At 35.5% G+C, this 144,179-nt stretch overlaps 3 protein-coding genes across 16 annotated transcripts in view; 1 reads left to right on the forward strand and 2 right to left on the reverse strand.

Annotated features, from left to right (window-relative positions):
* Positions 1-3,787: 3,787 nt before the first annotated feature.
* LOC121370530 (trithorax group protein osa-like) lies at positions 3,788-84,380 on the reverse strand. Of its 13 annotated transcripts, none has more exons than XM_041495819.1 (19): positions 83,102-84,380; positions 70,401-70,607; positions 68,802-69,047; positions 67,600-67,656; positions 39,912-40,053; positions 30,097-30,192; positions 27,121-27,249; positions 23,483-24,814; positions 20,942-21,162; positions 20,520-20,537; positions 18,494-18,589; positions 16,485-16,673; positions 15,612-15,831; positions 13,872-14,931; positions 13,040-13,365; positions 11,785-11,877; positions 9,345-9,550; positions 7,493-7,622; positions 3,788-6,915 (listed from the first exon to the last, which is right to left on the reverse strand). In XM_041495819.1, exons 1-19 carry the CDS (start codon positions 83,849-83,851, stop codon positions 4,535-4,537), a joined length of 7,899 nt encoding a protein of 2,632 aa, XP_041351753.1. In that variant the 5' UTR covers positions 83,852-84,380; the 3' UTR covers positions 3,788-4,534. The 13 variants fall into 13 exon arrangements, with proteins under 13 accessions (XP_041351753.1, XP_041351754.1, XP_041351752.1 ...); XM_041495820.1 differs by having other exon boundaries at positions 13,872-14,928; positions 16,485-16,676; XM_041495818.1 differs by having other exon boundaries at positions 16,485-16,676.
* An 11,150-nt stretch (positions 84,381-95,530) lies between these two features.
* On the forward strand, positions 95,531-121,885 carry LOC121370531 (nucleolar protein dao-5-like). 2 transcript variants are annotated; one of them, XM_041495832.1, is made up of 7 exons: positions 95,531-95,615; positions 100,333-100,407; positions 104,882-105,069; positions 107,325-111,496; positions 113,330-113,428; positions 117,488-118,098; positions 119,796-119,925. In XM_041495832.1, the coding sequence occupies exons 1-6, from the start codon at positions 95,602-95,604 to the stop codon at positions 118,079-118,081; spliced, it is 5,142 nt and encodes a 1,713-aa protein (XP_041351766.1). In that variant the 5' UTR covers positions 95,531-95,601; the 3' UTR covers positions 118,082-118,098; positions 119,796-119,925. The 2 variants fall into 2 exon arrangements, with proteins under 2 accessions (XP_041351766.1, XP_041351767.1); XM_041495833.1 differs by lacking the exon at positions 117,488-118,098 and having other exon boundaries at positions 119,796-121,885.
* An 8,544-nt stretch (positions 121,886-130,429) lies between these two features.
* LOC121370533 (cilia- and flagella-associated protein 47-like) overlaps positions 130,430-144,179 on the reverse strand; it is an 86,086-nt gene continuing 72,336 nt past the window's right edge. The window contains exons 51-59 of the mRNA XM_041495834.1: positions 143,198-143,305; positions 141,465-141,681; positions 140,908-141,064; positions 140,030-140,249; positions 137,891-138,159; positions 136,720-136,891; positions 135,236-135,397; positions 132,936-133,104; positions 130,430-131,454 (exon numbers count right to left, since the gene is read on the reverse strand). Coding sequence (XP_041351768.1) covers positions 131,236-131,454; positions 132,936-133,104; positions 135,236-135,397; positions 136,720-136,891; positions 137,891-138,159; positions 140,030-140,249; positions 140,908-141,064; positions 141,465-141,681; positions 143,198-143,305 — 1,693 coding nt within the window. The 3' untranslated portion in view covers positions 130,430-131,235. The remainder of the gene's footprint in view (positions 131,455-132,935; positions 133,105-135,235; positions 135,398-136,719; positions 136,892-137,890; positions 138,160-140,029; positions 140,250-140,907; positions 141,065-141,464; positions 141,682-143,197; positions 143,306-144,179) is intronic.

Here is a 144,179-nt window from a genome sequence, read left to right on the forward strand (position 1 = left end):
TATATATATTAGTTTTCAATACAAAATAAAATACCATTGTCAAAGTGGCTACACAACAAGTCGAAACAATTAACAATGTTTTGCCCATGCATTAACCTACGTACTGAAATGATACACGGAGTGTTTTCTTAGTTGATTGGTCTATGCTGTTAGTTGCTTCTACCTGTGATTCCTGATTGGCAGGTGTGTATTTGATTGGTAACCAGACGAGCCAATTAATTGTAGTGGTCTAGACACAAAAATACATACCGGTATTGTGGAATATTACCTGTCGCCCCTAAAATTGTAATGGACATGGTTTATTACTGTAAATAGTTCTGTAAAGCTATTAAGTAGACTTTTCCATCAAAAACGACAGAACTGACCAATTACATAGTCCCAAAGAAAAGAAAATTATCACTTGGGTATCATGGGTTGTCGTTTTTGCTCCAACGTAGCATATCAATAGGCCTAATTTTGTACATTTTTCCTTTGGATTATTTAACAGAGAAAAATACTATAACCACATTTTGTTCCGTTAATGCAACATGAAATATATTTAGTTAAATAGTTTATTATAATATTACGTCATTTATGCCGTTTTACAAGTCAGGTTGATCAAAGAGAAGAGTCTTGTTGAAAATTACTGCTTTTGTTTACACTGTACATACAGGATATGGTCAGGAGCTGACGTCACTTAGCCCTAAGCTATCCCACCGGACGTCACAAAAATGAAACAAAATGGCTGCCCCCAGTTAGCTGGAATAATCATGTTTTTTTTATTAACTCTAAACTTGCGCGTTTTTCATTTGCTAAAGTGTCAGCATGTGTTTGGTGGTCCGGGTATGCATCTTTCCAACACATAAGGCTCTTGTTTGAGTTGACCCTACCTTTAACTGCAACATTTGACCCCAAAATTTCACAAACCGATGGGCATGGCAATAGCAGTTATTTACTAACCTGACATGAACATCACTAGAAAGATAATTTCTTTATAGATCACTTGATACATGTATATATTTAAAACCGAAAACCATGACCAATTTTTACATTATGGCCCACAACAAAGGCTGTGGTATATATGCTGCTCAGTCCACAGAGAAGTGCATAGAACAGATCTCTCTACTTTTTGGTCACAGCCTTTGTGGTGGCAGGTTTTCACTCACTCAGCCCTGCAGACACCGACACCTCTTTAATCCAAACTGGACTAGAGCTTCAACCCTTGAAATAAAAGTCCAGACTTACTGTTCTGAACTTACTTTTTGTATGTAGTCATGGTAGTCTTCACAATCTGTGAAAGGCCAAATCCTTTTCATAAGCTCAAGGTCCCAAATTATGTTTTTGTCTAGCTTCACTTTTTTTAGCCATCATTTCATATTCTGACAGCGTAGTTCACTTGTTTGAGCACTCACTCCATTGTGGGCTGCAGAAAATACCTCTAATTTATCACCCAAGTGATCAAAAGTATGTTTCATTTAATGACGCCACTAGAGCACATTGATTTTTTATCTTATCATCAGCTATTGGACGTCAAACATATGGTCATTCTGACAGTTTTTTTTAGAGGAAACCTGCTGTCGCCACATAGGCTACTCTTTTAAGACAGGCAGCAAGGGATCTTTTATTTGCGCTTCCCACAGGCAGGATAGCACAAACCATGGCCTGAACCAGTTATGGATCACTGGTCGGTGCAAGTGGTTTACACCTACCCATTGAGCCTTGTGGAGCACTCACTCAGGGTTTGGAGTCGGTATCTGGATTAAAAATCCCATTCCTTGACTGGGATCCGAACCCAGTACCTACCAGCCTGTAGACCGATGGCCTAACCACGATGCTGGTCCCCAAGTGATCAATGTATCCCTCCAGCAAGTGATAAATCACTTGACGCGCTTGTTTATTTAATGGTATGTGCTGTCCTGCTTGGGGGAAATTTCATCTAAAAGACAATAATTAAAACACGAAGTGTCACAATATCCACCAATTAACTTGAAATCTGAATATTTATTCAACAAGAGATTTGTGAGACTGCTGTAACCATTTCTTTGACAATGTACAAATTCACCTGTCCTGGGGAAACAGTACAGGATGTGCCCACACCACCCCACCCTGCAAAATAAAAAAATTTATCAAAGTGCCTACAATAATCTTGTGGTTAGCAAATGAATACAATGTTATTCGTTACTGAGAAAGATAAAAGATTTTAGTCAACTTACTTTGTTTTTATGGAAGATTGCCATTTATATGAAATACATTAGTTTACTCTTGAATACTAAGTATGCTCCTCTTAAACATTGCACCCGCCTCTTGATAAATAAAGTTTGTTTTGTTTAATGACACCACTAGAGCACATTGATTTAGAAATCGTCGTCTATTGGATGTCAAAAATCTGGTAATTTTTTGAGTCCGAGAGGAAACCTGCTACATTTTTTCATTAGTAGCAAGGGAACTTTTATATGCACCATCCCAGACAGGATAGCACATACCATGGCCTTTGGTATACCAGTCGTGGTGCACTGGCTGGAACAAGAAATAGCCCAATGGGCCTACCGATGGGGATCGATCACAAACTGACTGTGCATCAAGTGGGCGCTTTGCCACAGGGCTACATCCCTTCCTCCCGCCTCTTGAATAATGTAGATGGCCTCTTACAGGCACTGGAATAAGCATCATTTCAGATTACCACAAAATAGACCTGGTAAACCATGGGTTACAACATATCAAAATTAATACATTTATTCCCATTATTAGTACTATAAAAAACCCAGCAGATTCTTTTTAATTCATTGAAACCACTGTTATTGTACTTAAACATAAGTATATTTGATAAAAAAAAAAAAAAAAAATGTTAGGGCGTGTAGTTTTTGTTTAAATAAGGGGCAGGACATAGCCCAGTGGTAAGGCGCTCGTTTGATGTGCGGTTGGTGTGGGATCGATACCCGTCGGTGGGCCCATTGGGATATTTCTCGTTCCAGCCAGTGCATCATGACTGGTATATCAACGGCTGTGGTATGTACTACCCTGTCTGTGGGATGGTGCATATAAAAGATCCCTTGCTGCTAATCAAAGAGAGTAGCCCATGAAGTGGCAACAGCGGATTTGCTCTCTCAATATCTGTGGTCCTTAAGCACGTCTGATGCCATATAACCGTAAATAAAATGTGTCGAGTCTGTTGTTAAATAAAACATTTCTTTCTTTGCTTAAATAAAATTTTATGGAGAACAGAATACCTTCTCAATTTTGCTGATATGTGGTAACCTGAATGACTGCCCAATGCCTGTTTTTAAAAAACCTGCACACCCTCCCTAAAAAAATTCCTACTTCTGCCCCTTTAGGAAACATCAAAGTCCATTTACACACATGAAGACTGATCCTTTTTGTTACTAAATCTGCTGCAAGTGATGTCAACATTCATGTCATCGAAACAAAAATTCTTCCCATTTCTTTTGATTAGGAGGTTTTTTTTGGGTCAGTTATCCTTTACATTAAAATGCTTACAAAAATGGTAAAATTGGTTAACACAAAGGTCGATAGATTTAGAATTCAACTTTCAACCAAATATTTTAGTCAGGATCAAATCTTAAGAAAAAATATATAATATTGTATAAAAAAAAATATCTGCCGTAAAAATGGTACGGCATAATGCATATTCCTATTTCTTTTTCTAGGCTAGCAAACAAATCTGGTTAATTCATGTGAATGTTGGCGTATCTTTTTACTTTCAATCAAGTACTGTACTAATAATTGTGCATTAAGACCGACAAGTTGTTTTAATAAATACTTATGAACAGATCACAAAGTAATAACCACAAAAATATCAGAATTTTTATGAAACAAATGATTTTGATACATATATGTTCATTGTTATCTACATGCATGTAAGTTGAGAATGATCCAAGAAGTGTAATGTAATAATTTATTTGTTTTTAGTTGTTGTTTTTTGACAATGGGTATAAAGCCTTTCACAATAACATGAATTGATATTCAGTAACCAACACGTACAAACAAATCTAAATACAGCCACGGATCACTGATGCAGTATGACTGCGTATATGAATACTGCACTGATCTCAACAACACTTAAAAGTATACAGTGAAATCACAAAAAAAAACTTTTATTTTAATAAATTGTGGCATGAAATTATCTACATATATACTGTACAAACACAAGGAAGAATTATTTCAACATTTTCTTTTACAAATTTCATCCAATCATACTACATTCCAGTTGAAATGGAATGGAATCTGAAAATGATAATCTGAAAAAAAATCATCACATCTTTTCTGGCTGTCGATATCACCACCCAATCAAATGATCCATGATCAAAGGCAACCAATGAAAAATGGCATGAGTAACAAAATTATGAACTCTGTGATAAAATGACCTGTACTAGTGTTACTACATACATTGTATGTCAATGGGGAAAATCTGTAATTTAATAAAACGTTTTTAATGTTTTGGTGATGAATAAAGGTGCACATGCCATATTGAAACATCTTTCAGCAAAGTGATATGGTATATTTTTTTTCCTCTCAGGAGCCCGTCCCAAGCTCTAGATCAATGTGAGCACTCGTACAAAACATCGGACAAAATGTTGGCAACAGTCTGATCTAAAATTTGACTCATGACCAATGATAACAAGCGACCCTGCTGATGAACGAAGAGTGACCTATTCTCGGGAATACGTGCTAAGTGTAACAGAATCATGGCAGATCTTCTGAGCATGTCAAGACTAGTTCCCATGATTTCAGGATTATTCTGCAGAGCGTTTATTCCCTGTGAATTGGCCACCTGTAGGGCGTTTTGTTCTGCAGTCTCTAGAAAGTCTACAAGGAGAGATATACACGGGTGTTGTAGAGCGATGGCTCTCGCCGCACTGCTGTCGCCTTGGACTAGTTGTGACAGTAGTACTATTGCGAACTCTCTTGGAACCTGTTCTTTCCTATTTGCTAAAAGTTTCGACAAACACATAAACAGTTCGACAATCCGCTCAAATGGTGGCGTTGCCAGCAGGAGGTCTACATTTGAGTCGTAGATGCACAACTTACACAGGGCTTCGAGAACAAGCCGTTGGGGCGACAGGACGGATATAGAAGACATGGTGGGCAGAGGGTCCCGGGCACAGGATGCTGGACACACTGCCCAGTGGAGCAATCCGTCCAACATGGGGAAACAGATTTCTTCAGGATACATGGACAGGTTGAGATGGCCACAAATGTTTGCGAATATCACCAACGTGTTCTCCCGCAGTTCCTCCAAGTAGCTCCAGTACCACTCACCATTGTCCTCGCAGACTTCGTTCAGCTCTTCTGATGATTCCGTGTCGTCTTTTTCAAACTTGTGAGCCTTCGCCCGAGGTAGGTGTTTATGATGAAGCAGCAACAGCCTTCCAAATATGTTCATGAAAGATGGGTGCTGGGACATCTCACTATCGTTGCCGGGGATGCAAGACAGGCTGCGAAAGATGTTGGAGATGCAGACACAGCGCCTGCCCAGTTCTTCTTGCGATTCGGAGGTCAGTGACAGAGGTGGTTCGTCGTGCTGGTACGCCTCTTCTTCCAAATCACCGTCCACTAGAATCAGGCTCACGTCAGAGATCTCAGATATACTTTGATCAGCTGATGTTTCTGTTAATCCCTTCTCGGCAGCAGGAGCACACACCTCTGGGCTTTCATCTGTTACTGGTGGTGACGCAGAGAAATCTTTGTGATCTACCTCCTGTGACAAGTCTTGTTCATGCTCAGATGGGGAACTGATTTCATCAATGGAACCATTTCCATTGGTATCACATTTTATACTTTCCTCGACCCCATTTTCTGATATGGTCGATTGTTCCTTTGAAGGGGAATTTTCTTGGCAATTGTCGATATTTTCTTCCTTTATAGTCACTTTGTCTTTCTGCACAGTAAAATCAATTGGAGAGTCTACTGGTCCATTGGAAATACTTGGTGGTTTTTCCACTTTTTTCTCACTGTTTTCCAAATTCTCATGCTTTTCTAAACCGTCATGTTTTTCCAAACAGTTCTCACTATTATTTAAATTTTCACAGTTTACCGAATTCACACTAGAGTTACTTTTCACTGGACTGTCATCAGAGTCAATGACAGGTTCTTTCAAAACGTCTGAAATTCTACTAGTGTTACTTGGACCACTTTGATACAGTGCAGGGTCTCTTGGTTCTATTTTGATCTGCACTGTCTTAATAAAGTTATTTCGAACCTTAGTTTCCTCGCAAGTCGAGGATTCACACACACCATGTTCCTTTTTCACTGAGATTTGACCCTCCCCATCCAAACTAATATCAGCAGCAGACACATCCATGTCCTCTTCACAACTTTCAGAATGACGACCTCCTCCTCCTCTTCTCGCCTCAGAATAATCTTTATCCGTATCACTTTTGCACTTTGTTCTCCGTTTTTTCGAAAAGAGCTCGCTTAGCAGTTCGTGAGTGGCACCGTTTTTGAAATGTGTGCATATGTGGTCTGTGATGTCCCCACCACCGAGACCCCAGTGTTGTTTGCGGCCCATGTAACCCGAATACAGATCCCACTTCTTGTCGTCCTCGACCCAGTTATCCCTCGTGTTGTCTTCCACTTTCACGCTCTTCCCATCCCTCGTCACGCTCGTGTAGTTACCCAGACTGTCGTCCGTGCCCAGCACCATGGGTTCCTCACACTCTTTGGGAACATCTCCCTTCAGAAGTTTCTGCCTGTCCTCGTACCCGATCTCTATGTCTTCACAAATGCCGAACATTTCGATCAGAGTTCGCCTGAAGTGCTCGAGTAGCACCTCAAGCAGGCCTGGCAGGTGCGTCAGGCTGAAGTAGCTGACAGTGGAGTCGTCAAACAACAGGATGTTAAGAGTGTCAAGAGCCCATGTACTCTCGGCCAGCAGACCCGACTTCAGGGCCATCATCAGTCTCCAGGCTTCTATGGAGCCTGAAAAACAAACCAAGGCTTTCGTAAGCAACAACAAAATGACAGGGCGACTAAAAACATGCTGATAACAACGGTGTAAAAGTTTGCTTTAATTTGACTTTTAAGTTCCTGAAATTATATTTAATAGCAAAAATATATAATTATATATAAATTATATATATATATATATATATATATATATAAATAATATATATATATGTTGCAAAGGTGAAAAAACAAGTACACACAAAAAATTTCACAACTACTTATGATTATCACTAAATAAATTATATAATAAATAATAAAATAAATAAAATATTGCCAAAAAAACAAAAGCTGTAAATCTAATTTTGCTTTTCCTTTGCAGCATCAAGCATTACATTTTTTTTCTTTTTTTTTCTCTCACAAAAACGTTTAATTTCATAATAAAACCGGGAACCAGAAACAAACTATTCTTATCTATTACTGTATATATATATTTTTTAAAAATTGACATCCCCTCCATCCCACGAGATATTTATTTATTGAAGTTGAAAAGATGAGGAACACTGCCTTAACAATGACTGGATGAAAGAATGAAATGCCAGCTGTTACTGACCTATGTCTTTGCTGGTTAGCCGTCGCCGTTTAGCAAGCAGTGGCTGGACGGCCTCAACGCTGTCAAGAGGGAACACTATCTCCTTCTTAGGAGGGAACTGAGCATTAGCAATCATTGTACCCGGCTTCTGCTGCAAAAGAACCAGCAGGACTGTCAGAGAGCAGATTAAACAGAGGAGAAGAGCTAATCACTACAAGCAGATAAATAAATGTTAAGAAAGTACATTTCTCAAAGCCGTCTTAATCCACTGACGAATACACACAGTTGCATGATCTCAAAACATTTACAATATAAACACTACGAACATGAATCCATTACCCATGGTGTTCACTACCTTTGAAAATAGGAAGTGGTTTCAGAAAGGATGGCAGCTATATATATATATATATATATATATATATATATATATACACACACACACAACAACTGAATGTGTGGATTCATAGACCAGAAACTGAGTGGCAAGTATATCTAACTATATTCAACTAAGACCAATATGATTTAAGGGGCAAAAAATTAATATGAAATGTCATTGAAAAATAATGACACAAAATATATATACACCTAGTCTTTAAAAGAACTACAGAAGTTCAAAGATTCTGCCCACTGTACACCACTCTACTTCAATATATTAGAAAAAAAACCCAGACTGTGCAAAACCTAATTTGAAATCTTTTACTGCCATCAAAATTCAAATTATGAATATGAATCCATCAATCTGTCATTGCTTTTATTGTTTACAAAGCTCTACACTTTTCACTGTTTTGAGATCATGCAGTTCTGGTGTAGCAAATATTAGCCAACTACTTACCACTGGGCAGCTCAAAGCAACAACTGTAAACTTTATAAATATATAATCTTTTCGTGCTACCTAAAGCTGGATACAACTTAACACAAAAAATAAATTTCAAGTAGATATCTGATTGGGAAAGGGAGAAAGTTTTGTTGTTTATAATCTTTTTGAGCTACCTAAAGCTGGATACAACTTAACACTAAAAATAAATTTCAAGTAGATATCTGATTGGGAAAGGGAGAAAGTTTTGTTGGGGGGTAGGGGTTCCTCCTAGAGAAGAAGCCAGGTTCAATAAACAATACAACTGAAATTAAAAAAGTAAAACAAAAAGTTTCTCACAAAATATGCAACTATGATTAAAATGTTTGTGTTTCATTAAATATTAGTAATATGTATAAAACGAAACAAAAACAAAACAAACTGCTACGCTTTTTAAATATATGTATCTAATTATAAACATTAAGAAGTAAACTAGAAAGTAACTAACTTTGTTTTTAACAATACAATTAACACATAAAAATACAGCACCAACCAAATATTAAAGTACATTTGGCTCCATTTTCATAAATCATCACATATTCTATTAAATTGTGCTAGCATTTATGTTTGTAATTATCATTAATCCGTAAACAACCAATATATATATATTATTAGGCTAAGTTAAGCTTTATAACAGAAAAATGGAAATATTTTTGTGAAAACCAAAATATTTATTCATATTTGTTTGTCAGAACATAAGCCTAATTATGTGGAAGTAATTGTTTCAAAATATTTTCATGGGTAATATATGTATAGTATAGTATATATCTAAGAGGCATTAAAAAGCTTATTTGATAATGGCAGTATTAAAGAACACCACATCACCAGACAGATCATGATAGATACTACAATAAGATGCATAAAAAACAACTACAAAGCACTAGAAACAGCTACTATCAAATCTACATTAGAAATCAGGGACATGAAAGCCTATAAACCTATTCACAGGAAAATGAAATTATAACGTAATTAAAATTCTTGACTTGATGTACACATAATGGACGCCTTGAGCTAGCTTACCTGAGGTTTTGAAGAGTGCATGTACTGCTTATCTCTGGCTTGGGGGGACGCTCTCTGTGCCATGCGACCATATGGTCCCATGGGGGGTGTACCAGGGGCTCCAGGCGGCATCCCACTCAAGCTGGAGCCCAGGAAGTTTGGGGCACCCGGTTGATTAGGGTACCGCTGGGACATAGGTGACCATTGGTTCATGTCTCGACGAGCATCTGGGAAAAGTTAAAAAAGAACATTTTTCAAGTTCAACTTCAAAACTATTGTTCTGTATAACTAGCTTTTAGAACTCCTCCCTCACCCCACATGTCCCCATCCCTCCACCCCCAAAAACATTGTTTACCTAACACAGAATGTGTATCGACAGGGAACATTTTGTTCAGAATTGTGCCACGATTCCATATGTAACTTTAAGGGATCACTACACATTTTTAAAAACATTAAATCGTAATTGTTAATCAATTTTTACTGACTAGAAATATCACTGACCAAGAATTAAAAAAAAAAATGTTCCCTGGTTGATAAATATGTAAAATAGCAAAGTACAGGGGAAAAACCATTATTCCTTTAAATATTTATAACATAATTGTGCAAATGCACAATCATTTTTTATTATGTCTAATTATTAACTGCTGTTAACAAGAAACTGTAACTAATGGTATTGGTCAACTATTATTATTGACTATTTCAAATACTAAGTACCGTAGTAAAATAAACAGAATTAAATGATTATTTGAAAAAAGAATAAAACTAATATTAAAAAGAAATAAATAGATGTTCAACCAAGTAAGCAAAACTAAACAAGTCTTGATTACAAATTAAGGGCCGAATTTACAAACCCCGTTTATGTCTTACACGTATGTAACTACATACATATCAATAATGCTTAAACAACTGTGTTTAAGAAAAACAAGCTTCATAAATTCGGCCCGAAGTTGTCAAGAATAGATATTGTTACCAAGAATAGTTCATCATACTGAAAGCGGTAAACATTTTGAGCAATACATCTTAAATTATTTTAAGAACAATAACAAACCACACTGTTTCTAAGCTAACAGAACTGAGCAAAATGTGATCTATTTTGATGGTCAAGTACCAAAACAAAATTGTAATGATTTTTTTTTTGATTTTTTTTTTAAACCTCCGATACAAAAAATAAAATCTGTCAAATTTGTTTTGGTAGCAGTGCTAAAACTGTAAAATCATTAATTACGGGAAGTATTACATCAAATATTAGTGCCAAACACCAAGACATATAGCAACATAACAAAATCAAATGTTATCAAATCTTCCAGTATGCAAATAACAATATGGTTACACAGGGCTGCAGAAAGTACTTGCCTGCTCGCCAAATGCGAGTAAACATTCTGACGGACAAATTAAAATACGCAACTACCAGTCCGACGGTCTTTTTGATTTAGTTTTTCATGTGATGTTGATCACTTACCAAGTGTTCTTAATAATATTTTGTCAATACATCTATATATATATATATATATATATATATATATATATATATATATCATTTGAAGTGATGACACCGTGTATTATAATACGGTTAATAATATATTGTTCTATATAGAATGGCGGACTAGTAGAAATTCTGGTGAGCTAGTAAATTTGTGTTGTTCTGGTTCGGCAGGCTAGTGAAATAATTTCCATTTCTGCACCCCTGTTTATACATACAACTGTAATAAGTAAGATACATTTTCCATAGAAGGTTAAACAAAAAAGAGGAACAACTAAGACCACATCTAGGAAATATTACATCTACTTCCTACCAGGCAGTGACTGGCAACACATTAGATATTAGCTGAAATAATAGTTTACTTCAAAATCTTGGGAGTGTGTTTGCATACATTTAAACAGCAAAACACAGATGTACGTACGTTGGTACTTCAGTGCTCCAATTATATAATAGCAAGGAATAATTGTTCTTCAAAATGTTCAATTAATGATGATCGAAGGACATGTTTAGATTGCAATGTTATGCTATGTGATTTGAAATTATTTGGCAATATCATTAACTTGTATTGCAATTCATGACACGATACTGCAAAAATACTATTGCCCAAAATTAAATAAGAATATGACTCTTGAATGACAGAAAATTTATATAAATGTAATCAGAAGTTCAAAATGTTGTTAACATGAGCTTAATACATAAAATTATAAATTGAAATTTTATCTAGGATGCTAATACTATTATTACCTCTAAAGTATTTGCATCCACTGTAAAATGCAAATTATCATTTTAAAAAGTTATACATAAGAGCCAATTTAATTAATTAGCTCTTATGTGGAGAGGGAAAAAAAAGTGTGTTAAGCAAATGTGAACAGATGTTTATCAACTATCTGCACCCAAGATTTTGAAAAAGTGAAAAAAAGAAAAAAAAGATTTCAGTAATGTGAGAGGACCAGGATACAATTTTTTTCATCAATATCATACCATCATATTGCATCATGTAACCTTCATGGTGGGATGCATAGGTCACATGACCAGGGCCTGGCCTCTCCACGTAAGGCGATTGTTGAGTAAATGCTGTCAAAAAATCATGCCAGCCATTTTATTCTAGCTTATTGATACACCGAATGCATATTTTTCATTATTATTCAGGTTTGTTAATAATAAGAAAAATTGATCAGGATTTGTTTTTTTTTACTCAATATATCCTGTATTTCTATTTATGAAGATAGAGATTTCAGAAAGTTTTTTTTTCAGTTTCATGTATTTTAATAAAAGATATCTCCAAAAGCCACTTTTGTTTGCAGAAAAATGAAGTTTAATTAGTTTTTTTAATGAATACCAGTAAAAACAAAAACTTGAAATAGCAAATCAGTTGTTTACACTAGTTGAAAATGTTTCTTTTTTAGAAAAAAATATGTGAAGTTACTTTTGACTAGTCCATTAGGAACTCGTCCATTTACATAGGCTTATCACAAAAACATTGCTCAAGTTATAGCCAATGTTATATAAGAAAAACCTAATTACACAAAAACATATTCCTTAAAGTTACATATATTTATGAATTTACTTCTAACCAATACACATGGCAATATACCAATGTGCACAGGTCTGTTTAAAAAAACAAAACATATATATATATAAAACACCCATTAGAAGAGATTCGTTACAAAAAGTTAAGTTTGTTTTAACGACACCACAGGAGCACATTGATTCATCAATTATCGGCCATTGCTTGTCAAACATATGGTCATTTTGACACAGTCATAGAGAAAAAAACCTGCTACATTTTTCCATTAGTAGCAAAGGATCTTTTATATGCACCATCTCATAGATCTGTTACAAAAACATGTTACTTACTTTTACTTTCCTGGGCCCCGTTCCACGAAGCAATCTTAGCACTAAGATCACTTTAAGTGCATAACTAACGTCAGGCCTTCGGATTTCACGGTAACAATCGGTTTCAATACCGTGTCGGTAGCATGTCAGTAAAATCAGGGAACCGAAATTTCGTTTCCCATGATTATTATATCGACTATTCAACAATATATAATATAAACAGTATCTAATGGGTTCCCATGATTACAAGGCACTGAACTGAAAAAGTGTTTCCCCGGAAGTTTGAATTCCTATGGCCTGTAATTTATGCACTTAATGCGATCTTAGCACTATGATCACTTCATGGAACGAGGCCCAGAATCTAACACTACTAAAAATCCTCTTAAGCTTGTGAACTAACCTGGTGGTATATGCTCCATGTCTGGATATCGCTTACTGGGTGTTCCATAAACTCCAGAAGACATCTCCCGGTTCATCGACGGCCTCGGCACGGGATACGAGCCCGGCTGGGCACCGTAGCCAGGGTAGACATCTTGGCTGATGCCTGGTCGTGGACCAGGGTAACCAGGGACCTGCCCTGGAGGAAATGACTGCGAGCTGGTGAACGGTTCCTGCGGTGGCCGTATGGGCTGGTTACTGTACGGACCAGAATACATAGGATCCTGGCCGGGCTGTACCGTCGGGCGAAACTGTTGACCAGGATGTGTTGGTGACTGTTGGTCAAATCTGGTTTTAAAAAACAAGAGGAATTTTATATAAATATTACGCAACTTAATTCTATCGATTCTCACCCAAATTTATATGAATGTTTTAATATGTGTATTCAATCATTATCTTTAATTTAGCATCAGACAATTGGGTAAAAGCCCTTTTCAGTTAAGAAAATAATGCTTATAAGCAGGTTTCAGAATTAAATTGTGACACCATCATGACAGTTCTAAGAAACATTTATGGCTTTATGAAGAAAGAAAAAAAATGAATGTCCTTTATTTCATGCATACATTAATGTTTTCGATATCTTTTTTTTAGCATGGTGCAGCACCATGCCTCAAATGGCTAGCACCATCTTGCCATAATCAGCAACATGCTGCCCTGAGTTTAAACAAGCCTTTTTCAGTAATTAATTCTAAAATTGCCTTCATAAAACAGTGATAAAGGTATTATTAATTGATAAAATATCTACCTTGAAAACTTAAAAGAGTCATTGGCAGTCTTAGTCACAAATGCATTACCTTTCCGGTCTATCAAACTGTTGACCAAACGGAAATCTATTTCCCGCTGAACTCTGTGAGCGAACGCTGAACTGACTGGTTGGCGGAACTTGTCCTGGTGGAAACGAATCAGCCCGCGAGTTATTCGATGGATAACTGTCAACAGGTGGCATCTGCCTGGGTGGGAACGGAGATGACGATGTTGATGCAGGTATCGAGGGAGACGATGAATCACTGCTGTTAAACTGTTCCGCCTGATTGGGGTTTGGTATTCGACTGCTCGACTCGCTGTAACTGTTCGACTGAGCCATGCCTGGGTAGGAAGGCATATTGGGTCCCGGACCTGGCCGAGAACTGAAACTGCTGCTGGGCTGTTGTATGTTTGTGAACTGTGGCACTTGCGAACTGTTGCTGGGCCGCTGCTGACTAAACTGGGATGAAGACGTCGCCAGGTCATCTGCAAAGGGATCCTGCACACTGATGCTGTCAGAATTCGAAGGTATTGAGCTCACAGAGCTCGGGGGGATCGACATTGCACTTGAACTAGGAGCTACCATAGTATTATTTCCTATCATGCTGTTGGCTGATAGCACACTGTTCCCCATGGCATTGTTCTGTTGAGAGTTGTACGCACTACCGGACATCATCGGTTTGCTGCCCGGCATGTTGCCCGACATCATCGAATTGTTCATCATGCTCCCACCCATCATGTTATTAGAAGGCACGTTTCCACCAATCATACTGTTGGGTGGCATATTGCCCGGCATCATGCCACCCTGCGGTGGCATACTTCCAGGCATCATTCCGTTTGGCGGCATACCTCCTCCCATCATGCTGTTTTGCATACTGTTGTGCCCTCCACCCATACTGACAGGGTGGGACATGTTGGAGTGGGAAGGCATCATGGCATTAGGGTTCATCATGTTGTTTGGCCCCATCATCCCTCCGCCCATTGGGCCCATGTTCGACTCGGAGTTCTGCATGTATGGAGGTGGCATTCCCGGAGAGAACGGATCCATTCCCTGGTTGTTGGGGGCACTTGGTGGCCGGAATGCATCTTGTGATGAACCCTGAGAACCTGCTGAAAGGTAAAACAAAATAACTTTAATAGATTGACAATGGAAACGTTGATTGATGGGGCGTTCTCTCCTTATACGTTCAAGTCACACCAACTTGTGAATGCATGCAATTTGCTGTAGAGACTTTAATCGTATGTGTATTTGACTAATGTCTAAGAATTTAGGTTAAAAAAAAGAAGAAGTTTTTTTTCGTTTAACGACACTACTACAGCACACTGATTTAGTAATCATCTCCGATTTAGGTGTTCACAAATACGACTCAATCGCATGCGACTAATCACATGATAAGAAATCACCGTAATATTAGCAGAAAACATTTTTAATGGGGTTTTTTTAACATACTGTATCAAAATCTGTTAATATTAGTTTATAAATCCCATATTTGTATCCTTAAACATTTTCACCGACACTTAATATTTTGTTATCCCTCCTGCATTATTCTCATTGTACTAATACTGATAATGTGTACATTCAAGAAACTTTTTTGTCCTGCTGTGATCGTTCTTGACATATTTCAATGCCTTATTTTCCTTCTTTTTTTCCAAAGACAAGATAACATAAAATAAAAGGTTATTCATTTTGTTTACAATATCTGTCTGTGTATATCCAATGTGGTTTACATCATAACTCAAATTCATGGCAGTCAAATCAGAACATATGGATAATCTAAAACAAACCATACCTGGAGAAGGAGCCCGTTTATTTTTTTGTTCTCGCTTCTGTTGCAAAGCGGCTTCCATCTGAGCAAGAATTGGTTGTGGATCAATTCCACCTTTATCAAACTTGCATTCATATGCAAACAGATACTTGATATAGTTCTTTTTCAGAGTGAACGCAGCACTCGCAGAAGATCCAATATTCACAACACCACAAATTTCTTTCCACTTCTTAGCTTTGTTAACCTGTAAACACACATGTAAAAATATTAGTTTACAATTCTTCGATGTTATTATAAAAATATTTCTCACCGTCATCAAATACATGAAAAGTACAATATTTTCTACATTTATATTGAATCTGTTATTCCCTGCATATGTTTGGTGGTAAGGTTGGTCATCAGATAATAAATATATGTTACATTAATTTCAATTTAACATCATCACATTGGTCCAATCATAATGCAATTTTCTTTTCATTTCTCGATGGATATAAAAATAATGTCATGAAGGAATGTTATATCTCATGACATGACTGAGTGCTATTGTTATGAAAAAAAAATTAAATTCAAATTCAAATATTATGAACTTTTAGTGTTATTACTAGTAAGTAGTTCTTCACCAATTTACAGTTTGCTCATGAATTTAAAAAAATAGATATCCCAATGAACGTAAAAGACAATCCTGAACCCAACTAGAAGGCTACATAAGAGTTGTTCTCTTTATGCAATTAGCCGCACTGACTTTTTGCAGGAGATTTGTCGGCCATACAAAATTGTTCCGATTTAGATGTTCTCACAGTATGCTTCTATTACATACAACAAGTCGGTTCAACTAATCGAATAATGAGAAAGCCCCTATAAAAGGGCAAATGTGCAGTACTATCATTTATTATTCACCTCAGTCATTCCGCCTTTTTCACGCACACAGAGGTAGAGTTTAAAAAGATCAAGGGGTTGTTTGCTGATCACTGGCATTGTTGTGACTGGTGTTCCCTTTTCTTCCAGAAAGTACATAAGCTTTTCCAAGAACGGTCGCCGGTCCGGTTCAGAACCCATTTCAAACATTTTCATCACGTCACCGCCAGACTTCTAGAACAAAAATTGAACATATTTAAAAATAATAAAATGAATACATTTCTACACACATTTACATTTCTACACATATTTACATTTCTACACATAAGATAGATATCTACATTTCAGACATGGATCACATTCAAAATGACAAAAATGTCACAAAGTAACTTGAGGTTAAAAAAGAACACACTAAAACAACTGCAATGGTTAACCCTGGATTATCTTACCCTAAATAGTAATTACACTAAGATCAGACATAACAGTATTAACCAGTTATTTTTTATATAAACAAAACATACACACAAAAAAAAGAAGAGAAAAGGTAAAAAAAAAAAAAAAATCATCAAATCAACTATCATCTTCACCCCACCTCCCAGTAAAATATTTTGAACATGTAGTTATCATATTTTTAAAATACTAAAAGACAAAAGTACCACACCTGAGCTAAGCCATGCTAAAATACAAAATAATAACAACATTAGCATTGACAAGATAACATGATGAATATATCACTATTACATAAACTATTTTGTAATGAGCTCTATTTACTACTAAAAAATAATGCAACCATGAACCTTGGTCACAGCTGAGATGTCTAACATATAAATGGTTGAACAGATTAACAATTAAGAAGTACCATATACAGGTGAACAGTGTGTCAATTTAACAGAAAAATATAAATAAAATTCTCTTAACAAACAAGATGACCATCTCGTCTATTAATGTCCAAAATATGGGTCCCCAAAGACCTGGTCTAGAATACCAAGTAGCATTTTCCATTAACTACTAAAATTGTCAACTTCAATATGAAAAATCCATTATTTAAATTTGTTTTTACTTGCTATGTGCATTGATGAAATATTTCATCATCAATGAATATAAACTTGTAAAATATAGGTGAGTTTAAGCACTAGCAATATTAATGTGTTTTGGATACATTAATGTTTATAATAAGTAGGTCAAGCCATTATAAAGTTAGTAAGACTACCATGCAATGCTGGTATGCATTTTAGTCCAATAGTAAAAAAAAATATAATAATAAAAAAGATTCAGTTTTTAAGCCAGTGTTTGGGGGTTTGTTTGTTTTTTTGTTTTAAAGTCATCATAACATAATGGACATTCATGACAATAATCTTGTTATAAACTTGGGAGTCTAATTCAGTAACTCTCTTAACATACCGATTTCACCGTGCCATGCAAAAAGACTTGCAATGCCGATGCGATGTTGCTTAAAAGAGCTGTGTGAATTAGGCCCCTGGAGTGCACAAATTGATCGTCTATATGCCTTGGACAACCTAAAACATGTTACGGCCAGCTTTTCCGCTGTTGACATTTTTGAACCACGGTGAATGCACCAGGTAACAAATCCTAATTAAAATGTGTGTGCAACCAAGAGATAATGCTGGACAACCAACATCATGTAATGATTGCCCTCTTGGCAACCAATACAATTTACTATTTGTGCACCCCTGTATGCAATAAATGAATGTATACCACTTATGGTATTCCTGAAATAAATTAACCATGCATAACAATTCTTAAAATAAATAACTGCAAATGAAGAAAAATAAATAAAAATAACCAAAATATACTGCATGAACGATGTAGCACTTTTTGGGGGGGGAATAAATGTACATAATTTGTGAGTAAAATTAGTAACAAGAATCAATACCAATGCCCAAAACAAAGGAAAACATGGTGAGGTGGGCAAATGATAACCATATCCAAAAAATTAAAATGACCCAGTCACCGGGTCAAAGCGTAAAGGGAAGGATAACATTTTGCCATCTGCCTGCCTGGCAGTTACCCACTCAACATAACTGACTTACAAATACTCCCGTGGGATTAGGACTACCAATATAGCCAAACTCATCCGGAACAGGTGAAAAAATGGGTACTCCCCTCATGCCAGGTATGTCACCTTCCTAGAACAAATGCACAGATGCCCCAGCATTGTCAACAAGAAAACAAGATTTTTATTTTTGGGTTTACTTTTGAATATTGTAATGAAATTAATGTTTAAAATAACACTTCTGGTTAACTCCAAAAGTAGAATAATGAAAAAACATGATGTTTGGATTTTTTTTAAATTGGGAATCTTAATAAGTTCAAAAATATATTCTACAATATAAATAACATTTAAGTTTAACTTGAGCTAGAATAAAATAATAGAACTGATTAGTTTTGGATTTGTTTTAACAACTTCACATATGGATTATAATATTTTTAACTTGTGAAATCACTTCAATGTCTTAAATAAAATTTAAAAAACCCCAACAAATTGGTAAGTTTAGATATAATTTAAATTGGCACGGTCATACAACCAAATCAAACCAATAAAAAATATATCAACTTCCATACAATGCATGAATTTATTTGTATCTGTAAGTGCAACAAATGATATTTAAACAAAATTTTATTTTTGTTTTTGTTGGTTTTTAAACATTTAAGCAGGACTAAATGACAAATGGATATTTTCATAAAACAGAAATGCAAAACCACCAATGACAATATGAAACATGAACAACAAAGATTTTTTGAATATCGAGAAATATAACATTAAGTTTGCACATGGCTGCTTGATATGATCAGACCATTACGTACGTACACACATATATGAATACATTTTCACTTTGACAGAACAACACTAACAAAGCCAACACTTATAACTGACTTATATTGTTTAAATACTGACCGATATACACTTTTATATGCCTAAAGAATTTGGTGGTAAACTAATATTTATTAATGCTCTCACACACACAAACAGTCATACATGTATACAATATCTCATGTTTAAATTTAAAAAGCAAATCAGTGCTGTAGCAAATGAATTTTAAGTGATGCACATAACACATAACATGAACATTTGACAACAAACCAGTTAACAGAATATTTCCCAAATAATTTTTATCATTGTTTTAAGGACAAAGTGGGAAATATAATTCTAACCTCACCCCAATTTATGAACAAAAAAAGAAAAATTGTGTTAAGTCTGGTTAAAAAGTCAATTTTTACATCTATAAAAAATGGCATGGTTCTTTTCAAACATTTATAATGGGTAATTTGATAATTTTCAAATAAAAAAGAAAATATGAAAAACTATTTTTATTGTTGATCACTTGTAAATCATTTGAGCTTTTTAGATCATACTAAATTTTATAATAATTTTTTTTTGTTATATTTGTTTGTTTGCTTAATGTATTAATGCATTATGAAAAATAATTTTTAATGTAAATTATTTTGACAATCTGACAAGATTTTTAGTGGTATTATATACAACTATGGGAACTTTAGGCACTTGCCAAAATGTTTGTTTAAATTGAACATGACAATTATAGATCTAGTCCTGTATCTATTCTCAGATGTAACAAGAAACAGGGTAGAATGTATGTTTTTGTCTGCATTGTCATCATCTTGGTTCGTTCAATGGCAGTTTCAAGTTTAAAAACACTACAGGAATTTCTTCAATCATACCCTTTTTGCGCAATCATTTCCTAAGGACAAAAAATCATTTTTGCTATGTATTATCACACACACACACACACACACACACACACACACACACACACACACACACAGATTTTCAGATTTTTTTTCAGGGGAAATGTTTTGAAACAAAATATCACCAGTTAACAGAGATTTTTATAAAAATATTTAAAATATCAGGATAAGTGATGTTATTAGTATAGGTCAGGTTACTGAACCACACCATTTTTTGTTTTGTTTCGGTTTTTAACTGTAGTTTACAAAGCAAGCGGTGCGACATTTGTTTTTGTTTTAAATCATGCACATTAATAGTATTTGCACGGTATTATCAACATGGAACATCAGGAGGCTGCAGGCTATACTCACAAGAAAGTTTGTATTGCACTGAAAAGTTAATTACCAATCATTGCTAATTTTATTTTTTTAAATCTTATAATCAACGTCAAAAATAGAATGTGAAATTGCACTGAACATATCTTGAGACAAAAAGTAGGCAATAAAGTAACAACTAAATATTTCATTAACATAAATACCACTAAATAAAAACATATTTAAAGGTGTACATTCATGTGTGTGTATTTTCATTTATTAAACCAGGAACTACTATGAAAATTTCTCTACAAAATCAAGAATAAATTAAACAAAGGAGTGTGAGAAATTAGTTTTGTGTTTTGGTGTTTTTCAATAGATATTTTTAATGATAATGAAATGAAACTGCAACATAAGCTTAAAGCAGGACTAATAACTATTTCTATAAATGGCGGTTTCTTCTGTACATTAAATTCTACCTTTTTCTTTTTCTCTGGTGGTTCGTCTGGAAAGGATGGCATTGGAATACAGTTCATGTTGGGCATCTGATGTTGCTGTTGCTGTTGCGGTTGCGGCTGTTGCTGCGGTTGCATCTGTGGCATGCCGCGCATGCTGTTCATCACCTGTGGGGCACTGGTCATCACCGATACACTCGTCACGGGAGATGTGATGCTTGGGGTCACAGTTGTTGTCGACAGACCTGCAATTGGCAACAAATCATTAGATGTTCTAATTGTAAACAAGTTGTTGCTGCAAATACATGATTTTGTTTGGAAATGATGATATAGGTGGGTTGTGAGGGGTGGCTCCATTAAATATTACTGATTTATTATATAACATTTAGTGAAATATCTTAAAATATCAGTGAAATAAAAGTGTTATCAGTCACTCAGTGACGATAACACATTTTTGGGGGTAAATTCTTTGTTTGTGTGTGTTATTGTCACTGTAGAAAAGTGTTATCTTCACTGTAAGAAAGACGGAACTATTTTGCTGCTGGCATTTTAAAAATAAAGGTAAATTGCCAAAAGTTATATAATAAATAGAAAATTTCATGTTTTTTGTCACATGATTTATATCTCATCGAGTGAAGTTTGCAAACATAACTCATATGGGTTTTCTGCAATTTTTCCTTTGCAATGGTCTTTACCCTCTATATTAATATAAATGCAGATTTTGTTTAATCCTGATGTCAAGTCATTCATTCATTAGTTCATATACAGTAAACCAAACACCAAAGGGACCAGGTAGACAAAATCTTGTTTTTCGAATATTTATTCCATCATATTCTGTTTATCAAAATGAGCATTTATTTCTATCAACTTGCACTGAATTCGCAAACTTGACCGCTTCTATAAGTATGCTCTGCATAAAATATGCTAAGTTAATCATTAAAGTATCATCATTATAAAACTATTAAACACTAGTGCTTGTATTCCCAAATGATGGAAACAGAACACAAAAGTTAATTTGGTGGTGCACAAGTTAAAGCTCGCTGCAAAGATAATCTATTTTAAAAAAAAGTTCCACATTGTTATTGAATTAACTGTATGTAGTTGATTACTAAATATCATACATAGAAAAAATGAACTGAACTGACTGACTTGCTGAGCTATCTCCAGTAATATAAGTGATCAATTAAGAGGAATTTATGGTTAGAAACGAAAGAAAATATCAGTTGTTAATAAAGTAGTGACTGTACTTTGTGCATTAATATAATTAAAAGAAACTGACATTTATTTATTGTTCCTGTTTAAAGGGATGTTATAAATGTATGTGCAAAATATAATGTATCAGTTGCAGAGCTTCTAGATTATGGTAGCCCCACTCCCATGGCTAGTGAAATCAATGTTGGGCTAGTAAATAACTACTATTGCCATGCCCGACAGCTAGTGATTTGTTTTTGGCCACATGTTGCAGTTAAAGTCTATTTTGTAAAATTGAATATCCTTACCCCTCCCTAGCCTCCCAAAGTTAGGTTCTTTAGGTGACATATCTGATTATTACTATTATTTAGTAAAATTGTATTAACTTAGAAGTAAAGTAGGCTAGTGAAATTTAATCGTCGCTAGTAAATTTTTTAAATTACTGATCCCGTGGCTAGTGTATTTTATCAAAAAATTTAGAAGCCCTGCAGTTGTCAAGACAGACTATTAATGTTTTTTTATATTTCATGACTTTGGTTAGCTACGGCTAACATTTTGTTGGTCATTAAACAGGTTAACTGCCATTGCTTTTAATGTGTATACTTAAAGACAATGAACAACAAATACACTGCCTTTTATAAATGAATACCGCTCAAATACTTGAACATAATCGTGATTCTCTCAAACATTTGAACACAATCTGATTGATGTAAGATCTTAATGCCATCAACTTTGGTCTCCATTGGCTAATCTGACATGAATCAATGTTATTTCAAATCAAGGTGACCTTTAATTGTGAACAGGCACTTTTATGTCTTATGGCTTATTCAGCACCATCAGATGTATCACATGAAAGGTTATTTAGACATGCAATGATACTGGCTTCGGTTAATCTATTAACAAATATTTAAAGCTAAGAGGCCAGTGAAATAAGATTATTTAATTAAGACTGAATTATATAAACCCTATTAAAAATATTAACTTCCAAACAAATAAAACACCCTAATCAACCTCAACATAACCTATTTAAATATTTAATATTTTAAACAAATAAAACAAGCCTAAATACCCCAACACAAAAACATTTAATTATTAAATATTTCAAACAAAAACATCACTAAACAACCCCGACATAAGAAAATCTGTAGAATTTAAGAAATAGAAAACACAACTAGAACCAAAAAAAAGATGCTCAAGAGAGAAAAGAATTGGCAACTTTGGCAGCAAAAAAAGAAAAATGTACAACTCAAAAAAAAGAAAAGCAAAATGATGACATAGCATGCAACTGTACATGTACCTGGTTGGTGCGGATCATACATTAGTTTAGCAAGCCATTTGTTACTTCATGCAGTGTCCACGAAAACACCAACTTACCCTGGGTGCTGTTAACCGTCGTGGTAATGGGCTGGGAAACCTCGACCGACGTGAAACTAGCAGTGGGTTGGACCTCGCAGTTCGCCTGACTCACTTGACTCATCTCCGGGGGCTGGGGGGTGGTCGCTGGGGTTAAATTCTCCGTTTCCTCCATCTTACCATCAGAGCGTGCTATTGGTGCCGAAAGAGGTGTCTCCTCCGTCGTACAGGGAGGTTTTGAAACAGGCACTGCGGTGTCCCCAGCGCCTTCACTGGAGTCCGATAAATTACTGATCACACTAGCCGATTCTGAGCTCTTGTTGTCTGGTGTTGGGGCAGAGTTGACGTCTGGCGTCGGCACGGAACTGTTATCGGATATAGGGGCAGAGGTGTTTTCAGACTGGTGATCAGAGTTGGCTAAATGAGATGGTTCTTGCTGCTGATGTGGAAGCGGATTGGAACTTGAGGAAGCGGGGTCTTGGACTTCGTGTGAGAGAACTGAGGAACTGTTACTACTTGTAGTACTACTACTACTACATGTATTGGCAATCGATATACTACTTGGCAAGCTGTTTTGCTGTCCCCCCTCACTGGGTACCGTGGAAGCTGGTAAAGACGTCACCACACTCTCACCCGTGTTACCACTATTACTACTACTGTTCTTTTTTGACTTCCTTTTACTGCTCGTAGAAGTCCCGGACGCTGGAAACCCACCACTGTTTGTCATGGAATTTGGCGACATTCCACCAGGCATTGGGCCCATCGCATTTGGCATAGTGTGTGGACTGAAGTTCATGGGGCCCATGTGATTCATATGGCCCATCTGACTGGTCGAGTGGTTGCCCTGCATGCCGTACATCCTGGCCTGATTCGGCACGTTAGGCACGGACCGCATGCTCTGGGCTCGGCCTGCCGCGCTGTTGGCCGCAGCGATCATGGCTGCCTGCGCTGCAGCTTGTGCACCTTTAGCTGTGGCAGACATGGCCATGGCCCCTTGGGGAGATGTCGGCGTGTTTGTATCCATGGTGGAGCCCATCCCCGGGCTCGAACCGGACCCCTGAACCGGCGGCCCTGATGGGCCCGGACTGGATCCTGCGCCCATGTGATTGCTGTAGGCACTGTAATGGCTGTTCATCCCCATGGGGTTCATGTTCACGGGCATACCACTCTGTCCATATGCATTGTTATAGTTTGTGTTTGTCATGTTCCGTTCCATGGGCATGTTGTTGTAAACAGAACTCGAGCCCATTTGCGACATCGGATTTGGTCCGTTGTACATAGTCTGAGATGGATAGTTTGACATGTTAGACGAGTTTGGCATGCCAGGTACATTTTGCTGCCGAGAAAAGTTACCTGAAACAAATGAGTAGAATGCTGTACGCTCAACAATATACCCCTTTAAATTTGTTTTCAAAAGTTAAGTTAACTCTTCAAAATGGGCTGCCAAAATTGCCAGTCCATAAAAAGAAAAAAGGAAGGGAAAAGTGTCGATGTAGGCATCCAGTGTATTAAAAACAATCTGAAACAAGAAGTTACAAAATGACCACACAGTATAAGGCGGTCGACTTCATGAAGTATAAAACAAAGTAAGAACATTCAAATGCATTATAAAAACATTTCTGGCAGCCCATTTATTTGTCAAATGTGCACAAGAAATAAGTTAAATTAAATGTTAAAATGAAAAATATTATTTGAAATAATCCAAACTATTGACAAATGTCCATAATACTGTTAAGTCCTTAGTGAACAAAACACAGTGATAATATGCAATGTAGATTTATTTAATTGTTGTTAGCTTCTTTTTTTTTTTTGGGGGGGGGGGGGGGGGGGGGGTGGGTGTGGTGGTGGTGGCAGGATGTAGCCTAGTGGTAAGATGCTCACTTGATGCGCGGTCGGTCTATCAGTGGGCCCACTGGGCTATTTCTCATTCCAGCCAGTGTACCACAACTGGTATATCATACATCAAAGGCTGTGGTATGTGTTATCCTGTCTGTGAGATGGTGCATATAAAAGATCCATTGCTACTAATGGGAAAAATGTAGCAGGTTTCCTCTCTAAGACTAGTCTATGTTAAAATGTTACCTAATGTTTGACATCCAATAGCCAATGATTAAGTAAATCAATGTGCTCTAGTGGTGTCGTTAAACAAAACAAACTAACTTTTAACTTTGTAGATTTTTCTTTAATGAGGAAGTCCAGGGCTTTTAATGCAGTGTTGGTACATGCACCGGTGCATGCTGATTTTTGCGTGTGCATGTAACTTTTAAAACTGGGTGCATGCGGTGCATGCTAATATTTTTGAAGTACTGTGTATTGCATATACTAGTATCCTGTTGTCTACCAGATTCAGACTCAAGTTGGTGAATTTTGCGTATGCATTTCGTAATCTGTTCGCCACATGAAAACGATAACTTTTATCTTATGGGCGAATCCATTTTGTATCCCATAATCCTACTTACAACAATGGCGCCCTTTCGGTCATTTCCGTGAAATATATTTGCAAAAATTGCCGGTAATATCTCGGATATATCCGTGAACGGTATTAGGAAAGGTGGTCGAGACCGACTTTGGGGTATCCACGCGCATAACACAGTTGTTGTCGTCACTGACAAATTGAACTCCGCCAGATCTGTGATCAATACAAAGTACCGTAACTGCCTTGAACATTTTCGACCTCAGATATGGACCTCAGATGATTGCGAACGTGCATGTGCGTTACTCGCATAGTTGACTCGAAGTCAGCCAGTGATTATTTCAATCGCAACTTCTCGTCGAATTCCGTAGGCTAATTTATATTATACCAACAGATCTTATCGAGTTAAAAAAGTTAAATTAAATTAAAAAGAAAATAATAATCAACACTGTAATCAAGGTAATTAAAATAGTATTTTTCTCATTGTTAACAGGATTTACCTTATTTTTGGTGCATGCAGAATTTTAATGGTGCATGTAACTTTTTTTTTCAGCATGCACCTGGTGCATGTAGATTTTTTTTTTCATTTCTAGGCCTGAAGTCCAGTATTAGTGATGACAACATTTATGAACATCTGACATTGTGAAATGCATTATTTAAAAAAAAAAAAAAATTATGATCATAGATCATTGGCAATATAAAGGTTGGGATGCCTTGAATGATTCTCATACAATGTACATACAACAATAATAAATTTATAATACATGATTTCATGTCCATATATAATACGATTTTGTGACAATTGTTATAAAAATGTATGCATGTTTAATAGAAATCATATTTCATTCATTTGTCATATATACTGTACATGCATACCCACAATTATTATTTTTTAAATATGATTTTACTTTACAATTCATTAGTAAAAGGAATGTGGCAATTTTTCTCCATATATGAAATGTTTGCTGGTTATGCAATTCCAAAGAAAAAATTCTTCTACAGCATCTAATTAGTGAATTTTGTTAACTATTGAACATACTTGAAAGCTTATTTCTAAATGGTTAATATTACCTATTTGGATATATCAATATTTAAAATAAACCAATGAAAGTTAGTCTTTCTCAGGCTTTGGTATTAACTGGATTATGTCACATGGCATCTGTAGCAGCCGGCAACAGCCAGCTGTAATTTCACTATCACCTGTTATTATGTTTTCATTCTTAATGACATCACAGGGGTTACCTACCTGCTCCAGGGTTATACTGGTTGTTGAACTGACTGAAGTGACCCATGTGTCCACCCATTTTGTTTCCAGCAGGGCTCAACCCCATCTGGTTGGGCCCCATGGGTGGAGGCATCATTTGTTGGTTAAAACCTGAAAATTGTCAGCAATGATACATCACGTAAGATTATTTCAATTCAATAGCAAGTAAATATATAGATATTATAAATATTGATGAAGCAAATTTCAAACAAAATAAGCCTTTTTAAAAAAAAAAATTTAACGCCAAACTTAGGTGATCATGATGGTAACAGTGCAGTTAGGAAACATAAGATGCATCCTAAATTAAATGTTCATTACAAATTCAATATCTTAAAGTGAAAAAAATAAGCAGTTGGTAATAATAATATAAATCAGGTGGACAAAACCTATTCAGATTAGTCAAGAACTCGATATTTTCCCATTTATTTTCATGCTTGCAATTTATAGTTCAAGCACGCTCTCCTGGACATACACCCAACTATCTGGGCAATCTGCCTAGGACAGGTGGTTGACAGATGTTATCGTGGTAACTCCAATACAAAAATGTCCAATATTTTTTTTTTTAAATCACAATTTTTGATTAAACTAAAACTTATTTAAAAGAGATTTCTAATATTCTTTTAATATTTTATTACATTGTATTATTATTATTATTAATTATTAGCTGCTTACCAAATATCTTTCAAAACTGACATTTTGTACTTGGTATAAAATAACATACCAAGTTATTTCCCTTTACTTGACAGACCAAATAACAGATGATTAACTAGCACACATTTTGTAAAAAATATATAATCTTGCAAATACTGAACTATTATTAATCTGTAAAATTAATTCTACATGTTTTAACACATATTTCTGGAAATATGTTATTCTAAAGGACATGATACTCTCAAAACTCTGGCTGAAGTTTAAAAAAACATTGTTTAAAATATTCATTTATAAATGTACATTTGGCATGTTTTGAGTTGTTTTTATTATCTATAGAAGCCAAATAAAATGTTATCATATTGCCATTTAATACTATACAATGTTGTAAGACCACCTTGTTTTAAATTACCGTGTTGAAAAACTTTCTGTAAATTGTATTAACAAGAATTCTGTGGAATTTATTCAAATTACTTGGTGTGGCCGACACTTGCATCCATAGTTATTCATTTCTGCTGTGAGATGAACATACACAAATTAACTGTAAACCATGTTTCATTGATGTAGGACTATTTTGTGAAAAATTAAGCTGAATGTGAAAATTTAACATCAAGTTAAACTAATTTGTTTTATTTATTCTTTGGTAGTTAATACGAACAAGCTGCAATTAGTTAATTATGTCTTGTCATTTTATGTGTAAAATATTAGTTGAGGCCTTATTCTGGGGGGTTTTAAATGGCAATAAATTTGTTTAAACCAAAATCACATTATTTTATTATATTTTTCTAATAAAACACTTAGAAAATATTAACGAAAGCAAGGGTGCAAAAAGTACTCGCCAGCTCGCCAAATGGGAGTAAAAATTCTCACGGACAAGTTGAAAAATGCAACTATCAGTCCAACGAGTAACCCGTCTTTTTCTGACCATGATATTTTGTTTTTATTTTATAAATTTTGAATTCTGTAAATCTTTATGAAAAAACTGTGAAAAACTGTCTTTATTAGAATATATAATATATATATATATATCATTTGATGTAAAGACGGTGCATATTATATTATTATAAAACATTAATATATTGTTCTATAGGCTAGCAGACTAGTATAAATTCTGATGGGCTAGTAAATTTTAGTTTGTTCTTGTCTGGTAGTCTAGCGAAATATTTTTCATTTCTGTACCCCTGGGAAGTGGTTTTATGATGATTCTGAAATATTTAGTTAATACATGATTTAAATATAACAAACAAGTGAAATATCTGCTGATCATTTTATTTTTCCATGTTCCTACAAATGATTACCTAAAGACAATATTTACATATAGCGGAATGTCCTCGTAATGGAGACGAGGCCCACTAGGGCAAAGTCCCATTATTTTTCAGGAATGGAGAGTTACGAGGATATTCCCCATCTTAAAATACACCATTAAATAATACTTTTATGTGAACACCAATGATTTTGGTGGGTTAAGTAAGTAGGGTTTCATCTCTCCATTACTGAAAAATAATGGGAGCGTTGAGACAATACTGTGACTTCGCCGGTGTATTTTACCAGTGTATAAATGTGTCTTACCAACTGATGGAATGACTGGTTCACACATGGTTAGATTAACCTGTGATCATAAATAATTAGCACCATGTGCCATCACAATCGACGGTTTATGAATGAGCCACCAGACGAGCATGTCACACATGCATGATTAATAATAACCACAGGCAATTATATTGCATTATTATGGTGGAGATTCGCCACTTTCAGCACATTTCAATTATGTATACAGAAAATAAATGTCTGCCACATGAAATGTGACGTTTGGTTTGACTATATAAAATTATTGATATAATAATTTGCCAACAGCTGGGAGTCATCCAAAGAACGAAGAAGAAAAAAAAGGCACTAATAATACTGATTTTAATCATTATTACGATGTAACATAAACATTCTTAAACTGAATTACTGTCATTCAGTAAAATAGTTTATGATGTATTGTGGGGGAAAAAAAAAAAAATCAGGAAAACTCTATGTCTAATATTTTAAAATATGAAAATGCAACTATGATGAATCGAATATTAAACTTGATAATTAATGTTAATGTCTGCAGTCATACATGAGTGATTTATTAATACAAGCGAACACATCAAGCTCAGTCATGTGAAACGCCTTGCTTATTCAAGTGATAAATGATACAAAATCATGATGCGTATAAAGAAATGTGTGATTGTTTTAAGATGGCTATCTCATATGTATGTATATACTGTTTATCTTTGGCTGCCGTATGCCATGGGGTCACCTCATTTTCAAACGAATTCCTACCTTGAGCTGCCATGGGTGACTGGCTCATCCGAGATGCCTGCCCATCCAGCTGACTGGAGGGAGGCCTTGGGGGCATCGGACTACCAGCCTGGTTTCCTGCAACGAAAACGAGAAGAGAAACTTGAACTAAATTATTCATTTGCTGCCAAACATTTTAATAGAGCTGCCAGGAGTGAAATTTTAGGTTCAGTATCAGTATTTTGGGGGCGATTTACACCATTATCAGTATGGTATTCAGTCAAAAATAACATTTGGGGGATCAAATAGACAATAACACCCGCAAATTGTAAAAATTCCTTAAGATTATCTTCTAATTAAATTCCATACACAAGGCCCTCCCTCATCTGGTTTATACCCAATCCAGTTTTGTTTCAGAAAAGCTAGGTATACCAACAAGTTTAATGTCCAAGATTTAGCTACTGGCTAAATGGTGGGAAACATTTTTCAGTGCAGAAATTTGTTTATTTTGAGATTTGCTCGGTACTGTAAATGGTACTGACATAATAGCATACCAAATGGTATATATGGTATACCGTCAGGCTCTAATTTTTAATCTGAACTACAAAATGGTGGAGAATTAAAATATCAAGATTCACTTGCAGCTAAATACAGCTAGAAACTTTAAATCAATTTCCATTTTGAAAATTAAATATTATCTGCATGTTGTAAAATCCCCTCCACACACCCCCCCCCCCAAAAAAAATTAAAGAAAAGAAAAATATTACACTGTTTAATCATACTGCAGAGTCGCATCCCAACTAGTAGAAACTGGAAAGAATAAAACTAACCTTTCCAATTGTAGCCAAATTCCAACTAGAATAAATTAAACTACTACAATCCATACCACCGGCCTCGGTGGCGTCGTGGCAGGCCATCGGTCTACAGGCTGGTAGGTACTGGGTTCGGATCCCAGTCGAGGCATGGGATTTTTAATCGAGATACCGACTCCAAACCCTGAGTGAGTGCTCCGCAAGGCTCAATGGGTAGGTGTAAACCACTTGCACCGACCAGTGATCCATAACTGGTTCAACAAAGGCCATGGTTTGTGCTATCCTGCCTGTGGGAAGCGCAAATAAAAGATCCCTTGCTGCCTGTCGTAGTAAAAAAGAGTAGCCTATGTGGCGACAGCGGGTTTCCTCTAAAAAACAGTGTCAGAATGACCCTATGTTTGACGTCCAATAGCCGATGATAAGTTTAAAAATCAATGTGCTCTAGTGGCGTCGTTAAATAAAACAAACTTTACTTTACAATCCATACCAGAACTGTTTACAAAGGTAGGAGGCATTTAAATCAATGTTGTTATAGGATGGTAGACCGATGATAGAATTTTTAGAATATTGCATTTATAATGAATTCATGTTACTTCAGTTCAAATTCTCACTTCACAAAAAAACAAAAATCAAATGGTAAAATTTGGTCTTATAGCTACAAAATCTAGAGACAAAAACCAAAACAAATTAAGAACAAGGACAAAAACAGCTTTCCAATGGCACTAAAATCTATGAAATAGGATGATGTTCAAAGCCTAAATCTGTGTGGTCTTCATTTCTCAAATTTCATGACAATATTTTTTTTCCTTCCATTTTAATTCCATATATTGTCCATAGTGACTACTCAAGAGTGAAAGTAATTTATTTAGTCAGCTAGTTGTACGTTACAGCAAACCAGATTTTAAATTACTGTTTTAGCGTAAACAAATTGTGCCATATGGTGTCGCACTAATATAATAAATGGAATCCTAAATATTTGGAAAAGCTTGGTTTGGTATTTTTGGTATGACTACCCTGTATTTCAGAGGTTTCAAAACAGGAGACTAATATTATACTGCATTTAAATTCATATTTACAGAATTTTGAAAAACTGCTATCTATTTGTTTAAAAAACAACAATGCCACAGTTCGCAAAAAGATAAGCAAAAAGAATATTAAAAGCAATTTAATGTGTTTCTTTTCTATCATCAACGTCTACCTCCAAGGGGGAAATACCAACTCAATTTGCACCATTATTGGCCACACACATCACAGTGCGTGGTAAAATATGTAGGAAATACCAGGTGTTTGTTTCTATGGTAACCAAGTGTTGTCAACAACATTACGGTCATTTACTTGTCAACCTACAACAATTTTATACTTCAAACATTACAAACACATTAAAAAACCAAAACCAAAAAAAAACATGCATTTATTTTTGTAATCTACCAAGTCAGTATGTATGTATGTATGTATAAATAATATCAATACATGAAAAAAAAACAGAAAAACCCGAACCCTTAACAGCTCTTTATGGATTGTGCGAGTCTAGGTTCTGGCCACAACTAATCAATATAATCGAATGCCAGGAGATGCACAGAGATTAGTACAATGATCAGGTGGAGATGGGCACCTGTGTGCTAGGCAAGCTCGGGAAAATTATGACAGTAACTTGATTAAATGACAGAAATATTTTCTAAAAACATCCAGAGGTTGTGGGGTTTTTTGTGGGTTTTTTTACTTTCTTTCTTTTTTTATGAAGATAAAATGTAATTTTAGAAGTCTTGCATTATCAGTTTTCATTTAGTTTGGTAGTAATAGTGGTGGAAATATGGCAAATATGTCTTATAGAATTTAGGTTTTTGGGTTGGGTTTTTTAAGTTATTTGTTTTTGTAAAAGTATCTTTGTTTTTATTGTCTTTTGTGGGAACCTACAATATAATCGGATGGGTGAAAAAAGGTATGTAGAGTGGATTCATCCTTTATATGATTTTTTTTTTTAAAGTATTACAAATTGAATAAATTAACAATTGTTCAGCTTTGTTCACCTAATTCGAATTACAGTAAAACTTGGCAATTATATTGTTCTCATGAATATAATTTAAAAAGATGAAAAAGTAGTAACATACCAATTTGCCAATCAACATAAATTAGCTTTTATGCTGCTTCTTTTTTCTTTTCTTTTCTTTTCTTTTCTTGGTTAAAATAAGTTAAATATGACTGTATTTAAATACAATTTGATATATTGTTAACAATATTTTTAATCTTACTTAGTATGATGGGAAATTTTATAGTCTTCAAAACTTTCAACAGCTTATTTTAAACTCACTGTATTATTCTAGATTTTCTTTAATAAAACAAAAATTTAAATTAAAGCAAAATCTAAACGGTATGCAGAGATTATGGCACTGCTGAACAGCACCCTTTAATTGATTTTTAATACTGATGGTGAGGTACTGAGATTGGTCCTAGGGTTGTGCAATGGTTTAAATGAGTTCCCATTTAGAATGTATGCCAAAGATAAACCGCATCGTATCATATGTTTTGATCAAAGAATATATTAATTTTTTTTACACGAATAGTGACCCAGAAATACAGTACAGATTATTAAAAATCCAGAATTCAGGATACCGTATTTTCCCCATGTATTATGCACACTTTTTTTCCAAAAAAAAATAGATTCAAAATGGGGTGTGCATTATACATAATAGAAAAAAACACATTATTTATAAAAATGTCCAGCGATCACCCATAAAAAATCGTCAATCGGTAGTTTACAGGTTATTGACAGTGTTCATGACAATGAAATGTTAAAACACCCGTAAAAATCGCTTTTCACTTGTGATGGTAGTAATAATTGTAAAATAAATGTATAAAAGCATCCATACCTCGCCAAAATTTGCACAAAAATAGACCGTAAATATTTTTAATTTCCAGGAGATTTAATTCAGCCATTTCCATCAAACCAGAAATATACGACACTAATATAAAATTAGAAATCTTATGCATACATGTTAAGACACGAGAACCAAATGTAATATGCTATATTTTTGTTTTCATTTACTTATTAGTCATTTACAATGTATGGGTATATACTTTTGTCTTGATTTATGCATGTGTGACATGTAAGTACGCAAGTACCAGCCCATGTTTTGTGTGATATGTAGGTATATGTACGCAAGTACCTACCTTAAGTTTTGTTTCTTGAATATACCGCTGCTTTTGTTTTTAGTTAATTTTGGTGACAGGTGGAAAACGGTACATCTTGCATTTACTGTCAATTTTGTGGTTTAAAAACACGGTGCGAAATATGAACCACAGAACTGCTCAGAAATAATCAAAATTATATTGTGGTTCATGGGGTTTTTTTCTTGAAATAAACGTTCAAAGTGGAGAGTGCGCATTATACACCGATGCACATAATACAAGGGAAAATACTGTAAATCCATAAAACTCTCACCTATGCTTTTGTTATATATGCCTGGCTTGTTCCAACTGATATCATACGACTTTTTTAAAAACTGACTTTCACAAGTTCTGTATGAACCTCAAATGTATACTAATTTTGTGAAATGCTTAAAATAGATGGTTTCAGTTGTTTCTTTGTTTAAAATTAATAAAATAACTGTTTACTTTATGTTATTACTTGATGTTGAATCAGTAAATGTTAATGTGTAATGAAATAACATGCAGACTTTTTTCTTTGTAAAAACGTTTTTTGTCATAAAAACAAATGTGAGAATTTCCTCATTTGGCTACTGACATAAAAAGTGAAACTGTAGAATGGTGATTCGTTTGTGTCATGTATCAATTTTCAAAAGACAGTCTGATTGTCATTTGATTATGTTATACTCTTGGAATTCTGTAGAATGAAATGTCTCACCTACCAGACACATTTTCCAGGCTCTGTGATAAAATCCAGAGACTATAAACTATATAACTATAAACCAAGTTTCACTGACCTAGGACTTAAAACGTTTGTGAGAAACGGATCAAAAACACTGTTGAAAAAGTAACACAGATCTATATCTCATCTTTTTACCCTGTAAAGGCACGACAAAAATGGCATGTGACACTTTTTTACCATTTATTAAGTATGAACCACAGAATTACACTTATATATGAGCAGCTTTACATTAAAGTGCTACATCGTTCGTTTAATGTGTAAAGCAGTTCTGTGGTTCATATTTCCATTGGCATCAAAAATTATCACATTCAATTCTTAAGTAATAAGTGTTTTCCCTAGCCTGTTTTAACATGGTGTGGCACCATGTCTCAATTGTCTAGCACCATCATGCCTTAATCAGTGCCATGATGGCCTGAGATTAAACAAGCCTTTTTCAATATTTAATTCTAAGATTGCCGTTATAAAACACTCAGAACATATATTATTATTTAATAGCATATGTCTGTTACATATTTTGCCATTCATTTATTAAAGCAAGCACATTAATTACTTTTATTTTTATTTCAATAAATTTGTTTTGTCTTTAATGAAAAAAAAAGTGCCTTGAAAATGGTAAAATGCCCCAAAAATTCTTTAGTCTACCATGCCGTGCCAAATTTCTAGGAAAAATACAAAATAAAAATAATTTTAAAAACGTTTAACTGTATTATTAATAACTAATGCAGAACAATCACTGAAAACTAGCCATGGCAGTAACTCCTGCCTCACAAAAAACTTTCAGTCAAAGGTTTGTGAAGTCATAACAAGACATGGATATATAGCTATCACCACAGTTCTGTTTACCATCTCGTTTACATTACTTGCAAGAATACAATCATAGGATAAAGATTATTTTGTGATAATGTAGTTACTGTAAGGAAGACGTCACAATGAGACAGCCGGAAAGGAAGTCCTGTGGTACATTAAACGCCACATGAAGTCAAATAATAAGCTACACAATGTGAAGAGATCACACAACAAGCTATTGAAATTGCCTTTGAAAAGAAAACTCGTTTACAACCACACTGCAGCTCATCATACAAACACAAGAGAGTTAACCTTCTGTCTATATACATTAGTCAGTCTAACACTTGTTCACGGGGTCAATCAGTACAAAAACATTGCCAGAAATGTAAATCTGCCTGATATCCTATCACGGCCTTTGATGTGCAAGTGAGGCTCTCTACCTGGGGAGCATGTTGCTACAACAATAACTTTTCACACTTCTGTAGCCAGCTGGGAAACAGCTTGAAAGATAATTACCCACGTCATACTGCAATATGCCTTTCAATGAACATGCCAATGCACTTTTAACATTTCCACACTAGATTCTTTCTTCTTTTTTTTCTTTCCGTTTTTTCTTTCTTGTGCTTTTTTAAATGTTTTATTTGATTTACTTTGTAACTGTCATGTGGTTTCTCCTTTCAACCTAGTGGCATAATTAACGGCAATGATTTGTGGAGCCTCACGCTAGTGAATGAATGAACCTCCACCCAAGACGCATGGGAAAACAGAAAGGCTTGCTATTGGCAGATCATCACATTCCAAAGGGCAGTGAGCCAGCCCACTCTACATAATAAATATTATTGCCTCTCAGCAGGTGTCCCACCAATAGTGGCACAGATGCAATTAAGACCTGTCTGGTCTTGACACCAAGCTGTATTCAATCATGGCATAGACAAGTAATTCACCACGGCCAAGCCAAGTAGATATCAGATTAGGCTAAAATGTTAGGCTACGTACCACTTAGAACAAAATAGCATGAAAGGATTTCCCAGTCTGCGAGTCACATCCATATGACACAAATCGGAAATCCCCACAATTAATGAGTCTCTTCACTGCCTATCTCTTACCAGTCATAAATCGCCTATTCGATGTTTTTAATTAAGCAATAACAAACAGATTACCAGCCGTGCATTAAATCCACTGGATAAATGCAATGCTCTGTTAGCATACTGGTTTGGCACTTATGATGAAAATGCCTATTGAACCTTGAAACGAGAATTGTTTCAAAGTGCTGAAAAGCAATGACTAAAAATAAGCCTGGCTAAAGGATTAAATGAGGCTTTCAGCTGAAGGTTTTCACAATACACACTTGCATAACAATCGACGGCTCTCTATTCTTTTGATCAATGGTAAAAAGGGGTTTTCCCCGAGTGTGTGCGTGGATGATACCACTTACAATGCGGGTGAACAAACAAAACACTACTGTACTAACTTACTGTAATGGAAAGCACATTGTCACAACAATCACAACCTTCTGCAAGGCATGTGCTCTACATGTGTTGCTCTACATTTCACAAACAAAAACAAAGACAAATGTGCTTGCCACAAACATCAAGATATTAAATATTAAACTAATCATTACTATGATCACAAAGTACCAATAATAGGAAGAGTAGTAAAAGGACTAAATTTATATTATAAACATAAAACAAAAGCTACACACACAATGTTATTTTTCATCTTATTGTAAAGAGTTAAAAACAGTGCAACTCCTCTTAAACGATTCACCCTCGAGAACAAGTAAAAGTCTGGTTTAGAGAGGGGTTTTTTAAATTGATACTTAAAAAGGGACCATGAAAAACATCCAGTTTTGTGAAGCCTCCTGAATGATCATAAGTTTATGAAGTTCAAAGCTTTTCTGTGCAGCTGATGGTAATCTGCAATTCCACATTTCCAAAAATCCAATTTATCAATAGGGCCATGTGATTCAGTGTTTTACTTGTCAGAAAATGTGTTGTTAGGGCTCATTCAATGGTCAAATGCCTGCACTTTTGAAAATCTGTAACTTTATTTTCATGTTTCTATCCAATTACAGTTCAAGCACGATGATGTGTAGTCTATGTTGGACAGAGGTCAATGGTTAGTTGTTAGTAGTTGGTGTTCTGTTTCTCTACCGAGGAGCATTTTGTCAGGTTCACAATTAAATTATCAATTCACTAATTTTGTGATACCCATTTAAAAAATAAAAGCTGAAATGATTTCTAAAATATGAAACCTTTAAATCATATTTAAATTAAGGTTATTTTTCAGCATTTTATATGAAAATTATTTCTCACACACACAAAAAAAAGAGAGCTAAAACCTGACAAAAAGTTGGGGAAAATCACATCCCTGTTTCCTGTAACATTTCCCATTATGGTAAACAGATTAAGTGGATGGTTGTGATATCCAACATTAAAAACAATGTATCAGATGAGGATTCGTTAAATCTGTAGAATAATGTACACTGTAAACAATCTTTAAAAATCTTTAAGCATTAGTTACAGGGCTAAAATTTCACCAAATTATGTTGAACTTCAAAAATTGCAAACATTCAGTAATTTTGTATGAAAATGTCAATTATTACAGAAAATTATTTCGCCAAATTAAAATAAAATGAGCCAATTGTTTTTGAAATTCGCAACTGGAGAATTTGCGGAGTGCCAGAGCTAGCCCTGAGTTATTACATTTGTTTCAGGTTTTCAAATCAATTTCAGCTGTAGAGAACATTTTGTTCAGTATCGCATTGCGATTTGCTACACAAGTTTCAGAGATCACTGTACAATTTTAAAACATTAACCCGTACTTGCTATTCAATACTTGCTATTCAATTTTCAATTGATATGTAATGTCGCCAATCAAAAATTTAAAAACGAAATGTTCCACGAGCTGTAGATGATATTTTAAAGATATAATTTACATTCCATGCATCAATAGCGATGATTAGTGTAGTTAAAGAAAACATTACACAAGAAACTGAAAAACCATCAATTTAAATTGCACAAGAAAAATAACATCAAACTAACATTAGGCAATAATATGTATGGTTTTTAAAAATATTTATTTCACAGTAAAATAATACCTGTGGAAAGATCATGTACTTCAATATGAATATGGATTTATACTTTTAGATTAAACCTTACTTTTAACTTTCAATTAAGAGTAGTTTTGTTTAAATCATAAAATAACTGATAAATATGTGTCGTCATGTTTTAATATGTACTTTAGCAGTGAAGATTTTTACATCACAACTGAACTGAGTTGGATGTTTTTGTCTTCTTACACTTCAAAAAATGATTCTGGGGAGTCATGGGGAATTAATAAATACATGTTTAACTACACCCCAGCACCAAAAATACATCGGCTATTGGGTGTTAAACAAAGGTAAATACAAGAATGAAAATTTACTGATCAATCAGGGTTTTATCACCTTGTTTCTAGACTCCGATAATCAGCATCATTCCCCACCATTCCTCAAAAGCTATGTCGTTTTATATTCCCAATATTGGAGTGAAAAAATTCCCAATCAATGTAAATAATTCCCTTTTTTTTTATTCTATTAAGGCATATTTTTAAAACAATACATAAGACTAGATATTAATTTGAATAAATACAAGTATATGTATAGTATTAGTCTTTTCGATTGTAACAAGATGTTTTTTAAATAAAACTGAAAATTCCCCAAATTTTTTATTACAGCAACGCTACAAAGTCAAAGCCATGAGTGTCAAGTCAAATTTTAGAAATAAAACCCTGTCAATACCAATGTAAAAAATCAAATGCTAAATTAAAACAGTGTGAAGTGCTGTAAAAACCAAAGAGCGAGAGTGATAGCTTGCATCAAGGCTGACCGAATTAATGTTTAGCGACACCCCAGCACAAAAATAGAGATCAGTTATTGGCTGTCAAACAAAGGTAAGTACATGCTCGCACCAAACAGTGAAGGGGCGGGACGCAGTTCAGTGGTAAAGCACTCGTTTGATGAGCGGTCGGTCTAGGATCAATCCCCGTCGGTGGGTCCATCGGGCGATTTCTCATTCCAGCCAGTGCACCATGACTGGTATATCAAAGGTCATGGTATGTACTATCCTGACTGTGGGATGGTGCATATAAAAGATCCCTTGCTATTAATGGAAAAATGTTAGGGCTTTCCTTTCTTCGACTATATGTCAAAATTACCAAATGTTTGACATTCAACAGCCAATGATTAATAAATCAATGTGCTCTAGTGGTGTTGTTAAACAAAACAAACTTTTAAATTTTTACAAATGGTGAGGTCTGTATTCCACATGGAGTCATGGGATTTTTCTTTCTGACACATACACACATGGGAATAAAAGAATAGACCTATGTACCTGAGAGTGAAGCAGGCGTGTTTGACCGTGACCCCGTTGACCCTGAAGGAGATGGAATATGTCGAAGTGATGTTAAAGGATGATGTCCACTTGGGATAGGTGTTCCTCTCGAATCAGAGTTTTCATCTAAGCTACGAGTTTCCTGGAAAAAATAATAATTTTAATTTCATACAATTTAGACATTCAACATTGGCAGAAATAACTGTCAATTCATATTCAACAGGTCATAAATACACTATTTTGTCATATGTAAGACCCAACTTTAATTATGTCGCTTTATCAAAATATTCTTAATAAAAAATAATCTAGACATCCATGGGCAGACAAGGGTGGGAGTGTTTATGAATTTGCAGGAGGGTGATTTTTCGAATAAACAGATGGATACATTCTTTTATTGTCTCTGCAGAATCTTCATTTCAATATTTATCTTGTCAAGTGTTATGTAATAATTTTCTTGCCCACTTGATTGAATTAGCTAGCTTTTGTATGGTGCTAGATAAATCTCTCCAACACCCCGGTGCTACATATGTGTGACGTCGTAACTCATATTTTATGATAAATGATGTCATAACTCATGGTTTTCATGCCATTTCACATTGTGTCATTGTTTTAAAAATATTTAAACAAAATTAATATTTTCAACTTTATATTTAATGTTAAGTTGTTGCATTTGTATGTTGTTGCATAAGGTGGACTATATTTTTTCATGTATGATTAAAGGAGTTTGTAGGTGAAATGTTTACAAATCATTTTACAATAAACAAACCGTACGTAGCTTACAAAATTAAATGTTTTGTTACTGTAATTAAATGGGCAAGAAAAAGAATCAATCACCGTTGTGAGATATAGATAAGGCAATTTTAACCCTCGGGACAAAATGTTTTTGTAAGGGCATCAGTAAACATTGGCCCTCAGAAAAAACATTTTGTCCCTTGGGTTGGAATTGCCTTATGTATACCTCACAACTGTGATATATTCTATTAATCTAGATACAATATAAATGTACATGCAGAATGGGAGGATGCTGTATACTTCCCCATTGACAGCCTGTCCCACTACACTCACATTATACATATTACTGCCCTAATTAATTGTTGCCGAGCTATTGTCTCTTCCTGTAATTGGTTTCCGATTCTGAGAAATTATTTCAAAACTCAAAGTAATATAATTAACAATGTAAATCTTCAATTGATTAGTGTACATTGTCATAACAATTAAAATACCAACATGTTTAGCATGGAGCAGTACACGTAATGTGACTGCATGATTTTATCCAAAGATTTAACCGGCCTCGGTGGCGCCGTGGTTAAGCTATCGGTTTACAGGCTGGTAGGTACTGGGTTCGAATCCCAGTCAAGGCATGGGATTTTTAATCCAGATACCGACTTCAAACTTCGAGTGAGTGCTCCGCAAGCCTCAATGGATAGGTGTAAACCACTTGCACCGACCAGTGATCCATAACTGGTTCAACAAAGGCCATGGTTTGTGCTATCCTGCCTGTGGGAAGCACAAATAAAAGATCCCTTGCTGCCTGTCGTAAAAGAGTAGCCAGCGGGTTTCCTCTAAAAAAAAAGTTTCAGAATGACCATATGTTTGACGTCCAATAATGATGATAAGATACAAAAATCAATGTGTATCAATGTGTTCAAGTGGCGTCATTAAATAAAACAAACTTTACTTTTATCCAAAGATTAAGTGATTTCTTTACATTGGTATTAATACTTTGAGGATTTTAGTGCACTGCTACATGTTTAAATATTTTATTTTGCAAACACTTCCAGAGATACACACATACATACAAAGATAATGCTAATATTTTTCTATAGAGAACGTTTTTCTATGTAACAAACCACACACAGAAGTATATAATGGTTCTCTCCCTTTAGTAGTTTCACCACCATGCCTCATATATATGTGGAGTCCTGTATAGGTGCTAAAGGATAGTCTCTAAAATACAGGCAGCTAGTCTTTATCATGAACAAAATGAAGATGAGCTGACGATCAATCTCCTAAAATGTGCTAGGAGAGCAATCACACTAAGTTTCAAATAAAACTTATTAAAAAGATTTTTGCAAAGTGATTAGTCTGCCGTTCACCTAAAACTTTCTAAGTGAGTGTGGTGGGGAGCGCAAGTGATCACTTGCCTTTCCTGGTGAAAACTGGGCCGCTGCCCCATATAGGTTACCGTTAAAACTGGGCCGCGGCCCCATATAGGTTACCATTAAAACTGGGCCGCTGCCCCATATAGGTTACCGTTAAAACCACTGATCCTACTTTCAAAATTACGTACCTTTGATGTTTCGATAAGAATTAACACAAGGGCAATTTATGAAAGTAAATATGTAATGTAATGGTTAAAAATCTGTAACAGCCTAAAATAGTTTACCCGTACACTGATTATTTTACTTCACTTAGAATCCTTACTTTTAATTTCTGCTATTTTAGATTCCTGTGACCTTTACATGCACACGTCTCCTTGAGCAGGTGTCGATTCATATTACAACTGTGTTACATCACCTTTATTAATTAAGGTAGCAAACTCATCAGTGATTATCACATGTCACTGAATGTATCAGGGCTCAAAATTAGCCAGTTTGCTTTTACACAAATTACATGTCTGAAACTAGATTTGTTTTCTGTTCGAAATAAATGCTTTTAACATAATTAATGAAGCTAAAAACATTTTGTAAACTATATAGATACACGGCTGTATTAATCTTTTATTTAGCAAACATTTATTCTACAGAGATACTCCAAATAACTGCAATCTTTTTCTTATATAGTGACCTTTTTTCAGTGTATGAAGTAATACACACCTAATACCGTATTTTCCCATGTATTATGCGCACAGATGTATAATGCCCACCCCACACTTTGAACGTTTATTCCAAGAAAAAAAACATGAACCACAAAATCGACAGTGAATGCAAAATGTACCGCTTTCCCCAGTCACCAAAATTAACGAAAAGCGAAAGAAGCGATATATTCAAGAAACCAAGAAACAAAACTTAAGTTAGGTATTTAACTTAAGTACGTAGACTACATGTCACATTAAACAAAGGCTAGTACTTGCGTACTTATATGTCACAGACTCACACGTGCATAAATCAAAACAAAGTTATATACCCCATACACTGCAAATGACTAATAAATATACGAAAACAAAAATATAGCATATTACATTTCGTTCTCGTGGCTAACGTGAATGCACGAGATTTCTAAATTTATAATAGTGTGGTATATTGCCGGAAATGGCCGAATTAAATCTCATGGAAATTAAAAATATTTACGGTCCAGTTTTTGTCATTTTTGTGCACTTTTTGGCGAGGTATGGATAATTTTGTAGATTTATTTTGCATTTATTACAACCATCACAAGTGAAAAACGATTTTTAAGAGGGTTTTGGCCTTTCGTTGTAATGAACACTGTCAATAACCTGTAAAGTACCGTAAACTACCGATCAGCGATTTTTCATGGGTGATCGCTGGACATTTTTAAAAGATATTTTTTCTATTGCTATGTATAGTGCACAACCCATTTTTAACCTGTATTTTCTGGAGAAAAAAAGTGTGCATAATACACGGGAAAATACGGTAACCTGAATGGTGAATGTTATTTAGCAAACAAAATATCACATTCAGTTTATTCCAAAACAATACTTTTTCATAAGAATAAACATAAAATATGTGTTGAAGACAAATGTTCTGTTGCTAACACTGTACAAAGCAGCAGATTTACATGAGTTTCCTACTAAGAAACAGTAAGCAGACGGCAAGAGAGGAGGTATTTGTGTTCACACTGTGCCTGGTAACAAATAAACCAGCTTTACAACTAGGAAAGTGGCCACACATTTAACAAGTAATCCCACAGAGAACATATCCTTAAAATATATTTTGTTTTAACATTTAACACAAATTCTTTTTTAATTTTAATAGTGGTTGGGCATGTGGGGTTTCAAACCATGATTAAGGATCATCTTTTTTATTTTACATTTAACAAGTAATCCCAGAAATAATATATCCTTAAAATACATTTTGTTTTAACATTTAATACAAAATCTGTTTGAATTTTAATAGTGGCTGGGCATGTAGGGTTTCCCCCCCTTGTTATATTTTCTTATAAACAAAAGGTTGTTACTATTTTTGTTTCTTTACTGGAACAAAGATTCATGTTTTATGATAGCTAAATCTAAAACCAATATTAGCTGGAAAATATTTTGGTAACATAATAATAGCTAACATCCACTAATTGTAATCAAATCAAGTAAGTTTAAATACATTAAACAAAATTAATCAGAAATCTTACATTTCACTTAACACATTTCAAAAACAGTTCATTGCCCTTACAAACAGCTTAGATAATCGAAAGTTACTTACTCTCCTTATTCATTCACCCAGTGAACTATTTATTAAATACTTACTTATGTATCACATGGTATTGATCTGTTTATCCACACACAAACACATTGTCATTACCTATAGGTCATGCTTTACGGGGAAATCAGTGACTAAGACAGAAAGGTGAAGCCACAAGTCGCTATATAATTATTTGCTTTTGTCATTCAGCTATGACGCATTAATCGGATTAATAACATAATTATAAACTATCAGGAAAACGCTGTTGACAAATTAATTTTGGTGCAGTGTGTCAAACATGCTTTTAGATAATTAATCCTTTATATGTCTTTTGTGGGAGGGGGTTCATTTGTTTTATCTGAGCTTTATAGTAATAAAAATTATCTTTAATAGTCTGAGCAAAAGATGTTTTAAAAAGAATAAAACAGGAAAGGGAAATCCATTTTTGTTTCTTCTTTTTTTTTCACAGTTAGACACAGATTTACATATTTTTAAATACATCAATATATATTTATAATATGAAGTAACTCACAGAGAGAGAGAAGACAGAGACAGAAACAGACGAGAGACGAGAGACGAGAGACAGAGACAGAAGGGGAGCTATTTTTACACCCAGCGTAACTGTTGTAAAAATCTAAATAAATAACATAATAAAACCAATGAAAAGTTTAATGACACCCCAGCACAAAAATACACATCGGCTGTTGGGCGTTAAACAATAGTAATTAAAAGCAATTGTGTTATTTTACAAATAATTTCTTAGTAAAACATTAACATATAAAGTGAACAAGATAAACAAAACAACAGACAACCCATGTGTATCTACATCAGACTTCTCCTATACCAAGCCGCATGCTTTTCCAACACACAAACAAGATCCAACCTGGCCTCCTTGGTTAGTTGTGACTTGTACTCCCCAGCAAAGCCTAATGCATATTCAACAGCCAGTAATATCCATCAATGTTGACTCAACACCTATTTAACATCTAACACAAGTTAATGACCTCATTTATATGAAGCTGGCAAGACAAACACTTCCGTCTGGGGGCTACTTCTATCCTGTCTTTCCATTCCTCCGACTAACAAAGACAGCCTGTCTGACCGCTCACTCACTCAGCAACAAAGCAAAAGGTCATGCACTGAGACACACGTTCAATATTCAATCAACTACAAGGTCCAATCTCCATCTAAGACAATTATCACAAAACTACCTGCTAGTCAACAAACAAAAAAAGTCAGATTTTTATTTGTCAAGCCTCCGAGAGCCCCCAGTAGATCCAGGTATTAAAAATATGTCCCTCACAAAATTTGTACATAGCTGGCCAACAAGCTGCCTGGTTGGGCTGAATTTACCACACAGCTTTGTTCCCACATGACTATTCAACCTGTTACAACGGAGAGAAAACAAAAAGTTCAATTTTCTTTCTTTTCTCCTTCCTCCATTATCTAAGCTTTTTTCTGTTGTACTTACTTTTGAACAGTCAGTATGATCCCTAATGCTGAAAACTATCTCTTTCTATGGGATGAGCCAAGACCCGCCAGCCAAGCCAACATAATACAGCCAAAAATATCAACTCGAGACAGGCAGCTTGGAGAGTCAGGCTATACCATGTGAAAACAACCCCCAACACACTTGAACGATTTCTTCATTTACCTTTTTTTCCAAGTGAAATTTTCACCCAGTCATCCCCAAGCAGTATTTCTTATCCTTCAGAACAAACCTTACACAGACCACAGCCGAGGAAAAAGTTGCTAATTGGAAGCAGCAGCCTGTTACCGCCTCTTATCAAATAGACTGGTCCAATTTACATTCTATCCTCCCTGAATAAGCTATAGGCGACAATACATGAGGCCCATTTATCAAGCCGTGTCACCCAAAGCAAGGTTATAAACTGCATACAAGTCACAACTGGCTACACTGGTTTGTTTGTGCCCAGATATGGGCTGTTTATTAAACAAAACAGAAAAAAAACAATAATGAGGAGTACATATGGCTTGGTTATACTAATGTGGAAAAATTAAATGTTATTTCATGTAGTCTTTCATAATTGTATTTGAATTCTGCCAGACCTTATTATTGTTTCAAGTTCCATTTCAGTGATTCCCATAATGGTTTATTTATAAGGCAACCATATTTGCATAAAGTAGTCCCATCCTCTGTGTTAATACACAGACAAAAGGCCAGCTAACCCATGTCCATATACTACTACTGTGTAACTCTAGTTTCATTACGGCCTTATCAGTGGGGTCTTTTTGTGCATAAGTATATTTGTGTACAGTCTTCCCAGCATTAGATGCCAGTCTAACGGTGTACCCAAGCATAAAAACACGGTCCTACATTGTGCCAGCGTACATACATTGTGAACTCCACTGGTTCTGTAGCCTGTTTTCAGTGTGTGACTGTAATCTATAGCCAGGGCGAAAATCAATACTGGCTTAGAGCAAGCAAGCCTTATCACAGTGGGCTGAAAGTTGGTGGGGCCCAAACAGGGTTCTGGAAAACCACTTCAGAATGCAGTAAAATAACATGTTTATTATTAATGATTTTAACACACAACTTCTAACATGTAACTGGTAATGTTTGTCAATTACAAATTCTGCAATACACACAAAAAATATGTATATTATTATTTGTTAACTTAATTATATTGTTTAAAACAGCAAAACACTACCCCAGTTAAACCTTAAATTATTAATATTTAATACAGTAATGGCAAAAACATTTCTGAATAGCAAATTCTGATAATTACACGAGTAATAATACTTTAATAACTTTTTAAAATAAATGTTATTTTGTTCATAGAGCTGTTTTTAACACTGAAAGACTTTCCATCTGAAAATTGTATTAGAATACAAAATAAAATATTACTAAATCACAAAAGAATTATAATTATCTCAAATGATCCCTTTATAAATATTCATAACATTTTGTTCATTCATTTACATTAAGTTATACATAAAATGCTTATTAGTAATTCAAAGTAAAATGTATCACATGGAAGTCAACTTCTATTGTTTTTGTTTTTTTTCAAATATATTAGTAAATAATTTTTTTAAAAATAAAATCACCGTTCCTCCTCATAACTGAACAAAATGAAAATGAATCTCTCTCAACTTCTTAAAACAAAATACTTCCCCAAACCCCTACTCTTTCGTTTTTTAAATGTTCAAATAGTTCAGATAAATGATCAATTATTATTATTATTTTTGGTGGGATCCTAGTAAAAGTTTACTTTTTTTTTTAAAGAAAAGAAAATGAAACTAAATCAATTATGAAAGAAATCCATAAAATAATACAACTGTCTAATTGTGTGGCTGTTTTAATGCACACCACTTGTTTAACTAAGTAGTGAGCAATGGCCAAGAACTTAATATTAGACAGTGAATTTATTTATTTTTCTAAAAAAGAATGTGCAACTGCTCAGTCAAAACAAGAAATGATTTATAACACCTCAGCACATTGTTTATTAAGCAGATAGTAAGATTCCTAGCACTGGTGTAGGAAGTGGGGGCATGTCCCCCATCCCCCTTTTTTTAGCAGCAGCGATGGCTTTTATATATTTTTACATGTATATAAGTATGTGTGTGTACCCCCCCCCCCCCCCCCCCCCCACACACACTTTTTGGAAGGAATGGAAGGAAATGTTTTATTTAACGACGCACTTGACACATTTTATTTACGGTTACATGGCGTCGGATATATGGTTAAGGACCACACAGATATTGAGGGAGGAAACCCGCTGTTGCCACTTCATGGGCTACTCTTTTCAATTAGCAGCAAGGGATCTTTTATATGCACCATCCCAGACAGGATAGTACATACCACAGCCTTTGTTACACCAGTTGTAGAGCATTGGCTGTAAAGAGAAATAGCCCAATGGACCCACCAACGGGGATCAATCCTAGACCAACTGCGCATCAAGTGAATGCTTTACCACTGGACTACGTCCCACCCCTCCCATTTTTTGGCACCTTTCTATGCCCGTGCCTAATTTACAGAATAAGAGAAGAAATCTGCCATTACTGTAACACAGCTACTTTTATTATCAATTAGCATCAACTTATTTTTTATAATATTATAGATATTTTCTAAATGACAGAACAGCACAAACATTAACCATGGTGTATTCGTTAAATTAGGGTTGTGAAGGAATTAGATGGTCTAAATTTGATCCACAGAGTAATGAAACAGTTAAGATTTTATTTTCACAATACTTGAATCAAATGAACATTAGTCTTTATGCAGTCATGGAAAATAATCTTTTATATGCATTTCCCCAATATACAGGACAGTACATACCATGGCTTTTGAAATATCAGTCATGTGGTAGTGTTTTGAATGGCAAAATGAGTTGATTGATCTCAGGCAAACATTCTACATCTAAGCTACATTTTGTTCCTCTTTACAACAGCAGTTCAATAATTATTGAAAATATTATGATCCCCATTAATAGGAAGCTAGATAATAAAGTCCCTACTATAAAAGTTTTAGAAGCTATTTGTAGCAGTATTAAATATTTTATAAAATATAAAGTAAATTTTATTCAGAACAAAGCTACAATAGAGCAATTTTGGTCTGCCAATTGGATTTTTTTTTATGTATTTCAAGTACAGTAGAATCTTGTTGGGTCGAATACACCGCAGCACACGAACCAAAAACAAAGTCCCGAGTTACACTTACACCATTGTTAACTGAATGGTTAGGTCAAACTACCTGATGGGTCAAACACTTTCTCGAGCACTGACAGGGTTCCAGCCAACGGGATTCAACTGTACAATAATTATACTTAGTAGTTTTTATTTTATTGATTATTAGTTTATTGTACTATTTTGTTTACTTACGATAAAACATGCTAACGGACATACATGCAATACTGTTTAAGGATTGGCATTTTGACGATATTTCTATGGATCTTCAATCCAAATATTTTAATTCTATTTTTAAAGTTTTATTGATGGTGGATATAAATCAATAGTATATTTAAAAATAAAAAAAATAAAAAATAAAAATATCATCCATGATAGTATTCTGATTGCTTTGCCTGCTAACCAAACAATGTACTTTTATTATGATTAAACCAAATGGATTCTCAAAAGTAATCACTGCTGCCTACTAACAAACAATAGTCTTACCATTTATGCTGAAAGTAGGTTTCTTCTCTCGTACCATACGTTAAAATTAACATATATACGACAAAGCTAGTGATTACTGGCAAATTTGATTGTTAGGAAAGAACCAGAAATAGAAATGCTGTGAAGGGGAATACAAATATTTCATTACAAAACAGTAATACTAACATTTTTTTTTTTTTAAATGAAAATAAAATAAAATGTAAAAACAAAATTAAGATCAGTAATGATTAAGGACACTTTTACATATAAACGTAAATATATTTCTGAAAGAATTATGCTTCGACATATAACATGCGTGTGATGGTAAATATGCCTGTTAAAACTGTTTTACTTTTAACAGTGCTAAATACAAATTCCTACTAATATGTGGCTGGGAGTAAAGTCCAGCTTGCTCTGCACAACTTGGACTCGTTCATCATGATGACATGTACCAGGAACTCATTAATGGACTATTCCTAATCTTCATTTGATATTACATGAGAAAGGTTGTTGTTTTTTGTTTATAAACTTACACTGTAATATTTTAAACTGTTTTACTATGTTAAACAGTTTTATAGATAGGTTCTTTGTTGTTTTGTCACCTCTGAAACATCTGCAGGTAGTTTTGTTTTAATAAAAAAATCAACAACCGTAAGACAATCTTTATACAGAAAACCCCCTGAAAACTGAACCCTCAATAAACCAGAATTCCCTTTAAAGCAGACATTTGCCAGTCCTTTTTTAAAATGATTAGTATCAGTACAAAACCTGTTTGTCTTACACACATATGACTACATACAATTACAATGCTTAAACACCTGTGTTTAAGAGATAAAAAAGGCTGCACAAATTTGGCACATTTAAAAACCGGATACACCTTAAAACGGGACTTTTTAGTTCGTCCCTTTCATTGTATATTTAAATATTCTTATAAAGGACTATTCACAATTATCAAGTTTCATTTGTACATAAAACTCTACACTATGGTGGGTGCTTATAAGCTTTGAAAACATCAAGAAAGACAAATTGATAAAAATATTATTTATAAAATCACTTTTATGGGTGGAAAAAGAACAGTTTGTAGGCTTGCGAAAATTATCATCATTGTGAACAACTCTAAATAAAATAACCATATAGCCATCATTTTTGTTTTTAAACTAAACATATTGTTTTTATTTTAAAAAAACAAACAACTACCACATGATGAATTTAAATGGCCAACATTTTTAGTTAAAAAAATTAATTAAAATTCTACATTAAATGATAGGTACCTATTTATAATATTAATATTAATGTACATGTGCATGAATTACAACTGTTATCAGGTATATTCCAAACGTTGCTATAGTAATGTAACATTAATACACATACAGCATTCTGGACAAATACTGAATATGTAGTTATGCAGATTTGGTTTGGTTTTGATGTATTAAAAACCTTTTCAGCATAACACTTGTGGCCTGATGAAGGAAACTAAAATTTGTTTTATTTCCTTCTAAAATACTTGTAATACCTGAATATTAAAATTCTTGTTTTCATAACCTCAAAAAAGTAAGACAAAGTACTGTTCAACATCAACGTCAACATGGATCCTGCATTAGTTTTGTAAAATAAATCTATCATTGTTATTACTAAAAATCTTTTGAGTGGAAAAAACAAAAACAAACATTCCTTTTAAAAAATGTATAAGCACCTCAAACGGGCCCCATGATAAAGAGAAGCTTGTACCAGATGCATAGGGGAGGCTTCCAAAGCGCTACATGTGTTCAGGCTATAAATAGAGTGCATTTCAGTGCTAACAAAGAAGCCTATTCAATCAGGAGGGAATTCCATCAAGAGGAAAAATCCTCAACAGTGACGCAGAATCAAATAGAAAACCCATGTTTTGATAATCATTCACTCTAGTTGGAAAAAAAAAATGTTTATTGTTTATTTCTCACTATTATAATCAGCCCACAGAACAATGGATAAACAACAAAATTAAACAAAGAAAAATCACTCAAGCATTTCTGTAACCATACAATCTTTATCTTTTAAAGAATATTATGAAATATATAATAGATACATCAACATATATGTTTAATTCAATGGGTAATATAGGTAAAACTTTTGCTCACAATATTGTTAACAAAAAAAAAATCATTAATAATTAAAACAAAATTATTTTCTTAACTTTTTCCAAATTCTGAATTTAGTGTTGGATTTCTGAATCATTCTAGAATATAACCTTAAATGCACAAAAATACCAAACTAAATTCTGATTTTATGCATTTGATTCAATTCAGGCATGTTTTGCAGAATTTACTACCTTTGTGCAACAGTAAGGAAACTAAACCGAAAATCTATCTAAATAAAAATAAATTTAAAACCCCCCCAAAAACAAATACAATTGAAGACCATGTGGTTCATTATTCACTATATTAATATAAATCTCAATGCATTAGTAACGTTTGATATACAGTATATTTCACATTTTAAAACATATCATGGATATCGAGTGTGTATTCTTCAATGCATCTTAAGAGTGCCATTTGATCAACTATTTGAAATTCCCTCAGAATTTTTCTTTATTTTCCATACACCTCTATAAATTATAACGAAATGAAGAGATTAATAAAAAAGTTACTACCACAATTTTTTGTGGTGATGCTTAAATATCGATCATGCTCAAAAAGGAAAAAATGTGTTACACAAGTAAAAAAGCAGACGGAATATTATTTAACAAAGCCAATTGTTTGTTATAAGACTTCAAAACACAGATACATTCTTTTTTTAATTCATCCTAATTACATCTTCTTTTTTTCAGAAATACTTTTTTCATCACCTAATCTCGTGGGGTTTTTCTTTCTTTTTGGAGGGTGAAATGAACGGTCTACTGCTAAAATGAAGAGCTAGTTGCAGCAAATAAACATTTTAATGAAAGGATTGATTGTTTAATGAAAGGATTGATTGTTTAATGAAAGAACTGCACAGATTAAAATTAGGGCAGGATGTAGACTAGTGGTAAAGCCCTCACTTGATGCACGGTCGATCTAGGATCTATCCCCGTCGGTGGGCCCATTGGGCTAGTTCTCATTCTAGCCAGTGCACCACAACTAGTATATCAAAGGCTGTGGTATGTGCTATCCTGTTTGTTTATCATGTAGCTGGTGTCCTCTCTTAAGACTATATGTTAAAATCACCAAATGTTTGACATGTATATAATACATCAATGTGCTCTAGTGGTGTCATAAAAAAAAAACCCAGTTAACTTTAGTTTAAATCTGTAAACATTTCAGTCCTTCACGTTTGTAAATGTAAATAATCCCATCTTATATGTAATAATAACAACATAAGGATATATTAAATACTAGCATTGGCTGGGGTTAAACCACCAGTGCAGTTACCATATTTTAAGTAGACAATTAAAAAAATTACTCCTGAGATCAAGGTATGTCTTGGCTTGCAAGCATGATCACACACTTCAGATGTGAAGGACTGCTATTTAAAAAGTGTTTGTTTTGTTTAATGACACCACTAGAGCACACTGATTTATTTATAAATCATCGGCTATGGAATGTCAAGCATTTGGTAATTCTGACATAATCTCAAGAGGATAACTGCTAAAAAGAATTCCATTAGTAGCAAGGGATCTTTTATATGCACCATCCCACAGAAAGGATAGCACATACCACCACCTATGATATTCCAATCGTGGTGCATTGGTTGGAACGAGAAATAACCCAATGGGCCCACCGACGCGGATCTGCTATTTGGTATTTAAGATGGATAAATGCATACGTGGTGAGAGAAAGAGGAAACGCACTGCCACCACAGGTTACTCCCTCAGAAAAAGCAGCAAGGAATAATTTATATGTACTTTCCCTTAGTTTGAACCACAGTATCTGACATACCAGTCATGGGACACTGGTTGGGGTAGGGGGGGAAATTTGAATCATCACAACTTAAGTAAACACTTCCCTATTGTTACATATCACCCTTTAGTGGATGGCAATAACAAAATTAGTTTTTTAACTCATGCCTTGGGGCAGGATGTAACCCAGTGGAAAAGTGCTTGCCTAATGGATGGTCGGGTCTAGCATTGATCAAGGTTGGTGTGGCCATTGGGCTATTTTTCGTTCCAGTCGGTGCTCCACAACTGATGTAACAAAGGCCAGTGTATGTAGTATACCGTCTATAAAAGATCCCTTGCTGCTAATCAAAAAGTCACAGTAGGTCGAACGGCTTACCGACGGCAATTATGAGCCACCCTATGGCAGGTTTTTTTAAATACGACTTTTGCAGGAAATAAATATAACTGAAAGGTTATTTTGCTGCATGTAGACATATTTCAAGTGTATAAATGTTAAATATTGGCAGATAATATACAGCAGGTAAATGAATACATTTTGCCATTGTTGAGGAGCTTTACTGGCGGAACAAAAGTGCCGTCGGTGATATACCCTGCCTACAGCAATTTATATATCAACCAATGCAACTGCCATCTGTGCCATCTTTAAATTCGAGCCCTGCCTTCTCATACATTCTCCATTACTTACTTTTTTAAAAACATGTTCTGTTTAACTATTGCATGTTCATTGTGCATATACATTTGTTGTTTTTGCAATGCATTAATTATTTTTAAAAATATATTTAAACATGTATTAAGCAATATTTTCCCCTTATGTCATTATGACAAGGGAGATAAATCATGACAAATTAGTTACACAGGCAAATTTGATCCGACAGTGTGACCCAGGGACCATCCATGAAATATGTACAATACAGACGGGGTTGGGCGTGTGTGTGTGTGTGGTCTTTCAGTGTGATTCTGGCATTATCTGTGGGGAGAGAGAGGGGGTTAGTGACAAAGAGTACATACATCAAAATTAACGCTTTTTGTATTGGTGTAAAGCTTTATAGTATGTAATCCAAACTCATAACTGTATTCTATGTACTTTTAGAGTAGAAGATTGATTTACACCTGTACTTTGAGGGTGGGTGGGGAGAGAGGAGTTGTAATGATTAAATGTACAAAAGGTGTATATGGCTTCTTTGTCTCTTAAATCCTAGATCTATATTTTATATATATATATATATATATATGTATATATATATATATATATATATATATATATATATATATATATATATATATATATATATATATATATATATATATATATATATATATATATATATATATATATTTAAAATATAGATCAGGGTTTCTGCCAGAGGGTAAAATGGGTTAAATTAAACAAAATTTAAAATACGTCATTTATTGATAACAAGAGAACCATGGGACTAAACTAATGAATGAATGAATGAAATGTTTAACAATATATTTGGGCCTAAACAGTCACCTCAGTTAATTGTTGATCCCATCTACCAGACGCATGGAATAGGACACCATATCCTGGTGGTGGGGATGCGGTGCCAAGTGTCAGAATGACCAAATTTTAAATTGTTTTCCATGGGTCAAGGAAGCTTCCCACCAAACTATCAGTAAACTTCACCTCTCTCCGTAGAAAAGAACAATATTTAAAAGGTTCAACTAGTTCCTAAATTTCACAGCATTTTTTTCCTTCTTCCAATGAGCTAAATGAATAAATTTAAATTAGGATGAGCCAAACTAATAATACATTTTTAAATATTATTTTCTGATAAATGATCAAGTATATGTTCATCTTGCAAGGCCAGCTTTTGACAAGAATCATCAGTCAAGGATATTAAATAATGCAGTGAGATGACATACTGCTTTAACACTTAACAGGAGTTGAGCATTTTCTAGTTCAGTCGTAATACATTTTTCTTTGTTTAAGCTTACAATTCAGGAAATATAAATAAGAAGTTGAATTGTGCAAACAAATTTTACATAATAACATTCATTTACTAAAAAGCAAATTAATGTGTTGCTGCGTTTGACTAGAAAACAACCAACTTCGTTACGCATACAAGAAAAAAAACCTGACAATTATCTCAGGATACAGCAAAATGCTTATTTATGGCTGGATTAGTTACGGTTTGTTTTGTTTAACAACACCACTACAGCACATTGATTTATTAATCATCAGCTATTGGATGTCAAACGGTTAATTTGACAGTCATAGAGAGGAAACCCACTACGTTTTTCCATTAGTAGCAAGGGATCTTTTATATGCACCATCCCACAGACAGAATAGCACATACCATGGCCTTTGATGTACCAGTCGTGGTGCATTGGCTGGAACGAGAAATAGCTCAATGGGCCCATCGACGGGGATCGATCCAAGACCGACCATGCATTAGGCATGCGTTTTACTACTAGGCTACATCCCTCCCCAGCTGGATTGAGTAGTATGTAAGGAAAACAAGTTAAAAGTTTGCTTTCTTTAATGATACCATTAATTTATTAGCGGCAAAGAATCTTTTATATGCACATACCACAGCTTTCAGTATTAGTCGTGGAGAATGGGTCCACTAAGGGGATTCGATAATACAACTCAAGTGCCCCAGATGACTAAACTAGATCCTCACCAAGGTTCGTTGCAGGAAGTATATTATTATTAAAACAAAATTTTACAAGTTCAAAGATTGATACACAATATAAACAGAATCTCGTAATAATAAACTCTTACCTTTATTAATTTGTTAAAAACGAAATGTTAGTTCTGGATACGTTGGCTCAGTCAAAAACACACTAATATTTTTAACAAAAATAAGAAACCCCTTTTTATTATTATTCATTTCCTGCTGGTTCCAAGGTGAAGGGAAATGAATTCTAAGATATCAAATAAAATATAGAAATTCAATACAACAGACAGCTTAGAAGAAAAATATATATTACATTTAATTCTGTATCACTTCAGATGATGCATTCATTTTTAAATTAACAGCATATTATACAGTGTTGAAAAATTATCAAGTAAAAAACGTTTCAAAAGAATGAGTCTCTCTTCCTTGCCCTCAAAAAATAAATGTTTATGCCCAAGTCACAGACCCTAGTTTCACCCTGCGAAAATGAGACAAGTTTGATTAATCTACAAACCTGTAACTCGTATGGATAAAGTTACAATAGAGTGAAACAATTGTCTGTGATGTTGAAATAATGAAATGCCCTTTAAAATAAAAAATATTAACACTCATCAATATTACCTTTCAGATGTATGCGAGTTTTTAAAATTATGAAAGATGCATTCTGTAGTAACAGAAACCACTAGGATGATCAGAAGCAAAGTCCACAAGTGACAGTAACAAAAGTTATTGTTAATTTCTCTAACTACAAGAATTCCCTAGAATGAAACTGATTCAGTGAATAAATAATCAAGTTGTGATGTAACATTCAGTGTGTAATGTAGTTCAAAAATAATTTTTAAAAAAAATAATAAAGTTTTAACTTTCAGGTAACCCATTTAGTTTTCTTGTGATGCATAACAACCATGTGAAGGATGGAAGGAATGTTTAATTTAACAATGCACAAAACACATTTTAATTACAGTTTTATGGTGTTATCCATATTAACCATGTAAATGAAGTTCTTAAGTTTAATGTGGAAACTAGACTTGTACAAGCGACGCACAAACAAAACAAACATTCTTGTAATTCTCAAGATACCTGGCACAGGTACAGTAGAAGGAAGGAAATGTTTTATTTAACGACGGACTCAACACATTTTATTTACGGTTATATGGCGTGTCGTCGGACATATGGTTAAGGACTACACAGATATTGAGAGAGGAGCCTTTGTTACACCAGTTGTGGAGCACTGGCTGGAACAAGAAATAGACCAATGGGCCCACCTGGTTCGATCACGCATCAGGCGAGAGCTATACCACTGAGCTACGTCCCGTCTCAGGTATAATAGACACACATTTATATAAAGAAAGAAGTAGTTTAAGTATCTAATGTTAACTTTTGGATAGAAAACCATCTTGGCTTCTTCACAGGGCACACGGCATGGAAGTGAAAAAGAGATTCCGACAGAATTTAATCCTGTGGCTTGCTTAAAAACAAACCACCATATAGAAGTTGTTTCAAGTAGTGTGATTCACTTCTGGGTTTTTTTGTCATTCATTAAATGAGGTTTTTAGAATACATAATTGGTCATTGAAAGAAGTCTCTGTATGAATTGATAAATATATCAACATTTCGTGTTCAGGGGTCAATCTTAGTGGTAGCCCAGGGTGTTTAGGCTATTAATTTTTCGCTCTGACTACCAGATGTCTAAACACGGAGTCGGCCGAGCTACTAGATTTCTGTTTGCACATTCAGTTACTCTGCAATCAACAAGACACTTAATTCATCTGTGTCTGAAATTATATCTTTCATGTGCGCACGCTTTCTGCTGCCACAATTCGCTGTAACAGTGTTAATTGCTCTACTAATCTGACCCACAGGTGGCAAGTGTGCAATATGATTCAGTTGCAAGGAGCGCCCCCCCCCCCCCCCCCATACCCCCTGTTGACTGTGGTTGCATTCAATTCCATAGCATCATATCAAAAAAATTCTTTCTAGCAGCGACTTTCCTCTCTCAATTATCTGTGGTCCTTAACCATATAACCATGAATAAAATGTGTTGAGTGTGTCATTAAATAAAACATTTCCTTCCTTCTTTCTGGCAAAAACACTGAACATGAAAAACTGCTTTTTGTGGTCAATTACCTGAGTAGCACTATTCACAGGACCGCTTAATAGGAACCAGGAATTAGTACTCTCTTCTTCTTCTTTTTTTTTGGTGTGTGTGTGTGTGTGTGTGTGTGTGTGTGTGTGTGTGTGTTGTCAAATTAAATCTAGACAAATTACTGACAAGTATTATAGATTTACAACAAATACACAGTAATTGTATGACTCATAGAAAGACTGTCATATCAATTTGTTGTTCTTGTTCCCAAAATTAAAGTGAACACTAAACAAATTGTATGTCTCTGGTCAAATTAGCATCAGATAAATTAATCAGAATCTCAAGTAGATGTCCCATATTTGTCTTCTTGTACTCAGATGAGAATTCCCTAAGAGTACTAAACAACTTCAAATGCTATTAATCACTATAACCCGACTTTTTTTAATGCTCCAATGTACTTGTTTTTACCCAGACACATGTATTTCTGCTAATTAGGCGGAGGTTTTTTTTATAAATGTCTACAAAGTGACATTCTTAAAATGGTGGGTCAGATTACAGCAATATTTGGCGACTAGACTGGATGTGTATACATACAAATCAAAATAATGTTACTTTTCAGCAAATGCTGACAAAACCACATGCTCAACCAACCACATTTGTCTGGAAGCACGAGAGAAAAATATCCAAAAACATTATTCTTACGGCTTTATGATACTTAAGACTTAAGTGTTTAACTTTTTTCCCTAAGTCAGCTATTAATGTTATTGATTTAGAAAAAAAACATCAAATATTTTAATTGTTAGTCTTCAATACCAAGATTAAATTATATTAATGGCTAGAGCAGATATTTAGTTACCAGTCTGTTGTAAAGAACAAGGTTTTACCTGTGGTTTCAACACTAAAAGTAAGTTTCTACAACGATGTTAGGGCTATATTTTCTTATACACCCGTTGGTGAGAACATCATGTGTTATTTTTGATAATACATGGGTTGTTTACACATTTATGTTCGTTAACAATTTCAAGACACAACTGGCTGCTCCTAGGTGACGACCAGGTCACCGCTGCCATACATCCAATGAAAAACTACACAATCGAAATAAGATTACATTGTGACATATAGTTAAGCTGACAATCATGAGTCTGTGACACGCAAGTTAGCTAAGTGCAACAGCTGTAAATACCTTTCAGTCGAAAAAGATGTTAAAATTTGCTTAAAACCTGTTTTTGAGGAATGTAAGAAATAGAATAATACATTTGTGTCCATTAGATATCATTTATCTCACAACTTGTTTAAAAACGTATCAAACTTGCTTTCGCTTGTTAGATACATTTTAAAACTATTTGTGAGATAAATGGTATCTAACGGCCACTTATGTATTATTCTCTGTAGATATTAGGCTTTACTCAAATGCTCTGCAATCAACGAGATATTTGTTTAAATTATTGTTATTAAAAAAATGCTCTTTATCTGTAAACATACTGCCTTACAGTTATTATTTACATCAATGTTGTTAGGTTTTTTCAACATACAAAATGCATCATTCACATACATGGAATGTCAACACTAACAACTGGCTGTTGATTATTGATGGTTTGGGTACTCATTACATTTCTCTAGTCTGTCCCATCCTCATACAAAAATGTTTTTTTGTAAATAATTTTAGTTTGGTTTGATGTAAGAAGAAAATTAAAACTGTTTTAGAAATAACAAAAAAATACAATTTTTGTTTTCAATTTAGAAAACAATATGCTCAGAAATAAATAACTTGAAATAAATAACTTTTATTAAATTCCACCATATGACAAAAGGCATTCTCCGTGGGATGGACAAATGTCCATACATTCATGTAAATAATACAACAGAAAAGTTGAGGATTAACAGGATCTAAATCCGAGGTGCAGTTTTTCTTTTCATGTTACAAAAATTAGCATATTCATAATTCAGAAATATTTTCAGGACAATGTTACATGGGGGAAATGTGTAAGTTCAATTATACTCTCAAGGCAATGTTTTTTAACAAATAATAAATTAAACTCAAAGCACTACCTCTTTAAAGAAATTAATATTTTCGGTACCTTATCCAGGAATGCATGTTTCCTATCTAATTTGAGTTTTATAATATTCAAAATGTTATGTTTCGGTCTAAATTATTAAAACTACTCTACCAGTGTCATTAGCTGTCCCCAGAGATTTTAGAATACGGTGGGCCGAAGCCCGAAGCCAGTGGTTTTTAGATTTGGGTCATTTGTATTTCAGCACAGCACCTTCCACATCTAATTAGTCAGTCTAGGGGTTTTCTCGATGGGATGCAACCCATCTTGTCCCTACAAGCTATGCACCTTAATGAATGGCCTCCTCCTTTACCCCTCATAGCCATTCCATCCTCACCTACCTGTACTTCATTAACACCTATATGATACAGAGTACATTATATTATTACCGTTTATCATAGAACCTAACAATGTACACCAACAAATGAATTACAACATGGTAAATAATGATAATTATCTCATCTTCCTATGTGACTACTTAATATTTACACTATTTATTGAAAGCCTAGTAATATGATGCTACATGAAAGTCTGCAATGAATTATATATGGACTAATGTAAAGCTAATTATAAAATTGGAAGAAAAATAAATCATGTTATATTTGCATTTGCTGGTGTAGTCTAAATAATTGGTTCACTAGACAATACACCCATATAAACCAGTGTTTTATTGCAGAAGGAGCTCAATTTGAAAGTAGATAAGTCACTTGAATACAATTACACACTCAATTGTAAGGAAATAAGCAAATAAAAATGTAGACAATTTCCTTTTTTCCAAAAAAGGAGATTTGTCAAAAAAGGTGGAAATAAAGGAGATCTAGCAGAATCATGAAACAAAGGAGATTCTTTGAAATAAAGAAGACGTGGACACACTGAAATAGTCTGATCCTCTCTTCTTTCCTTCTTTCTCTTATTAATTTTTCAACTGTCATTCTAAAATGCTTCAAATTATGTAAATATTCGACCAAGCAGTCAATTCCTTTATTTTTGGCTTGTTAACTTTTTATTTTATTTTTTAAATTCTATTAACTTTTTCACTAATTACTACTTTCAAAATTCTACCCCCCCCCCCCCCCCCCACCCCACCCGTAGTTCTCTCCCAGATCCAATCACTGACAAAGTCCGAGATTGTGCCCAGGTGAGAAGTGCTTGAACTTTAATTCGATATAGGCATGTTAATATGTTATCCAATCCAATCCAGATTCGGGCCACTAAAAATCATGTGTAAGTGAATTAAAATTTCTTTTTTTAGAACCAGTCTCCGTTACAGTGTTTAAATCATGAAAGAAATGACACCTCAGCACGAATTGTTGCAGCTATTTTAGTGTCTAACGTATAGTTATTTCATTACTTGGTGTAGAGAATGAGACAGGAAACCTGCTACAACCAGAAAGACAACAACAATCGAAAAGCAGAAAAAACATCCTTTATATGCACTTTTATACTGACAGAACAGCATATACTACAGCCCCTCTCTCTTTTTTTAGTGATAACTCACAGACTACAGTCAACAGAGGGTGATCCATGACCCACTACCAGGTGCAATATTGCCGGTATAACACTATCCTATGAGATTGAAATTCTGCTATGGTGATTACAAATTTACAGAACACTTGTCTTTTGGCAAGTAGATTATTTTGTCATACCTGTGGCTGGCATTATAACATAATTTCATTGTAGAGTATCGGTCAAGATGCAGGCTGCAAAATGACCGGGTTCGCATCGCAAAAAGCGATGCAAAATCTTGCGATCGCGATGCAATATTGTAACAATGACTAGCAGTTTGTGATGCATGTTTTTTGTAACCAAATTGATATTTGAATTGAGATCGCAGGATAAGAACGCACTTAGGGGCGTCGATTTTCCGTGATCGCAGCCAAGGTAACTGATTCGCCAATGATAAACATTTTAAAAATTTATCTCAGTGTACAACCTTCTTGCGTGTGTTAGTATTTCAAATAAAAAATACTGTGGGAATACGCGGAGGATGTTTGACGTTTTAACAAGAACAGTGACGTAACGTACTAGTTGCTACGTCATCGTGGTAACCTAATTTGCAAGCAGCTATGACCTTGTACACTGAACTTGTAGCCTACCGTGCACGCAAATATATTATGTTCATGAATTAAATATACCGCGAAAATTGCGAACATGCTGATAGCTTCGCGAATTTAATTACGCGTTAACTTATTTCCGATTTAGCTTTGAATAATGCCTATAGATACAAAACACATAGCGCATCGAAAGCACTTTAGTGACACTCGGGGCTATGCATGATCGTCAAATTACCTGCCACGTGGTTTTATACTACAAGTGACACTCGGGGCTATGCATGATCGTCAAATTACCTGCCACGTGGTTTTATACTACAAGTGACACTCGGTGCTATGCATGATCGTCAAATTACCTGCCACGTGGTTTTATACTACAAGTGACACTCGGGGCTATGCATGATCTGCGTTCAGCAATAGCCAGTAGTCAAAATGTCTGATCATTATTTTGACCGGTTGTTGAAGTGGTCGTTCGGTTTAACTTGTTACGTAAAAAACAGTCTGGCAAACATTAGCGACAAACGGCTGGCTGAACTCACGTCTGGTATCTCGTGTCTATGAGATTTCAGTTTGTTGTTTTTACACTGATTATTCTTATATTCGATACATACTTGTGGCTTTCGTTATTTGTAAACCTGAATGCAACCTATGAATACTACTAATAAATAGTATTTGGTCTAGTTTGTGATTTTTCAAGTTCTCTGCATCATGTATTATCAGACATACATGCGGACAAGACTAACAGCACGCGGACCGCATGGCGAGAATGTCTCGAGTATAATTATATCGTACGTAAAACTGTCATTGAAAGGAGTTCAGTTGATATTGGTCGTTTTTATTTTATTATTGGCAAAAACTATCGTGAAAATATAAAATGAAAGCTTGATCGCGAATTATTTTAGCCGCAAAAATGTTTGCGTATACATACGGTATTATTGACTAATTAACAGCTTGGTGTTTTTAATTTTGGATTGCCTCGGCAAATAATGTTCCGGTAAAATACGTACATATCTCGCTTAAGAATTGTCAATTTTCATAACAAAAATGAACACCGAATACGTTGGAATGATCAGCCAAATGAGGAATTTTTCTCGGGCTTCAATTGCACTTTGGATCAGACATACAAATCAACTCAGGAAAGACTAAAAAATCACTTTGAACAAGTTACATGACCAAGCTGCTTAGCATAACCATTGACAAATATTATTCAGAAATATGTTGTACTATAAAAATTAAACCCTGACATTTCTATGCTATTTTCTGTATAGCCAAAAAAAATACAAAGTGAGATTCTCTGGGTGTGTGTGTGGAGGGGGAGGGGGGAGGCAACTGACCTCCGGAGGATACGGCCTTGTAAACAAGTGACAGTGATGACCCTTCACATGTACTGTTCTGTACTTGTTTTATTTTGGGGTAAGCAGCCAACAATACAGATACATGTATAAGAAATATGCAATTTTATTGAAAAGAATGTGTTTTATTCATGTTTACTCATTTTATTAAAGTGCTAATCAAATTCCAATAGTTGCTAATCAATTCTCCATCCAGTAGGAAAAACTGCTAATCAAAATTTTAAAAACAAATTGCACCCTGACTGATGACACATGTATTGACTTTCAAAACTATAAGTATAAACTTCTGCGTTTCGGGCAGTGTTTGCGAAATTATGCATACGGCCAAGTAAAAAAAATTGTTTGGTTCCTGTTACATGCCAAAAACAAATAGGGTATAGGTAGGTAGGGAAAACTTCTTCCCCCCCCATTTTCGAGCTAATATTTCTTGAATAGTATAGCAGATTAATATATTAAAAGCTCTATCTTTGTGTTACAGTGCAACTGACAATACATACTCTAATGAGAATCATTAATTATTTTCTATAAAAAAAAAAAAACCATGTCGTAACCTAGTCAAACCACAATCGGTATTAATGTAAACACCACCCAAGTCTAATACTACACGGTAAGGTTATAAACTACGATAACACTAAAATAACACTATAATTTGTTCATTGGAAAAATGTTTTGTTATCAAAGGTCTGATCCACAAAATGGTTACACCCCCTCACAACTACGGCAACAACACTGATCTTCCCGGCCTATTTCATTGCCAGTATTGCAGTAACAAAATGTACATCATGAACACAACGAAGATGTCAATAAAAATTAACAAAATAAGTTAACAAAAAGATCTCCATACTAACTATCCTCATAGCAGAGAGGTCCATAAGGACACGGCACAGTATCTTTGCACTGTTGACAAAGAGGTAAAACAGGTTTGTATTTTTGCTTTTAAAGGTCTGATCCACAACATGGTTACACCCCCTCACAACTACAGCACTGCAGACGCTATTAAATGTGAAAAGAGTTGTCATTTCTTAAGGTTTTGGGTACTACCAGTTCATTTCAAATGCCATGGATATCATCATATTTAATAATAAATACAGGGGTTATTTGTCAAACAAATGCAAAATATTGATAGAGTTGATGTCTAAATATTTAATTTAAGTAATCTTTTCAGCATAATCGGCTATTTTCATGTTTACTCTTTATGTTTAACATTGAATCGTAACTCGGTATTTCTAGAAGTTCGATTACGTTTTAGGGAATTCCCCTACCAAAATAGACTGGAAATTTGTATCATTCTGCTTTTTAACAGTAAACTAGCGTAACATTTTGAAGATTGGATTCACAAGTTCCGAGTAGTTCCGAATGAGTACGAGAACACGTCCGAGAGCATGTGGTGTCAATGGCGTCTTCCATTTACAGAGTAAAATGTCAAAAATGTGCTCATTCAAATCAAATAATATTACACATTTAAATCAATTTCAAATGAAACGACATTCAAGAAATCGGAACACCTCGCCACATTCCGCTACGCTTATATTTCGTGGAAATGTACGAGGAGTTCCGAATGGCTCTCGGAAGCTTTTCATTTGGAACTCTTCGGAAGTAAAATTGTGCGAAGTGTTCCGGGTCTTCTGGTAACGAGATCTTGGACGGACAGATCTCGTGGCATCTCTCTGCAGTTGTTGTTTTAAGAGTCGACGAAAATTAGGATTGACATTAATGGATTATTAAATAAAACAGGTGAAAAAAAAAAAAGGGTGCGGAAAAGGTTAAAAAAAGTTTAGGGTCGGCACCAAAAATTTAGGGACGGTCGGGTAACCGGAACCAAACAATTTTTTTTACTACGCCTAACATCAGATAAGCAAAGTCTCCGAATGAGATATTGAAATTCAAAGTTTTGGCAAATCCAATGATCAAGGTTTTTTGAATGCTTCATTAACAGGGCTAGTTCTGGGCAAGAAGATAATTTCGCAAAATGATCTACTACACTTCAAAAATAGCAGAAACGCTGACACATTCTGTAACATTACATGTACTTTTTCCTCCAAATAAAAATAAAATTTGCGAACTTGGCAAGTGCCAGAACTAGCCCTGATTAACCATCATCAGAACACCTAGACACATCAAAATGTTCTGATTGACAATAAATGCTCAAAACACTTTAAATGTTTTAAATATATCAAATATTTTTTACTTTATGCTGGCCATCAGTTTGCATGCTATATTAAAATAAATTGAAATAATAATTTAAAAAATAATATATTAAACAAAAAACAGACAGATCCTATTCTTTGTAAATCATGTATATTTTATTTCTTGACTTGACAATCGTAATATTTTGTCCTGCAAAAGAACGCTTTCCTTAAAAATAAATAACAGAAAACGGTTTGATCTCTTGAGGAACACGTCTGTCTTTGCAGTGAGCCTATCAGCAATGATGTAATGGATTTTAAATCCATGAAATCTAGGTTGGTGTTTAAATTTCTTCCATTCATTTATATCCATATTAATATTTGATATATTGCCTGGCAAACATTAATCACAAGTTCGCCAGATTTTTATCATTTACTAGCCAACTAGCAAGTAAATATAAAATGCTACTTTGTACCATACATCAAAACTCTGATGAGTACCCTAGATCTACACATATACACACTTAAACAGGGTTCGAAATTCGCCAAAAAATATGGTGAAATACAAATATTAATAGTAACATATCTTATAGCTCTAAAGAAAGTAATATTATTTGGGCGACTAACGCCATTATTTTTTAAATATTTAAGTTGCCCAAACAGGACATTGGTCGCATTTGGCGACCTGGCCACAGGCCATTTCGACCCCTGCTTAAATCATATTATTAAAAATACACAACTTAGCGCATCCAGCAGCTTTGAAGTAGGAACTTAATTCAAATATGATCTTCCACCTCAAGTAGTATTAAATTTTTTATACATTTGAAGCCAAATGTACATGTATGGTGATTATTTCGTAATTCTATATACAGTCGAGCACCATTGTGACAAACTTGTTTGAGTCGATATATCGTTTGTGTCGATATTACTAGCCTGTCCCAGACAAAGCATACATTAACTATCATGTTTTTGTCTTGGTCGAGTCAATATATTTTTGGGTCACAACTTACACTTTAATACTGAAAAATGTGTGTATGTGCAGGCATCGAAATAAATCGAGAACGGTCGTTCAGGTTACCACATGCAAGAAAAGTCGAGCACGGTGTTTCGTTTCCAAAAAACATTTCAACATAACGGTAGTTTTGTTTCTGAACGTAAACCAGGCAATGCATTCCCGGACTTCCGCGTTTCATTTTCTTGTAAGGAATTGCATCTATGTTCACGCGCACTTGTGCAATTCCAAGCAATTATAGTCATTCCGCATTTAAGCAGTGTCCACTAGATAAATTTACTTCCGGATTTTGTTTTCTGGTACAAAATTGTATCAGTGTTCGTTGCAAGCAATATCGGCAATCCGCATTTAAGCAGTGCCCAATATATAAATTTAATCCAGAAATTGTCACGAAAATTACAAGGTGTCCGATCTTCCCCTTCACATCAATGACCAGAGCTGTCGATACCAGAATTAAACTTTTTAGCACTGCAGCTTTGAGGCCACAATCCAAATCGCGACAAACATGATTACTCAACTTTGTAATTTAAGTATTGGATTATTTATTTGTTCTTCTACAAACTAATTGTATTTTCTTATTAAAACTTTTTTCTAAATTCAAATTATGCCAACAGTGTTTTTAATTCCACAATTTGTAGAAAATATAAAAGATGATTAACTTGCTCAGCACGTGCAGTGTTACGACTGACTGATAAAATTATTTTTCATTGCATAACACTTTGCACCAGATAAAATAATGAATGGTATAAATGTATGATCCAATAAAAAATAAATTGAGTAATTTTATATATCATATTTAAATATGTCATTCCTTGTTTGTACATTTTGTTAACATATTTGACTGAATGTTAAGTCGATATATGGTCAACTCAATATTTTTATGTGGTCCACGACAGACACAACAGTGTTCGACTGCATTAATATAAATCCAGTGAAAACAGGACGAACAGGCCAAATTAGTACATAAACCCAGTGATGGCAACATCTTGTAATATTCAAATTTACATTACTGGTAGTATTTTTTGCATTATAATACATTACTTACCATTTTCTCATCATCATCAATAGATTTCTTGCTTGCTTGTTTATGATTTTCTACTAACTGAAAAACCAACAATAACGAGAATAAACAAATAATTAAACATGATATAATTTTTTAAAAACCCTAAAAATGACAACAGTAAATTACAGCCACATGTAACTTAATATCATTGCACTTGCCAGGAAAGGACACAAATCTTTTCTTAATGACAAATTAGCATGTTTAAACTATGGCTAGTTGATGTATAACATATCATTATTTAAAACTGGTCTGGAGAAAGAGGAAACCTGTTACCGCTATTGATGTTCCAATGGCAGGGCTAACTGGGTCAGCAGAATTATCTATTAATTATCTATTAATTTCACCAAATTATCTATCAATTTCACCAAATTATCTATCAATTTCGCCAAATTATCTATCAAATTATCTATCAATTTCACCAAATTATCTATCAAATTATCTATCAATTTCACCAAATTATCTATCAATTTCACCAAATTATCTATCAATTTTGCCAAATTATCTATCAAACTTCAAAAATTGCAGAAACCCAGTTATTTTGTAACAAAATATATGAATTATTGTATGAAATTATTTCACCAAATTAAAATAAAAATTTTCTATTGTTTTTGAAATTCGCAATTGGTGAATTTGGCGAGTGCCAAAGCTAGCCCTGAATGATTGATTATAATAAAAAATTGATCGGTTTCGCTCTAAGGATGTGATGAACGATTATAAACGGCCATAATTAATTGTTTGGGAAAGTATCAACTGTAATTGTTTCTGCAGTTTAGAAACCAGAATTGATGGAAATGTACATAAAGATAAAAGATATTAAATAGTTATCGAAGGTGAAGATAACGATTTGTGGGATCCATCTAGGTGAATGCGACAATAGGTGCACAGTGCTTAAAATAAAAATCTTCTTTTGTTCATTTAACTCTAACCGATTGAGTCATCAAAAGTTGATCAGTTGGTGCATACTGATTATAACCGATGATTGATGATAAATTCCAATTGATTCTGAACACTAGCTACTGCTACATAACAGATTTTGGAATACAATTAGGTTTGTGTGGGGGTTTTTTTGCAGAGCTCACCACTTTGATCTGCCATTTTGTGTATTGGATCCCATCGTAACATGGAACGTTATACCTTCCCAACTAATCTATTACCAGCTTGATCGCTGAAATACTACCACATACTTGAGCATTGACTTGGTCTAAATTCTGTGGGATGGGGGATTGGCTAAGTTGAGCAGCTTGTTGCTGGAGCGCTTGTAGCGGAGAGGTTGGGACAGGGTTCTGGGACTGCAACGACGGCGACGACTGCCCTGGAGGGTGTGGAAGCTGCTGCGTTGGAGGTTGCTGTGACATGAAACCCTGTTGTTGAGGTTGTGATGATGGAGGCATGCCCTGGCCGAAACCCATAGGACCATATTGTGAATGCATCTGAAAAAATAGAAAGCAAGGTAATATACCATCAATTAAATTTATCAAATAGGAGACAAGAAGCTGTCATGGTTGAAGGAAGAAAAAGTTTTAGTTAACGGCACACTCAACACATTTTATTTATGGTTATATGGCATCAGACATATGGTTATGGACCACACAGCTAAGGGGAGCTAAAAGGTTTGAATCAGTCTTAGGGGACTGATGGGGAGCGAGTTATCAACTATTTAATCTTATTTTTCCCCCTCCATTAGCCCTCCTTTAAAAATTATAGACCCTGTCCTTTGAATATAACAGGTAGAAAGCCGATACTTTACTGCATTTTCAGGGAACAAGTTGGTTATCTAAGCTTTCTTGAAGGTGATAGAAACAAATTAATCCCAGTATAAAATTTTCTATCAACCCAAACTGCATTATTTTCAAAGCCTGTATTGGTTTAACCTTCTGACTACTGCAGGCAACACACCGTATTTCACACACAGTACATTCACTCATGCATATCAGCAATAGAAATAAGCAGAAATTTGTACTAGTCCACCGGACAGGTACATCTAGTAATCTACTTGTTCGCCAATATTTTCATTTGTCCAAATAAATATTTAGTTTCATGCAAGTGCAAGGACTATGTTTTTTTTACTGCTCAAAATGAAACTGCACTGAAAATGTTTTACTTGTCCACAGCACAACCAGAGTAAAAATTGTTTGTCCAAGCACATTTTCACTTGTTGGGGCAAACGGACAAGTGCTTATTTCGAACAATGCATATTTCCTGCCGTTTTGTACATGTCACTGAACAGAAATAATATTAGAACACTGATTGAGACTAACCATGATAATCGTCTTGTCATTTTGTTTTTGTATGAGAAATACATGGAAATTTTTAATTGAAAAAGTGGTTTTTGGTGAGGATTTTTGCTTCACAACAACGGTGGAACGTTGTGACAGCTAGTTTCATAATAAATTTAACCTTTTCACCAACAACAAAAATCACAAAATACTGGTATATGAATTGCAGTTTTGAAAAATATAATCTGGTCAGCAAAACAGTTATTGGGAATTATGGCCATAAATACTGGACATGTGGCCACAAATGCGCATATGTAAACATTACTGCATTGATGTTTTTTGCCTAATTTTAATCAACATTAACTGATCTAAAATATTAAAATTAGAAAAAAACACAAAAATACTTATCAATTTACATATGAATATTATTTAATATTATTTTATGTATTTACAAAAAAATTAAGTAAAAATATTTTAGTAAAAGTTATAAATGTTTTTTCCTCCAAAAATTAATATAGTAGTCAGAAGGTTAACCAAATGTATATTGTAAAAAGCTAATTCACTAACCATTTGTTGAGAGAAATCTTGACCGGCCATTCCTGGAGGCCTACCGGACTGGTTGCCCATCATTGAAAAGCGCTGCCCACCTCCAGGAAACTGACCCGGGTGTTGTCCTCCATACAGTCCAGAGCCAGCTGTTGGTCCGGGCTGGTAGCCGGGTGCCACCCCTCCAGGTCTCCGCTGTTGGTTCATATCAGCAGGCACCGAACCACTCTGTTAATTACACTCGAAAATTAGTCACTATATATTTATATACATATATATATATATATAGATATAGATATATATACTGAACAAAATAAGAAATTTCCGTTAACTTTGCTTGAACATAACTTGATGAAAACAAACCGGGGGAATAATTGTTATATATGCGTTTAAAGAGTGTTCCATGATGCATCGTTTGGTGCAAAAATCATGGCCATAGGTTAACAGAAACTGGGAGAAATTTTGACCAAGTATGGTAGGGGTTAAAAAAAACAAAAAAACTTAATAACGGGTATGACCACCTCTTGAATTGACCACTGCAGTGCATCGCAGGCGCATAGAATTGACTAAAGTGTTGATTTCTGCCTGTGGAATATTGTTCCATTCCTGAATGAGCACTTGACGAAGTTCATTGACGTTAGCGGGTGGGTTGGGACGACGCCTCAATCGTCTGTCCAGACTATCCCAGACATGCTCAATGGGGTTGAGATCAGGACTTTTAGCGGGACAGTCATCAATGAAATCAATGTTATTTGTCCTAAGAAAATTTACAGTGTCTCTAGCTGTATGAGAGGTGGCATTATCATGCTGAAAAATCGAGATGTTGGCATTGTTATGGAACAGAGGAATGTCATCGCGGTAACGTTGAGCATTTAAATTGCCATCAATGACGACTAGTGGTGAACGATAACCATGGGCAATGGCTGCCCAGACCATGACACAACCCCCACCTCCGAAACGATCTCGTTCAAGAACACAACAGTCAGCATAGCGTTCATTTCTCCTACGGTAGACACGCACCCTGCCATCACCACGTTGTAAAGAAAATCTGGATTCATCCGAAAGAAGAACGGTATTCCAGCGTCGCCATATCCAACGAGTGTGTACATGTGCCCATTTAAGACAATGACGTTGCGTTAAAACGCATCCGACGTAAGGACGTCGTGCATGTAAACCGTTCTCCCGCAGACGATTACGAACTGTTTGCCCACTGATTCGGTTATTATGAAGCCCAGGTGTGTTAGCAGCAGTAGCAGTGGCAGTTTGGAATTGATTGCGCAAATGCGTGTTCATGATATCGCGGTCTTGACCACGCGTTGTAACACGCGGACATCCATGACGTGGCAAGTCGTTGGTGCTTCCTGTCATTTGAAATCTTACGCAAAGATTTCGTATCGCTCGACTAGAACTCCTAACATGCCTTGCAACGCCTTCTGTCGACATGCCAGCATCAAGCATGCCAATCGCCCGTTCGCGTAAATTATTGGGTATTGTTGGCATACTAAAAATGCTACAATGTAAAAAAACTTTAATTTTTTTTACAAATTTTGAAGCGTTTTCGTTCACTTGACAACAATGTCAGTAAGACAAGTAAAACAAATTGACCGAATACTACACGGGACATGTCGAACCATGCATGCACGTGCAAATTGAATTTCACGTTGTCGACGATTAACAGTGCAAAAATAATAGATAAAATTCATGAATCCTGATAATACAGGTCAAGGCTAATACTACCTATATAATTTCATTACACAATGAATTCTTTAACACAACAAATACTACATGTACAAATCGGAAGTTTCTTTTTTTGTTCAGTATATATATATATATATATATATAGATATAGATATAATAGATATAGATATAGATATAGATAGATATAGATATAGATATAGATATAATGGATATAATAGATATAGATATAGATATATATATACAGGGGTTGAATTATTATTATGTTTTACCACTATCCCAAAGGAATAGTGAATTTCAAAAAACACTATTCCGTCTAAAAATGTACTATCCCTTCAATTATTAATGTACCACTAGTTTTCCTGACTGTGCTACGTCGCCCTGTACTATATTGCGTAACGAATAATTGTTTATATACCAGTCTATGCATTATTGCGTACTAGCTGGAATTACAAACGAACTCACTCCAAACATTAGTCTCGATCAAAAAGAGGTTTATTTTGTACTGGTAAAGACCGGCCTCGGTGGCGGCGTGGCAGGCCATCAGTCTACAGGCTGGTAGGTACTGGGTTCGGATCCCAGTCGAGGCATGGGATTTTTAATCAAAATACTGACTCTAAACCCTGAGTGAGTGTTCCGCAAGGCTCAATGGGTAGGTGTAAACCACTTGCACCGACCAGTGATCCATAACTGGTTCAACAAAGGCCATGGTTTGTGCTATCCTGCCTGTGGGAAGCGCAAATAAAAGATCCCTTGCTGCCTGTCGTAAAAAGAGTAGCCTATGTGGCGACAGCGGGTTTCCTCTAAAAACAGTGTCAGAATGACCATATGTTTGACGTCCAATAGCCGATGATAAGATAAAAAATCAATGTGCTCTAGCGGCGTCGTTAAATAAAACAAACTTTACTGTGTGGTCCTTAACCATATGTCTGACGCCATATAACTGTAAATCAAATGTGTTGAGTGTGTCGTTAAATAAAACATCTCTTTCTTTCTTTCTTTGTACTGGTAAGTGCATGAAAAAGGTCTTAGTAGCGCGAGGATTTGTTCTGCAGAAAAATTTAACTGAAGAAAAAGCATAAGCGGAATAGTCGCAGACGATTTTCGGTATTCCGTGCTTTATTTTCACTTTCATGATGGAATATTGGAAGAATTGTTTTACTATTCCGTTTCAAAATTTACTATTTGCAGAACAGCGTAAAATTCGACCCAACAGATATATAGATAGATAGATAGATAAGATAAATAGATATAGATATAGATATAGATATAGATATAGATATAGATATACATACACACACACACACGCATACATATACTTATTTAAAAAATCACAATAAAACACTACTAAATACAGGCCTCTGAAAATTGCAAGTTTCGTTCACAAATTGCTCGCGTAAGTATAGTTTGCATAACCCATTTGCGTACGTGCACAGAATTTATGACAGATACATGTTCCTAAAAACGAAATGGGTAATACGAATTTGTTGTTTTTGTGTAACCCATAAATGGTTTACACAAATTATCAATTATCAGAGGCCTGAAATATTATATCACAGTAAACTGATAAAATGTTAAGACAGACATTTTAAATGGTCAAAAATTGACAACACAATTTCCATTGCATTTGACAGTCCGTGACATCGACCTACTAGTAGAGACTGAGTGCAATCACAAGAATGCATGCCCACTAGTATTTTTCAAGACAATGACATATGGAATGCAATCACAAGAATGCATGCCCAGTAGTATTTTTCAAGACAATGACATATGGAATTTAAAGGGTATTTAAGTAAATTACACTATTAGAATTTGTGAAATTCCAATTTAAAATAGAGCTTGTCAAGTGTTGCTCACTATCACTTAACTCATGACAGTTTGATCAATTAAGGACAAGTTTCATTATTAAATAGGTCTCAAATTATAATTTTGGTTCGAATCATAATATTTTATTATCAAATATTATCCAGTAATACAATTAAATATTTTAATTAAAATTTACCAGTATTAAGTATTTAATGTGCCCTTGTTATGTTAAAATAAATGTAATAATTATTTTCTGATATTACTGAAACGAATATGGCCCAAGAACCTCTACAGGAAACTATTTGTTCAGTAGTCTCTTGCATATCCACTACACAAGTTTTAGAGATCACTAGTTCTGTAATGTTAAATACCAGTTGACTCATCACTGAAAACAGCACGAAATGCACTGATTTAGAGTCTGGCACCAAAGTAAAACAATGCATGACAAAAGGTGTTAAGCTATGAGTATGACCAGGGTTTTATCATCCATATTTCTTGACTCTAACAATCAGACCGGCCTCGGTGGCGTCGTGGCAGGCCATCGGTCTACAGGCTGGTAGGTACTGGGTTCGGATCCCAGTCGAGGCATGGGATTTTTAATCCAGATATCGACTCCAAACCCTGAGCGAGTGCTCCGCAAGGCTCAATGGGTAGGTGTAAACCACTTGCACCGACCAGTGATCCATAACTGGTTCAACAAAGGCCGTGGTTTGTGCTATCCTGCCTGTGGGAAGAGCAAATAAAAGATCCCTTGCTGCCTGTCGTAAAAAGAGTAGCCTATGTGGCGACAGCGGGTTTCCTCTAAAAACAGTGTCAAAATGACCATATGTTTGACGTCCAATAGCCGATGATAAGATAAAAAATCAATGTGCTCTAGTGGCGTCGTTAAATAAAACAAACTTTACTAACAATCAGCATCATTCCCCACCATTCACTTCGTTTTTTATTTACAATTTTTGACTAAAACATTTCCAATCAGAATGTAGATATTCCTTTTGTTTATGGTTATATATATATTTTGATATCGATACGTAACACTCGACAAACACCCCTTCCCTCACTCATAACATTTCATAACACAAAATAGATATATTAATTTGAATAAACCAGTACATGTATATGTATAGTATTACTCTTTTAAAATCTAACTTGGTTTAATAATATGAAAATTCCCTTTCTGTTTTGTAAAACGACACAAAAATTCCCAAAGTCAACGCCATAGGCGTCAAGTCAAATTTTAGAAATAAAACCATGACGACACTAAAAAGGTCAGTGTCTTGATGTCTGTTGTGTGATTTTGCTCTTGAAATCTTAATACATGCAAAATATTACAGTAACTTGGACTTCTCACCAAGTACTGCTAGTAACTCTGCAACTTGAGATAATTTGTTTTCTTTAGACTTTGGGGGTAAGGGTGCCATTTTGCCAGCTATATTAGACTCTGACATCACAATATATGTTGTCCATACACATTAATAAAAAAAAAATTTTTAAACTAACAAAATTATATAATGGTCTGTCCTTTCTATAGAGAATCATAAAACTGTGGTAAATGCCAAACAAATGATATTTTCAAACTTAGCCTGACAAGAGATCATGTCAAGCAGCAATGAATATCAATTACACTGACAAAGCACATGGCTAATAAGCATAATGAGGTGAATGTAAACAAAAACACATGGCTGAAAGGAAGCTAGTGTAACACTGACCTCAGAGCAACCTATAAATAAAAGCAGCAATTTCTGTACAATATAAAAATAGAAACACACACACACATACAAAACAGAGGAATGAGGCACCACATGTTATTGTTGAAAACAGGAGAGAAGAAAAAAAAAAGAGCGATGAATGAAATACACTTGTAACTGCTGTGCCAGATGTGATTAAATCAAGATCGCAGACAGGTGGTCAATAAAACATGTACCGATGTGTTCTGCAGGAGCCAATTACTTTACGAGTATTGTTCTTTGGAAGACTTCTGAAGCAGTATATACATATACACATACATGTACGTATATACCTATACGTATACATACATACATATATATATATATATATATACACACAAACACATATACATAGCTAAACCAATTTGCAAGCAAAAATATGTTTATTTCATGATGATTTTAACACATTTTTATTTACAGTTTAACATGTCATCAGACATGTGCTAAAGGACCACATAGTCAATGTATTAAATCTGCTGCACACATTCCTTGGGCTACGCTCTTTGATTAGCAGCAATGGATCTTTTATATGCACTTTCGCATGTACAGGATAGTACATATCACAGCCTTTGTTACACCAGATGTGTAGCATTGGCTAACAAAGATGGAAGTGGGTTATGTATAATAAATTTTTTTTTTTTTTTAAAGAAATCAATTGGTGACCAGGTACTGATATTAGCTATAGAGTTAGAGTGACACAAAGATCTAAAATGGTGATCCCCATTTAGAATGTATGCAAAGTATCAGTTGAAACCATTATCTAATTTTTGGATGGAGAATATGGAAAATACCTGACAGTACAGATGATTAAAATCCCAAATTTCATCTGTGGCTACAATGAAAATTAGCCCAATGGCCCCACCAACAGTAGTCAATCATTTCTATAGTACCCGACACCAGAGAGGTGCCATCTCAGCAGTGTCCTACCAATCACATACATACAATGTTTCAATCTTGTCTGGGTGTGTCATATGCTGTTGTCTAGGTGTGTAATGATATTGTGTGGATCCCCTTTTTCTGAGATGATTTGCATGTCATTATTGTTGAATGATGATATCCAAACTATTGCACGGTACTAGTGATGGGCAGTTATGAAATTTGGATTTGGAGAGGAAAAAAAAAAGAAATTTTGTTTTCACTTTTTTCCTACAACTAGAACCAGACTTCACTATCTTCAAGCTCCTGGGGTGTCAATGTTAGAAATGATAGATCAAGGAACATTTTTGTTTACAATTTTTTTTATTAGGAACATGATTTGCTAGTAGTCTGAAAGCTGATTAGCAACTAGTAATTAAACATTACAGAACTGTGTAGCAATCTCTGAAAGTTGTGTTGGCAATATACACTTGCAACTGCTCTACCAGATGTGATTAAATCAAGACCACAGACAGGTGGTCAATAAAATATGCACTGATGCGTTCTGCAGGAGACGATTACTTTACGAGTATTGTTCTTTGGAAGACTTCTGAAGCAGTACATACATATACACATACACATATACATATAGCTAAACCAATTTGCCAGCAAAACTATTTTATTTCTTGAGGCTTTTAACACATTTTTATTTACAGTTTAATGTGTCATCAGACATGTGCTTAAGGACCACACAGTCAATGATATTAAATCTGCTGCTGACACTCCTTGCGCTACGCTCTTTGATCAGCAGCAATGGATCTTTTATATAATACAGGATACTGAACAAAATGTTCCCTGTAGATGTGATCTGTGGGCGTGTTTGGCCATTTTATATCATAATGTGACAGGTTCAACTCCCTTTGGTATATATTTTTGTGTGCAAACTTTTGTTTTAACGACGCCTTCTAGAGCACGCTGGTTTATTAATCATTGGTTATTTTATGTCAATTACTTGGTAATTTTATTAAAAGCTATACAAATTTTTTAACTCAATATCTTGAGGCATTACGAAATATGTCAGGAAAACAAACTTTCCTATCTCCTAAGTTCAAGGGCCATAACTGTCACAAATGCTTAAATCGGCATAAAAGTAAAACTTGATCTGTAACAATTTTGGACAGACAGGACAGAGATAAAACCTAAAGACACCTCCAGTTGGATCATTAGGGGACTTATAACTGCTTCTCAAATGGATATTGGAATTTCAACAATCTTACTTTCATGACAACAACAGTGAAAGTATTATGTTAAAAGGTCATTCGTGATTGGTTACTAAAAATGTTAACTTTTTGGTGTCAGTGCTGGAATGACATAATGGTCCTAACCTTGTCATGAAGTCAAAAGTATAGAACTGGGCAGTATACCATTCGGGATTGGTGTCATGACAGTATCAGTATTTTGACGGTAATTTACCTCAGTATCGGTGTGGTATTCGGCATTGACAAAAGAATACCTTTACCGATATCATGCAAGTTTTTTTGGGGGTATACCTGGCTCTAAACACATGCTTGCATAATGTTTATATTATTTCATAATCCAATATCACCACATTGTACATGTGAAAATTTTACATGCTGAATTTTCTGTCAACTTTCCTCCCAACTTTTTGTTGCGAATATGATGCCCAAATGCTCTTCTTGTTAATAAATTTGAGTTAGAGTAATGCTGACATATATTTTTTATAGCGTTCTACTTGAATGCTGGTCATCTCGCCCCAGTGAATTGTCAGCATGCCCCAATCTGGTTAACTCGCCCCCCAAAAAGGTCCCAATTTAACTCGGTGTTTATTCAACTTTTCTGTCTATAAATAATTGTAACGATAAGTGGTCATAATAGCGGAGTTTCATTAGTATTTTTATACTAATGAAACTGCGCTAATGAAACTCTGCTATTATGACCACTTATTAAAACTGATCTTATACTGGGGAGGTCCTAATGTCATAAATAATAAACTATTAATAATAAAGATGATGATTGTTTTGTGCAGTTTGATGGTGTATTTTATCATCCTAGTTTGTCTTCACTATTGGCATTTGAGAACTTAATCACGGTATTACAATAAACTGTCATAAACAAACTTTTGTGAGTTTTCTCCCTTTATTTCCATAATTAGTGTACAAAAGACTCGAGATTGAAAAGTCTCGAAAAATTAACGAGCTACTCTCGATTCACTAATATCAAAACCTATATTAGCTTGGCCATTTACCTTTCGACCGACCGTTCAAAGTTGCACCAAATTCCCTCAATCAAAATTGTGCACCCTTTTCTCTTTGGCATTTAACTGCTCCATTCAAATTCCATAGCACCACCCCCACCCGCCTGCTACCGATTTGATCGGGCTGCTGGTGCTCCCTCCTCTCCCCCCCCCCCCCCCCCACCTTTCCTGTCATGGAAAGAGGAGCCGGCCAAGGCCGGCACTTGTGCCCACGACAGGCATGCGCTACAACAGCTTGTTCTGAATGTGCACGTAAAACCCTATGACATGACATGACAAAGTCTCGAGGATGATGGGTGTTTATTGCCACAAAAATAGGGGTGGGCGACTTCTTGGACAAGTTGACCAAACACTGAGGTGAGTCAGTAACATTTTTGGAGCCAGTTCACCTGCTCCCTTCTACTTAATGGCTAGAATATTTTTCAATACTGATATTTCGGTATTTTGTGATTTGCTTGATATAGTAAGTTAGTATCAACACAATACTGATTACAAATGGTATATATATATATATATATAGTAAACTGCCAGCTTTTAAACACTGTAGGCAAGAATTCTATAGACTGAGCTAGATCCCACCTCTCATCATATCTATATTTAACATATCAGACATATAACCCTATTGAATATGTTTGGGTTTTTTAAAGTATGGGGACTACCTTTTTAATATTAAGTGAAGGGAAGGAAGGAAATGTTTTATTTAACGACCCAATAGCTGATGTGTATTTTTGTGCTGGGGTGTCGTTAAACATGCATTCATTCATATGGCGTCAGACATATGGTTAAGGACCACACAGATATTTAGAGAGGAAACCTGCTGTGGCCACTTCATGGACTATTCTTTTCGATTAACAGCAAGGGATCTTTTATATGCACCATCCCACAGCAATGATAGTACATACCACAGCCTTTGGTACACCAGTTGTGGCACACTAGCTGGTACGAGAAAAAGCCCAGTGGGCCCACCGATGGGAACTGATCAGATACTGATCACGCATCAGGCGAGCACTGTATCACCGACATATGTTTTATTTAACGACGAACTCAACACATTTTATTTACGGTTATATGGCGTCAGATATATGGTTACGGACCACGCAGATATTGAGAGAGGAAACCTGTTGTCACCACTTCATGGGCTACTCTTTCAGATTAGTAGCAAGGGATCTTTTATAGGCACCATCCCACGGACATATACCAGTCGTGGTGCACTGGCTGAAACAAGAAATAACCCAATGGGCTCACCGACGGGGATCGAGCGAACGCTGTACCACTGGGCTACGTCCCGCCCCGCTGTATCACTGAGATACATCCTGTCCCTATAAGTAAAGGGATGCAACACTATTTTCACTTATAAATAGTGTCTTCCTGTCTGGCATTACAATTTTGAATCTATTGCTATCTTAACAATATATTTGCCCTGTGGGCCTCAAATTTTCATTGAAAGTGACCAATACTCATAGTATTGGGTGTGAGATATCAAAGTTACTCTTCCTATACTTTTTAAATAATTTCATATTCAGTATGATACTCATAGTAGAGGGCCAGAAAACTTGACATAACCTAGAAAAAAGGGTCAATCCTAAAAAAAAAAAATCATAGTAATATTATTAGCATTGTTTGGTTCGTTTTGTTTTAAAAAATACAGATCTATTCTGGTAAGCATTCTATATAATCCCCAAATGTAGTTTTCAAAATAAATTAATAATCCACTTTCATATGCATATTGGCTAATGCTGGAATTGCTTTACAGACTGTAAACAAAAGTGGATTGTCAATACTGCACCCACCCATTGATCAGAAGTAATTTTTGTAATCCAAAATGATCACCAGATGGATCTGCGCTTGCATTGTAAGAACATTTTTGCAAACCAGGCCTCTAAAAATACGATAATGAGAGTTTTCTTTGCATGTAACTTGCACAAGTCTAGCTTCGTATAACCCATTTTCCATCGTGCATTAAGTTTAGCACATCATGGTCGTGAGTTAAGAAAACGCCACACGATACCAGTGCTGTGTACGAGAATAGCCAACTGCATCGCAACCGTTGACATCATGTTTGTCTTGCCACAATCAGCTATTCTCGTATGACGCACTCACATTGTGTGACGTCGCCTTTACACAACAATTAATTGTGTCATCAGAATTTGTTTGTGTCACCCACAAATGGATTGCAGAACCAGTGTTCAAGATTAAAATTTTTGGCCAGTATCCCAAATGGATACTAACATTTAAAAATCTGGTATCCCAAATGGATACTAACATTTAAAAATCTGGTATCCCACCTGAGAATTTAGTATTATATGGTATCCCGGTGGGATACTGGGTTCTTGAAGTCTGGTATCCAAACCTAAAGTCTGGTATCCACGGGATATCAGGATACCGTTAATCTCGAACATTGAGAACTGTTCAATTCTCAGAGACTTGCAAACAGGGATGCAGATGATTCTTCCTCTGGACGTTTCGTCCACGAAAAAGTTGTCCAATGTTGAATTCGAGACGATTTGTCCACAACCAAAAATTGTTCTTGGACAATTCGTCCACTATAATATTACTTGTTTATTTTTTACCATAAAGCACATGCATATATGTAGGGGAGGACGGAGCAATACACACCCTTTAAGGGAAATCATGTGATTTCATGGATGTAACAGATGATACAACTTGGTTGGAAATTTGTAGCAGAATGGAGATAATATTGTTTATTGGTTGGTTACTTCAAACGACATTACACTATGTTATTTTTGACATAAATGACGAAATTTTCATACGGTGCGCATTGACTATTACCTTCCGATGCAAAGATCCTAGTAGAAACAACGAAAATCATGTACGAGTGTGTGGATAAATACGCACCTGTGGACGAAATGTGTACGGTAATATAGCAATCACAATGTAGAAATGGTAATTTAGCAAGAGTTTAGTTACTAGCTTTGTTTTCTAAATAGTATGTCAGAATTACAGCTGCAATTTGAGAGTAATTTGATTAATAACATATCAATAAAGTACTATAATGGACAGAGACAGATAACAACAAGTTGATAGAGCCACTAAAATTTAGTTTGTTAAATATACTAGTAGTTTACCACAAAATGAAAATAATTAACTATTTCAATGACTAAGAAATAACATTTGAGATTTATAGGTCTAAATGTTATAATCGAGTGAACGAATTGTTGGGAGGTGGGTGGACGAATGGAAGGACTTTCCTTTAACATTGTCAAGTTAGGGTTGGTGACCGTGCCAAAGGAAAGTCTTCCGGACGAATTGTACGGTGGACGAATCGACGGGATGCAGATGATTTGTTCTCTGGACGTTTCGTCCACTAAAAATTTGTCCACTGTAGGGGTGCATAGTAGGTGGTTACAATTAAGTGCCTCTTGACAATGCCAGAAGTAACTATTGAACACTTCCCGAAGTGGTCAGACTAAGCCCATAGCTAAAAGCTGATGGGGAATGGCAGGTGTGTGGCACAGATAGCCACAAGAGACAAGCATCTGTCGCGGTTGGAGAGACAAGGACTGGGATGTGGAGGTGGACAGTCAAAGAAGTTGAAAGACAGGAGGAATTGCCAGATTGGAAAGAAATGAGATCTAATTCAAAAAGTAGAGAAAGGAAAGAGGGAAGTGGGATAAAATAAATAAATAATAATAATAAAATTTAGAACTTGACTGGAACTTGGTAGCGAAATGGAGATAATATCGTTGTTTATTGGTTGGTTACTTCGAATGACGTCACGACATTTTTGACATAAATGATGGAATTTTGGTTTAGTTACTAGCTTTATTTTCTAAATAGTATGTCAGAATTATAGGTGTAATTGAAGAGCAATTTGAATAACAACATATCAATAAAGTATTAGGACTTAATGGACAGAGACAGACAATAACAAGTTGATAGTGCCACTAAAATTTAGTTTGTTTCATATACTATAGTAGTTTACCACAAAACGAAAATAACTGACCATTTCAATGGCTAAGAAATATCATTTTAGCTTTATTGGTCTAAATGTTGTAATCGAGTGGACGAATTGTCCCGAGGTAGGTGGACAAATTGTATGTGGACGAAACGTCCAGAGGACGAACCGTCTGGAAAGCTGCAGATCAGAAATCAACTGTGGTTACTTCTGACCAATTCACACAATGTGAAAATGTTTACATGAATGGCTTTCACAACCTAAAAACAATGTGACGAATACAATTGTTTTCAAGATTTTGTATCATAAATACATAATCGCAATATTAAAAATAATCAGTTCTAATATTGATATAAGATACACATACAAATAATACAGGTCGACGAAGTGCACTGGACAACACATAAAAAGGGAAAAAAAGAAATCATTTTATGGAGATTTCACTCACTTGATTTCTAAATGCAGAGATGCTTGATATGGACCCCTGTGGAAAGGAACCAACCCCTCTCTGGTTTGCATTCCAGTTTTGTTGCATATTATAAGGCATGTTCCCTCCTCCCATCTCTGACCCCTTCACAGACCCACTAGGAAACTCATTGTAACTGTTCGGATATCGCTGAGGTACAGCATTAGTTTGTAAGAGCTGATTTAACGTTGGTGTGGGCCCTCCTTGTTGCGATATTGTTTGGCCCGACATCATCCTTTGAGAACTTTGGTTGTACCCTGGAGGTGACATCATACCCATTCCAGGGGGACCAATTCCTGGACGCGACTGACTTATCACTGGTTTACCCATTGTTGGGTAGCCTGGTCTTACCGGGGATTGGGAGAACTGTCCATGATACTGAGATATTGGTGTCCCAAAATCTGTGCTCCCAGCCATGGGCATGCCACCATGTTGCTCACCAAGGGTATAGTTGCCCCTGTTGAAAGAATTGTAACCTGGCATCTGGCTATGGTGCATGCTGTTAAAATTTTCTGTGCTTAAACCATGATCACCAGAGGATGGCGGAAAGTTATTCATCTCTGAATTCATTCCTTCCATCGGTGAAAAATTCGTTTCAGTGTTGCTTATATTTTGCTGGCCACCATCTTGAAAAGAGTCCATTGTGACAGAACCGCTCATCTGGTTAGGAGAGCAAAGCTTATTGTGCATTACCATTCGGTCTGTATCATCGTCAATGGTGGCATTTTCCATCCCAGATACTCACCGATTTGTTGGTACCAAACACGGTGACTCAGGCTGTACTATATCCCTGCCTTTTTTGTTCGGTGTGCCAAACTGGAACAACATAATTCATAACGCAGCGACTGAAAAATCGTGTGAACCGCCTTCAGATGCTTGGTGTATGTCCTACAATGTTTATAGAAATTTCCTCGATAGCCCTTATGTTTCTCCAGAACACGTGTTTTACAACAATATTCATATAAATTAGGGTATTATACTTAGGCGGTGGGCAGCATGGCCTTAAACACACTGGTATTACATTGTACACTTCAATAACAAGCGGGAATAGAGATTTTTTGTCACTGGATTCATGCGCAATGGCGTGTTTCCGGAGAAAACATAACACGGTGTCATGCAATTCCATTTACTCCATGTAATATCTACTCAGTCAAACATGTGTAATAAACTACACTCATAATGCGCGGATTTGGCACGCAGCATCCGCTGAAAAGTACCTCGGAATTCTTTTCTACTCTCCCTTGACTGAGCGGATGGTTACTGCAATCAAGTTGTAAACCGTCTTCAGCATTCTTTTCAATTCTGTCGGTTCAATTAGCTAATCTTTTCACCTCCCGCAAAGCGAAACAGTTCGATAAAATCAATAAAACTTTATGAATAATGGATTTCGGGATACTATTTTTCTCAAAACACTAAAACAAAAGTTTTTCTACAAAATAATAATAAATTTACTAAATTCCATGTTCATTTATATGTCATAAATTATATTTTTGGCTTGCTAATGGGGAGGTTAAAGGATCAGCAACGGTTTGCCAAAGGGCTTTCGCACTGACGTCAACAAGAGGCTAGGTTTCATATTATTGGGCACGCAATTGTTGTTATTCATTTTTTCTTGACGCCAGTTGTAAGGCAGCCATAGCAGCTAGTATTGCACTTTTCCATAACATAGTTCCAGTGTAGAAAAATTGTAGTTTCAAAGAGAAATAAAATTTTATAACAAATGATTTAGTTGTTGTGTATTTTGAGTGCAGAGAAAATAGAAATATCTATCGGCTGTTCCCGTTATAAAACACCGTCCCTCGAAATGCACAGAAAAATAAGCCGATACCAACGGCTAAAACAGGGCAAAGCGAAAGGTCGGTCGTCACGTTGAAAAGTGGAAACAAGGGAGGCAATTTTGTGCAACACGGACAGCATTTATATTGATGTGATAGGGTTAACTGCCGACTTCAAAGCAGACGAATTTTCTTGATTTGTGGATCGCGTTCATAGAAAAAAGTAGTACCGGAAAGTGACGTTACGTCGTCGGGCGTGATTAATCGAAGCTGTTGGTTGTGTCCTAGAGATGTGGTACACACGGTTCAGCGGGGGAACCGTACGGTTGATAGCACATATAGTCGGGGCCGTGGATATCACTAGCATATTCCTTTTGAACATTAGGAATGTGTTGCAGTCCACACCGAAATACATTTTGTAAGAATAAAACAAAAATGATTGTCGGGTTATGATTTAGCATGAAATAAAAAAATAAAATTATAGGAACATAACGGGCGCTTGTTGTTATTCATTTTTTCTTGGGAATTATTCCCCTCCCTCTCTTTTTTCCCCATTTTTTTTTTTTTATAGTTCTTGCCTTGAACAATTTTCATTGTGAAAACGAACCCTTGTGACGCCCTTGAACGATAGATTCAATGGGCCTACACAATTATACAATTAGTCAACCATTTTATTGTTTAAATATTATTCATACAAGTAAATTGTAATTATGTAGGGAGCTAAATGCAATAAATTATTTCGATTTAGACTCTTACACGAATGTGGGTTATATTAAATGATATATGCATTTTTAATTTAACACTAGCCTATCGAATTACTTAGGTTGTGCGCATGTGGAAATTCGCCTAGAGCGCCAATTACCCTTACACCAATGCGGCTTTAAATAATTTAGTGCTCAAAATTGCTACTGCCATTGTTTTGGCATTCACGTCGGAGATATGTATACATATTATCTTTTTTCCAAAACGAGGATATGAATCTTATCGCATTTACTAGTAGTAAAAAGGGATGCACATATTTACCCTGCATATGGGACTGGATTATCTGGTTTTGAAACATATATACGGCCATATGCGCTGAAGATGGAGGGGTTGAGGGCGACTAAGCATGCGTTTAATTAATAAGTAGACCACGGCCTTTTGTTATTAATATTTATGACATCATTATGTATTTTATCCATGTTCATGCCAAACCGAACAGAGAAACGTCCTTTACATTTAATATCAATGAACTCGTTTAAGTAACCAAAAATAAAATAAATAATAATAACAATTATCAGAATTTTGTCAAGGTTAACTGGGTTATATATTTAGTTCTAACTTATGTCTGTCGGGAAAACGACATTGATCAAAGGGAGGCTAGCCTATGTATAAGAAATTCGCATTGTCTCCCATGTCACACTTGACGTTACAAAAATTCACCGATTAAGGTCCGTTGACACACACAATGTTTTTCGCGGTGGTCCACCGCACCGTAACTAGTCGCCAAGCTAATAATTTTCTACGTTATTTTCTGTTCATACCAAAACGGCACAGAAGTTGTTGAGAGATCATTTGAGGTAGGCTATGAGGCCCATATTGACTGTGCATTATTTTTTTTTTTAATGCTAAATAAAGACTGGAAAATAATTTCTTTATTTATTCACACAAACGCACGCACACACAAACAAACAATCAACCTCGTCTTTAAATCAAGTCATGCAGTTTACTAAATTTAATCTTCGGCAGTGCCACGTTAAAGCACAATCTAAGGCCCAAAACACACCGAAGCTGAGTCTGGGTCTGGCGACTATGGTGTATTTTAACGTCTGGATCTGTAACTGTAATGTGTTATCAATATATATATATATATATATATATATATATATATATATATATATATATATATATATATATATATATTAATGCGTTCACATCTTTAGATAAATTTACTTCAATTAACATCAACAACAAGTATGATAAATCCACATTGATTAATATATATACCTTTCCTATTGGTTATTAAGAAAAATGAATGAGTAAGGTTCGAGCATTATGCAGCTGCCAATCTGACAGTGTGAAAATATAGAGCATGATCTATGTCGTCTGTTGCCAGGTCTGTAATTCGCGCCAGCACACGGTGTTTTGTCACATTCGATTCAGTGCGTTTCATTTTCGACTGGTACCATACTCGCCTTCCCAGACCCAGACCCGACGTGTTTTGGGCCTAAAGTGGCTCTTTAACGCGAAATGCGGTGCAGTGTGAGCCTACCTTTAGAATAGCCTTTGGAGGCGATTTAACAGCAAACAATGACTGTGCATCAAAACTTTATGATACTAAACTGACCGCACATCAAGCTCAGGTCTATTGATATATACATCATGTATATGTATCTGCACGAGGACGTTTAATGTTTTTTCTCGAATGTGTAAATTTATACATTTTCTTGTTTAGAATATCAATGTTTGTATCTGTTTTTCATTTTCCTAATATTTGTAGTACCTCAAACTTCATTTTATTTCGTAGTACAGAATTTCTTTTCGTGCGTAGCCTTTATTGAGAGGTAAAAAAAAATCCTGTTTCATTTACTATAAACATAAGGCTTAAGGTGACGAAAAACCCCCACACAACCCCCCCCCCCCCCCAAAAAAAAAAAAAAAAAAAAAAACCCCACACACACCAAAAACAAACAAACAAAAAAACATCGAAAATAAAGACACTGATGTTCTAAACAGAAAATGTATTTAATATGTGATTTTATTCATTAGAAAGGCTCTGTTAGTCGTAAACATGATGCAATGGCAGCACACCGAGGACTCCATTTTTCACACATTGCTTATTTTGCAAAGCTTTTCATACACATGCGCACATGGAGACTCAGCTACAACATGGGGGTGAGGGTCATAGTAATGGTAGTTCGAGTCTGTAAATGTAAATTTTACATCAGGGCCCGTGCTTATAAAACTTTAACGTAAAGCTATTTGAATGACGTTGCCATGACGTTAAAGTCTGGACTTTATTAAAGTCTAGCAGAGCTGTCAACTCGTCGCATAGCCGTACAGGTTTAAATTTTTGTAGGGAGGCAGGCAATCTAATTAAAATTAGCTCCACTGGCAGGCTGCTTTTTGCCCGCATTGAGCGAAAATGCCCGAATATATCCCTTTACCAGTTTCTCTGACTGGAAAGTTAACTGGAGGTTGGGTGTTGTTGTTTGTTTGTTTGTTTGTTGTTGTTTTTTGTTTTTTTGTTGTTGTTTTTTTGGGGGGAGGGGGTGTTTTGTTGGGGTTTTTTTGTTTTTTCCTTTTCTTTGCTTCCAACATGTAGTTTATAGAAGTTACATTGGTGACAATGTGATTCATGAGACAATCACCACTTCTATCGTAATTTCATGTTTGCAACTTAATTATAAAATAGCTTTGAAAAGTAGTGTAATCTGTTAGGACCAATATCGGTACAAAACGTCAGTACCACTACAACAACAACACACAAAAAAGTCACGGTAATGACATTTAAATTGTAAGTATTTAAATAACTACATTCTTGTTAAAAACAGTAACATCATTGGGTATGGGTTTAATTCTGTATAATCTTTTGGCTGCAGGGTGTAGCTCGGTCGATAGCTAAAGCACTTGCTTGAAGTGCTTGTGTTGTAGGATCAAGCCTCCTCGATCGGCCTATTCTGGCGTCCCAACTAGCCTGCACCATCAACAAGATACATGACTGATAAGTCGCAGACCCTAGTTTTAACCCATGAAGGAAGGAAGGAAGAAAGAAAGGAAGGAATGAACTGTTTTATTTAACGACGCACTCAACACATTTTATTTAAGGTTATATGGCATGAAACCCGTAAAAAATTAACACTAAGTCTGGTTAATCTACACACCAGTAACACATCTGAATAAAGGTACAGCAACACTAGAGTAAAACAAGACTGTGTGATGTTGAAACGGAGAAAAACACCCTTAAAATAGAATAAAGCTTGTCTCCATAACCTTTACTTCTTAGGGGTACGTGCGGGGTTTTTTTAAATATGAAATTATTTAGTTCGTGGTATTTGAAACATTAGGATAACCAGAATCACGCTTTAACTCTCATATTCATTGGCGGATCTAAGGGGCCCCCAGGTTCTCGCCCCCCCCCCCCTCCCCCTAAATTTAGCTCCTTTTTTTCATTTTTGACTTTGGAGAATTCGAGTAATCCCTCCGGGAATGTTTGTGTTTGTGTCCTTTGGCCACATGTTATTGGCGGACCCTCCAAATGGATTTTCTGGATCCGTCACTGATATTTTTTCTGTAACTATCGCCTGCCTGGGATGTGTTAGATTTTGCCCGAATTTGAGGTTTTGCTCCAACACGGGGGGGGGGGGGGGGGGGGGGGGGGGGGGGTAGATTATCAAACGATACTGTTATTGAAAACAAGTAAAAAATAGTTTCCATGTAGCCCGAGTACTCTACCGTCCGAGACCTCTTTGACGCAATGCTGTCTCTTCTTCTTAACTTGCAAACTTGTTTTCAATAATAGTATCGTTTGAATACCTTCCATAAAATGATAAAGATTGATATTGGGTAATAAATAGAATACCTAACTCGCTACTCGGCAATACCGTTTAGTTTGTATTCGCCAATGGCTCGGGAAGGACAACATCAATTCAATGTGCAGTGGAGGTCAACTGAAAAGTGTGTTGTGTGTGTGGGGGGGGGGGGGGGGGGGTGTCACCAGAGGTCATTAAAGATGAAGGGGGTACAAATTTGAAGAAAAAAGTATTTTGTTTTATTTTCTTCATAAATATTATCTTCACAGTCATTACTTTTATGTGGGATTACTTATAAACACAAACAATACACTGAATTAGCCAAACTGTTGCATTAACATTTGGATGTGTATAATATTCAATACAAAACCTCAACTTTGACGTCACTTTTCTCAGTTCGACTGATTTTTCGAGAAAAAAAAAGTGGTTTCAAATAGAATGTCGTTTTACGAGACAGAGAGAGAGAGAGAGAGAGAGAGAGAGAGAGAGAGAGAGAGAGAGAGAGAGAGAGAGAGAGAGAGAGAGACAGACAGACAGACAGACAGACAGACAGAGAGAGCCAAAGCAACCACCATGGTTATTCCATGTATGCTAATGTGCTGTATTATATTCCAGTGGAGGTCAGCTTTGAAAAGTGTGGATGGGTCACCAGAGGTCATTGAAGGTCAAGGGGTACAGATTCCAAGAAAACTTTAAATTTTAATTTTCTTTATAACTATTATTTTCATAATACCACCTTTTATGTGGGATTACTTATAAACACAAATAACACAGTGAATTATCCAAACTATTGTTTTAAATTTTCGATTTGCATAGTATTCAATACAAAATCTCAACTTTAAAGTAAAGTTTGTTTTATTTAACGACGCCACTAGAGCACATTGATTTTTTATCTTATCATCGGCTATTGGACGTCAAACATATGGTCATTCTGACACTGTTTTTCAGAGGAAAACCGCTGTCGCCACATGGGCTACTCTTTTACGACAGGCAGCAAGGGATCTTTTATTTGCACTTCCCACAGGCAGGATAGCACAAACCATGGCCTTTGTTGAACCAGTTATGGATCACTGGTCGGTGCAAGTGGTTTACACTTACCCATTGAGCCTTGCGGAGCACTCACTCAGGGTTTGGAGTCGGTATCTGGATTAAAAATCCCATGCCTCGACTGGGATCCGAACCCAGTACCTACCAGCCTGTAGACAGATGGCCTAACCACGACGCCACCGAGGCCGGTCTCTCAACTTTAATGTCACTTTTCTCAATTTTACTGATTTTTCGATTTAAAAAAGTGGTTTCAAATAGGATATCGTTCTACTAAAGAGAGAGAGAGTCAAAGCTATCACCATGATTAATGCATATATGATGGTGTGCTGCATCATATTCCTGTCGCTACTTACCAACTGAATGGTTTAGACAGGTCTTCGGATTGGTTCTTTCGAGGCAGGCGACTGCCCCGGTAATAGCCGGGAGGTCCAACTTGATCGCTTAAAGGAAATAAAAGTCATAATAAGGTTTCTGCAGAAGGACCATTACCGAGGATGCAAGACACACTAATTGTCAGCTCACGTCGGTCGATTGAGAGTGCCGATCTCTTCTTCGAATTCTTTCTGCAGGATGCCTGATTCATCGTACGACATCAGAAGGAGTTTTTTGCCGCTGGTTCCCGTTATAGTGATGGCTGTGCTAACCATGATATAGTCATCTGCATATACGACTGTGGCTAGCGGATAGCCTAACGAACTACCGGTCACGAACCACCACCGTTTCGAAAAAAGGAGTGGGTGCATTGGGTCCAGAGCCATACCACAATGTTTTCCTCCAAACTGTTTGGGCTGGACCCCTACCAGGCTTACAGTGTCCGGTCGTCTGTGTCAACATTATGTTCCACCAAGAAAAATGAAAACCACAACACTAAGTGGTGGATCACTCGGCTCTGGAGTCAATGATGAGCAAATCCAGTTGTGTGAATTAATGTAAATGTTAGGACACCTTGAGCATTGATACAGTGAACACACATTACATCCTTGGGTCACTACCGGGGACACATCTGCCTGAGAGTCGGTTGAACAGTAAGTTAGGACTGAGAGATCGCCGACACAAGACGTAACCTTCAACTATGGTTAAATAATTTCGTGAGCAGACGAGTGCCATGAGTTAAAGTTGAAAATAACTTCATATTCAAAGTAATAAAACAAATATGCCGGCGATCTTTAAAATGATATATATTTTAACATTTTCGAAGTTAGTATATATTTAATACTGTTTAATACTGAAGTCAAATGTATTTACATGCATATATCCTTTCAAAGATCAAGACCAAAGTGTTTAACGTGCACATTCAGAGCAAGCTGTTGTAGCGCACGCCTGTCATGGGCACATGTGTCGTCCTCAGCCGGCTCCTCCGTCCAGGACAGGAAATGGTTGGGGAGTGGGGAGGAAGGACCGCATGCACTTGCAGGTGCAAGGGAGCACCAGCAGTGCGGCAGTACTGGTGCTATGTAATTTAGAATATCCCGTAGGATTGAGCCAAATGGAAATGGGTGCGAGTTTTTGTTAAGGAAATTATCGGCCTCGGTGGCGTCGTGGTAGGCCATCGGCTGGTAGGTACTGGGTTCGGATTTCAGTCGAGGCATGGGATTTTTAATCCAGATACCGACTCCAAACCCTGAGTGAGTGCTCCGCAAGGCTCAGTGGGTAGGTGTAAACCACTTGCACCGACCAGTGATCCATAACTGGTTCAACAAAGGCCATGGTTTGTGATTCTGCCTGTGGGAAGCGCAAATAAAAGATCCCTTGCTGCTAATCGGAAGAGTAGCCCATGTAGTGGCGACAGCGGGTTTCCTCTCAAAATCTGTGGTCCTTAACCATATGTCTGACGCCATATAACTGCAAATAAAATGTGTTGAGTGCGTCGTTAAATAAAACATTTCTTTCTTTGTTAAGGAAATTGTGCGCAATTTTGAACGGTCAGTCTACAGAAAAAGGTGCAGACACATGTTTAATATGTTAAACTATATCTGTGTATCAAATGGTGTGCTATTTTAATTTAACAAACACAAAATTTCTCACCACTTAAATACAAATAAAGAAGATAAACTTTGAGCCAGAACTAACTTAAAATCTCTCAAAATGCGTGTAAGATTCTCCACAATGTTGTAAACTTGTTTTTGTTTTTACTTAAATGTAATAAATTTGCATATCTGGTACACTAGTATGATAGGATCGAAACATCTGCCAAACTGAGAAAATTGATGTTAAAGTTGAGCTCTTGTTTTTAATACTATGCACAATCGAAATTTTAAAGCAATAGTTTGGCTATTCCAGTGTGCTGTATGCGTTTAAAGTAATCCCATTTAAAAAGTATGACTGTTGAGATATATTTGTGAAGAAAATTAAAATGTAGGCTACTGGGTTTTTTTCAAAATTGTACCCTTGACCTTTAATTACCTCTGGTGACCCAACACACTTTTCAAAGCTAACCTCCATTGGAATATGATGCAGCATATCATCATATATGGAATAACCACGGCGATTGCTTTGATTCTCTCTCTGGTAGAACAAAATCCTATTTTAAACCACCTTTTTGGATTAATAAAAATCAGTTAAACTGAGAAATTTGACATTAAAGGTAATATTTTATGTTGAATACTATGCAAATAAAATTTTAAAACAATAGTTTTGCTAATTCAGTGTGTCATTTGTGTTTATAAGTAATCCAATATAAAAGGTATGACTGTGAAGAAAATATTTATGAAGAAAATGAAAATGTACTTTTTGCTTCAAATTTAATGTGTACCCCTTGACCTTCAATGACCTCTGGTGATCTCCACACACTTTTCAAAGCTAACCTCCACTGAATAATCATGGTGGTTGCTTTCACTCTCTCTGGTAGAACGATATTCTATTTGAAACCCCCTTTGTTAATTGAAAAATCAATGAACTGAGAAAATTGACGTTAAAGTTAAGATTTTGTATTGAATACTATGCAAATCACAATTTCAAAGCAATAGTTTGGCTAATTCATTGTGGTATTTGTGTTTAAAAGTAATCCCATATAAAAGGTAGGACTATGAAGATAATATTTATGAATAAAATGAAAATTTAATTTTTGCTTCAAATTTGTACCCCCTTAACCTTTAATGACCTCTGGTGACCCCCCCCCCCCCCCCCCCACACACACACACACTGGGATATGATGCAGCATATAATTCTACATGGAATAACCATGGTGGTCGCTTTGATTCTCTCGGGTGGAACGAAATCATTTTGTAAGCCACGTTTTATACGCCTGTCTTTGATGGGTCGTCCCCTGCGTGTGCTGTAACCTCACCGTGGTGCAGGGGTATAACATTCTCTTTGAGAATGGCCAATACAGCACAAAATTTAAGTTTTGAGTAAAATTCAGTATCCGTAAAATTCTGTGATATTTGTGTTTTTGCACAGTTATTTAAACTGTTTTTGTTTAAGTCTTGAATTTTTATATTGATGTTGATCATCACTTTATTTATTTGCATTACCATAGTTTGACACCCAATAACCGATGTATTTTTCGTGCTGGGGGTGTCGTTAAACATTCATTCATTCATTCATTCATTGATGGGTCGTATTATGGTATGGCTATGTCCGTCCGTCTGTCCGTCCGTCCGTCCGTCCGTCTGTTAACATTTTCTTGTCCGGACCATATCTTGCATACAGTTGCATATAGGACCATCAAACCTCGCATGTAGGAACAACTTGGGATGGCGCTGTGTCGCGCGTACTATTATTAGGTCACTGTGACCTACTTTTCACGCTCTACTGCACATAACAGTAAATCCTTGTCCGGCTAATTTCTTGGTGGTTCTATATTGTTAACATTACATACATAAACGTTTTCTCTGCCGATATAAATGTGTAACCAGAGTACCCATGCTAAACAAAATTTCCCCTTCTAATAAAGAACAATAACTTCATTAATCAGACAGTAGGCCTATGCACCTTCTTCAATGGATACAGTATCATCAGTAGTTGGTCCAAAACAAACTGTTCATCCATTCAATTGCAAAAATTTCACATAATTATAATTGAATCATACCCATAACATATTCATTAATATTTTTGGTTTTCCATCAAAGTCCTGACGGGCGTATCGTGTACCTCACCGGTACTCTTTTTAGATTCTGTCTCTAGACTAACTACACCCATGTCGTAAGCTTGCGTGTAATATATTTTCTCTTCGTTTTGCACACCAAAAGTATGACTGAATCTACCGTTGATGTTACTGCTTTTTAAAAATAATAATATACTTTAATCAGAGTTTACAAATTACTGGATTTAAATTATTCCAAAGATCAATTGTTAAATAAATGAACATTTTAATAAACTTCATAACATGTAAGGGACTCTTTGTTCTCCACTTTCTGGAATACAATTAATCAAGTCATTGGCAGCCATTCTTTTTTAACATATTTACATAGTGCATAATTTTTTCATAGTGCATACATCTTTCATTTAGAGTAGTCAGACATGTTTCAATATTTCAATTCAATTCATTTATTTCCGTACATATATGCATTATACAGACATGAATAATAATAATATCAACATCAAGAAAAGAAAAAACAATACATGTTATAATGGTTACAATATCCTAGCACAATTATAATTTATATACTAGTAACAATATTTAACAAGTGACAATGTCATTAGGTAGGAGGTCTAGCAACTGAAAGTAGAAGACGTCTTTGTTCAAACATCTCATAGCAATACTTCCCTAGGATTGGAGCAATATGTGCTGGGCAGAGAAGTAGAACGTATAGTTTCTCAGTGTTTGTTAATGGAATAAATGTTGGGTTTAGTTTGTGTAGTTTAAAAAAAATATATAGTATGTTTTATAGAGTATGTTTCTGCGTTTTGTAAGGCTTTGACATTTGATTAAAAAGTGTAATTCATCTTCATTCTATAACGAATTACGTGACTCAAATTTGGGCATGCCAGTGGATATTATAGCTGCTTCGTAAGATCACACAGACTTCCTTTAAACGTGCTATGTGTTATAAATCAAGTATTTTCATGTATTTATTTATGCTACTCTAAGATTCTTAACAAAAAAGGCGAGAACTGAAGACAGAAAAAGTAACATCCGGGCCTTTATGAATAACTTCCGGGAGGTTAAAACACGTGTTTGGAAACGTGAAAGAAACCCAAAACAAACATGAAAATTAAAAGGTAATCCTGTCAATAATATGAATGTATTATATTAAAGTTTAATTTAAATACAGTAGCTTTATTTTTTGTGTATGATAACAAGTAATTGTTCAGAATTTCCTAAGCCTACTGTTCCAAGTCCTGAAGTGGAAAATTATATTCCGCATTAATTTAAAAGTTAAACACCCCACTCGGCAACACTAGGCTTCGGGGGCACATATGCACAGGCCTGAATTTAAAACAATGACACCACTATAAACTTTAGGTTACAGTATCTGAGTATGTTGAGTCATAGTCATTTCGGACCTTTCATTATATTTTACAAAATTACTAAGATCATATTACAATACCATTGAATCACTGTCCATTGTAACCATATTGAATGGTCATTTTGTACCAATAGCCTGAGTACTTAGACGGTAAGAGCTAAATGAAAATTTGGACAGTTATCACGCTCTCTAACTGTCGAAGACAAATGTATATCAATATTGCGCAATCTCTGCCTATCAAATGGTGATCAAAGATTCCATCTCTAATACAACAACGATCCAGTTACTACTCATTTCGTACCATAGTTTATGGTCATTTCATACCGTTGACATGTAAACATACCTTGTAAAGTGAGCAAAGGTTTAAATTAATAAGAGAAGTAAATTAATGATGAAATGTGTTTCAGTGGCCATTAACCCTATTGAATTCACTTTTCTCTGAACATATGTATATTGCCACATGAAGGTGATAGTTTATTTTTAAGACAAACTGTTAAGTAACACTGATGATCAATTCATATGATACGAGACCCCCCCCCCCCCCCCCCCCCCCGATATCTTATATAGGCCTATGTCCTTAGCGCACTGTCGACGGATTCTCTGCCTATGCCTGCCTTATTGCTGTTGGATAAACAATTGTTATAATCAACAGTTATGTATCAGTATCGATGTAGAATATCACCGAGGTCTAGTCAATGATTAAGTAAAAAAAGTTTGGGTTTTTCGTTTTTTAAAAGAGAGTGGGGGTTTTCCTTGCGTGTCTGGTGAACTTCTGGCATTTTTGGTTACAAATTTGTCCATGATGATGATTTTTTTCCTATCTTGAAAATAGACTGGCTCATGTGTCAGCAATAGCAAGGTAGTACGACAGATGCAATTGACCAATCAGAGGCCACATTTTAAAATCGGACCAAATAACTGATACACTTGCAAATATGTGAAGGATGATGGCAAGATCATGTCAACGTTTGGGTTTCATTAATAAAAAAAAAAATTCACTTGACCACGGACAAGCAATGTGAAAAAAAGTACAAGTCGGGCATACTAATTCCACACTCCTGCTTAAAGGGACACACCCTAGTTACAGCTATTTGTTAACCATTACGGCATTGTTTTTCGCTATTAAACCCCATTTTTTTACAAATAAAATTGCACTTCACTTACATTTTATTATTTAGAATACACATTTCCATTCACCTGAAGTGCTTTTTGGTAATCCTGATGTTTGTAAAACCAAGAAATTAATTTTTTGCATTTTTTCACAAGACGTTCTGTCGAGAGAAAAACGTTAAGCAAGCGAGGTCCAATCTATTTTTAGAGGGGATATTTCCATTTCAATGTCACAGACATTGGTATATCACGTGACCGTTATCATTTTGGTTCGGTTTGTTTTCTCATGCACGGTTCGCGCAATCAACATCCGATTTGTTGTTCATTTGTGAGATTTTTCTTCACAGTTTGTGAACATTTTCAGTAACAATAAAGTTCAGACAAGTAAGTGTCTCAATACAAAACATTACAAACCCTTAAAACCAATAATTTTGCTAAGTCTTACGATATCTGGAGAGAGGATACAACCAGGACAGAACAGTTGGAACATGTCCAGGAGAGGTGAAATGAACGCACCCCAAGTCTGTGAAATTTGTCGTGACGTAGGCATTGTTATGCTTCGAGCGACATCTACTGGTGACATCAGAATACTAACTTTCAAAATTATTTCAAGCAATTGGGACATGGGGATTCCCATGGTATTTATCGATATAAAACCTGCTTTTTCACTCCATTTGATAAAAACGTGATCTAAGTGCGTTACAGGTTTGTAGATTAACCAAATTATAATTTATTTTCGCTGGATGGAACTAGGTTGTGCGGCTTAAAGGTTACAAATATTCAGTATGGTTTTTTTCAAAATTATCTATCATTCAACTAAGCTGTACAATAAATGATTGAGGTATGAAATGACCAAGGTACAGAATGACCAAATAACTATGGTACAAAATGACATGGGGACGAAATGGTAAACTGGGTACGAATTGACTGGATACCCAACGATCCTGTGTTTCACATTAAATACCTTTACATCAATCATTTTTGAGCTCCCGGATAAAAAGTTTTTGGACATATTAATCACTAATATACACACTAAAGAAAGAAACAGGCATCAAAATAAGTCGAATGGTCGTTCAGGTTACCAGGAGGTTACCACATGTAAGAAAAGTCGAGAACGGTGTTTCGTTCTTGACAAAAATTTCAATGAACAGTAGTTTCGTTTCCAAATGTAAATTGGGCGATGTATTCCGGACTTCCGTGTTTCCGATACAATTTCAGAACATCCGCGTTTTAGCAGCGTCAACTAGATGTGTGCCGAGTAGTTTGCAAGAACATTTAATTTAAATGTAGAAGTACCAGAAAACAGCCTATGTAGTTGTGGTAACCTATATGTTACCAGGCTATATTTTGTGGTAACCTGTAAATGGGTTACCAGACACAATGCTTGTTTCGATGCCTGAAGAAACCCATTAGCAAATACATATTTAACCAGTACATTATTGAAAGGGGGTGCTGTCAGGTTTCTTCCTGCTGTACATATAAAAATAATAGTTTTTTTTTTAATCCTTTGAAGTATGGCTAGCTCTGGGTATGCAAAACATTGCGGAAAATTATCTTAAAAAAACCCCTGGTTATTTTCCTACCAAATACCAATTAGCACTTTTGCCAAATAAAACTAAGATTCGCCATTTGTTCCTAAAAAAACGCGAATTTGGTTAGCGGTAGAGATAGCTCTGATTTGACGCCTCCATTAATCATACACCGGCATCTCAACCAATCGTTCAGGTTACCAGGAGTTTACCACATGTAAGAAAAGTTGAGAACAGTGTTTCGTTCTTAACAAAAATTTCAACGAACTGTAGTTTCGTTTCCGAACGTAAACCAGGCAATGCATTCCGGACTTCAGAATTTCATTTTCTCATAAGGAATTGCACTGATGTTCGCTCGCACTTGTGCAAATGCAAGTAATTATAATCATTCCGAGTTTAAGCAGCGTCCACTGGATGAATTTACTTCCGCCTTTCGTTTTCTCATACAAAATTGCACCGATGTCCATGCGCACTTGTGCAGTTGCAAAGCAATTTTGGCAATCCGCGTTTTCATTTACTTACGGATTTCGTTTTTCGTACCGATGTTCGCGCACACCGATACAATTTCAGAATGTCCGCGTTAAAAGTAGTAGTAACAGGAATTAAATTTTAACATATATATATATATATATATATATATATATATATAAACCACACATATATATATATATATATATATATATAAACCTATTGGTTACCAGGCTATGTTTTGTGGTAACCTGTAAATGCTTATTTTGATGCCTGCATACATTAATGATAAAGAGTAATTAATTTTGTCAAATGGTGAACTAAACAAAAGAAAAAATCTGCAAGCAAATTGCTTCAGGTGGGATACGAACCCAGTACCTACCAGCCTGAAGTCCAATGGCATAACCACGACACCACCGAGGCCGGTTGATAAAAAAATATACAATTGTAACTGTGGCAAAATTTATATTATCCTTTCATCAGTTCTTCTACTGGGTTTTATTGTTTTTTTAACATTATATCAAAGGAGGCAAGCCGTGTCATGTCTATGCCATTCGCTGTGTATTATCTGAATTTTCAAGTCTGTTATCTACTCGGCCACACACTGCTAAAAAGTATTAGAAGAGTGGCAATTTTTTTTTTTGTGTGCAATACAAATTGTAATGTATTTTCTTTGAAACTTGATGTGACTGCACCATATCAGATGTAGTCAGCATAACTGATAAGCAGGTTACGGTATTTTCGGGCCTATTACACACCACTCCCTTTGTTTTTAGGAAAGGTTTTGAACTACATATATACATAAACTGCACCTTTAAATAAGCCGTGGTTAAAAGAAAGCCACAAACTTAAATGATAACTAGATAGGTCACATGACATAATCACGACTTGACTCGTGTTTTAGACTAGATTTTCAATAAATATACTCTTTATAGCATTTGTTTTATTACAGTAAATATAAATAACTATTAGTTTTGCAATAGCTATACAAAACGTGTAATAGAAGTGACTAGAATTTGGTAAATTATGTCGGATATGTTTCAGATAGTTTATAACTCAAATTTTTAATTCTCAGATTTTTATGTAAGTACAAAGATGGTAAAATTAGACTCGGATAAGTTATTTGTGCTGGTAAAATCTCCTTACTTTATTGAAGTCCAAATTTCAAAAGTTTTTTAAGCACAAGACCTCGACTTTAAATGACAATTGCTTATGTCGAATCTACTAAAACATCACATTTTATCTGTCACTTTCTCATCGGAAATGTGGTTTTTTAGGCACATTTAATGAAGTCTTATTTCATGGGATGCCACATTTTTGGGTTTCCAAACACCTTGTTGATAAAGTGTTTCACTGTTTCAGATCGATCGGGACAGAGAAGGGCGATGGACCTGTTGTCAAGAAACTGAAGAAGAAAGATTCATCCTCTGATTCGAGGTAAGTCGATAGTTTACCAGTAGCCCTGAATACAGCAGTGGACTGGGATGTAGGTTAGTAGTGGCAGGGGTTTCCCCAGGGCCGTAAGGCGTAGCGGGCCAACACGCCTTGAACTGTAAAATACGCGCTTTGATGGCGTGTAACCGCCTTAAATCAATTGCCGCTACGCCTTGATTTCCTGTTGCAATCAAAACTTTTGTAACAGTCAAGCACACCTAATCACCATCATCAGTAACACACTTCCTCTATACCTAATAATGAACTAATCTTCAGCTCACATTCTGGTGTTAATTGGTGTGTGGTCATTTTACCAGATATCTACTAGGATCGCTAATCCACCAGGAAGGTGCTAAAGCATAACGGAATTCCCATGCTGAGCAATCGAGCTTCACACCGATCAAAGAAGATGCCAACCGACAGAATCAACTGTACCATTTAACTGAATAAACAATAGGTGAAGCATGTTTTTAAACTACAGTTGAGTTATCAATCAACCGTTTCTATCCTGAAACTAAATAAGGGGTAGGCCTATCCATAGTCAACTAACACACAATGATATACGGTAACCACGCTTTCAAATGTTTTTAGTGGATTATTTTCTTCTGATTTATTTGGAAGGACGAGGGGATCGGAGTCGCTCGGCCTCCCAACGAGAACATTGCTCGGTCTAAACAGAATGCTGACATAATAAACATAAAATAATAATAATAAAATCATATAAATTTAAGAAAAATAATTAAAGATATATAAAATAAATAATATAATATAATAATTTTAATTTAAAAATAAAATTAAAAGATGATTTCCTGGATTGAAGACAAACACTTAATTGTTTTCAACCCACTACCCCACTTATTTTGGCTTGGTTTGTGTTAATTAAACTGATGCTAAAATGTAAGCGCCTTAAAACAAATTCTGGGGAAAGGCCTGAATGGGACTGCTTATCTGTGGGGCGCGTACCCTCACCATTTGAAAATAATGGTGTGTCGATAATTAAAATTTATATTGCTCTCCTGACAATAATAGTTATCAACCTCTGCAGATAAAAAAAATGCCAATGGCAAAAAAACATACTGTCAAATAAAATTAAATATGTGGAGAATTAAAAAATCCACAGCAATCTTCACAGCATTACCGATTGCCATGGGCAATTGCAGGGGTTGGTAATTGGCTATCGGAATAAGTATATAGTCTGGGAACCATAAATTACCATTCCTGGTAACTAATAAGTTACAACACATTTATGAAGTTTATAGTCCTTATTATTTATTCATAAAGACCGGCCTAGGTGGCGTCGTGGTAGGCCATCGGTCTACAGGCTGGTAGGTACTGGGTTTGGATCCAAGTCGAGGCATGGGATTTTTAATCCAGATACCGACTCCAAACCCTGAGTGAGAGCTCCGCAAGGCTCATTGGGTAGGTGTAAACTACTTGCACCGACCAGTGATCCATAACTGGTTCAACAAAGGCTATGGTTTGTGCTATCCTGCCTGTGGGAAGTGCAAATAAAAGATCCCTTGCTGCTAATCGGAAGAGTAGCCCATGTAGTGGCGACAGCAGGTTTCCTCTCAAAATCTGTGTGGTCCTTAACCATATGTCTGACGCCATATAACCGTAAATAAAATGTGTTGAATGCGTCGTTAAATAAAACATTTCTTTCTTTTTTTATTCATTCATAAACTCATTGATATATTTTTATAATTCATAATAGTTTTATTTGTACTTGTGTGTGTAATTTAAATTTAGGTGATCTATGTTAATTTAAAAAACCTGGAGAACAAAGTACCCTTCTTGACTTTCTTTACATGTGGTAACATCCTGTTAACCTGAACGATTGTTCTCAACTTATTCATATATAACTGTAATAAGTTTCATGTAAGGAAGGAAATGTTTTATTTAACACATTTTATTTATGGTTATATGGCGTCGGTCATATAAGGAGAGTCAGTGGGCCCATTGGGCTATTTCTCGCTCCAGTTGGTGTACCATGACTGGTACATCAAAGGCCGTGGTATGTGCTATCCTGTCTATGGGATAGTGCATATAAAAGATCCCTTGCTGCTAATCAAAAAGAGTAGCCTATGAAGTGACGACAGCGGGTTTCCTCCTTCAATATCTGTGTGGTCCTTAACAATATGTCCAACGCCATATAACCGTAAATAAAATGTGTTGAGTGCATCGTTAAATAAACCATTTCCTTCATGTAAGGAGAGCAGACGTCTAATTCACTGAACTCTAGTAACTTTGTGATCTCACAGTACAGTGTAAAAAAACGTTTCAGGGATATGCAGTGAGGATTAGTAAAAGAGCTCTGTCAACTAGTACCAGGAGCCTATTTCACTAAACATAGTAAATGTTTAGGCTCCAGCCTCCGTATTCATAAGTCAATGTATGATACCTAAATACATACTTAAAGTACATAGATAAGTATCATACATTGATTTAAGTAAGTTTATGAATATGGAGCCAGGGGCCTAACTCACTATACTCTCGCAACTTTGCGATCTCGCAGTGCAATGCTAAAAAGACTTGCAAAGAGGATGCTTTGTTTGCTAGCAGAGCCTAAGAGACCTTTGTGAATTAGGCGTCAGTTCTCTAAATCTAAAAAATAGATTTCCATCAAAGCATAACACTTGCCACTTCATGAGGCAAGTGTGAATAACCGCTTGCCTATCATGAAGAGTCCCGTTTCATTCTAAAGATAAATCTTCTGTCACTGGCCAGAACCATTGTTTCTTTGCATCCTTCCAGACTCTGAAAATTAAACATTTGTGTAACCCATTGATGGGTTAAGGCGAGACGTAGACCAGTGGTAAAGCGTTCGCTTGATGCGCGGTCGGTCTGAGATTGATCCCCGTCAGTGGATCCATTGGGCTATTTATCATTCCAGCCAGTGCTCCACAACTGGTGTAACAAAGGCTGTGGTATGTACTATCTTGTCTGTGGGATGGTGCATATAAAAGATCCCTTGCTGCTAATCGAAAAGAGTAGCAACAGCGGGTTTCCTCTCTCAATATCTGTGTGGTCCTTAACCATATGTCTGACATTATATAACTGTAAATAAAGTGTGTTGAGTGCATCGTTATGCAAAGATAAATTCAGGTAACCCATTTCAGGGCTAACTCTGGGTGAGCAGAACATTTCGGCAAATTACCTACTAAACTTAAAAAAAAAAAAAAATCAGTTATTACATGAAATTATTTTGCCGAATTTAAATAAAATTCTCAATTGGAGAATTTAGTGAGTGGCAGAACTGGCCCTGCATTTCCTTTGTATAACCCATCATGACCAGGTAAATGATTAAATGATATCTTAAATTTACAGTGCGAATGAAAAATAGTTTACACAAAATGTCTGGTGTAAATAACAAGGTGTAGAGTGTGTCATAAAATAAATCATATCTATCTATAATTCATTTATTTATTCATTCTTTCTTTCTGTCAGAATAATTTTGCAAAATTGCTATCATTATTAACATTTACGAGTCCAGCTTTAAAAAAAGTCTTAATTTATTTCTCACATTAAATTGATTTCTGAATAGCAATGTGTGAACTACCAGTATGACCAGTTCTTTAAAAGAAAACTTAATGTATTGATAAACCTTTCATGGGTGTGTGAAGTATTGTAAAATACTTTATTTTTGCGGGATCAAATTTTCACAATTTATTGAAAATGATTCAGTTCGCAAGCATTTATTTTTGCAAATCCGCCATGCCTTCCCCCCCCCCCCCCCCAATAAAAAAACAAAAACAAACTGAAGTGAATAATTTTTACATTTATTATTTACAAAATGACACTTTTTCGTAATCTTCAAATGTGTTATAAAAAATAAAGCCCAAAACGAAATGTGAAGGCGCAATGCTAGCTCAAGTTTGTTTTAAACAATATTTGTTACTGTCAAAATACTCGTTCACTATGGTTTGTGACTGACCAACAGGCAACATCTTTAATATAAAAGCCTAATATGAACTATGAGTATAGTATCGCTGGAGAAGCCTACCCCGGATTATTTTCACTTCCACATTTTAACACACTGTGATGTTTACTTCTGTTTTTTTAAACACATGTGTTGCTTTCATCGCCATCACTTATGAAAGAAAACCATACGAAACTTAGTATTGTTTATTGTCTTATAATAAATATTTTGGTACTTATATATTGTTTTTGGGTTTGTCTTTTTTTTTGCATTGTTGCTACTAGTCCCGCGAAGCAGAAACTAACAAGATCTCGGCCTGACTAGGTCTGATTGGACGAGACGTATTTATTTTTTTAAATATAAATATAAAATTTTCGTCAGCCTTCAATTTCGTTTGAAATTTATTTTCACAAATTATATTTGAACGCTAAAAACTCGAAAATAAATTCCACGTGAAAATAAAGTATTTTACAGTAATTGCTTTTTGCAGTAAATAAATCCAAGACCTATAAGCAACTTAAAATCTGCATATGAATGTATCGGAATTCTTATTTTCAGTGACTCTGATGAAGAAATGACATCACCTGTCAAGGTAAAGAAGTCCCCTGTCAAGGTGAAGAAGTCCCCTGTCCAGGTGAAGAAGCAAGCTGCTAAGCAAGTAAATGGACACCAGTCTAGTGGGACCTCGGATTCAGATTCAGATTCAGATTCAGAATCCGAATGTGAAAACAAATCTTCAAAGAAAGGTAAAATTCCAAAACAGCTGTCCAGTAACGAGTTGAACTTAAAATTTTGGGGGACGCGGCAAGTGTTGCCTTGTTATTTAATAACAAGTATTAGGGCGCTAAGGCAAGCTGGAGGAGCACCAAGCCAAACTTTTTCTTCAAAAGAGCAGGGGCACAAAAGCCAACGTACTTTTTTCACAGGATTTGTTTTTTTATCCTGGTACCTTGGACTCTAGCCTATGCAGTTTGTTAGATATGGATGCCTTTTATCATGTTACCAATGATAATTTTAATATTTCTTAAAATATAATATGGAATGTATTACAAGGGCATGGTGGCAAACCCGGTAGGACACCACAGCCTTTTTTTGTTTCATTTTGACAATGTCTCATATTCGAGGCATAATATCAAATAGGGAGGGCAACCACTGTAATTGCCGTCATTGCCATGGTAACATTTGAACCCTATAATAAGTTTGAACATTTAATATTCCCAGACCTCGAGGGGAATGAATAATTGCTCACCTAACTTAGATTATGGGGAGCTGTTTAAAATATTTGCCATATTGATACCATGTAAATTCACATGCTAAGGGAAGCTAAAAATTACTCTCCTAGAACTAGTTACAGAGGAGTGATGGGGAGTGAGTGATAGCTCCTCTCAAATGACAAGATCTGCTTTCCATTACACTCGTTCATGGTTTAGGAACAAATTGAATCATGGTTCAGAGCTTTAGATCTTACTACATGTAGTTTTAACACAACAGGGACTTTTGTCTTTCCTTAGTGCAGGAAGGTTGTTATAGTTCAGTACTGTCATTAACAGCTGCTGTAGAGTTGTTAATATTCAGAAATGCTTTTTAAGCTATTTTAATCTAATTAAACTTAAGTTTTCAATAGTTTTGAAATGAAATATTTTGAGGTCAGCGTGTTTGTAGTTAATTTGCGTGTGATTGAAGATGACTGGCATTTTATGTCCTTTACCACTTTAAGTTAAAGTAAAATCTGAAAAGCACACATACATTTTATGAGCTCCATGAACATGAATGTATAACAAGGTGGAATGTTTAATAGTAAAGAGGATCAATACAAACCAGGTCCCATGCTATACAATTAGCTCAAGTCTAATACCATCAGGGCATTGACATACAAACTGCATGCATTAAAGAGGGGCAGAACGTAGCTCAGTGGTACAGCGCTCGATTGATGTGCAGTCAGTCTGGGATCGATCCCCGTCGGTGGGCCCATTGGGCTATTTCACGTTCCAGCCACCACAACTGGTATAACAAAGGCCGTGGTATGTGCTATGCTGTCTGTGGGACGGTGCATATAATAGATCCCTTGCTGCTAATCGTAAACAGTAGCCCATGAAGTGGCAATAGCGGTTTTCCTCTCTCAATATATGTGTGGTCCTTAACCATATGTCCGACGCCATATAACAATAAATAAAATGTGTTGAATGTGTCGTTCAATAAAACATTTCCTTCTTTCGTTAAAGATTTAAGACTGATTTAAGTTTTATAAATTTTATGAGAAGTGAAGCGCTACTTATAACATTTTGTAATTAACAGGTTATAAAATGTGGTAGCCCGGAGGGGCAGAATGTAGTGCCGTGGCACAGTCAACTGAGGTTTGATAGGTTGTGGGATAATTCACGATTTTTCCAGACCCAACGAGACTGGTACATGTATTGTGGAGTGATCAATAATTGCACGTCTCACTTCTTTTTTTTCTCTAAAATTGCGACCAACCAATGGTGTCACATTTATCAACATGTGAAAAAAAAACCCCACCTCTTTCTAGTCCATTACAAGCTGGTCAAACTGGATTCAGACATGAGAGTGCATGGTTATGGTTATTTGTTACATTGCACACAGTATGCCAAAAACAGTGGGACGAATTTACAAATCCCATTCATGTCTTATAAGCTTGTTTATCATCCATTAAAGGCTTCTGTAGGAGATATCACTGGCATATAATTTGCGATATTTCCGGTGATATTCTCCTAGGAGATATCGCTTCTTTTGTTGCCAAATCGCTGCCAAATATAGTGACATTCAACCCACAATACTGACATTGTTTACAATTGTCGCAAATGAAAAGAATGATAATGGATGATAAAAAGAATATCCCCCCCCCCCATACCAATATGAAAGTTATTATGGTTCAGAGCTACGTTTTTATTATGAGCATTTTGTAAAACTCTTGTAAGTGTGTTTTCGTAGTTCCTGCAAATGACTTAAAAATTATTTGATTCAAATCAAATTCTTATTGCAGCTGTCAATAAAACTGCATTGGTGACAAAGAAAGATGATTCAAGTAGTTCAGATAGCTCCAGTGATTCAGAAGATGAGAAGATGGTAAAAAAAGCTACCAAAACTACTCCAACTATTGCCAAAACTCCACCAACCAATTCTGTACAAAAGAAGAAAAAAGATGATTCAAGTAGTTCAGATAGCTCCAGTGATTCAGAAGATGAGAAGATGGTAAAAAAAGCTACCAAAACTACTCCAACTATTGCCAAAACTCCACCAACCAATTCTGTACAAAAGAAGAAAAAAGATGATTCAAGTAGTTCAGATAGCTCCAGTGATTCAGAAGATGAGAAGATGGTAAAAAAAGCTACCAAAACTACTCCAACTATTGCCAAAACTCCACCACCCAATTCTGTACAAAAGAAGAAAAAAGATGATTCAAGTAGTTCTGATAGCTCCAGTGATTCAGAAGATGAGAAGATGGTAAAAAAAGCTACCAAAACTACTCCAACTATTGCCAAAACTCCACCACCCAATTCTGTACAAAAGAAGAAAAAAGATGATTCAAGTAGTTCTGATAGCTCCAGTGATTCAGAAGATGAAAAGATTGTGAAAAAAGCTACCAAAACTGCAACTCCTGCAAAAACACCACCAAGCAAGAAAAAAGATGTTTCTAGTAGTTCTGATAGCTCAGTTGATTCTGAAGATGAGAAGATAGTAAAAAAAGCTACAAAAGCAGCAACTACTGCTAAAACTCCGCCAACTAAATCAGTACTTAGCAAACAAAAAGTAGATTCAAGTAGTTCTGATAGCTCCAGTGATTCAGAAGATGAGAAGATTGTGAAAAAAGCTACCAAAACTGCAACTCCTGCAAAAACACCACCAAGCAAGAAAAAAGATGTTTCTAGTACTGATAGCTCAATTGATTCTGAAGATGAGAAGATAGTAAAAAAAGCTACCAAAACTGCAACTCCTATTGCAAAAACTCCAACCAAATCTGTACTGGTGAAGAAAAAAGGTGATTCAAGTAGTTCTGATAGCTCCAGTGATTCAGAAGATGAAAAAATAGGGAACAAATCTACTAACGCTGCAACTCCTATTGTGAAAACTCCACCAACCAAGTCGGTTTCAAACAAGAAAAAAGATGATTCTAGTAGTTCTGATAGCTCAATTGATTCTGAAGATGAGAAGATAGTAAAAAAAGCTACAAAAGCAGCTACTACTGCTAAAACTCCACCAACTAAATCAGTACTAAGCAAAAAAGAAGTAGATTCAAGTAGTTCTGATAGCTCCAGTGATTCAGAAGATGAGAAGATTGTGAAAAAAGCTACCAAAACTGTAACGCCTGCAAAAACTCCCAAAACTGTAACGCCTGCAAAAACTCCACCAACCAAATTGGTACAAAGCAAGAAAAAAGATGATTCATGTAGTTCTGATAGCTCCAGTGATTCAGAAGATGAGAAGATTGTGAAAAAAACTACAAAAACTGCAACTCCTATTGCAAAAACTCCAACAAAATCTGTATTGGTGAAGAAAAAAGGTGATTCAAGTAGTTCTGATAGCTCCAGTGGTTCAGAAGATGAGAAGATTGTGAAAAAAGCTACAAAAACTGCAACTCCTATTGCAAAAACTCCAACCAAATCTGTACAAAAGAAGAAAAAAGATGATTCAAGTAGTTCTGGTAGCTCCAGTGATTCAGAAGATGAGAAGATTGTGAAAAAAACTACCAAAACTGCAACTCCTATTGCAAAAACTCCAACAAAATCTGTATTGGTGAAGAAAAAAGGTGATTCAAGTAGTTCTGATAGCTCCAGTGGTTCAGAAGATGAGAAGATTGTGAAAAAAGCTACAAAAACTGCAACTCCTATTGCAAAAACTCCAACCAAATCTGTACAAAAGAAGAAAAAAGATGATTCAAGTAGTTCTGGTAGCTCCAGTGATTCAGAAGATGAGAAAATTGTGAAAAAAGCTACCAAAACTGTAACTCCTGCAAAAATAGGGAACAAATCTACTAACGCTGCAACTCCTGTTGTGAAAACTCCACCAACCAAGTCGGTTTTAAACAAGAAAAAAGATGATTCTAGTAGTTCAGATAGCTCCAGTGATTCAGAGGAAGATAAAACTAAGGTTACCATAGGCAAAACTCCAATAGCAAAAACTCCAACCAAAGGTGCATTAGGGAAGAAAAAAAATGAATCAAGTAGTTCAGAAAGCTCCAGTGAGTCGGAGGAAAAGAAAACACCTACGATAACTGTAACTCCAGTTGCAAAAACTCCACCAACCAAAAAGAAAAAAGATGATTCAAGTAGTTCTGATAGCTCCAGTGATTCAGAAGATGAGAAGATTGTGAAAAAAACTACCAAAACTGTAACTCCTGCAAAAACTCCACCAACCAAATTGGTACAAAGCAAGAAAAAAGATGATTCAAGTAGTTCTGGTAGCTCCAGTGATTCAGAAGATGAGAAGATTATGAAAAAAACTACCAAAACTGTAACGCCTGCAAAAACTCCCAAAACTGTAACGCCTGCAAAAACTCCACCAACCAAATTGGTACAAAGCAAGAAAAAAGATGATTCAAGTAGTTCTGATAGCTCCAGTGATTCAGAAGATGAGAAGATTGTGAAAAAAACTACCAAAACTGTAACGCCTGCAAAAACTCCACCAACCAAATCAGCACCGAGCAAGAAAAAAGATGATTCAAGTAGTTCTGATAGCTCCAGTGATTCAGAAGATGAGAAGATTGTGACAAAAGCTACCAAAACTGTAACTCCTGTAAAAACTCCACCAACCAATTCTGTACAAAAGAAGAAAAAAGATGATTCAAGTAGTTCTGGTAGCTCCAGTGATTCAGAAGATGAGAAGATTGTGAAAAAAGCTACCAAAACTGCAACTCCTATTGCAAAAACTCCACCAACCAAATCAATACTGAGCAAAAAAAAAGATGATTCCAGTAGTTCTGATAGCTCCAGTGATTCTGAAGATGACAAGATTGTGAAAAAAGCTACCAAAACTGTAACTCCTGCAAAAACTCCACCAACCAAATCAATGCTGAGCAAGAAAAAAGATGATTCAAGTTGTTCTGATAGCTCCAGTGATTCAGAAGATGAGAAGATTGTGAAAAATGCTACCAAAACTGTAACTCCTGCAAAAACTCCACCAACCAAATCGGTACTGAGCAAGAAAAAAGGTGATTCAAGTAGTTCTGATAGCTCCAGTGATTCTGAAGATGAGAAGATTATGAAAAAAGCTACCAAATTTGCAATTCCAGTTATAAAATCTCCAGGAAGTAAATCCATTCAAGAGAAGAAAAAAGTAGATTCTGGTAGTTCTAGTGATTCTGAAGATGATAAGATCATGAAAAAAGCTACCAAAACTGCAACACCACCTGCAAAAACTCCACCAACCAAGTCAATACTGAGCAAGAAAAAAGATGATTCAAGTAGTTCTGATAGCTCCAGTGATTCAGAAGATGAGAAGATTGTGAAAAAAGCTACCAAAACTGCAACAACACCTGCAAAAACTCCACCAACCAAATCAGTACCGAGCAAGAAAAAAGATGATTCAAGTAGTTCTGGTAGCTCCAGTGATTCAGAGGAAGAGAAAACATTAAAAACATCAATTAAAGTCGGAACCAAAGCAACAAAAACTCCACCCTCAAAACTGGCATCAAGTGGATTTACAGCAGTTAAGACGAAGAAAAGAAAAGCCTCTTCAAGCAGTTCTGATAGTTCAAGTGACTCTGAGGATGACAGTGTCCAAAAAAGCTCAGGAAAGAAACGAAAACTGGACAGCAGCAATTTGAATGGTAGTGAGCCAAAAGCTAAGTCTAATAAAAGAAAATGTGATTCGTCCGATTCAGATAGTTCTGTAGATACAGAAGGTAAAAAGAAAAGAATGAAGACCAGCCTTGGAGGTCTTTCAACATTAACAAACAATCACAATTCACACAACAGTTCAAAGTCATTATCAAGGACAGATAACAAATCTAGTAGTTCAGATAGTTCAAGTGAATCAGACACAAATTTGAAAGGAAAGACACAGTTGGTTAAAAAGTCCAAAGGCAGACAGGATTCTAGCTTTGTGGACAGTTCTGGAGAACAGCAGAAACCAATGAAGTCTTCATCAGCTCCAGTGACTCCAGTCACAGAGAACAGCTTGAATGGAGATTCTGATCAAAAGACCAATAGTTCTAAGGTTTGTATAAAACATGTAACCATCCAGAATGACCACTGTGGAATCAGAAAGGGCTTTTTTGTCTCCCTTTCTCTCCCCTCTTAGATTATTATGGCCCAAAAAAAAAAAAGAAGAAGAAAAAAAAAGAGAAGGTTTTTTATGTCCATGTATAATATATAACGTACAAGAAGAAAAGGGAATATTAAATTAAATATGTTTTTATGTGTTTGGCATGCATATGTTTGCAAAGATTAAAGCAATTTAGTGTGTTATTGTTTGGAACAGTTTTTGGGAGTAAACAACAAAATGGCATACTGTAAATCATAAAATATTAGCAATCTTAAATTTTAACAAAATCCAAATAAGTGACATATTAGCAACATAAACCTTTACCACGGTCATCATATCAGAAACTAAAAAATCAGTATGCATAAGTTGTAGGAAAAGCTGAAATAATGTTTTTTGACAAATTTTGACGTTATGCAGCTTACAGACATCTTGAATTTAGTAGAAAATTGCAGTAATGTGCATGGTAACTAACTATTGTTGTTTGCTGTCCTTTTGGTTTAATCAATAGTATGTAACCATTATTGAGAGTTCAGTTAACCACAGACAAAACAATTGCACAAACATTGGAACAGTTTGTTGTATTTCTTACACACCCATGTAGGAGATCACCGTTGTGTATCAAAATCGTATACAACGTATATTAGAGATCATTTTTGAGAGATCATGACTCAGTTTAGTGTTACTGTAAAATGTAAAGATTCAAATTCAAATTAGCTGTATTATTACAATGCTTTGCCACATTAAAATGCTCACTTTTCATGAATTTCATTTTCCGAATGGTTGGCAAATGTTTTAGAGCGTTCTAGTTTTTAAGGAAAATGGATATTTTAGTACAGTAGTGATGTGGTATGTATGCTTAAAGCCAAGTATCCATATGCCATGACCCAGTTAGGCTACGTTCTGTAACAACATAATTTAGTTCATTATATTGTTTACATTTTCATTGTTTTGAGGTATGTAAGAAATAGAATACTATATTCGTGTCCGTTTGATACCATTTATCTTACAACTCGTTGTTTAAGAACGTATCCAACTCGCTTTTGCTCGTTGGATACGTTTTTAAACAACGAGTTGTAAGATAAATGGTATTAAACGGAAATTCATGTATTATTCTCTATGTCTCTCAAAATTTAGCATCATGAAATATTAGCGTCTTGTACAAATTCGCTGACATTTTATGTTCCCTAACATTTCCTGATTTACAGTATGTCGCTACATTTCATTGTCAGTCAGAACAATCAATTGTGGAATGCATATCAATTTTAAAAAAACCCTCAAAACACCATTGAAATATTTAAATTGATGCTCATAATCATCTGAGGTTTCTGCTATGCTTAACAATTTAAGCTATTGTTGGCCTCTTGCAATCCTTAAATAGTACATGTCGATTTGATAGTATTCAGTAACACTAGATCATTGTACAATGTGGCTGAAATAACAGAAATAATAGCTTTTCCCATTAATTTTTATGGTCTGCAGAATAAAGATAATAACTAGTTCAGGCCGAATGAGAAATTCCACTTGGCAGAGCCTCACGGAATTTCCCATTCTTACCATTGCAGGATAAAGCAGATATCCAATGTCATTAACTAGTTATTCTCTATTTAATATGCTTGCCCAAAACATGGGTGTTTTTCAATTCGAGCTAGTAACATGTCTTAACTAGTCCAGGAATATTAGTTAAATTCAGTTATAAGCTGGCTGTTTTGCTTTTTATTTTAATCATGTACTTAATTGCAATACTCTGTTTAATTATTATTAAAAAAAAATTGGTCTATTTTTCAGAAACGAACACCCAAAACTCCTACGACTCCATTTCGCCGAGTGCCAACTGAAGATGTAGACGTTGATCCAAGACTGAGCAATAACTCGTTTGAGGCAAAGGTATTAACATTTTCATTGTAACAGGCCTGGAGTGGGAAGTAGCCCAGTGGTGAAGTGCCTGCCTTAAGCACAGTCTAGGATTCCAGCCATTGTTCCACAACTGATGTAATATATAGGCAATAACTGGTTACTGTCTTAAGATATCGGCTTTATCCTACGAAGGTTAGAATGGCGAATGCAGCGAGGCTTTGCTGGAGCAGGATAAAGCCGATATCTTAAGACAGTAACCAGTTATTTCTTTTATCCTGTAATCCTACAGGAATAGTCAGAAAATCATTATTTATTCCATTTTTGTGTACGCAAATCGAGTATCAATCTAGCCAGGCTTTTGCTGTATACATCATATAAGATACATGTCGTCATTCTTTGTAAGATGCTAGCTACATTCTGTCACATTTAAACAGCGTCTCTAAACTCCAGTTCATAAACAAGTACACAAGTTTTGTGTTGTTATTGCAAATCTAAAATTTATTTGCATTTACTGTACTAAAACAAATGATTTAAAGAGTATGTTTATTGAAAATCTAGTCTGAGATACTCGAGTCGATTTGGGCTTATTTTTGGTCACTGACTATAGAGATTTATCTAGTCATGTCTTGACAATGAATACAGTGATTGCGGGATAAATGCTGTTATATGTATTGTCCTCTCTGTGGGATGGTGCATATAAAAGATCCCTTGCTGTTAATTGATAAAAAAAAAGAGTGGCTTATGTAGTGGTGGCAGCAGGTTTCCTCTCTAACCACATGGCTCATGCCATCTAACTATTGTTAAAATGTATTGAGTATGTCGTTAAATAAAACATGTCTTTCTTTCTTTTTTATAACGGATTTCCATTTGTACATAGCTGGAGATTAATTCATTGCGCGCTCTCTCTCTCTCTCTCTCTCTCTCTCTCTCTCTCTCTCTCTCTCTCTCTCTCTCTCTCTCTCTCTCTCTCTCTCTCTCTCTCTCTCTCATATATATATTAATAATTTCAGTGTAAAATTTTCCAATAACGAGAGCAGATTCATACTTATATTTACAAAAGCAAAAAAGCAAAATTATTAAAGGTGACTGCAAAAACACTGGCCACTTTGGGTGAGAATGAGGTGAGTGCGAGCAACTGTTTGCCTGTCATGGAGAGGCCAGTATTAAAATACAGGCTCCACTTGTTTACTGTATAATCGGACATTTTTGTGAACTAAAATATATTCATGGCTTTAAGACTAAAAGCTTTTTTTTTTTTTTTTTTTTTTTCAAGGTTTGTCAAATCTGAAATGATTGTTTTTACTTTTGTGCATTTCCATATTGAAGATTCTATTCCATATATAATCAACATTAAACATTTGATGTCAGCTTTCATTTGCTTGATATTGCCAGCACCTAAAGTTAAACAATAGAGCATTCAGTTGCAATTGAGTAATATGGTATGCTATTGATGAGACAGTTGATCAGTCTGTGATTTTATATAAAACCAATTAAGATTTGTGTGAGAAGTTTTCTTAGACTGTGGAGTGTTTCATCTAAGCTTGATACGTTCCATTCAGGAAGGGGAAATAATTAGAACATGTCCTTAAAAGAAATCGTAAGCTCTTGACACATTGTTTTGAGTCAAGAACATGAATAAATGTCTTATTTATTTTTCTCCTTTGAACTTTTATCATTAATCTTGTAACAAAAAATATTTGAGAGTAGTCTTGTTTATTTGTACAATTTTGAACAGTATTTTGTTTTCATTAACCAATACTTGGTATATAAGAAACTTCCAGGCTTAGAATCTAGATTCACACTCTGACTTAGTTGACATTCTAACTCAATCTTGATTCTACACTAGCTCAAACTTTGTTGTAGACTAAATCTCAAACTTAATTCTGGATTCTAACTCAGAGTTAATTGTCAACTTAAAGGTAGGGTCAACTCAAACAAGAGCCTTATGTGTTGGAAAGATGCATACCCGGACCACCAACACATACTGACACTTTAGCAAATGAAAAACGCGTAATTTTAGAGTTAATAAAAAAACATGATTATTCCTGCTAACTGGGGGCAGCCATTTTGTTTGGTTTTTGTGACGTCCGGTGGGATAGCTTGGGGCGAAGTGATGTCAGCTCCTGACCATCTCCTGTATGTACAGTGTAAACAAAAGCAGTAATTTTCGACAAGGCGCTTCTCTTTGATCAAACTGAAACAGCATAAATGACATAATAATATAATAAACTATTTAACTAAATATATTTCAAGTTGCATTAAAGGAACAAAATGGGGTTATAGTATTTTTCTCTGTTAAATAATCCAAAGGAAAAATGTACACTATTAGCATAATTTGGCCTATTGATATGCTACGTTGGAGCAAAAACAACAACCCACGATACCCAAGTGGTAATTTTCTTTTCTTTGGGACTACGTAATTGGTCAGTTATGTGGTTTTAGATGGAAAAGTCTACTTAATCAGTAGTTTTACTGAACTATTTACAGTAATAAACCATGTCCATTACAATTTTAGGGGCGACAGGTAATATTCCACAATACCGGTATGTATTTTTGTGTCTAGACAGCGTCAGTTAATTGGCTCGTCTGGTTACCGATCAAATACACACCTGCCAATCAGGAATCACAGGTAGAAGCAACTAACAGCATAGACCAATTAACTAAGAAAACCCTCCGTGTATCATTTCAGTACGTAGGTTAATGCATGGGCAAAACATTGTTAATTGTTTCGACTTTTTGTGTAGCCACTTTGACAATGGTATTTTATTTTGTATTGAAAAATAATATGTATAGTGCTGGATATACTTATTGCTGGCTTACTGGGATGTGTATTATTACAGAACATTGCAAAGTATGACTATTTATCATCCCGCAAAAACCAGGCTCATTCCTAATGTTACGCATTAAGTATTACGTAACCACCAGCTCGCCAGAGGGCGTACTCACTGAGATGGTACAAAATGGCTGCGCCCGTTATATATAATAGCCGTCACATTTAATCATTTTAATAATTTACTATATGATTATACGTGTTGATATTAAGCAATAATGTGCATTATATATATATCGTTGAATATGTATACCAGGCCAAATGCCTTAATATGTCCTCTCCTTTAAGCTGAAATGTAATTGTAGTTTTTTGGTGGAACTTCATTCTATACTGGGGTGGGACGTAGCCCAGTGATAGAGAGTTTGCTTGATGCGCGGTCGGTCTGGTATCAATCCCCATCAGTGGGCCCATTAGGCTATTTCTCGCTCCAGCCAGTGCACCACGACTGGTATATCAAAGACCATGGTATGTGCTATCATGTCTGGGATGATGCATATAAAATATCCCTTGCTACTAATGGAAAAATTTGTGAATTTCCTCTCTAAGACTTATGTCTAAATTATTAAATATCTGACATCCAATAGCCGATGATTAACAAATCAGTGTGCTCTAGTGGTGTCAGTAAACAAAAGAAATTTTAAATATATACTATGGCTCAGAATATATCTAAACTAGCTTAAACTTAATTCTAGAATTATAAACTTCTGTTCAAACTTAATTATGGAATTCTGGATTTCTGATTGAACTTAGTTCAAGACTTTCAAACGAAACTTAAGTCCACATTTTACTAATTTACATTTGTGCCTGGCTTGACACTGTAATGATACAGTGATACAGTATCATATCGCGATACAAGAGTCACGATATGATACATCAGTTCAGGACAGCTGTATCGCGATACAATATGATACATTCATGTTTTAATACAATTTGGTAAAAAAAAATTAAAGTAGACATTTATAAACTTACAAATATGCACAGTAAAGCAATGAAAACGTAATTTTGATGTTTAGTTGCTGGAAATCCCGAGCATTAGGTTATCATGTTTCATAAACTTGAACTAAACAGTTTAATTATCGATGATTGATCTGAAAAGTTAAGTATCGCGATATGTATCGTATCATATTGCAACCTCCTGTATTGTTACAGATCTACACAACATGTATATATAAATCTGTTGTGTCTTATAACGTTTCATTGTATTCAGTATTATGTATTTCTCATGGACAAAATGCAAGTATTTTGTTTTTAACTCTCAGCAGTGTGACACTGTCATATTGGGTCATTCGTTCATCCGCCGACTGAAGGAAAACATCAACAACGGCATTGTTATAGGCCACGTGGATTTGAATGGGCCGACATGTTGGATCCATCAGGGTGGTGCTGGGCTTCCATGGGTGAACGAACAGCTGAACAAAGTAACTGAACTGTGTCCCATGAATGTTTACCTACAAATTGGTGGTAATGACATCAATGCAAATACAGACCCACAGGTTCTTGCACAGGGGATCTTAGACATAGCCCATCAGTTACAGGACAGTGGTATTGGGCGCGTGATCATTGGGTCTGTTTTTCCAAGAAAAAATACAAAAAGAGGCAAAGTGCTGCCAGAAGTTTACGAAGAGGTTGCGAATGAAGTCAATGACATTATTGCGTTAAAGACGAAAGAATCGACAGAGATGAAAATAGACTGGCACCAGCCGTGGATCGGGGACATGAATGGCGAGATATTTTTACGTGATGGAATTCATCTCAATCCTGATGCCACCCAAGCCTACTACAGTAGAATTGTTTCAGCTCTTTCTTCAAGCCACAATGGTGCTGAAAGTGACCAGAAACGGGCTTTTTCTTGAGGATGTAGAATTTCAGGGTGAATTTTTTTTTTTTTCAATACAATTTTTTGTTACTTGTTGCTTTTCTTTTGAATGAGAGGAGGTATCTAGGTCTGTCAGTAGAGTGCTTTCCAGAGGTGCGTTGGTCATAAGATCAAACCCCCTTGACAGACCCATTGAGTTTTCCCCATCATAACCAGTGCCTCACAACTGATATATCAAAGCCTGTGGTTTGTGCTGACCTGTCGGTGGAAATATAAAAGAAATATAAAAGATCCCTTGTGGAAATATAAGAGATCCCTTGCTGATGATAGTAAAATGTAGTGGGTTTGAGTGACCGTATGTTTGACATCCAATAACCAATTAATTAATCAGCTATGACTGCTTTTCAAAAATAAAGGGATTTCCAGCATCCTAAAACATTGTTTAATCAACAGCTATGTCTAAACCAGTGTTTATGCCAGAAATAATTTTTTGAGTATGGTGCTCTGGAATTGAATGCTATGGGTTAAGTTTAGGGTTAGGGTTAAGAAAATCATACAGTAGTGATAAGAGTCATTAATGTTGTCAAAAGGTTAACTTAAACAAATAAAAATCTGCACACCAAAAATTGGAAATGGCGCCATACGTGTTTTGCCCTCTGGTACAAACCCTGCTAACATCATAATAAAGAACAAGATTAAATCTGCTTCAACCACACTGTTATAATTTAGTGGCAGGCTGATTTTTCATCATTGTGAAACAGATATATCAAAGAATTTCCAACAATCCTTGGATGTTGTTGTTTTTCTTATCTCATATTTGTAAGTTGATACCCTGTCAACCTAGTTTGAAAGCGTGTTCCTGATAGGTTAATCAGGGCTAGCTCTGGGTTAGCAGAAATGTTTTGCAAAATTATCAGTCATACTTCAAATTATTTCGCCAAATTAAAATAAAATTCGCCATTTGTTTTTGAAATTCGGAATTGGCGGTGCCAGAGCGAGTCCTGTTAACACAACTTTAACGAGCTGCTTGCATAATGTCAGAATTTAGATAAACCAATGAAATTGTGTCTTCAGTATGAACGTGATTTGTGCCTTGTGATGTTTATAGCAGATTGTAACTAATAGCTGGCAGTAATGTCATAGTCTCCTGCTAATTTTATTCTTAGTGACATCATTGCCACATGATTACTGTTAGACCGGGTTCTGATGGTTAAAACTAATTGGTGATCTCATGACCGTCGTGCTATAACCCGTTGTACCTTTTGGTGGAATTGCATCCTACTCTACATAGAGAATGGACCCAGGTCCCTCCTCCAGTCATATTAAAGGATTATTTCCAGAGATACATATTTTGAGTTAAAAAAGTTTGTTTTAACGACACCACTAGAGTACATTGATTTATTAATCATTGACTACTGGATGTCAAACATTTGGTAACTTTGACATACTGTCTTAGAAACGAAACCTGCTACATTTTTCCATTTGTAGCAAAGGATCTTTTATATGCACTATCCCACAGACAGGACAGGACAGCACATACCACAGCCTTTGACCAGTCATGGTGCACTGGCTGGAGTGAGAAATAGCCCAATGGGCCCACTGATGGGGATCAATCTCAAACCAATCACGCATCAAGCGAACGTTTTACCACTGAGCTACGTTCCTCCTCCCCCTCATATTTTGAGGGTCTTGAAATGTTTTTTTAATTTTTAAAGTTATTACGAGCTAAATTATTTGTTTGTTGTTTACAGAGTGGAGCTTATGGATCGTGGGGTGAGAAAGCCAACAAGGATTTGAAGAATACTAAAGGCAAAAGTTTCCGACACGAAAAGACCAAGAAAAAGCGAGGCAGTTACAAGGGTGGACTCATCGACACATCTGTCCACTCAATCAAGTTTGACGATTGAGGTCTTTCACCAGTAACAGACCTAGCACCATTAGATCTACCACAGTTCATGAAAAAAAGAAGAAGATGTATATGCTGAGTGAAATGGATCCATAGTCTTAGGCAATTGTCTGCTTTTCCATTCAGCAGAACGTTTGGTACTGCACTCCAACACACATCTATATATCGTCGGCGAAATGACAAAACCTCGTAACTACATTTTTCTAAATTTTACAGGAGAGCAAAAAAACCAATAGTTTTTGAAAAATATGTTATTTTGTTATAGTCATTGTTAGGCGAACATATTAACAGTTAATAGTGATAACTACTTAATAGTGGGTGTACCATATGTGTGAGGTCTACAAATGTACTTACGACATTTTACACCTGAAATGTCGTTGAAAATATCAGTTACGACATTTTGATCTAGAATTTAACACAGGTTGAAGGAAAGAGGCAAGATCTATACATGGATTAAATACACATACAATCAGGTGTAATTAACTGGTTTTATTTACATGTAATCCATGTAATGTGTGAACATAATGCAATGCTGAGCGTCATGTCCACACTCTAGCTTCCCGCTTTGTAGATACGACGTTTTGTCATTTTGTTTCTTGGACCAGTTATAATACAATTGTTTGTCATGTGACAGTCAACCACTTTCTAATAGGCGGATAGTTACGATTTTTTGACAAAAGCATAATATGAACATTCTAACTCTGGAAATTCCAAAAAGTGATTTCTCGCCAAAAGCGTAGTTACGACCTTTTGTCATTTCACCAACGATATGTAATCTCTAAAAAGACTTTTTAAGGACACTTGTGATCCATACTTGTTGCTGTTGTAAATATAGTCAAACCTGCTTAAATTATCACCTATCAAAGGACATACCACCATTCACCCATGGATGCACTTTTCTTTGTCAGAATAAAAAAAAAAAAAAAAAATCACTCTATCAAGAGAATCATATTACTGTCGTTTGTATAAAGTACATTTACTAGGTAACTAATCTGTAAAATAAAAAAAATCAACAGAGGTTAAACTCGGAAATCTAGAGCTGCCCACCAAGTCCAAGTAACTTTATTAACCTGTCAATAACCAATAAAGGTTAAGGCATATCAATCCCGTGCCAAGTATTGGTAACTTCAAAATGCTACAGAGGACGACTAAGTTGTGATTATTAGAGGAGCTTCAAAAATGCTACGGAGGACGACCTACTTGTAATTATCTGTGGAACTTCAAAAATGCTACAGAGGACGACCTCCTTGTAATTATCTGTGGAACAACAGGATTTGGAAAGCATTCAGAATGTATTTTCATATTCTTTTTGTTTAATGATTACGTATATTTGTTAAAATCTGCCATTAAGCTAATGGTGGTGTGGTGCTTAAGGAGTGTGCAGTCTTGAGAGAATTTGGTAAAGTACAGATTGGTGTATTAAGCAGCCGGCTGTGCTAATGTAGTCACTTTCTGATACACGTACTTTTCGTTGGTGGCTGCTTAAGACGGGTTTGACTGGACTGAAGTTTTATGAAAAGGTTCATTCTCCATTTCTTGTAAATGTATCATGTAGATTAGATTAACCATTTAGCCATGAGAATAACTTTGAGGTTATGGTTTTGTTTGAAAATAATGTGAATATCTGTCGTTACCATTTCTTGACTTTTATAATAATAATTATCGTTAATCTTAAAAACTAACTGGTTACAGATTGTTGAAAATAATTGGTTACAAATTCTTCAGTGTAATGTTTTGTAGTTTTAGGTTTTAAAAAATAACTGGTTACGGATTGTTGAAAATAATGTATACAATTATTTGGTTACTATATCGTTGAAAATAATTTTGTGGATTACATAATGCTGAATTAGGAGATAACCATATGGAGTTTTTAGATTTGTGGGTGTTATTGTCTATTTGATCCCACAAATGTTAATTTTGACCGAAGGCGTTAGCCTGAGATAAAAAATGAAACATTTGCGGGCATCAAATTGACAAAGACACCCGCAAATCTAAAAACTCAATATGGTTATGTCCATTGTAAACTGAATCATTTTTGTATGGTACTAACAGTATACATGTATTTGGTATTTCTTGAAAAAAATACCTGACTACAATCTAACTGTAGACCCTTGAATCGTCAACTTTGCATGTTTCAATTGCTAATGACGTCACTTTCTAATGACGTCATTAGCTTTCTGGATGTTATTTTCATTTGATCCCAGAAAAAGAATGTAATTAACCAATCACAATACAGAATATACTTGCTATCAGTTTACAATTCAGCATAACTGTGGTTACAGATTCATAACATGTGTTTACATATTGTTGAAAATAATGTGCATAGCTATATTGGTTTTGATTCATAAAAATTGATCAAGAGTATTATATTTGTATATGATTCATGAAGAATCAAATATACAAAAACAAAGGACAGGAGACATCAATATTGTTATGTATCAACTGTTTATAATTACCTTAGAAATTGCATGTGAGTCTATATCTTTATATCATCATGTTGGATTTATGTACATATATAATACTGTGTAAATGTTCTACCTGGTAAAGGTATTTGTTTATTACAATGTCATGTTTTAGTGAGTTAGCTACCCTGATTAAAGGGCAGCCATCTTGGATTTTGTAAATTTACAAGTTTTCTTTTCTGGAATTGTAAACCTGTACAATTTAGGCATAAAGACCATTTGTGTTTCAAAACCATAGTGCTGAAGTAATAAAAATTAAAAAAAAAGCTTCAAATAATCCACCAACCCCCCTAAAATATGGTTGCAAAGGACCAATCTGAATTGAGTATTTGAGTTAACTGTCCATTTTCCACGCGAATCCAGGTTGAAAACGCTCCCAGTCAAAACCTCTCTTGTCAAAACCTCTCTTGTCAAAACATCTCCTGTTTTAGAATCCCTCATGTTCAAAACTTCTTATCAAAATCCCTTGTATATATTTACATAATTATATAGTATTAAATTGTTAACTATAGGATAGGCTATTTTTTTAATATGACACTTTATTATAATTTTTTTTTTACTTTAAAAGAAACATTTTTAAGCACTATAATTACATGTTAAACTCATGTCATAGTTATGTCTTATTTATATATATATTTGGTCTTCTGGTAATACGTATTGTTTGTACCTACACATAATTTTAATAAGTAAAGAGGATCCATTTTATTTGTTAACATCATACAGTGGCAGAAAACTTAGAACAGTTTGTTTATATATTAAAATGCTTCAGTATAATAATTGTATTCCAAATTACACATATTCCTAAAATAACACCACCTTTTGTACTGGACGGGTCTTCTGGTGATGTTAGAAATGGTGCAGAGGATGGACATGCCTAAACATTCAGTGAATAGGGACACATTAATTCCTTCTTTCCTTGTATTCAGTCCTTCATTTGTAAATGGAAGTAATAAGCTAAATAATGCATTGAAGTAAATATATAATGTATAGTGTGTTTTGACCGGGGTGTGGTTGACGGGGAGAGATTTTGACGAGGTGGGTTTTGTCTGGCTACCCTTCACACTGCTTCCAGGAGAATTATACAGGTAAACTTTTCTTAGGTGTCATTGTTCCGTGTTAATATGTGGGAGGATATTGGTATGGTATTTACAAACTAGATGTTTTTGAGTAATCTGATTAATGACTAATCATAATTGTGTCACACTGATGAATTGTTGTATTTGTTGCTGTTCTTTAAATCTGGAACCGGCCTCGGTGGCGTCGTGGCAGGCCATCGGTCTACAGGCTGGTAGGTACTGGGTTCGGATCCCAGTCGAGGCATGGGATTTTTAATCGAGATACCGACTCCAAACCCTGAGTGAGTGCTCCGCAAGGCTCAATGGGTAGGTGTAAACCACTTGCACCGACCAGTGATCCATAACTGGTTCAACAAAGGCCATGGTTTGTGCTATCCTGCCTGTGGGAAGCGCAAATAAAAGATCCCTTGCTGCCTGTCGTAAAAAGAGTAGCCTATGTGGCGACAGCGGGTTTCCTCTAAAAACAGTGTCAGAATGACCATATGTTTGACGTCCAATAGCCGTAGATAAGATAAAAAATCAATGTGCTCCAGCGGCGTCGTTAAATAAAACAAACTTTACTTTAAATCTGGTTTTATTACTGTTTGTCTCGTGTGCTTTTCTGCACTTTTTGTTATGTTAATCTAATCATGAATTTCAATTTAAAACAAGACATGTGTTAATTACAATTTTGTAACTGAAACCAACTGACATTAACCATAAGGGACTGTCCCAAAGTTCATCTAAATAACCTATAGAGGCAGGGGGGAGGGGACCCTACAACACCCACACTGATAATACATGTAGTAGGAAATGAAAGTGACAAAAGTTTTTGTGAATTGTTTTTTGTTATTGTGGATTTCATCTATTGTGTATGCACAGTGTTTTTTTAGTTTTATTATGAAATACATTTATAGCCACAACAGTAGAACTTTTGTGCACACTGAAACTTGAATGTATATTTCTCTTGGCCAGGAGAATACTTTTTGCTAGGGCATGTTAGTAATATTCGGACTCGTTTTGTATTTTTAGCAGTTGTTTTTATGAGTCACATTCCATAATGTTGACTCATCTTTTAGCAGGCATTCTGTGTACATACAACCCAACTGATAGTGGACCATGGGAGACAATACACAGCTGGCTGTTGTGTATACATGGGTAAATTTGATACTAATTCAGCAAAGTCTGACTATATTTTCATAAAATTCCAATCGGATTATATTCATTTCTTAGTTAATTCCAACCCCTCTTCCTGGTGCTTTGAAAATCAGTCATGTACCCATATAATCCACGTAAAACTGAGGTGCCTGGATACTTTTTACCTGACTGAACACAATATGATAAACTTTTATTTGGGGATATTAGATTAAAAAAAAAATTGGCCTAATTGTCCTGGAGGTTTATGATTGTTCGTTATTATTATTAGGGGTCACATTTAAACTTAATGCAGAAAAATACTACTTAAATCCGACCCCTTTCCTATTTTAAAATTTAATATAAATTATTATCATACCCTAAAGTATAAATTTGAGAGTGAAAGGTCTGTATTTAATATTAACACATAAATTATTATCATACCCTAAAGTATAAATTTGAGAGTGAAAGGTCTGTATTTAATATTAACACATTATGTTTAATATTTTATGGAATACTAAAATAAGATATAATACTTGTATTCCACTTTTTATTTATTTTGATTTTAAGATTCATGTTTCTAATCATCTTCTTCATAAGTGTAATAGTCAGGGGCCTATTTCACAAAACATCTTAAGTTTACACCTGCGACTAGCAGTTATACCAGACTAGCAGTTTACACCAGACATACGTTTACAAGTGTGTGGCATTGTATTTTAGGCCGAAAATTACATCATTACGGGAGATGGATCATTTTAATGACCAAAGAAATTGAAATATGTGTATTTAAAACTATATTTGTTGTACTATAATAGTAATAAGAATTGTGTTTTAGTCGTAGATTTACGTTTATGTGTAAAACTAGGCTTACGATGTTTCGTGAAATTGGGCTCAGTTCTCTTATTTATTATTACTTTTCTGTTGCAAAAATTTCAACACTTTTTTCTGACCTAATTCATCGGGAGGGGGTTGTGGGGGTGTTTAAAAAGGGTTGAAGTGATGAATGTTTTGAAACGGTCCTTAATATGAACAGTAAAATTAGTTAATGATTTTTGTTTATTTTAATTTTAACAAGTTTGTTTTAGGCAACAGTTCAGATATTTACTTTTTATTTACAAGAAATGCAGGTTTTTTTTTGTAAATGTTTGAATGTTACTTAACTTAAAATAAATTACAGTTTAAAATCTGAAAATGTTGCATCTTAGCTGAATTTATTTTTCAATTTAATCAAATAAAGTAAGTTATCAAGTTAATAAAATAAGTTATTGAGGTCAGTTGAATGAATAAACTATTGAAATAAGTTATTTAACATTTTATTCATTAATTCTAAAGATATTAAGTTAGATGGTAGTATGTGGTTTATGACTTGCTTATGTTTTTGTTTTGCTTTGGTTATAAGTAATTTGCAGTATTCTGACTTGTGCATAATTATAGCATCATCATCTTGGAGAAGAGAAAACAGATTACAATATCAAAGTCAACTTAAGTTACGTCTTGGTTTAATAGCCTGTATTTTTAAGTTGCTAGCTTTGTACCTTGATTGTGTCTTATATATTTACTTTACTGATTGACTCTTGAAAACAGAAATAAATGTATTATCAATAGCAATATCCTTTTTGTGTTTTATAAAAAAAGAAATATGCTTCATCTAGTGTGGATTGTTCATGCCAATCAAAGGTGTTCACTTAATCTACATTACAGCCAAGTTCTATGTATGGAAACATAACACTGGTCAGTTGTGAAGTATCCTCACTCCCTTCACCATGCAAGTCTCTTCCAGTCCCAGCCAGTTTTCCATAACCGACATGTTAAAGGTCAGGGGCGGAACGTAGCCCAGTGGTAAAGTGCACGCCTGATGCGTGGTCGGTCTAGGATCGATCCCTGTCGGTGGGCTCATTGGGCTATTTCTTGTTCCAGCCAGTGCACCATGACTGGTATATCAAAGGCCGTAGTATGTGCTATCCTGTCTGTGGGATGGTGCATATAAAAGATCCCTTACTACTAATAGAAAAATGTAGCAAGTTTTTTCTCTATGACTGTCAAAATGACCATACATTTGACATCCAATAGCTGATGATTAGTAAGTCAATGTGCTCTAGTAGTGTTGTTAAACAAAACACATGTAAATGCTTGATTTAAGTTGCTAATCCCATGTTTTCACATCCAAAGGAATTTAATACACATGATAACAATGTTTTTGGATTTCTTTTACTTTAAAATCAAATGTGGGAACCATTAGATGGAAAACATTGTGAAAACCCAAATTTGTTGCTCATCATGCCATTTATAGTCAGTCTGTAGGGTAATACATTCCTGCACAAGTACATAGTTCAGTGCATGGAAGCAATGCAGTAAAACATTTGAAAGGTCTGGATGCCTTCTTAAAGACACATCTGAGCAGATCCATACATGATTTGGCTGCCTCTGGAAATAAGTTGATTATTATAGTCCTTGGTCTACTCCCAATCACAGGAGTTGAGTAGCTGACCGTGTTTGGTTCCAAATATGTCTGGCTTTGTATGCAGCCCTCTTAGTACGTTGGGGCAAGACCTAGCCTAGTGGTAGAGTGGACCACGACTAAAAGAAAGAAGTGTTTTATTTAACGACGCACTCAACACATTTTATTTATGGTTATATGGCGTCAGACATATGTTTAAGGACCACATAGATTTTTTTAGAGGAAACCCGCTGTCGCCACATAGGCTACTCTTTTATGACAGGCAGCTAGGGATCTTTTATTTGCGCTTCCCACAGGCAGGATAGCACAAACCATGGCCTTTGTTGAACCAGTTATGGATCACTGGTCGGTGTAAGTGGTGTACACCTACCCATTGAGCCTTGCGGAGCACTCACTCAGGGTTTGGAGTCGGTATCTGGATTAAAAATTCCATGCCTCGACTGGGATCCGAACCCAGTACCTACCAGCCTGTAGACCGATGGCCTGCCACGACGCCACCGAGGCCGGTACCGCAACTCAAAGGCTGTGGTATGTGCTATCCTGTCTGGGATGGTGCATATAAAAGATAAAAAGATCCCTTGATACCAATAGAAAAATGTAGCAGGTTTCCTCTCTGGGATTGTCAAAATGACCATATATAGCCGAATTGAACCAAGCTTACCTGGTCATGGTGTTGTATGTTTTTGGGAGGGTTGGTGTTAGTGGGTGTGGGTGTGTGGGGTTCAAAGAGTCGTTTCAGACTAGTTAATGATCCGAGCAATTTTTATACACCCATCTATGATGGGTCATATTATGGTATGGCATTGTCCATCCATCCGTCCGTCTGTTAACGTTTTCTTGTCCGGACCATATCAAGCATACAGGGCCATCAAACCTTACATGTAGGAACAACTTGGGATGGCGGTTTGTCACATACTATTTCTAGGTCACTGTGACTTACTTTTTACGGTCTACTGCACATAACAGTAAATCCTTGTCCGGACCACATCTTGCATACAGGACCATCAATACTCACATGTAGGGAACAACGTACTCGTAAAATTTTGCGTTGCATTACAATTAACTTAACATAAATGAAGCTTTGAAATACGACGCCTTGTCCAATAGGTTCTTCCATATATGGCAAATGAGTAGGTGTTATAAAGTAGGGGTCACTGCACAATATTATATTGTCAATGAGTAATTAGAAGTCCTTATATAGTAACAGAATTCCTATCAAGTTAGAAGGACGCTTGTGTTAATACTAGTATCGTAACCAATTTATAACACATCCTAGCACACATCGCTCCCTCCCCTCTCTCTTTCTCTTTCAGAGATAACAAAATTATTAAACCATAAAATTTAATGTTTTAATTCATCATCAGACATTTTATAAAAATGTTTTAGTTTTTTGTTGTTGTAATAAACCATCTGATGATCGGTGAAAATGCTTATAGGTTAATCATTTTACCACCATTTAATTTAAAAAAAAATTTAATTGCTTTATTTATATTCTCTGGCACAAGATTCTGCTTACACGTTTACCAAGTACATGGCTACACAGTCTTAAAGACTGACAGACAGATGACTGGACAGGCGAATCAACATAAAGCATACTTAAACAACCCACTCAGGTTTTGTTGCCGACAAGAAAAATTAGCATTAAAAAGACAATGTTCCAAGTCCTAGGTCAGATCTTTTGAATGGCCAAGAAGCTAATATTTTTCCATATATTTTCTTTTCTAATAAAGGTCATGTTTAATTTTGACATATAGAAAGTGATGTCAGGGTATTTTAGTCAAGTTCTGTTGAATTCCTTGGGTGTGAAAACATGAGATTAGCAACTTAAATCAAGTATTTATGTGTTCTGGGTGCCAAGATATTGTGAAGTTTGTTTTTCGATGGTGGCCATTTTGAAAACCAAGATGGCAGCCAAAATTGCGGTTGGATCATGCGTGTCCTTTTATATGAGAGAGTATTAACAATTGTACCAGTATACAAAATTTCATGCTTTTTTCACATTTTAAATTTGTTTTTACTTAATCTACTAGACTAATCGGTCTGTAGAAAGTTCTTTCCAAACAGACTGCTCTGCTCTATGGTGAAGTTCAGTGTCTTTAAAAGAAACATTACAGCAAGCTACATAATATATCCTATTGAGCTTCATTGCAAATGTTCCACAGTGTCCGATTCTTTTATTCTGAAATACAATCTATAAATCCATGATGTAAACAAACCACAAACTATGATGTCCAAACATATGTTTTATTACAATGTTGACAATGAGTTTTATAAAGGAATACTAAAATAATAATTTACTTGGATTAAATAATTTTGGTAAAATGGGTGGTAAATATCACAATAGTATAATACTAATTAAATATAGTTCACATAGAGACTTTTTATCACAAATATTTCTTCCATATTTACACACATTAATTTTTTTTAAATCGACTATAATTTCCAAGCATCTACATTAGTAGCACTTGAAACAACAAACAACATATATGATTAGTCAACATTATTCAGTAAGCCATAAATATCACAGATGAGCAATGCTGAAGTAAAAAATATTCTCATTTTGGCTAAGGGAACATCAATAAATATATACAAGAACAACAGAACCAATATGCTATTTATAAAATGTTAAATTTTTCCTCTGAAAGCCTGCAGAAAGATGTTTAATTCTAATTTGTAAACTGACTGGAGTGTGTTCTGTATTGTGATTGGTTAATTACATTCTTTTTCCGGGATCAAATGAAAATAACACCCGGAAAGCTAACGACGTTATTAGAAAGTGACGTCATTAGCAATAGGAACAGGCGAAGTTGACAATTCAAGGGTCTACAGTTAGATTGTAGCCAGGTATTTTTTTTGTAAAATGCCAAATATACAGTTATTTCTGTAGAAAAAACGATTCAGTTTACATTGGACACAACCATATGGAGTTTTTAGATTTGTGGGTGTTATTGTCTATTTGATGCCCGCAAATGTTTCATTTTTGATCTCTGGCTAACACCTTCGGTCAAAAATGACATTTGCGGGATCAAATGGACAATAACACCTGCAAATCTCAAAACTCCATATGGTTATCTCCTAAATAATCTGATTTTATCAAATATTACATCAATTTTTTATATTTAATAAATAAACTGGCAACTGGTGAATTTCACCAGCTATTTAACTTTAATTTTGTCCACTTTTCTTTATAGATTACAGACCAATTACATTGTTTAGGAATACACTTTGAAAAATAATAAACACCCTGATTAAACACATTTGAGGAGAAAGGATTTACCTCAGTGAAGTTAAAAACTGTGCCCTCAGGGTAATAAATTAAAAAGCTATTCATCCTATTTATGCAATCAATATGTTAAAACAACTTGAGATATAGCAACCTGCCTGAGGTAAACGAAGATAGTAAAGTTATAAAGAATTAAAAATAATCATAACAATCTGTGATTTAAAACGGTCTCTTTCACAGTTTCTGCATAATGAAGCAAACATAACAATTTAAGTACAGTGAAACGTCTTTCATTGTCCCTTTTTACAATGGCGTGGCCAGCATGAGGCAGATGAGGCACTTGCCTCGTCTGGAAATTCCCCAATTTATTATATTTTTCCCATGACACTGATACTTATTTTACAGGTCTGGGTTTGCTCAGCATTTTTTTCCTCTCTGGCTACGCCCCAGGCCCCAGGTCTACTTGGTTCCGAGGGTGCCCGGTATAGAAGTGTTTCACCGTATTTATAAATTGATATTAGGAATATATGAAAATAATTTTGAGAGCATCCTGAGATGACTATTTAATTAGTTAAAAACAGAACAACTTTTAAATAAAAATTAATTTCATCATGTTGCTTGTCATTATGAGGAAACAACAGTTTAAATAATTTTAAAATTTACACACATATTTGACAAACGGGTAATCAATAAAAGTAAATTTTGAACAGATTTCAATGTCAGAATTGTGCATAAAAAAAAGTCTTATCCTCCACACACCAATAAAGTTTTTCCCAATACACAAAACATATTGAATCACAAGCACAAAAGACGAGGTTCATCAATTTACAAATTCCGTATCACACATTTTTGATCACAAACACAAGATACATATTTTAAACAGTGTATCACACCAGTTTGCACAATAGTTCACCACATATTTAAAACAGTCTTTAGGTGCATAGCCGTTTATCTCAGTGTACTTTGTTTGTAGCCAAGAGTGGTGCCCCCTTGATGGGTGAAGACACTGCGGTGGTCGTTAGTTTGAGGTTCTCACTGATGTAGCTGACGCGTTCTCCTCTCATCCGTGGATCGGGATGTGGTCCAGCGATTGGTCGTGATGATTTTCCGCGCGGTGGAGCGTACTCTGGAAGAACTCCCTTAATACCATAGCTCCACTGCATGTCTGGTGTCTGCAACAAACAGCACATTTTTATTAGTAATTCAACAAAATAGGACACCAACGGTCAAGGCCATAGGGTTTAACGTGCACATTCAGAACAAGCTGTTGGAGTGCATGTCTGTCATGGGTCAGCATGTGTCAGCCTGGGCCGGCTCCTCCATCCAGGACAGGAATGAAAAAAAAAAAAATAGGGACAAATTTACAAAGCCTATTTATGTTTTATGTGCTTTTAAATTTTTAAGATGTTATCGACTAACAAAGACTTTTTGACGACTGTAATTACATATCAAATATATTTTTCTGCATAAAATATTAGTGGCTGTATATTAAACATGTTTCTGATTGTTCTAATATTTGTACTAGGTTAAATTTCATTTAATTTCCTAAAAACATATTTTTTCGTACGTACAAAATTATTTGAAGACAAAATCCAGTTTGGGCTTCTTACAAATATTAAAATGACTAGAAACACATTGAATATACAGACACTGATACTCTAAACAAGAAAATATATTTAATATGTAAGTTTAATCGTAGAAATATTTTATTACTCAGAAACATCTTACAATGCAGCAAACTCGGGAATGTCCCTTTAACTACATTAATTTACAATGCTTAAGCACCTGTGTCTAAGAAAAACAGGCTTCGTAAATTGGGCCTATAATCTTTTACTTTAATTTTTTTTTATGAGCATCTACAGATATGACCTAATTTTCAAAAGCCAATGATATGTGGTTTGTAGAGCTGAACATGTAAATGTAATGTAAAGTTAAATGCAAATGTTGACACTGTCCATTGCCTCTGATTTGGGATATAAACAGTACTACAGAGTCGGTGGAAATTTCAATCCATGGATCGTGCTTGCTGCGTCTGACGGGTTGATTATTGTTCTCTTGACTTTGAGATAATTACTAATAAAGTTACAGTTTGCTTTGTTTAATGATACAACAAGATCACTTTGATTTAATAATCATCAGCTATCAGATGTCAAACATTTGGTAATTTTGACATAGTCTTAGAGAGGAAACCCACTACATTTTTTCATTAGTAGCGAGGGATCTTTTATATTCCCTATCTCACATACAAGATAGCACATACCGTGGCCTTTGATATACCAGTTGTGGTGCATTGGCTAGAACAAGAAATGGCCGGATGGGCCCACAGACAGGGTTCAATCCTAGACCTACTGCACAACAAACCAGGGTTTTTTTAACCACTGGGCTACATCCCACCCTCTAATAACGCACAAAAAGATAAAGATGGCTGAAAAAGTAACCAACACTAACACATTAATTATGTTTGTTATACATGTTAAGCGACGGATAAATGTGTCGCGACGCATGCGTCCAGTTAGGATACGGCAATTGAAATCAATGATTTCTAAAATAATCGCTCACATCGCTCGCAGCCGGTTAGGATACAGCTTGGAATTTAACACTATAACTTAACAAGAAAAAGATGAAACATTACCAAAGTGATTTCATAAAATACCTGTATGACAAGTTTTGCCTGATAGAGTTTGCCGTATACAGCTGGTCGGAAGTCGACAACAAACTGAGTTCCCTCTTGTTCTGCTGGTAAAAGTTCCCCCAACTGAGGGGTGACGTTGAACTCTGGGTCACTACCAGACTCGAAGAAAGCCATATACTCGACCGGATGTCTAAAAATAAGAGGACTATGTGTTAATACGAAACCAATCTATTTTACAAGTTTTTGTGTTTTTTTGTTTTTTAAATAAAACGCCACAAACATTTTACACAGAGACAAAGACATTTTTTTTTTTTTTTTGACATTTCAAACATGGATGATGATGAGATGAATCATATACTCAGAAGACACACCCATAATCACACCCGTGAAGTGGGTGAAACTCGGTATATGTAGCCTTACACCTATCCACTGAGCCTAGCAGTGGCTTGGAGCCGGTACTGGCATGAAAAATCTCCCATTGACTCGGGTGGGATACGAACCCAGTACCTACCACCTTGAAGTACAATGGCATAACCACTTCACCACCGAGGCCGGTATTTTACTCATGTTAATGTCAAAATGGTTGTGTAGAGGGAATTTTTTTGGGAGGGAGTACTGTTTATACAACTTCAAAAATGTGTACCTATGCATTATATATCCTGGAGAAATCAATAATCGTGAACATAAGGACAATAAAAAAAACAAGTCCCGTGAAACCTCTTTAAACTGGACACCCTTGGTTTACAGAGGGTCCGGTTTTGAAATGTTTCACTGTATAATTAAAAATAAATACTGTTTACTTGACTCGTTCATCCATTGCTGCACATAACACACTATTCTATTTGTTATAAATATCTCCTGCCAAATTCATTCACCAAAACAAGTTTTTAAATAGATCCCACTTTTGGCATACGACTTTCAGCATTAGTCAAACATTTTGTATTTGTTTGGTAATTGTCTCTAGGACCCTTTTTAATATTGGAGAAAAATTACTTTTCTACTGATGAAAAAAGAATGATGTATTATTTATCAAAATGTTCTTCAATTTAGACACAGTCCTGTCAAAGGACCAGGAAGGGGTATTTATTCATCTGTGGATAAATGTGAAGTCATTGCTTCACAACAGAAGTTGTGATATGGGGTGAGGATTCGATAAATTGGAGATTGTGAAATTAAAAAACCAAACATTTGTGAAATTAAAGCCAAAATAAAATGTTATTACCCCAAATTACTGTTAAGTCTGAAGCCAACAGCAAACCCCAGCCAACTTACCCCAAATTACTGTTAAGTTTGAAGCCAACAGCAAACCCCAGCCAACTTACCCCAAATTACTATACACTTAAGTTTGAAGCCAACAGCAAAACCCAGCCAACTTACCCCAAATGACTGTTAGATATGAATCCAACAACAAAACCCAGCCAACTTACCCCAAATGACTGTTAGATATGAATCCAACAACAAAACCCGGTCAACTTACCCCAAATTACTGTTAGATATGAATCCAACAACAAAACCCAGCCAACTTACCCCAAATGACTGTTAGATATGAATCCAACAACAAAACCCGGTCAACTTACCCCAAATGACTCTTAGATATGAATTCAACAACAAAACCCGGCCAACTTACCCCAAATGACTGTTAGATATGAATCCAACAACAAAACCCGGCCAACTTACCCCAAATGACTGTTAGATATGAATCCAACAACAAAACCCGGCCAACTTACCCAAATGACTGTTAGATATGAATCCAACAACAAAACCCGGCCAACTTACCCCAAATGACTGTTAGATATGAATCCAACAACAAAACCCGGCCAACTTACCCCAAATGACTGTTGGATATGAATCCAACAACAAAACCCGGCCAACTTACCCAAATGACTGTTAGATATGAATCCAACAGAACCTCAGCCAACTTACCCCAAATTACTGTTAGATATGAATCCAACAGAACCCCAGCCAACTTACCCCAAATTACTGTTAGATATGAATCCAACAGCAAAACCCAGCCAACTTACCCCAAATAACTGTTAGATATGAATCCAGCAGCAAAATGTGGCCAACTTATCCCAAATGACTGTTAGATATGAATCCAACAGCAAAACCCAGCCAACTTATCCCAAATGACTGTTAGATATGAATCCAACAGCAAAATGCAGCCAACTTACCTCTAATTAGTGTTAGATATGAATCCAACAGCAAAATGTAGCCAACTTACCCCAAATGACTGTTAGATATGAATCCAACAGCAAAATGTAGCCAACTTACCCCAAATTACTCTTAAATATGAATCCAACAGCAAAATGCGGCCAACTTACCCCAAATGACTGTTAAGTTTGAAGCCAACGGCAGACACTTTGTTGAGACCGGTGGCCTCTATCATGACAGTGTCGTCAACGGGAGCCTCCGAGGCAATGAGACGTAGGGCATATTTCCACAGACCTCCACGTGCTCCTGTGACACGCAGCTCCGCAATACAACTGAAAAAAGAAAAGAGAAAAAAATCCACCATATTTATGTACAACTAATAAAAAGAAAAAGGACACATCATTATTTTTACATTTCAAAATAATAATATAGTTTGTTTTAATAGGTGTGGGTAGTTTATTTATTTTTGGGGGGGGGGGGGGAGGATTGGGGATCATCTATATTCATTATGCTGCCATTAAAGGTGCAGATCCTAGTTTCAGCCTGTGAAAATGGATTCCAACTTTGGTTAATTTACAAACATGTAATGCATATGGATAAAGTTATAACAGAGTGAAGCTAAATTCTGTGACATTTAAATGGGGATATATGCTCTAAAAGTATTCTTGGTATGATAACCATTACTTCTCAGAGGTATGTGTGTTTTTAGAATTATGAACCTTTTGCGGGTATTACAAAAACCAGGATGACAGAAACACTTCGAATGAATGAAAATAAATATTTTTAACAATAAAATGGAAGTAACATACAATTCAAATTATAAAAAAATGGCCCTTGATCATAAAAAAACATCGTATATAGTCTATAAAAACTAAGGTGTATCACTTTATTAAAAGTAAAACAAGATTTGTTATTACATTTTCTCTCAGTGGAATAATATCATTAATGAATAAATTTGTACTTGTATTTAAAGCAAAACAGTAACAGTATTAGCTTAGTGTGGAATGCCAATTTCCTCATTGTGAAATGACTGTTTAAATACAAGTCGATAGCAAAGGTTTTACGAGCATTGAATGTATCAGGGTAGGTTGTAGGTGCATAGTGAAGTCCATAGATGCTTGATGGTAGTGCATAAAAGATTTATACCACAAGTGATCATCCCTTATTTACTTTTGTTAATTTGAAAACTACGAATTTGGACATAATCAGTTCTGTCAGCCCACTAAGTAAAGTAGACAGTTATAAACATATATGGTACTGATTTTGACAGTTGACATTTGGTCTAGACTGTGGCATTTCACTGCAACTTATTTTCGTGCTTATATCCAATTAAGGTTCAAGCATGCTGTCCTGGTCACACACACCTCTGCTATCTGGGCTGTCTGTCCAGGACAGTGAGTTAGTTGTTAGTTAGTTTCTGAGAGAGAAGAGGCCTTACACTTACTCACTGAGCCCTTAAGAACTCGCTCTGTGTTGGAGTCGGTACCGGGCTGCGAACCCTGTACCTACCAGCCTGTAGTTTGATGGCTTAACCACTGTGCCACCAAGGCCGGAAGACTGTGGCAATCAAAGTTTATTGGGGGGGGGGGGGGGGGGGGGGGGGGGGGATGTTTCAGTCATGCTCCTTGATTTATTTTGCTTGAGGTTAACTCACCTCAATGGTTTGAGAGGTTTAAAAGACAAGTCGAACACCAGAATGACCAGCCCACTCAGCGTGTCTCGGTGCTGTCGAATCAGATTCAGCTCCAGGCAGTTGTGTACAAGTTTCTTCACATCTTCATTTGGATAAGACAACTCAAAACTAAACTCATCTGTTGTTGCTAATGCTAAAACAAGATTTAAGAACAGAAATAAATGATTTTTTGTGCCAGTGAGCATTTACCATTATTAAATGAAGTTATGTTTTCAAATTAATTTTTTTTTTTTAACGAAAACCACCAAAGATGAAATCAATTGGGAATGGAATAACTTAATGAAGGCACTTAAACCAAGCTACAATCAAGTTATTTGAATACTCCCACCCCCCCCCCCCCCAACAAAACAAAAAAACCCAACAAAAAACAAAACAAAAAACCCCAAAACCACCAACAAACTTCACCCCAAAATGCCTTCATCTAATACAAACTTGTGGTAATGCAGGAATGAACACTTAGTTTGGGATTTATATCCAGTTATTTGCCACAGTGTCTATATTTGAATAGGTACATCCTTCTGCCTTTTGAGGCATTTCTCTGTTGCTATTCTTGGAATGAATACCTGCTGTGATGTCCATGTTATAATCTAATATGTAGCACAAAGTAAAATGGGTTTCAACTAAGACATGTTTTTTAAAAAGTAGGAGTTGAAATAATTTTACATCTTATATAGATTATAGAAAATGTTAAAACAGTGGAGACACATAAAATTAAGTTCAAAACAAAATAATTTTACATCTTATATAGATTATACAAAATGTTAAAACAGTGGAGACATAAAATTCAGTTAAAAAAAAAATGAAAAAAAAAAAATTGGATCATTTTCTCTTTTCATGAATATTTAACTTTCCTCCCATTTTAAGAAAAGGAAATATTTTACACTGGATCATACCGCTCAGAAGAAAAGCATGTCAGAATACTTCCTCTGACTACCAATAATAGCTTTCTTGCCACTTAATTAACTACCCATATGTGGAGAGAAGGAAATGTTTTATTTAACAACGCCTTCAACACATTTTATTTACGGTTATATGGTATCGGATATGTGTAGAGATGACAACTGGCAAAAAGTGGACATACAACCAGCTCCAGTTGTCATCCCTTGATTTGTTAGTCTCACTAAATCCTTACTTTGTCCTATAACAATGCCGTCTGGAACACCTGGATCCATATCTTTGGGAGTGATCGGTCTTGTGTGAATGGGTTTGTGCTGTCCTGCAGGGTTAACGGCCGCTCCAGCCAGAGATACCTCCAGTCGCATGGCGAGCTGCTTGCGACAACAGCACTCAATGACCGGCCCCTGGTTCGCTCCAAGGGGCTTTGATTCTGGGATGCCCTTTATCGGGAACAACCATCGGATCTCCTTCATACCATTGGCGTCTGCACCAGGTCGTGGATATCTGTACGATAATAAAGATGATGTCATTAATTTATTAATTTCAACTTATTTCCGTGCTTATATGAAGTAAGGTTCAAGCACTCTGTCCTGGGCACACACTTAAACTACTTTTATTTATAATTCTTGGTAGACCTGGGTTTGCGAACAAATTTGTAAACTTGCCCGTGGGAATATGCCTTTAAGATTTGGAATTATGAAATTTACCATTGGTCTGTCATCTTGTGTAAACCTGAATTACATTTTCAAATTGTAGAGAGAGGCCTTGATACAGGCATTTTGCCTGTTGGCTAATCCCCAACCAGCATTATAATTGGGAATAAATATTGTTTAAACCACTTAACCTATCTGGGCTATCTGTCCAGGACAGTGGGTTAGTGGTCAGTTGTTAGTGGTTAGTGAGAGAGAAGAGGGTGTAGTGGTCTTATATCTACCCACTTAGTCGTTTAAACTTGCTCTGGGTGGGAGTAAGTACCGTACTGCAAACCCAGTACCTACCAGCCTTATGTCCTTTGGCTTAACCATGACACAACCGAGGCCGGTAGATGATGTCACTTTGATTTGTGCTTATAATGCTGTCATGGGCATGCATTTCAGGTTCCTGGGCTGCTAGTCTACTACTGATGTTAATGACTCATTGTTAAGCCATTTCTTATATATATATACATGTACACACAAGATGAATTTTGACATCTTACATCTTACAACCTTAAACCAACTGACCTAAAAATCTGTGCCATAAAGACCAGTAATATTTATACATATAACATTCACAATTATCAACATTTTCATGAGCAAACAAAACATATGTTTTGTGTAAAGGGAGATAAAATGAAAAAATTAAAATAATTGGTGATAGATTTCTTACAAAACCAACATTATTGATGTACACTTTTAGGGAGGGTGTACCAAGAAAGAGAACAGTTTGTATGCTTATGAAAATTTTGACAATTGTGAACAACCTCTAATTTACACAAATGTACCAACTGGATTACAGTTTATCAGGTCACATAGGTCTATTATATTTTTTGATGGTTCAACAATGATCCACGATTCTAGTGAAAACTTACCATCTAGATTTTTACAATTGCTGCAGATATGATCAGAGCAAACAGTGAGAACATAGACGAATCATAAAAATGTGTGGACAATATTATTTTGGTTCATACCTACATGAACAAAAAAATCTCTTACGTGGTCCATTTTTACTTAAATTGTGAATGATGGTTGAACCCATTAACAATAAATCGGGCCATAGATTATGAAAGTTACTGGTAATCACACAAAAAACAAGAATAGGAAAGACAGAAAGAAAAGTTTTATTTAACAACACACTCAACACATTTTATTTACGGTTATATGACGTCAGACTTATGGTTAAGGACCACACAGATATTAAGAGAGGAAACTTGCTGTTGCCACTTCATGGGCTATTCTTTTCGATTAACAGCAAGGGATCTTTTATATGCACCATCCCACAGACAGGGTAGTATATACCACAGCCTTTGATATACCAGTCGTGGTGCATTGATTAGAATAAGAAATAGCCCAATGGGCCCACCGACAGGTATCGATCCCATACCGACCGTGCATCTAGCGAGCACCTAAACCACTAGGCTACATCCCGCCCACAAGAATAGGAATATCTGGTTAACAACACCTTATTACATTTTAAACTACAGCTATTTAGTGTCTAACATATGGTTATTTCGACACTCGGTCGAGAGGAAAACCCCCAGGAAATCCCCTGCCATAGGCAACTTTTATCGAACAAGCAGCAACAGTTTTGTTTTCTTCAAATGCACTTTTCCATAGGCAGGATGGTACACAGAGAAAATAAAATTTGTTATATCACACACAAAAAAAAGACTTACTCGCAGTCATTGGGTGGAATACATGGCCAGTCCAAGCCGTCTTCTCGGAGCACCACGACAGCAGCAACACTTTCGTACTTGTGCATTTTGCTTGGAGCAAAACTAATTGGGATATCAAGGACAGATTTGGGCCCAATGCGAATGGATATGCTGTGCTTTAGGAGCAAACTGAATGGTGACCTATTATCCATTTCGTCAGCATCCATCTGTGAATCCATATCTGTGGGGAAAAAAACACTAGACTGTAGGCATATAATTGGGTGGATAAAGTCTGCCATATTTTAAAAATAAGCTATGTAATGATTAAAAAAAAAAAATGTACATAATAATTTGTTTTAAAGTAGTGCCTGAAAGTAGTGTTTAATAATTTTTTTTAGCATATGCTAAAATTGTGCAACAATAAACTATCTTGCGCTTATAATATTAACAATCAATGAAGTAGCAAATCTGTCGGGTTTTTTTTTTGTGGTTGTTAAATACATGATTTATAAGTCCAGCAGAAAATCAGTGGGACTGACAAGATATCTGAATTTTGCTGAATCTATGACTAATTCCAGGTGCTTAAAACAAATTCTTATTTCATTTTTTTCCTTTCTTTTAAATACTATTCTTTTTTGACACATTTTAATAACTTTTTTTTCCTGTTTAAAAAAAATACTTTTATGAATTCTGCAGAAAACTCACTTTGGCTCATGATGTCCAAATGAAAATATACTTGTAATATAAATAGTCTCAGTATCCTTTATGTCTTGTGTCCTCATCGATACAACCAACATTTATGGGATGGATGTGCCTGAACCTTCAGTGGGTGTAGGTGCGTAAATAGAGGTTTGGTTGGTTGGATTATGTCTTGAATATCGTTCAGTACTGAGACTTACCTGTGAGCACCACATCGGCCAAGATGGCCACATCGAATGGGTTTCGGAATGGTATGATCAGAGTGGTGTTGGAGCCGACGTCAGTGAATACGCTCACGGCATCCTGGGGCTGAGGCAGAAGCCCTGTGCCCGACGCAAAGAACACCCAGTCACCAAACTGTAAACAAAAAACAAATTACAAATATATGGAGCTATGGGTCATAGGTTCAATCCCCTTCAGTGGACTGACTCAATGAGTTTACTGGGTTTAGGCAGAATCCCTGCGTCCGATGATAAAACAACCAGTCACCAAACTGAAAACAGAAAACAAATTACATATATATATGAAGCTATGGGACATAGGATCAATCCCCTTCAGTGGACAGGATTAATGAGTTTACTTTGATTCGAGCCAATGCTCCACAAGTGGAATATTGTTTTTGACTGTATATACCAAATCACTGTAATTCAAAATAAGGTGTCATTACACAAATAATTCTTTCTTTCTTTTTGTAAATGCTTAAAAATACTAATGGGTGTAAGCATGATAGATTCATGCAACACAATTAACTACTCACCTGTCGGCTTGTGAAGGTGATTTGAGCACTGTGGTCTTTATTGCCAAGGGTTGAAGGCATGAAGTGCAAACTGAGTTCAATTTTCGAACGCGGACCCAGAACAATTGGACGCTCATTGTCACGTTCCAGGAAAAAGTTGTTGGCATTAGAAATGGTTATGACAAGCTCCAGCATTTCATCTATTGGGTTTTCTAACACAATCATCTGCTTGGTCCATCTGCAGAAAAAAAAAGAAGAGTTAAACCTTTGTTCTTGTAACAATGTTAATTAATTTAATAATTAAATCGATGGATTCAATAAGGGACCAATTCCACATTACCAAATTTTAGAAAAAACATGTTTGTAACCATTTCTCTAAGGGTAAACATAATCTGTATACGATAACCACCTTGGAGTTGGAACATGAGAAAGTTTTTCATTAACAGATTAATATACAGTGAAATCCCTTAGAACCGGACACCCATGGGTTCAAGTAAAACGTCTGGGCCCGTGCTTATAAAAGTTAAAGTCCAGACTTTAACGTACTGCTATTTGAATGGTGTTGCCATGATGTTAAAGTCTGGACTTTATTAAAGTCTAGACTTTAAGGTTTATAAGCAGGGGGCCTGGTCTTAAGGGGTATCCATTTCAGAGAAGTTCTGTGGAAAATGTCCTGTTTTGAGGGAATTCCAATCTACTGAGAGTATAGTTTAGAGGGGTATCAATGAATATACAAAAGTTAAAAATTGGAAAAACGACTTGGTGCCTCATTGAATTTACTGATCCAATTGTTTTGCTGCTATACAAACAGAACATCCAAGTGACACCCTCTCCTGTTAAAGGGACAGACTCTAGTTTCAGCCCTTGAAAATGCACACTAAGTTTAGTTGATCTACAAACCTGTAACACATTTGGATAAAGTTACAATTGAGTGAAACAAGAGTCTCGGACTTTGAAATGGTGAAATATCCTCTAAAAATAGACTAAAACTCGACTCCATAACTGTTACTTCTCAAACACATGTGCGTTTTAAAAAATATGAGAAATGCATTTTGAGATATTAAAAACACCAGGATGACCAAAAACACTTCGAATGTATGGAAATCTAAACAATAAAATCTAAGTAAAGTATGATTTTAGTTATCAAAAACGGCTCTAATAGTAAAAAATATGCCTTAGTGTTTAGAAACTAGGGTATGTCCCTTTAAATATAGAAATTAATGCTGCTTCTGGATTACTATCTGTTTATTAAAGTCCCCAAATAACCAGCCTAAAGATGCATTCTCATTATGCGATTTGTCGCACGTTCTAATTGGTAAGACTGCGACACAACTTGTCATATAAGACTATTGTCGTTTCTATTCAGATGTTCTCACAGTACGATTTGATAACATTTGACTAGTCTATGTGACTAATCGCATAATGAAAGAAAGAGATTTTATTTAGTTATATGGCGTCAGACATATGGTTAAGGACCACACAGATATTGAGATAGGAAACCCACTGTCGCCACTTCATGGGCTACTATTTTCGATTAGCAGCAAGGGATTTTTTATATGCACCATCCCACAGACAGGGTGGTACATACCACAGCCTTTGATATATCAGTCGTGGTGCACTGGCTGGAACGAGAAATAGCCCAATAGGCATACTGATGGGGATCGATCTCAGACCGATCGCTTTACCACTGGGCTACGTACCACCCGAATCGCATAATGAGAACGCCCCTTAAATATAGAGATTTAAAAACACACCTTCCGAGCTCACAATCCATGTGTTCGAGGGTGACTGGTGCTGGTGGCTGAGCAACAAGGATCAACTCATACCAAAATTCTCCAACCAAATCATTGTAGAACACCAAACTGCAACAATATTCAAGTTTATTTATTACAAATAAATATTCACCTTCATTACTACATATGTTACCTAGCATAAATTACTAGCAGTTAAATATTGTAATAACTGAAAAACTTTAAACTGTACCACAAAATATATTTCACAACCAATTTTTAATTACTGTTCTATAATTTCATAACATAATAAAATCTAAAAATACAAGTCATATGTATATATAATTTACACATATATTTGTAGGTCATAAATGACATTTTTTCTTTTGGTTTGCTGTAATCCAAGTACCCATTTTAGTATCCATTAACAGGTGTTTTTTTAATGTTTAAATAAAAAATACAACAAAATACTGATTGACTACTAAAATGAGAGCTTAGGTCACCACATTTAATTTTCATATTGGAGGAAAAAACACAGTTATGGTACTTAGATTCACATCAACAAATTTAATTGGAAATTGTGGAACAATTTTTTTACAATTCATTACATTATTCAGTTAAACATGACAAATATTTAAGAAATTTCTAAACATTTCACTTTAACTTGATCTTCTTGCTATATATCCACAATTCTGGTTCAAGCATGCTGTCCTGGGCACCCCCCCCCCCCCCCCCCACTATCTGGGCTGTCTGTTCAGGACAGTGTGTTAGTGGTTGGTGGTTAGTTGTTAGTGAGAGAGACAAATTATTGCAATGGCCTAACACTCCCCCTCCCCCCCCCCCCCCCACTGATCCATTAAAACTCAATTTGAATGTGTCGATATGAAGATGCGAACTGAGTACCTACCAGCCTCAAGTCCAATGGCTTAGCCACCATGCCACGGAGGTAAGTATAATTAATTAATATTTACAATGAATGTGTATGGGTTATTATTACCCATATGGG

This window comes from Gigantopelta aegis, chromosome 4 (assembly GCF_016097555.1).
Source record: "Gigantopelta aegis isolate Gae_Host chromosome 4, Gae_host_genome, whole genome shotgun sequence".
NCBI lineage: Eukaryota > Metazoa > Mollusca > Gastropoda > Neomphalida > Peltospiridae > Gigantopelta > Gigantopelta aegis.

Excerpts from the sequence above, each read along its gene's own strand:
- LOC121370530 (XM_041495818.1), bottom strand. The coding sequence starts at position 83,851 with ATGGAAAATGCCACCATTGACGATGATACAGACCGAATGGTAATGCAC. Across the intron at positions 24,815-27,120 it reads CCAGTATAACCCTGGAGCAG|GTAACTTTTCTCGGCAGCAA; the intron begins GTAGGTAACCCC and ends CATTTGTTTCAG. Across the intron at positions 15,832-16,484 it reads AAAAAGGCGGAATGACTGAG|GTTAACAAAGCTAAGAAGTG; the intron begins GTGAATAATAAA and ends GTGTGTTTACAG.
- LOC121370531 (XM_041495832.1), top strand. Across the intron at positions 100,408-104,881 it reads GATTCATCCTCTGATTCGAG|TGACTCTGATGAAGAAATGA; the intron begins GTAAGTCGATAG and ends TCTTATTTTCAG. Across the intron at positions 111,497-113,329 it reads AAAAGACCAATAGTTCTAAG|AAACGAACACCCAAAACTCC; the intron begins GTTTGTATAAAA and ends TCTATTTTTCAG.